Source organism: Petromyzon marinus, chromosome 7, assembly GCF_048934315.1.
Source record: "Petromyzon marinus isolate PM22_M1 ecotype Great Lakes invasive population chromosome 7, UKy_Petmar_22M1.pri1.0, whole genome shotgun sequence".
Classification (NCBI taxonomy): domain Eukaryota; kingdom Metazoa; phylum Chordata; class Hyperoartia; order Petromyzontiformes; family Petromyzontidae; genus Petromyzon; species Petromyzon marinus.
The window spans coordinates 8,937,913-9,059,808 of NC_133673.1; the positions used below are offsets into that span (position 1 = coordinate 8,937,913).

The 121,896-nt window shown below is 42.7% G+C and overlaps 2 protein-coding genes across 3 annotated transcripts; both read left to right on the forward strand.

The window, feature by feature from the left end:
- Positions 1-15,810: 15,810 nt before the first annotated feature.
- On the forward strand, positions 15,811-87,104 carry LOC116939926 (uncharacterized). Of its 2 annotated transcripts, XM_076065332.1 has the most exons (117): positions 15,811-15,914; positions 17,149-17,389; positions 17,901-18,015; positions 18,165-18,249; positions 19,459-19,544; positions 20,088-20,292; positions 21,559-21,684; positions 22,266-22,383; positions 23,713-23,851; positions 26,335-26,430; positions 28,206-28,278; positions 28,776-28,913; positions 30,000-30,164; positions 30,474-30,568; positions 31,295-31,418; positions 32,157-32,412; positions 34,559-34,605; positions 35,682-35,773; positions 36,154-36,305; positions 37,702-37,840; positions 38,107-38,214; positions 38,780-38,971; positions 39,473-39,712; positions 40,143-40,299; positions 41,603-41,731; positions 42,040-42,187; positions 42,550-42,587; positions 42,888-43,043; positions 44,373-44,575; positions 45,371-45,536; positions 47,658-47,911; positions 48,031-48,214; positions 48,376-48,601; positions 48,858-49,036; positions 49,169-49,238; positions 49,406-49,497; positions 49,600-50,033; positions 50,208-50,373; positions 50,738-50,991; positions 51,112-51,295; positions 51,459-51,684; positions 51,941-52,119; positions 52,252-52,321; positions 52,489-52,580; positions 52,683-53,116; positions 53,291-53,456; positions 53,820-54,073; positions 54,193-54,376; positions 54,515-54,740; positions 55,016-55,194; positions 55,327-55,396; positions 55,564-55,655; positions 55,758-56,191; positions 56,366-56,531; positions 56,897-57,150; positions 57,270-57,453; positions 57,616-57,841; positions 58,114-58,292; positions 58,425-58,494; positions 58,662-58,753; positions 58,856-59,289; positions 59,464-59,629; positions 59,992-60,245; positions 60,365-60,548; positions 60,690-60,915; positions 61,190-61,368; positions 61,501-61,570; positions 61,738-61,829; positions 61,932-62,365; positions 62,540-62,705; positions 63,070-63,323; positions 63,444-63,627; positions 63,766-63,991; positions 64,267-64,445; positions 64,578-64,647; positions 64,815-64,906; positions 65,009-65,442; positions 65,617-65,782; positions 66,146-66,399; positions 66,519-66,702; positions 66,841-67,066; positions 67,342-67,520; positions 67,653-67,722; positions 67,890-67,981; positions 68,084-68,517; positions 68,692-68,857; positions 69,223-69,476; positions 69,597-69,780; positions 69,946-70,171; positions 70,428-70,606; positions 70,739-70,808; positions 70,976-71,067; positions 71,170-71,603; positions 71,778-71,943; positions 72,307-72,560; positions 72,680-72,863; positions 73,002-73,227; positions 73,503-73,681; positions 73,814-73,883; positions 74,050-74,141; positions 74,244-74,642; positions 74,800-74,844; positions 75,186-75,406; positions 75,586-75,763; positions 76,378-76,631; positions 77,306-77,489; positions 78,912-79,143; positions 79,970-80,151; positions 80,618-80,687; positions 80,930-81,030; positions 81,429-81,460; positions 81,750-81,927; positions 82,885-82,928; positions 83,131-83,259; positions 83,576-83,618; positions 83,875-83,992; positions 85,551-87,104. In XM_076065332.1, the coding sequence occupies exons 1-117, from the start codon at positions 15,863-15,865 to the stop codon at positions 85,702-85,704; spliced, it is 20,490 nt and encodes a 6,829-aa protein (XP_075921447.1). In that variant the 5' UTR covers positions 15,811-15,862; the 3' UTR covers positions 85,705-87,104. The 2 variants fall into 2 exon arrangements, with proteins under 2 accessions (XP_075921447.1, XP_075921448.1); XM_076065333.1 differs by lacking the exons at positions 52,489-52,580; positions 52,683-53,116; positions 53,291-53,456; ... (3 more) ...; positions 55,016-55,194; positions 55,327-55,396.
- Positions 87,105-88,632: 1,528 nt separating this feature from the next.
- On the forward strand, positions 88,633-121,284 carry LOC116939927 (mucin-5B-like). Its single transcript, XM_032948986.2, has 44 exons — positions 88,633-88,738; positions 89,864-89,920; positions 90,960-91,188; positions 91,454-91,568; positions 91,685-91,769; positions 91,949-92,037; positions 92,256-92,457; positions 92,772-92,894; positions 93,528-93,645; positions 93,810-93,948; positions 94,734-94,829; positions 97,973-98,045; positions 98,152-98,289; positions 98,420-98,584; positions 99,000-99,094; positions 99,485-99,608; positions 100,186-100,438; positions 101,779-101,819; positions 102,141-102,241; positions 102,934-103,085; positions 103,630-103,771; positions 103,857-103,967; positions 104,055-104,240; positions 104,540-104,779; positions 105,066-105,222; positions 108,289-108,417; positions 109,279-109,423; positions 109,767-109,807; positions 110,015-110,170; positions 110,802-110,860; positions 111,405-111,564; positions 112,408-112,661; positions 112,916-113,099; positions 113,908-114,133; positions 114,602-114,780; positions 114,988-115,054; positions 115,156-115,244; positions 115,506-117,065; positions 117,526-117,570; positions 117,649-117,839; positions 119,631-119,762; positions 120,184-120,226; positions 120,314-120,431; positions 121,034-121,284. Exons 1-44 carry the CDS (start codon positions 88,663-88,665, stop codon positions 121,185-121,187), a joined length of 7,239 nt encoding a protein of 2,412 aa, XP_032804877.2. The 5' UTR covers positions 88,633-88,662; the 3' UTR covers positions 121,188-121,284.
- Positions 121,285-121,896: the final 612 nt, after the last annotated feature.

Consider the following 121,896-nt stretch of genomic DNA (forward strand, 5'->3'; position numbering starts at 1 on the left):
TTCATATTCCATTTATCATATACATTTTTTTCACGTGTCATTCGGTTTGCCATCTCTGAAATAAACTTTTTTTTAAATACTGGACGTGTCATCGTAATAATATCTCACAACACTAGTAGAGGGGCGAACTCCATATAAACACATCGTCTTGAGTGGTCGATGTTTACGCAACTGACAAACTACCAGGATTTTTTTTCATGTCCCTGGATGAATGATATTTCTATTTCCCACGAAGGCTACCTCAAAAAATGCGATGATCGTGGAAAAAAACCGGGACAGGTGGCAACCCTATTCAGAGTATAGACAGAACCATCCATAATTCAGGTTTGTTTGGGTTCGATCGCGTAAATATATAAATGTGTCGTTAAACCCGCCACCGCCCGACACAGCCAACTAGTAATTACAACTAGCTTCATCAGTAACGAATTGGCACGTTCTGTTGACGTGACAAACCTTACTAATTGACTGTGTCGGGTGGTGGTGGGTTTAATGACACATTTATATATTTACGTGATCTAACCCAAAAACCTGTATTTTGGATGATATTGGTCGCGAAAGCCGACGTGTTAAACGGATATAACAATGTCTGTCAAACGTGAAGTACTGTACTATAATGATAGTTGTCTAGGTTACCTGTCAGTAGTTTTGCAGAACTCCAGAAGGGAGGTGTGCTATATGCAATCATATGTGCCATAAAAGAAGAAAATAACATAATAAACTCATGTTCAGAGCATAAAGCGCATTCTCAATCTGTGAGATTGAATGCAGAATGCCTAACCGGTGGATTGGATGGACTCGATTTCTCGTGAAATGAATCATGTTAGCACTTTGTAATGCAGTGTTTTTGGTCTTGTACCACTTTCAGATCATCGCACTAACTCGCTCTTATCAGCACGAAATGTGATACTTTATGATCTCTGTGCAGTAAAATATACATTCTGGACCTGTCACCAAGTGCATTCAATTGAATAATGTATGTATTACCAGAACATTTCATGTGTATTAAGGAGGCGTTTTTTTTCTTCCAAATAGATTAAAAGCAGTGTTTTGATCAATAATATATGAAGTCATCAGCCTCTGATATTTGGACACTATAATTTCCAGGCAATATGACACTGTCAGGCACACAATGGACTTTTTGCCGTTTATTTTTGAAACGACCAAGAGTATGGGAAAAGTTCAGTGAACAAAATCTTATTTACAATTAAGCATCATGTAATTTATTAATTATCCACAAAATCCTCTCGGGATGTTTTTTTCTCTCAGAATGGTCCTGCTACACTGGAATGTTTGTCAAATTTCATTAACGATTGTGGGAGGAAGTCAGAGTACCTGGAGAAATTACCACAAGAGTTTAACACCATATATCAACACCATCTGTCCATTAACTAAGAGCTTAGGCAGGGCTTAAACCAACAGTGAACTGCAGTGGAAATGATCTTATTCACGCCAAAGTTGTAAAGCTGGCTTCTTGGGTCAAATTATCCGTGAGGGTAATCAACAAAATGACTCCACTTATCCGTCAGGTAAATACGTACATTAGGATGAAGTTGACAGTGCATTCTTCTTGTCCATAAAAAAACTCACGAATTTGGACAATTATTATGTATTTCCTGGAAGTAAACGGTGGGAAAGAAGGGGGCCATAAATAAATGCAGATAGTATAATTAATTTGTCCCCTCGACTACACTTATATCCACACACAAAACACTGTGTGGATAATAGGGAGAGCCTTTGAGTGACTGTTGAAATTCTGCGTTGCTATAGTGACATTGAAAATAGTAGTGACGTTGCAAAGGTAGTGTTGAGGGGGTCATGTAATTGTCTGTACACTGCTCCTCGTATTGCACTGCCTGTGTGATGCGTGCAGCCTGCAGAGTGCATCAGTGCATGCCCTCTGCATGTTGTGTCGATTCCTATTAAAATTCTATTTGTTAAAACTTTGTTTGGTAAAAGTATTCCGCGTAACTACTCCACATTTATGGCATACACTCGCCACTCATCTACAGGTTGGTTCCCTCCCCTCACTCCCCCTCTATATGACCCTGTTAAACCAAAACACTGACCTTACTTGCACCTGCACCTAACTTTTCTGGGTTTGATATTAAGTTGCAATGTGTTTTTTTTTTCCTGTTTGTTTATATCCCTGTTAGACTAAAATATAGAGCTTACTTTGTTTGCACTTTTATTTATGCATTTGTGTGTACTTCATTTACGACTGCTAAAGACCGCGTTCGTGTGTTCGATGTGCAATATTCCTTTAGGACCATGCACTTGTTCTCTAAAATATCCATGTTTATTTAGTTTCTTGTTCTTGCTGCTATGCTCACGCATGACAGATCTCCCTTGTAAAAGAACCGGGCAACTGGCTAAATGGGACCATTCGAGTAAAACAAATAAACTTCAACTCTCAATCCCCCCCCCTTGGAATGAATGGATGAAGGGGGGCCACAGTCGAGCACACCGTACAGGGGGGCTGGGCCGTCGGTGCAATCTGTGTGTGCAGAGGCTCGCAACCACGTGAGCAGTGCACGTTCCTCGTGGCGCGTGCGTCGTGCATGCGCATTGGTGTAGGGGGCCATCCATTTGGTACGTGCCCATGGAGGGGGAGAGGGGGGGTTAACCCAAATGCGTACGCTTGCGTATGGGGGGGTCTACTGACAATGTACGCACGCATAGGAAATGGGGGAGGGTGGGGGGGGTGAAGCCACGATAATAATAATGCAGCTGGCGGTGGACTATCTGTGTAGTTCATATTCTTAGCAGTCACGAAAGCTTTAAATCAAAATATCTGTGTAGTGTTCGATTTCACTCGGACGACTTCTGTCTTTCTCCGAGCACCGTTTTATTTACAACTCTCAGCATGTCCTCCACATTCCACAGTATCCTGGTCGCCACGGCTCGCTTGCCGTGCTTCACTTGACTCGCTCGCCACCTTTGTCTCTCCACTCCCCACGATTACTTCGCTTACTCTGCACTCAGCGACTCCGCACTCAGCAACTCCGCACTCAGCGACTCCGCACACAGCGTCTTCTCACACAGCGTCTTCGCACACAGCGTCTTCTCACACAGCGTCTTCGCACACAGCGTCTTCGCACACAGCGTCTTTGCACTCAGCAACTCCATCCTTCAACTCTTAACTCTAACTCTGTCTCTCTAACTCTGTCTTCCAACCTCTGTCTCTCAAAATCTGTCTTCCAAACTCTGTCTCTCAAACTCTGTCTTCCAAACTCTCCACACTTCAACTCCCCCAAGCTCTCCAACTTCAACCCATCTCCAAGCTCTCCACTCTTCAACCTCTCTCCAAGCTCTCCACCATTCAACCCCCTCTGTTGACTCGACTCCTGCTCTTATACCCACTCTCATTACACGCCCAATTAATTAACCCGCGTCCCAACGGCGCTCCACGTGACCATCGCACCTGTTTCTCGCCAGACTTCCAGACGCCTCTCCAGCCCCGGCAACAGCACCAACCAATCACAGCCGTCCACAGCTACCCCAGCTTAATTGCCCCAACATAACCTGCACTGTATTCGCCTTCGCTACAGGCTGACCCAAGATAACCCGTACTGTCTGTGTGATAATGTAATCACGCTGTTTCCACAACACACATTCGTACTCCACTACATCTGTTTGCTTAAACACGTTAATATTCAAAATTTATTTGAAGCTTTCGTGACTGCAGGAATTACTCTTTGGTTCTTTCGGTAAAGTCACGTAGAAAGAAAATAAATTAAATAATAGAATACGACGTTTCGATTGCAACACAAGCAATCGTCATCAGGTAGAACTCAATTTGAGAGATAAAACACAGACACGGAGACACACAGACAGACACACAAGCAGAGAGAGACACACAGAAAGACACACACCATCGACTTGATCGTTTCTGCGTAGATTAAATATCGGCCGTTCTATAGGATTCGGGGGGGTGGGGGCTACAGAGAGGGGTCAAGTTTTGACAGAGTTTTGCATACCTACTAAAACAGGGGTGGGGAACGTCCGCCCCGTGGGCCGTGTAGGGCCCGCCAAATCATTTAGTGTCTGGCCCTGCCAAGGTAACCGCAGGCGGGACTCGAAATTCAACAAATCTCGGAGCAACCCTGGAAAAGCAGTTGCGAGTAGCAACATCATCAATACCAGCTAACATCACAAGCCTCACCAAAGAGAAGCAGTTCCAGCCATCGCATTAGGGGTGAGTTAATGAAATGTTTGACCAAATATAACAGGCTAATTTTTTTAATTGATAATTTTGTATGGCCCGCGAATGATGTTATAAATATCCAAATGGCCCTTGGCAGAAAAAAAGGTTCCCCACCCCCTGTACTGAATGAATGGCCCCGAAGCGCGTGCATGCTGCACCTTGTAAGGGCAGGAGGTACGGGCAGCGTCGCGTCCATGCACTCACCGCGCAGGGTGCACACGGCACAGGTCAAACTCCTCCATTTCCAAAATAATAACTGCGCACTATGGAATGTATCTCGTGGTAAGAAGCGTTACCTCGTTATTCGCGAGGGATACGTTCGGGACGTGCTCGTGAATCGTACATTTCGCGGATAATGAGATGGGCTTCCGAAGACCTATATATTTTTTAATACATTAGCTTAAATAAGCACGTAAATAAGGTATTAAATACATTACAGTTATCTCATCACTTTCTCCCTCTCGATGCAGTCGTGTGCAGAGTTCCAGATGCGATCCGCGGATAGCCAAAATCGCAGGATATCAAGTTCGCGAATAACGAGGCGATACTGTACTTTAACGTTGTCATGGAAAAAGAGCAAGTAATTTGGGAAAATGTGCTGCATGACTCCACTTATCTGCGCACATTTTTCAGATAATAGGAAGCCACTCCACAATTGAGGATAGTATCGTGGATAATAGGAAGAATAAGGCACGGATAAGACAATTGTCTGTAGACACTTTTTGGTCCTGCAGCGAACATGAGTCGTGGATAATATGGTCACAGATAAGAAGAGCTCAACCTATTATGTCAGTAGATGCAGCAGCAGCAGCATCATCATCATCCATTGTCTATCCACGATGGAACATTATCAAACATCCATTGTATCACGTTTTGTTGTTGCCAATTAAATGTTGTTCAGTCCTCTAGGCGATGGTTACCAGGCGGGGTGTTGTGAAACACAAACCCAGTTCGGTTCAGTTTATTTTGGTATAGCCCTGTGAGCCATTCGGCTCTTGAATCGGGTGCAACCACAACAAACAAACAAAAACCAAAAACACGAACAAGAAAAACATCTTAAAGTGACTATGTGACTGTGCAAACAGAAAATCCAGACCCCCAAACCGGAGTCACTACGTAACTGGGTCAGGACTGTAACTCCAACTGACCCACGGAACCTAAATGTATAACTTAACCGACGACTGGAGACCGAAGGCCGAAGCACCGACACACAGCGAGTTCCCGCACCGAGACCACCACGATGGCTCCGCCCCCATCATTCTTCTCCTCTGGAGGGGGCGTGGCCTCGCTCCACCTCCGGCCACGCCCCCTGCTCGGTCTCTCCCGACGGAACCGGGGCCAGCGTCACGTGTCCCTCAAACCCCCCTTATCGGGCCCCCTTCATTACCCAATAGGGAAGTGGCTCAGAGGTGGTAGTTCCGCAAATGGATTTACGAACTCGTGCAGAACTTTGAATGTTATCCCATTGCATGTGTGGGTTGTCTTCAGATAAATGGAATTGACAACACAATATGCCCAAATGGAATTGACAAAACATCCCCAGTGCAGACTCAGATCTTTCTGGAAAATTAAATCACATGAGTATTAAAAAAGCACATTTTAAAATCCGTAAATAAAGACTATATGGCACGATCATTCTGGCATAATCCTAAAGTATTGAGGCCTTAATCCAATAATACTGTATCTCGATGTACAAGGTATATGCATTCCTAGTTCTTCGCTCGTATATTGAAACTTCGTATCTTTAAGAACTTTGTAACAATCATACTATGAGCATGCGTTACCAGCCTTTGTAACTTACCATTTCACATTCTTTGGTTCTTTCGGTAAAGTCACGAAGATAGAAAAAGTAATAATAAAAAGAAAGTTATTTTTTTTCCTATCTACGTGACTTTACCGAAAGAACCAAAGAATATGAATTCCTGCAGTCACGAACGTTTTAAGTCTAATTTACCATTTAATACTTTAAACACTTCATAAGTTACCATTCATATTGTAAACAAAGACAATTTATTATGAAAATAATATTATATTTCATAATGTACTGTATTAAAATAAAAAAAAACGGACATAAAATAAACATAGTGAAGAAACATAATTTCATTCTTTTTTCATAGTACTGTCGATTGCCCATTCTATTATGAATGTATTAATTTCAGTGTACTGTATGTATTTATTATTTTACTAAAATTGTTGCTTTCTGTGTAAAATAATCGTTAAAAATTCCAAAGTTCGTGATACCGAAATTTCGTTGATCGAATATACGCGTATCAAGATATTCGTGTAAATAAGTATAGAGACAGAAACAGCCAAGAACATTGATTGCTGAATTTTATACAAGAGTCATTCTATGAGAGGATATATTTTTTGAAAATCATTGTTACTTAAAAAAACACCTTCGTGTAATGCAGTCTTAGAATAGACTAAGGTACATATGTTGTGGGTGTCCGCATGAGCAAGAAGATAGTCAACCCGAATCATCCAACCAAACTTGTCTTGTGGAATGTTGTATACAGCTCATAAAAATGCATCTAGGCTTGCTGATCTTACCGCAGCAGCATGTATTTTCCTGTTGTATTAAACTTGTCTTAGAGCGCCATCTACCATGCGTAGAGCAGTTGAAGTAGTTGAAATGCGTAGACCAATAAACTTAGGGATGTAATTCATATCCCAAATGTTGTGTATGAAACAGATTAAATTTAATGCCACATGTCCACCTTACACACAAAAGCAAGGAGTCGTGTAATATATTATTCGAAAAATTGATGTGAAGCAAGCGAACAAAATGTTCTACTATATATATTTTTTCTCAATGTATTCCAAATGATGCTCTGGGCGTAATGTCATGGAGTCGCCGTATCCATTTGGAACTTTCGCAGAGCGGTGCATTAACCCATATTAGAGAGCAACCCATGTAGGAAAATATGACAAAACTACTTCCAAGATGTATGTATGAATCTTCAACTTCCTTAGCACCGTTCATAGGCACCCGTGCTAATCGGAGGTGCGGAGGAAGGACAACAAACTAAACACAAAAATCAGTTCTAAAGAAATGAGCTTACAATCTCAATTTAAACGTGCATAGCTCCAGTAGCTTCCTAATATCGGAAGGAAGAGCGTTCCAAAGGGTCGGAGAAGTGCATCCAACAAGGCGCGATGTAGCTCGACCGCTCGCCAAAAAACTGCTGTAAGGATGACCGGAGTTCGCGTGATGGTTTATGCTCCTTGAGATCAGCAAGTTATTGCGGTTCATTTGTGGCAGGCACTTTGTGTGTAATGAGAGCGACCTTCCCTTGAAGGTGGCCTGAAGGCCACTCTCTCGCCTAACTTCGGGGTGCTGAACTTTGCCAAACTTTCTGCAACGTTACATTGTCAGCGCTGGAATATCGCCACTTACTGTTTGATGTCAAATTTAACATTATGTTTTTTTTTGTGCAGTAGCTAAAGTGATTACGTGGCTAAAGTGAGAACGCATTAAAAACATATGTAATACTGTAATCTGTTTCAACGTTGTACGTCAACAGCCATATTTATACGTATAGAGAGGGAGACTGGAATATACTTACTGTGTTTCTGTAAGTGGGCCAATGTTATACCTGATGTAGTAAGCATGTTTATCATGCTTCTATGGGCCCTAGGCTTTGCAACGGAACAGCCAGGGGCTTGGCAGAGGAATGTACACTATGTAGTATTTTTTTTAGAATTTAATTTATTTTAGTCAGCACAGTGGCTTATATTGTTAATATTACTATATAGTCTAAAGCTACATGAACTTGCTTTTTAATTGAAATCGTGTATTTTTATTGGCACAGGCTTCTGCTATGGTGACAACGAACACAAGACAAAGGTCAGTAAATTTGCTTGTAGACACGTCCTCACGTATCAAATGAAATGCCAATATTTAATATCTACATGATGGCACGAATAGGATTTGGCCTTCTTTACGGATTATTTAAAACATAGATTTCCCTTTACAGTGTTTGTATATAGTTTACCCAAGTAGTGTGTACATGCTACATCTGCTCATATTTTGGAAAAAGTTCCACTACCTGGCCTCATAATTATTGCAAGGCACCCAAGTGTAGACTTAAACATTATTTTAGTTGGCAAGGCCCATTGAGCTCAGCAGCCCTTTTACAAGGGTGCACAGCACAACATATCTTGTAGTGGCAGCATCTTCATTGGAAACAAATTGTCAGCGTTTTTTTCCTCAATGTAGCCAGCTGAGATGGAACAGCTGGGCACTGTACTTAAGTTCGATCATAGACAACAATTAGTGAGGGCACATTTACGATTTCGCAATTCGGCTATCATTGGGGTGGGTACAGTTTTCTAGCATGGGCAGTTTACCTCTGATCCTGGCAATCTTAGATTATTTTTCATTATATGGCTGAAATGCATTTCCATATGATAAGCCACTTTGTTGAGCGATATCATTTGTGGGCGGGTTGCTTCTGAAAAATAAGCAAATAGCTCCGTGGGCTTTACCTGCTAAAATAAAACAGTTTGGTTTTATTTTCATTTTTTGGTGATTCGCGTACCTTTCGTGGTTTGCTTACCTTTTTTTGCAATGAATGCCATCGTTTAAACAATGGTTTAAGGCAATATAATCGAACGCTTAAACAAAAAAAACAATTGGGAGCTTACACAAGCAAAACAGCGAAAAAATAATCTTGCAAGAATGTTGCAGTCATTGGGGCTGGGCCGCTTGTCACCATGGTACGGCCTAACAAAAAACATTGAAAATGCACTGCTCCAAAAAAGGGACGTCGGTACAACACTGATCCATCATCGGACACTGCGAAACGTCTTTGTAGATGACTACGTGATTTTGCAATATATTTATTTGAACGCGGATACCCCTGAGGCATCCCAACCTCAAACAAAATGTGCAAAAGTAATCCCTTGCTTAAAGCCTGCGAAGAGCTTCCTCTGGTCCATTTACTTAAAACAAATGCCCCCTTAGCTTACAGTTATATAATATTCATCGTTTTCGGCCCTTCACTGACTTGTAATTAAATGCATAACAAGCTGCACAGCAATCACGTAATTGCGATACTGTACTGTGAATGCTAATCTCTCACCAACATTTAACAACAAAAAAATCTTTACGCGTGTATTTTGCAGAACGGTTATCTTTCAGAAGCATAACAAAGTCACGCGTTTATGTGTTAAAGAAAGAGGGATGCAAATGCGCCTGCTTCGGTTTTCACAGTTTGCCGCCGCAGTCTCCCCGGCGTGCCCTCGATTGTCACCGGCGTCTTGTTCTGCACGATATTGGGTACAACTCGAGATGGCAGTGTGAAAACACAACAACACACCGCAAGGGAAACGAGGAACAAAATCACGTGCAGTTGATGCACGGTGTGGTTTTTTTTGTTTGTTGTCATTTCATTCAGCAATCGATGAAGGTAATAACAAATATTTGTTTATGTTTTTTCCACAACCAGAGGCGTTACAATAAATACAATAAACCAAGGCCGTAGCCATGGAGTCAACATTGGGGGGGGACCAAATCTTCCAGGGGGTCTGAGGGTCCCCCCCCCCCAAGAAAAAAATCTAAATTTGAAAATAATTTCCTGCCTAAAATATTTTTTAAAACCACTAAAACATGGGATGGACTCTTTATTTTTGTATTGTATTACATTGCTCTGTTTTTTCTTTTTGTTTACCTTCTCTTGTTTCATTGTATGTCATGGCAGAAATTAGGGATTAATAAAGTACAACCATAACCACAACATATAAACACAAATCTATTTTATAGCAACATATTGGGGGAGACATTTTGAGCATATTTGAATATGGGGGGGATGTCCCCCCCCCATATATATTATATATTATAATTTTATAATTACGGCCTTTAAATAAATGTTCTCTCCGTACAATGTACCCACACGCAACAGTGTTCATTCTTGAAACGTGCTTCTGTGAATGTCACAGAACGACATATTTAAGGAGTATGGCAATTCATTTTCTGAGCTGATGGTGGCAGAAATATTTAACAACAACAAAATCATTCGCAATTGCACTTGTCTGACAGCATGTCAAAATACACGAAGCGAGTTCGTGCTGTAGCCAGAGGCAACGCGCTTATTTTGTAGCTAATTTGATTTTTTTTCAAAAATCCACGCCAACCAAAACGAAGGTGTCGATGTAATTGCTTACAGGGCATCTTCTGCCACAAGACGGGCATGTGAAAATACCGCACCCAAGTCTCTGATTTGTGTTGAGTCATGCAAATCTTTCCTTTCTGGCATGGATCGTAAGAGGCACGTTACTACTATAATCCAAGAATGTCTGTTTGTGTTTAACGCGGGTGACGTCACTCATTAATATTGATGAACAGGTGACGTCCTCCGCATGCCCCCCCCCCCCCATCATTAATACTTATGAGCGTTTGACGTCACTCCATGTGGAGTACCCCCCCTAATTAATAAACATGAGCGGGTAACGTCACTCCACATGGGGGGGAGGGCGAGGCGCCTCCTCCCCTCTCCTCGGCGTCAACTCACAACCCTCACTACAAAGGCAGAACCCTCACGTCATCACGTGATCTCCGTGACGCTGTTGTTGAGACATCAAAGTAAAAAGGACGTCGTGATGAACAAGGGATTATAACCTTTAAACATGTTTGTGTCACCGCGCCCTTACAAGTTGCACACGCATTGATGCAATGAATATATCACGTCGCGGTCTGCTGTTCGCTTGCAAGTTTCAGATGTACTGCAATAAACCCGTCCTTGGGTATGAATTAGAACATCAATGGAAAGAAGTGTGTTTTTTCTTCGAGTAAAAAAAGGTGTAAATAACAACAAGACAAAGCTACAATGGCTTTTGCAGAAATAAAACTGCTAGTTCTAGAAGCTTCCGCTGTGTAATGGTTTAGCACACTCCCAAAGTGGCAATTGAAACAATGGAGTAAGTTGCTTAAAACCCTCTGCATCTGTCCACCCAGTGGTAGCGCAGCTCGTCGATTGGCAAAATTGTGTACGGTTGGGTACTCTCACCGCTTCCAAGACATTTGGCCAACATGGAGAAGTAGGCCAAATACCCTTCAGAGGCTCTATCCAGAGTTCTCAATCTCTCTCGTGGATACCCTTCATCCAACAGTTGTGTGAGCAAGTAATTGCAGGGCTGCACGTTTATCCTGTCATAGTTAAATGGAATGTGTTTACTGTCATGCGTTCGAGTGCAATGCAGCAGCGATGCCCTTGTGGGGAATCCTGAATTGTCCTCAGGGGAGGGGAACCAAAGCTGCTGCCAGATAATGGAATCCTTTAGATGCCGATTAACGTTCACCTGGATAAATACGTGTAAACGTTAGCCCTTCTCTCAAAGTACTGCAGTTACATTTCGTGGGATCATTAGCGAAGAAGCACGCTATTCTTTAAGAGATCACCTCTCAACACAATGTTCAAGTCATCAGCCCTGAGAAAACCTACGTCGATTCCCTCATTGTTCGCCATTTCATCGTCTCCGCATTCAACCTCATGAATTGAAACCTGCAAGAAAAATCATGCAAAGCCACTTATGGAAGATAAAACGTAACTATGTGGATAAACTACTACATCTCACTCCTGTGACATGAGGATCAGTCAAGTTGGCGAATGTCCATAAAGCCCCAAATTGATCATGGTCCACTATCACCCACCACACCCTCCATCAATACTGGAAACTTTAAAAACCACCACACCACTTGGGGCTTGAGATACCGCATGCTTGCTCCCACGTGTTTTTATCAATTTGCTTGTGTTTCATTTTACGGCACCTCGTTTGTTAGTTGTGCAATATTCTTTAAAGACACTGTTACTCGTTCTCTGTAATATTGATGCTGTGCTCACGCACCACGGATTCCCTTGTAAAATAGCCAGGATACTGGCTCAAAGAGATAATCCATGCGACAAATAAAATAAACTTAGAACTTGAATTGAACTTGTCTAATCAGTGCTCACTCTTTGACATAACATTTTTTTTGCCAACATTACAAACGTATTCATACTTAATTAAACTTACTCGCGATGTACATGAAACATATGCGTGACATTACACGAGTACAGGACTTCCTGTATGACAAGCTTCGTGGTTTAACAGAGTGCTGAATGTGCCAGAAATGCAAAAGGGTGGAGACTGAAGCAATGATGAATGTGACCCTTGATGTATGTTAAGACAAATAACACATGCCAAGGATGAATTGTGAAGATTATTTTGTCAATAATAAGTGCTTTGATCAAGCATATTCTGTAACAATACCCTATGTTTTCATGAATATAACTCTTTAAAAATGTTTTAGTTTTTCCCAAAACAGCTAAATAATCTATACAAATGTGGCTGTATGTGCTGACATTTGATTTTCTGGTGAGGCACAGGACTAGTTTATTTTATGATTTGTTTATGTTGACGGGAAATGATTGTCATTGGTATCCTAATATGCATGATTAAGAAACTACGTCAAAAGACATTGCGTTTCTTGTGTAGTGGAGTACGAAGGTGCGTTGTGGAAACAGCTAATTATATGATCACCTGTAGCGAAGGCGAATACAGTGCAGGTTATGTTGGGGCAATTAAGCTGAGTGAGCCGTGGACGGCTGTGATTGGTTGGTGCTGTTGCCAGGGCCGGAGGGGCGTCTGGAAGTCTGGCGAGAATCAGGTGACGGTCATGCGGAGAGCCGTTGGGACTTGGGTTAATTAATTGGGGGTGTAATGAGAGCGGGTATAAGAGCGGGAGTCGGAGTCAACAAGGGGGGGGGGGGGTTGAAGAGCGGAGAGCTTGGAGATGGGTTGAAGTTGGAGAGCTTGGGAGAGTTGGAGTTTGGAGAGCTTGGAGTCAACAGGGGGGAATTGAAGTGTGGAGAGTTTGGAAGACAGAGTTTGAGAGACAGAGCTTGGAAGACAGAGTTTGAGAGACAGATTTTGGAAGACAGAGTTTGAGAGACAGAGCTTGGAAGACAGAGTTTGAGAGAGTTGGAGTTAAGAGTTGAAGGGTGGAGTTGCTGAGTGCAAAGACGCTGTGTGCGAAGTCGCTGTGTGCGAAGATGTTGTGTGTGAAGACGCTGTGTGCGGAGTTGCTGAGTGCGGAGTCGCTGAGTGTGGAGTCGCCGAGTGCGGAGTCGCTGAGTGAGGAAGTTGAAGGAGGAGAGAGCATAGTGACGGTGATAGCGGAGACGAAGAAGTTAGCGGCAGAATAAACGAAGTAATCGTGGGGAGTGGAGAGACAAAGGTGGCGAGCGAGTCGAGTGAAGCATGGCGAGCGAGCCGTGGCGACCTGGACACTGTGGAATGTGGAGGACATGCTGAGAGTTGTAAATAAAGCGGTGTTCGGAGAAAGACAGAAGTTGTCCGAGTGTATGTTTCTTCCGGTCACGTTTGATAACTATGCACGTATTGTTTGTGTAATTGTGGTTGTTCTCGCGTGAGATGTGATTGATAGTGGATGAATGGCTAACAAGTTTAGTCATGTTTGAAAGAGTCGTGAACATGTTTTTCCTCATCACTGTCAAAAATATTTCAACATAAACATACAAGGTCGGTTACAAATGATCTGAGCCTAACAGATTTAAAAAAGTACATTCACAGATGAGAGCCACAATTGTTTTCAACATTCTAAATTTGAATCTTTCGTGACTGCAAGGATTCATACTCTTTGGTTCTTTCGGTAAAGTCACGTAGGTAAAATAAAATAAAACAATTAAATCACGAGATTTCGGAGGCAACACAAGCTTCCGTCTTAAGGTGGAACAGTCACAGCAAGATCGCTGCATCTTGCTGTGACTGTTCCACCTGACCATAACTCACTTCCCCCCCTCCCCTCGCCGTTGCACCATCCTGCACTAGCTAGCTTGGTGAAGTGTGGTGAAGTATGGTCAAAGAACCCTTCGACTGATATACCACGTGCAGGGCTTTACCCAGCAGTGGATTAATTAAGTTAATGGATTTACATTTAAAATGTATATAAATCTTTCATTTGGATGATGCGAAGCAGTGTTAACTGGGGAGCAGTGGTACGGCAGTTAGCATACTGCACAAGTGACCTGACCTAAGTTCAATTCCTGGCCACAGCCAAGATCAGTGGTGAGTAATATCTTAACCGGTAATGGGCCTCCCCAAATTCACCAATGTACTCTAATCAAATTGGTGAGGTATAGTCAACAATCAATAATTAACTGACACAGCATGGGAAGACCTTCATCGGGAATTGTATTGACAAAATACTTCAGACTTTATAAGGTAAACATATTTTTTTGTAGAAGGGTGACCAGACTGCTGTAAATATTCTCACGATGGCTTTGAAACAGCAACTAATACATTTTACATTTTAGGAAGGTGGTGGTGTGGACTTATTGGAATGACTGAGGTGAAATAATAGTGGTAATCTTGAGCACCCAATGGCACAAGCAACTTGTTACCAAAAACCCATGACAGTCACTGGCTGGAGACTATAATATAGAGCCTCGGCTGCTTCTAAACAATGTTGTCAAGCTGTGTGTGTGTACCTGTCACTCCTCAGGTATTTTTGCGAAATTAAAGGTACAATTACCCTTTTTTTTTACAAAATAAGTGACTATTTTTCAAATGTACGAGTATGGCGGCCACTAAAGCAAATAGGCACGCGACTGACTCAAACAATGTGGTGGGTCCGTGCCTTAATTGACGTACATGCCGCCGGCTATGCTTTCGTGATTTTGAAGTCTGTGCCATTTGCGCACGTAATGGCATTATAAGGGAGTGTGACTGCTGGCTTAAAAAACAATTGAACTAGTATTTTTTTCTCCCTCGGGTTACATAGGAATATTTATGGTTTTGGCCATTGATTCATTGGCATTTTGATATGGAATAACTGTAGTTAAGTGTGCATGGTCATCTTTTGGCGAGGCAATTAACTTGTGTGGCTCGAAACATTTAATTAAGTATTTTAATATAGGCATGGTTAAAATGTAGTAAATCAAATATTAGTTACAGGTTGAATGTGTAGCTATTTTAATAAAACAAACCCTGATACACTTTAACTGGCAAAGTTTTATGCTTAATGTTTTATTGAAAGATGTGTTAGTTAAAATAATACGTTTATTACAATTGTAAGTTTCAAATCCGCTTTTTAATTATGGATCATATACTCACTGATAATAAATTATATTCTACACATTTAAGGTCAGGTCAGTGATACAGATTTTTTCACATTTTAAAACTACATCGGAAAAGGTCTTACGAATGAATTCTACTTATGTGTGCAACATGTTACACTCCTATATAGTGTTACCATAGCATAAGATACAAACGCACTATGAAATATGTTGGATTTAAAGCTTTCTTGACTGCTAGGATCCATACTCTTTGGTTCTATTGGGTAAAGTCACGTAGGTGAAAATAAAATACGTGACTTTACCCAATAGAACCAAAGAGTATGAAATATGTTGTGGGAGTAAAAATATATTTAAATATTACTGTAAGAATTTGTGGTACATGACGACAGGGAGTTTACTTGAGTGATGGGATAGTCAAGATAGAAATGAGTCAGCCGCCATAGCCTAAGGCGACTGAATTTTCTGCATGCGGTACAGCAAAGAGACGCACCTTAATGTTAGGGTTGAACAGGTCTTGGTATATAAAGACGCAGACTGTAGTAGCAAGTCAATCAGTCGGTGCCAATTCCTTTATTTTACAATGGGGCTCAGACTGATTTTGCAGCTATCGTTGTGCATGCTGAGTGTTGCACGTAAGTGACATGTTATTGTACTTTTTGCATTGACATTGAGACATTTTACTTTTGAACTGAATGGTTGCGAGTCATTTATCGACATATGCACGCAATAAATGTGTAGTTACCTGTACTTAGTTCGGTTTGATAATATATTGTAAGTTTTGGTTTTATGTCCGTTTTCATGTCTGTGATTTGGGTCTATACAAAATCGAAATATGCCTCTTGAAGTGTAAAACAATGTAATGTGATGCAGTATTTCGTGCAATGCTTACTTTATAGCACTATTGTCTATTAAAAAAGACATACCTTTCAAGCAAAAACCCGAGCCATACCTATCTTCTCTTGAAACAATTCTTGCCACCGACTTTTCCTATTATATTACTTTATTTTTGAAAATTTTCAAATTATAGTTCTTATTTTAAGATGGTTCCACAGGCTACCAACCATGTGATTAACATCTTTACAACACCCAGTTGAAAAATATCTCTCTATCTGGAGTACGCAGTGTGGTTTAGTTAAGCGACGAGTCTATTGCATTGGTTATCACCGTTGTACGGTATAGTATGCAATGAGGTTTAGTCAAGTGATAAGTCTACTCGTAGGTTATCATCATTGTACGGTATAGTATGCAATGAGTTTTGGTTAAGCGTTGAGTCTACTGCATAAGTTATCACCGTTGTCCGGTGTAGTATGCAATGTTAAGTTAAGCGATAAGTCTACTGCGTAGGTGCTTGCTGTTGTATGGTATGATATGAAATGGGGCTTAGTTAAGCGATAAGTCTACTGCGTAGGTGCTCGCTGTTGTATGGTATGATATGAAATGGGGCTTAGTTAAGCGATAAGTCTACTGCGTAGGTGCTCGCTGTTGTATGGTATGATATGAAATGGGGCTTATTTAAACGATAAGTCTACTGCGTAGGTGCTCGCTGTTGTATGGTATGATATGAAATGGGGCTTAGTTAAACGATAAGTCTACTGCGTAGGTGCTCGCTGTTGTATGGTATGATATGAAATGGGGCTTAGTTAAACGATAAGTCTACTGCGTAGGTGCTCGCTGTTGCAGCGCGTATCGATGTGTTTTTGGGTTGTATCGTGCTGTTTTGTCTTGATGTCCGACGTTTCGAGCAAAAACGTTGGACATCGTGCCATACAATACGCGGTACAGCCAGAAAACACATTGGCGAGCTAAAAAAGTAAGCGTGCGTGTTCGGCAAAAACTTGCGACCGGTGTTTTGTCTTCTTTTCCAAGGATCACAGCAAGCCGTCTGCACCACTTGGGGAGGGGGATTCTTCAAGACGTTTGATGAAGCATTTTTTAAATTCAGCTCCAACTGTAGCTACATGTTCTTTCAGGACTGCAGAAGTTCATACGAAGAGTTCAACATCAAGATAAGCCATGGGGCAAACGAACAGTTCTCCGAAATTTTATTCAAAATTGACACTGATGTTGCACAATTTGCCAATGGGAAGGTCTCGTTTAATAATCGCATGTAAGTACAAAGAAATAGTCATTGTTTGTAAATGTCAAGTACCAAATGTAAAGGGTCACGTTATTCACAAACCACTTTTTTGTAACTCATTGGAGAAAACAGAATTAATGTTAAATACTTTCCTAAATGTTATACTTTTGTCTAGACTAGTTCAGTAATTTTATTAAACATATATTAAACATAGTAAACCACTGTAGTCTGCGCTTCTTAAATGGAGGAATATCAAATCTACATGAACTCTTCTGAAGGCCTCTCGTGGCTAGCAGACCTAAACATTGGCATTTAATACCTGAACATGTTTCTCAACGCAAGAATTGAATGACTCGTAGACGTTCACATTTGTTGACATATCTCGACGTAGAGTTCACAACCCCTTTTGTGAAACACACTTCATAATTGTTGAAATGTTGAACATTACAGCAAAATTCTGTTAGCAACTTGAACTGGTAACTCCGTGCTTTTGGTTTATCACTTGGCCATGTTTTATTGACACAAATGAAATGTTTCCCAGATTGACGCTACCCTTCAGCAACAACAAGATTCTCATCCAAACCCATGGCAGTGGTGTGAAACTGGCTTTCAGGCAACTCGAGATATCCGCTTACTTGAATGATGACGCCTTCACGGTAAATCCACCATTTTCAGAACGTCTTCTTGCATGCTGCATTCTGGTTTGAAGTACAACTTGGTACATCCACGATCGTCCGTGTGCTCTAAATGCTATAGTCCCTGTGTGATTAAATGCTAAAAGAAATCCGGTGTTGTCTTCTTGTAGGTGGTGGCTGGGGACGAATTCCGCCAACAGCTGTGCGGCTTGTGTGGCAACTTCGATGGCTCTTCGACTGTGACAACTTCATATAGTAAGACAGCTTGCACCGGTCAATGAGACTACATCACTCCAATCCTCAGATCAATCCACTGGCTCCCAACCAAATCCCGATTTTACCACATGCTCTAAGATTGTCCTCTTATTTAAATCCTGAGTCAACATCACATGATAAAATTGCCTTCACTCCTGCCTGCCTCTCCCCTGTAATCTACTCCCGTCACATGTGCGCTCAACTCCAGGATTTGAGGCCTTCTCTGAACACCTTCAGCTTACCTCTGCTCACCCGGAGGTCGCTCCTTCTCTGCTGCTGCCTCCGTTGTCTGGCATTTCCTCGCACTGGCGATATGTTCTGCTGATTTGCTGCCCCTGTTCAAGCCCAGACTCAAGATGCTCCTTTCCTTCTCTGCCTATGAAGTACTATTCTTTGTGAAGTGTTCTCAATTGCACCTTAACTTAAAAAATATATATCACTTTCATTTGTGTTTGTCACTGTAAAGCACATGACTCTCTATTTTGGGCATAATATAAATATTCAGTTTTATTTTGATGCTCTCTCTACATATATACAAATGATGTTTGTAACAATAATAATTTGTCCCATTGTCAGCCATGATAACAATTGTAAATGATGGGTATACTATACATTAGTATAAATTTCAGCCATGGGTTTAGATTGGTTTAGATTCAACATACATTACAGGAATTGACGTGGGCTAACTAATGCACCCATTGTTAGCTGCCCGATTTGTAAATATTATTGAAGAAATATGACGAGTTTGCAATAATTAAATAATTAACTCGTTGTGCTTATATATTTATTAGCATTGCATAACTGGGCAAGAAACATGTTCCTACAGAGTGCTATGACGCCCTGTTTCGTACCAAATACCAAATGAGTAATGCATCATTGCACATTGTAAATAACAATTATATTTTGTATCCATCTGCCTTATTACATTAGGTTTAAAAGAAAATATCTCAATGCAAGACACCATCATGAAAATATCACACTTAGCAGCTGAATTTCTTATAAGGCATTAACAATGTTTTTCTTTTATATTGTGAAAAAAACGTGGGCACGTTATATCGCGATGCAAGACTCACTCAAACCCGGTCGCACAATTCGCGAGCAATATTCCCGACACGACTGAACCATATAAAAGAAGGTGGAATAAAAGATGGGGGAAAAGAGAGACATTAACAATGTTAATATGTTGCCACAATGTGTTTCTTCATACAGCACTCCCAGCCATCCAGCAATATTTAATCCAGCCCAAGAGTTCTGGGAAATGCACTGCAGTGGTTACATCGTCCTGCAAGGATGAGGTAAACATTCGTATCTACCAATTGCAGGATCTTTGCACTTTCTCCCCACAACCCCAACAATAGGAAACATTTTAAATGTGTAAACAGAGGAGTTTTTTTTTTAAGCTTGATGGCTTTCCACCAAACATATTTTGTAGCACAAACCATTGGCTAGGAACAGCATACATATTTTTTTTTGGGTGGAAGTGTGAAAGCTTTCTATTCCAAAATAATAAAAAATAAGTGCATAAATTGTTTAACTTATATTGATTATATAAAACAATAATATTTCTTGTTTATGTTGTTTGATGTTGATGTACTGTATTTATAACATATCTTAATGAGGACATACTACAGTGCTAAGCTATGACTTAATTTTGCATCAATGCAATTGCTTTCATAATTTTTGCCTTTATGGCTACGCTGATATACAATTATAATCGCAGGACTTCGTTATTAATACAGTAAATGTAACCCAAGATAAATGAAATAAAATGTGCCTCCCCCTTCCCCACCCCCTGACTCTCACCATTGATTCCTCCACCCCAAAAAAACCCGCCACAGAAAATCCAAACATTTTGCAGGCGAACTCTGAATGGGATAGGCTCGTGTGGCCTGAACCAGGAGGGCTATGCAGCCATGTGTGCCATCGAGAAATGCCAGTGTGGTAGTGCCACCACTTGCGGATGCGCTGCCTTGTCAGCTTACTCCAGGGAGTGCAGCCTTCAGTACAAGCCACTGCCGAATTGGCGCTCAAGCCAGATGTGCCGTATGTACCATTTTTCAATTCGCACTTTGCTCAAATAGACAAATGTGAAGTTTATCAACGATGCCATCGTTGTTTACTTGCGGTTGTGATGAGTGAAGTTCAGTTGCAGTGCCAGTGTGTGAGTAATCATCAAGTTGCAATTAATTAATATTTAAATTTTAATGTAATGTTGCACAATGCATGTTTTGTTCATACACACAACCGATTGTGTATTGAATGTACAGTTGCCATCGAGCCAGCTGTAATCTCTTAAATATTGACAACTCACCGTGACAAGAATGGCAGAATGACAATTACATATAACCTGACAAGCTTATGTTGCTGTAATCAAATTGGATTTGATCAAAGTCAAGCTTAATCCACCTTATTGGGTACAACACGTATTACAGTACCATATGCAGTGTGGTGTATTATTGATCGGAATCAGAACATCCTGAATACACATAAATGCATACTGTGCTATAGAGGGTTAGGATTTAAGTCGGTAGTGCATGCATGTCTTCCAATGGCGAGAACACGAGTTACATTTCCAGCCGAAGTAATTTACTCTCCAGGGCCAGTGAAAGTCATATCACTGGAGGAAAGTCAGCAATGGTTTTAGCTACTGATGTGGCCACGCTACAGCCATGTAAATGGTGCGTAAGTGTAAATATAAACAGTACGGGGCATGGAATGAAGTACATTATGTGTCTCCAACAAGCAGTCTGGAACTGTTTCCAGTCTCAAAAGCGATGGAGGATTTCTAAATGCAGCGTCAATGTTTAGGGATTGAGCTCAAGGCGTTGGTTCCACTGTCCGACGAGAGTTTTTCACCTGTCCTGGCTTTCCCAGGAGCAGCCTCTCTTTGAGGCAGCTGTCCTGGTAAATCTCTACGTCTTCCTGGAACATAAAACGTCATGGTTTTTGTCAGCTGCGTATAACTGCACTCAGGAAAATGACTTTACATGTTGTTCTCCTCTCTTTCGGGAATGTGAGATTCTTCCCACCTTTTGTATGTCCGAGTTTTTTTGTACCTCAAAGGCAACATCGGAGTTGGATAGCTGATCCAGAACTCTTCTGCAATGTGGGTTTGAGAAAAGCCAAGCAAAAAACTTGAGTTATAATAGACCTGCTGTGGATGATCACATCCAGGCCTTGAGCTAAGAATCTGTCCTTCCTTCGCTTGCGAGCGTGACCACAGGCCCTTCCCCGTTCCTGGGAACCGCTTTTTATGAAGTGCATAGCATGTATAAATGTGGTAAGATCGTTTTTTTTGTGTCCAATTAGCACCCCAAGATTGCCCAGGTAATCTCGAGTATCAGGAGTGTGGCTCCACCTGCCCTCCAACTTGTGCCAACATGGACCCATCCAAGTGTCAGGAACCGTGTGTTGCCGGCTGTGTCTGCCCGTCAGGTGGGTCCCAAAAAGCACACCTGTTTTTATTTGTTTTGTTGTTGTTGTTACATTTTAGTCAAGGGATTCAAAATGTCCAATGAAGCATAATTTTACTGCCATGAACTTGTGAAAGTTGATATCGTCATTGACGTGGTGAAATATGATAGAACTGGGTATGCTGAGTTGTTGCTTTGCTGCCTTTGTTGGAGTCCTCACAGTATTTTTTTTTCTATTTGTGGTTATGTGAATTCTTTAAATTGTAGTGATGGTGGTGTTGAGCAGGCAATCATAACATGTAAAATTGTCATTTATACTGACAGATTTTATCTTCAGTTTATTTAAACAATAAAAAAACAACACAGCACCTCAAGAGCCAATGCAATTTATAACTCTGGGCAAGTTCTGATATATTGAGAAATGTCCAAGCTTTAACAAAATTTGATTGGTAACCGATTCGTAAAATTTGTGATGTTGGAATGAAGAGATCAATAAATTGTGTGGCCATGCTGTCCAACAGATGACCGCCCTTTATCGATGTGCCAGTGCGCGATTGTGTCAGCTGCATTCTCAATAGTTCGTCGCTTGCACTTACTTCACAGGAACTGTGCTTTCCGCTATCAACGAAGAAACGTGTATCGCACCAGAAGAATGTAGATGCAACTACAATGGGATTACATACGATGCGTCGGATAAGATCACCATAGACTGCAATTCCTGGTAGGCATTGTGTGCTCGCTATATTGTAATGATTTAGTTTCCACTTATAACTCACAGACGACTTACAACAATGTAATGATAGAACGTGGTCGTTTGAAGACACGCGCACAAGCATGCACAGAATTCAGCGTCATCTCTTACATCACGGGTGGCCAACCTGTAACAGACCAAGAGACAACAAGTACCCGCAAGTTCTACAAAGAACCAAGTGTGTGTATATATATAAACACTTTTCATGTGTATATATTGACAGTTTTTGGCACAACACGGAAGACATTCATTATTCTTTGCTAGTGTTATATATGTTATACGTGATGCCCTTTCGATAGAGCCAGCATGTGGGTGGATTAAAGAGCCACCGCATGTGGCTCGGGAGATGCCGGTTGGCCACCACGTGTCTTGCACATACACTGTCAATGAGACACATTTGTACTATTTGGTTCTTTCGGTAAAGTCACGTAGGTAGAAAAATAAAAATAATATATCACGACGTTTCGGTCGTCCTCAGGTGGAAAAAATAATCCAGCAATGGAACTGCTGAAGCAACAGCTGAACCAACAGCAGTTCCACTGCTAGATTATTTTTCCCGCCTGAGGACGACCGCTTGTGTTCCGATCGAAACGTCGTGATTTATTTTATTTTATACCTACCGAAAGACTTTACCGAAAGAACCAAAGAGTATTATTGATTCCTGCAGTCACGGAAGCTTCAAATCAAGATTGAGACACATTTGTTTCTTTCGGAGCACAACTAATAAATAGATTCACTGTGTATTATATTGTCTTCAGTTAGACCCTAATTGTGTGTGTATTTTTTAATTTATTAAAATGCACAATTTAATCAACTTAATTTGCTTCTCTGTGAGTCAGTGGAAGTCGGTGCACACGAGTGCCTCCATTATCATAGAACATCAGCCAAGAAAGCAAACATTCTAACCATGGACCTAGAGTATGGCACTGATGATGATCTAGCTAAAGATAAATAAAACATCTTAATGTAAATGTTCCACATCGTAACCCGATAGCATTTTAGAAATATTGCTAAACTCTCTTCCCAATCCCTCTCATTGTTTGACATGAGAGTTGGGAACACTGTACAGTACTTTCGTGACATTTACCTCCAATTAGCACGGCTACGTACGGTGTGAAAGAAGTTCAACACACATATCCATACAAATGAACAAAACATTCAGGCAACGTATTGGGAACAAATTAGATCTTTGCGGGGGGGGGGGGGTGAAGAGGGCTGAGGCATCTCACAGTAACTTGGTAAACGAATACAACCGTTTGCAAGTGCCACGCGACACCTTTTGTCCCTGTGCATTAACAGCACGTGCGAGGCAGGGTCATGGACCTGCACCACACGCCTCTGCCCGAAGGCCTGCTCCCTGGAGAGTGGCGCCCACTTCAACACGTTCGACTCCAGGTCTTACACTTTCCACGGAGTCTGCAGCTACTACCTGGCGGTGGTGAGTACGCCCAATGGCAACGTGCGTGCACTCCGTCAGCGTTTCTCGGTGTCTCCCCCCCCCACCCCCCCCCCTTGACTGATGCGCCATCATTTGTGACCTTTTTTGAATGTCTTCACCCGAGGCCCTTTACGATCGCTCAGCCAGGAATGGTTCAAGCGAGGGGACGTGGTTGGCAAAATGTCACCGGGGAGCACTCGGTCGACATGCTCACCAGCGCGTTTGGCAAGATTAACAATTTATTAGAAACAAGCGCACGTTGCACTCAGAGCATTGGGGCAGAAGGAGAGTCGTAGCTGTACGTGCCCTGCAATCCAGCGCCGTGTGTGGGGGTTGCACAATTGATCCTTATGGCTATACCCCGGGGTAACCAAATAATAAAAACTGGCCGAGGCAATGAAATATTTTATTTCTGGGACACCATTTTTTCCAGGGATGTACTTAACTCCGCGACTGGGGTACCATTCAATGCGAAATCAGTGCTACTCCACGATGTCGAAACGCAGCGAGGGCGATTGCGCTGAAACCCAGAATGCTCGTACGCACCGTAGTGGTGCATCGTGTACAGCTCGTCGAGATGAGTCAATCGCCGCATCGCCGACCATCAACAGACTACCCCGGGGTACCTCCATGAGGTTCAAATGCTGTGAAACTCCCTTCGCACGGGTGTCGAAGTCCCCATACTCTCTGGCTTGCCAGGAGAATGCGGTCCAGCGTATTCGCGCTAATCTCCCTCCATCTGTGTCATCTTGCATGGAATAGCGGTGCCTCCCTCGCACGCGTGGGTTGTCTCTGGGTGCTCACGTTTCCCCGCGCGTGTATGAACATTAGTTGGATGAAAACATGTTTACATACAGAGCAACTGCAGAGCTTGGGCAATAATTATTGGAGCCGGCTCACCACTTGCTTGCCTTCCCACATGTCTTGTGGTTCCTTGCGCCTCTGAGTCGTTCTCTCTCTTTGACGGTGAGTAAAAACTGTGCGGGTTACTAGTTGGAGTTATTATTGTTAGTAGTAGTTAGAATGCTCCGCTAAAAACCCAGTGACCTCGGTTCGATTTCCAGTCACGGATAACGTCAGTGTCGGAACCTGTCATGAGGTCTCCCACAGATTGACTCGGCTTTAAATGAGAGTCATATGTGCTGCGGTGTACAACAACCATCAACGTTGGGGAGACAAATCCGATCACATCATCTCCTCGTGCACAATGCCAGTATTAAGCACGGTTGGCTACGTGCAGTGTCAAATAAGATCAACATACATGAATAATAGTCACTAATAGCGCTTGCCCCCAATAGGCAATGAGGCGAAATAATTATGTTTTGTCAATATTTTTTAAATGAGATTAAAAGACATTGGGCAAAACTTTTTTGGGTCATTGATCCATTGGCACATTTCTTCAGTTTCTGACAATGTATTCCTTGTCTCGTGACATGTCACGGCACAATTACCTACTATAATCACCCAGAAATGTCTGTCCGTCCCGCGCGTGACGTCACTCCACATGAGGCCCACCCACCCGCGTGATGTCACTCAGCGAGGACCACCCCCCCCCCTTATTAATATTCATGAGTGGGCGGATTTTTACACTAACGCAGAGGAAGGTCGAGCTCAATTATATAACTTATTACGCAAAGTCGTTTCAAATATGACGTTTATTTCCAGAAAGTGACGGTAAAAAAATCTATCTACGCAGCACAATGCTACATCCGTGCGTGACGTCACTGCAAAAGAGCCAGCCCCCCCTTCATTAATACAGTAAAACCTTGGATTGCGAGTAACTTGGTCTGCGAGTGTTTTGCAAGACGAGCAAAATTTTTAAATAAATATTAATTTGATAAACGAGTAAGGTCTTGCAATACGAGTAGTACGTATACGCTTTGTCTGATCACAACTGATATACGAGTGCTTTGATATACGAGTGCTTTGGATTACAAACACGTTTCCGGAACAAATTATGCTCGCTATCCAAGGTTTTACTGTATTCATGCCCGCGTGGAAATGTATGCACAAGAAGGTCGGGCACTCCACATGCCGCACCCCTCCGCAATAACTATGAGAGGGTGACGTCACTCCACATTCCGCACCCCTCCACAATAACCATGAGGGGGTGACGTCACTCCACATGCCGCACCCCTCCACAATAACCATGAGGGGGTGACGTCACTCCACATGCTGCACCCCTTCCCCCAATAACCATTAGCGGGTGACGCTACTCCACATGGGGCAACCCCCCCCCCTCATTAATAATCATGAGCTGAACTATTTTTCTATTGAATATTTCACATTTGATGCAATCTACACGGGCAAAAACGCTCGTCAAAAGTGTTTTTTTTGTCTATTAGAATGTATATGTTTAGTATGTACCAGTAGTACTCAAGTGTTGTCAACTTGACTTCCTGTTGTATTGTGTCATCTCCACATGTGAAAACGATATGTGGAGTGAATTTTGACACGTTTGCATAATTCTGTCCAATTTCCAGGGGGATGATTGGTCCGTGGAGGTTCTACTTACATCATGCCCAACTGGACTGGTTGATCGGACTTGCTTGGATAGTATCTATTTGAAAACACCAATGGTATGTAATTAACAGTCTTACCGATAAGAAACGTATCGACTGTTATAAATATACTAGCGGGAAGTACCCAGCGTTGCCCGGTTCAAAAAGACAGACACACACATCGACTTACACACACTTACAGAGATCGACCCACACACTCAAACATCGACTTTAGCTACACACACGGAGTTACACACATATCGACGTACACGCATACAGCGACTCACACACACACATACATAGACAACCACACACATCGACCTAAACACACATATGGACTCCACACACACATATCGACTAAGACACACACATGGACTTACACACACATGGAGCCATGCACACACATCGACTTACACACCCACAGACTCACACACACATACACAGACTGACACACACAACGCCCTACACACAAAGACACATTGACTCGCACACACACGTCGACTTACAAACACATAAACATCGACTTACACGCACACATGGACTCACACACACAAACACATCGACTCTGACACTCACACACATGGGACTTACACACACACATCGACTGACAGACACATCGACTGACACACACATTGACTCATGCACACACTTGGACTTACACATACACATCGACACACACACACAAACATCGACGCACACACAGACGCATCGACTCGCGCACACACACAAAGCGACCATCGCTGACACGCAGATGAACTTACACGGACACAAGGACATAGGCACACACACAATAAAGACAGTAAATTGTGAAAAATGAGTTGTCTGCAAACAAACATAATTATTCGTATAAATGCAAGGTGATTATTAAAGAAATAGGTTTGAATGTACGTAAGTTTAGCGAAAGAAGAAAATTAAATAATATTTTGTACAAACAATAGTATGTTAATATTTCCAAGGTTATGTAAATGATAGTTTTTTATGTACGTGCGTTTAGCGAAAGAAGCAAGAAAATGAAATAATATTTGTCTGCACGCAAAAAAAAGTAATTAATTATTCACAAGGTGATTAATTAAATAATAGGTTTCTATCTACGTGAGGTTAGCGAAAGAAGCAATACAAAAAAGTTGTCTGCACACAAACAAAATGATTATTATATTTCCAAACCAATTGTTTTAATATAATTTTTCTATGTACGTGAGTTTAGCGAAAGAAGCAATAAAATTGTACTTAACATTACCGTGGTGAGGCCTAGTCCCGTGCAGAACCCGCGGCCTCGCCTAGATTGTGCAGCCGGCCGAGGTGGCTCCCTGGCAGGCTGTGGGCTGGGCCCACGCTACAATAATTACTATCGAAGCGCTATATAATATTAATGTAGGGACTCTATAGCAGTAACTGCACGTATTGGGGTGGGGTGGGGTACATGACATTTAGAGGAATTAACGTCAGCCTTTTGTGTGAAAATGTCCCCCTCACCCCGACCGACTTGGTTAAATCCGTCCCCCCCACAGAACGCCTGTGACTTGGTACGGTCGAGCGCGCTCCATTTAATAAATAATTGAACGCAAACTGCACAAAATCTCTAATTCAAGTAATGTAAAGTTGACAGATGGGAAACAGGAATAGCGCTTGCGTGGTACCTGGCAATATATTTTTTTTACGTAAACCCAACCGTTGGAGAGCCAAGCGCGCGACCACACACAAACCCACACACAAACCCCGCCACAAACCCACAAACAAACCCACACACAATTTTTTACTTTTATATATAGAAGATAGATCATACAATTTGCTGTTATAATATATGTCCGCTTAAACAATACAATGCAATCTTTGTTTTATTTCTGTTCATACAGAGATCTCTTGAATTCAAAAGCAACGGAAAAATTATTTCGTCACAAATGAGTGTTTCTCTGCCGTACATATCAGGTAATTTAAAACTACTCTAAATGCAGTCATCAACCTCATCAGCCATCGCCCACTGTTAGATGAGGGCCTGCAAGCTGTCACCATCCCTGCTGATCTAGTGATACCACAATCGATTTCACTTCTGCACAATCTCGACGATGATCCGCCTCTTGGCTGTGTGCTCTCTGTTAGCTGCAATTCCATCGCCAGTCTCGTCCACCTGCTATCTTGCCCTTCACCGATTGGTCCACCCCAAGTCTACTTACATTCACCTCTCATTCATCTTTCTATACATTTTATCCTGACGTGCCTCCAATACGGCTGTATTAGAACAATCCGATTGTGTTGCTCTAACATTGTGTTTGTCTTTTGTTTACTATTCTGTAAACACTGCTTGCCTCGATAAGGTGCATTCTTAAAAAAAATAATCAAGCTTTTGTATTGCAGTTTAAGCCACCGGAGCTCCCCGTGTCAGAATACAGGATGAACAATCGTGTTGTGTTTATCGTCCTCCGCAGATTCGGTCAAGATATTTCGGAAATCCTCAATGTTCATTCAGGTTGATACGTCATACGGGATGATGATGCTGGTACAGAATTCCCCGACCATGCAGGTCTACATTGGGCTCATTGACAGCGTGATGTTCAGGGAAACAGGTACATTTTAACATCTCTCACATTTCAAATGAATGCGTTGATTCGTGGTAAATGTATGTTGATTGAATAATATGTACTGTGACTGGAGGATGAAGGTAGAGTGGATCATTCGAATATATTAAAAAAAATATCATTGCGAACACAGTTGTTTTTGTCCCGATTTATATTTTCTTCATTGCTTAACTTAATTTTATTCGTTATGCTTTTGTCATTTTGGAGACCCAGGTCACTCTTGCAGATTAGACTTCTATCCTGGTCTCTTGAGTTATCACGTGGTTTAAAACATTGCTTGAGATCACTCCATGTCGGTATGGCTAATGTTAAGGTATGACTCTACTAGCATGGAAAAGGTCAATCCCAATCCAAGAGTAAAATGTATCTACCATTCCAGAGTGTTTTTCCTTCCATAGCCATTCAACACAACATTTATAAAAAAATATATAATTTGTCATTGATTTCAAAGAATAATCAATTGCTGGTTAAACAAATGTATAAACACATCACTGCGTGATATATACAAATAATAGTGTAAGGTCCTTTGTAAATCCATTGCTGGATTAAGTTATCCGCTTGCCATATAATTCATGGGGGTTGTTTGACCATACTGGTCATTGCAAATTGGTGAAAGGAGAGCCGAGGACTAGTTCAGATATCATTCACCACTGCTCTTAGCCATGGCTGGAAATCAAACTCGGGTTGCCGGTTTCATATTGCAGTGCACTAACCACTGCTTCACAGTTCGGCCCATATAAAGTTATATATAGCTTTAAGTAAGATAAATTATTTATTTTCAAACACCAATTGTGATTCAAATGTCTGATCATTACCTTGATTTGCTTAATTAGATGTAACATATTATTGGTCCTTTCGGTAAAGTCACGTAGAAGGGAAACAATAACATAATAAAAATATGAAACAATAAAATTCTCACGACGTTTCGAACGCAACACAAGCAGTCATCATCAGGTGTGAAAACCACAGCAACATTAGATGTAACATGACAAACTTATTTATTATCTTAAAGTAAATGACTAACATGAGCAACAAAACAAACCTAGTCATTTTTTCCAATGTGTACGCCAACAGGGCTATGTGGAAATTTCAATGGCATCGCTTCGGATGACTTCATGTCCAGCCAAGGGCTTGTGGAAGGCACTGCCGCTGCATTTGCAAACTCATGGAAAGTGAACCCAGACTGTGAGGATGTTGGCACCGTGATCAGAGACCCATGCCAGCTGAACACGGCAGTTGGTATGTATGTTGCCTCGAATGATACCACAAAACCACATTCAATGTCTGTATGCAGCATGGGAGTACAGTAATGCTTGTAGTTGAACGATCTCAAATATTATTACTCATCTATATTTAATTGTAGTGCTGTGTTTTGCATTCAGCACTTTAGTGTCTCATGCTTGGGTACGTTTTGCTTTTCTATCAACAATTAATTACTTCACAAGTTTTATGGCTGAATAAACTCTCAAAGTCACTGGCAACAATAAAATAAGAACCATAAAAAAGCTGCACTATTAACTCCTTTGCTCTTTTAAATTGTTCAAATAGCAAAACAGGCTGAATTGAGATGCGCCATTCTGCGAAATTCCACGGCATTCTTCAAGGACTGCCATTACCTGGTCGACCCTTACAGCTACTACTCGGTAAGTGTAGCCCCAATGCACGCACATATATGCAATGCTTCAGTAGATGCACATTTTCGATATGTGAACGTAAGTCATACATCTTTGGAATGTACATGCCAAGTAAAGTTATAGTGATATTATCTTACAACATAGTAAGATGTTTAAAACACGCTTCATGAGGGTTAAAATATCACTCTGCCCCTATTTTAATAGTCCATTTTGATATATTTTCTGTCATTTGTTTCATTATTTCACCATAATAATTGGCATGGGCTGGGGGAGATGCCCAGGGCTGGTTTAGATATCACTCATCACCATTGTTAGCTTTGGTCCGGAATCAAACTCAGGTCACCGGCTATATTGTGTGTAGTGCTCGAACCGCTTCACCACTGCTCATATAATTTCAGAACATTTATTGAAAATGTGCTTGCACTGGAATTTTATAAACATATTAAGCTACGTTATTGTCACATGAGGTGGCTTTGAAAACGGGGAGTATTGTTTGCTCACCCATACAGAGCTTCCTTTAAAAAAAACATATATACAGTACTTCAGAGGCGTTTCCAAAACTGTCACAATTATAATAATCAATAAATTCAAAGAGGGTAGAATCATGTGCTTAAAATCACTGCCAAATATGACGCACTTTGCTTTATGAGACCATAAAAATGTTTATACCAATAAATGGCAGCTTTATTTATCCGTTTAGTAATATACTCCCTTTTTTATGTGCTCGTTGTTTAGAGGTGCAAGCAAGACGCATGCAGCTGTCCTTCAGGACAGGACTGCATCACAGAAACCTTCCTCTCCTATGCTCTCGCCTGTGCATCCAAAGGCCTCGTTTTTGAAAACTGGAGGAAGGCCACCGGTAAAAGAACCCACACCAAAATAATAATAATAAAATGACTACCGATTACAGTCGTTAGCTATTACACCTATCTATTGCTGTACATCTATTACACCTTTGACACCTTTTAGCAGTGGTGTTTGTTGCTGACCATTTGGTTTTTTGGGCCTTTGCAGCTGTGCCCAGCAGCGGTGATATGATACAAAAAGTGCAGGTTCTTATTCTGAAATAGTGTTGAACATTTTCTTTGATAAGGTGGGGAGTTGATCAGCAACGTGTGTGTGTTCACGTCGTCGAGGTTGGTTGAGCTAGTGGGCAGCTTGCGGAGACTCCTGGTGGCCGTTTGAAATGTTGCCAGTCGATGACCGAAGTGGGTGGGAGCTGGTGGTCTTTGTGGTCCATCGTTTGACATTGCTGACCGCAGTCACCCTGTGGGGCGATTCTTAATTGTCCATTGGTGTGGGAGTGTTGAACAGTGCTCCATATTTGAGAAGCACACTTTTTTGTTCCCAAAATGTGACAAGCCCATGTTGTAATTTAGTATCAATTTTTTTGTCTTAACATAAATGGCCTTGCAGCATTAATGTAAAGCCCATTGAATGTTCACGCATGTGATTGTGCATATGTGTGTTTTTATGGAAAATAGTTAAGTCGTAACAAGTGCTCACCAAAAAAAACCACGCCCCAACATCATCCCACGAGGCTAAACCGAGTGTCTGTTTCTTTCCGCTTGCACCGTCCACCTCATATTTTGAACAGACTCTCAGCTGGTGGAGTGTCCAAATGCCGAAGTGTACAGCTACAACGCCAACGCATGCAACCAGACGTGCCGCTCGTTGAGCAGCGTGGACCTGGCGTGCCAGGAGAGCGGCTTGGTGGCCGAGGGCTGTCAGTGCGCTGAAGGCCTGTTTGCTAACGACGAGGGGATGTGCGTCCCTGCCGTGAGCTGCCCCTGCTACGTAAATGGCGATATCCTCAAGCCTGGCGAGAAAGTGACCATCGCAGACATCCCATGGTAATGGACCAAATTAAGTTTGATGGGGGCCCAGGGCTGTTGGGGTATTTGGGGACAATATTTGTACCCAAGATTGCATTCCTTCTTTTAACTGTTTTACCACCATCTACGCCCGATGCAAAAACTCTGTGGCTACATTAATTATTTCTGTGCTTAATTTTAAATGTCATGTATGAATTGTAAAGCTCGATAAAAGTTAAACCAAACAATAGCATTTAAATGTTGCCACATAACTGGTGGTAATATGCTTCTGAATTCTCTGCCTCTAATTACCAAGTGACCTATACGATTTGTCATAGTACTACAGTATTGTGTTTTAACCATTAGAAAGCATTCATAATTATTTTTTAAAGGTCAGACTGCAAAAATAACTTATGTATCGCAAACCCTCCTCCACCCAACACAGCCGATTTATAAAGTTGTCACGTGAAACAAATGTGCCAATGTGTAGTGTTCGATTTCACTCGGACAACTTTTGTCTTTTTTCGAACACCGCTTTATTTACAACTCTCCGCATGTCCTCAGTATTTCACAGTATCGATGTTGCCACGGCTCGCTCGCCGTACTTCACTCGACTCGCTCGCCACCTTTGTCTCTCCACTCCCCACTATCACTGCGCTTACTCCACCGCTAACTTCTTCGTCTCCGCTCTCCGCTATCACCGATGCTATGCTCTCTCCACTGCGAGCTACTTCGTCTCTGCTCTCCGCTATCACCGACGCTATGCTCTCTCCACTGCTAACTACTTCGTCTCTGCTCTCCGCTATTGTTACGCTCTCTCCACTGCTGGCTGCTTCTCTTCTTCAGCTCCGCTATCACACTCTGTTTCCAAACTCCGTCTCCAACTCTGTCTCCCAACTTTCCTCCCCACTCCACGTCTTGCCTCGTCCAGCTCCCAACTCCCTCTCCTGCTCCATTTCCCGACTCCCCAATTTATCCCCGCTCTCATTACTCCCGAATTAATTAGTCCGTGCCCCAACGACGCTCGGCGTCGTTCGCACCTGTTTCTCACCCAGACCTTTAGGCGCCACTCTAGCCTTGACAACAGCTACAGCCAATCACAGCCGTCCTTGGCTCCCCCAGCCTAATTGCCCTAACATAACCTGCACTGTATTTGCCTTCGCTACAGGCTGACCCAACATAACCGTTACTGTCTTTGTTACCATGAAATCACGCTGTTTGCACTACGCACCTTCCTACTCCACTACAAATGTATTACTGCTTCAGCACACTGCTGTCTTGGAGAGCAATATCACACCATTTAAATCGGTATGACATTTCACTGATAGTTACAACCGGCATCATCAGGCAGTTTCTAGAATTGTGAAAATATCCTCCGGTGTTGGGCCTTAAATCGGAGGTGTGACGCCATCAATGTGCATTCACACGCAGCATTATCTTTTTGGAGGAACCTCAACACTGAAGCCATGGGCTCCTGTGGGCTCAGTTTTGAGGCCATCATTTTCACATCTACGTTAAAAGCTACAGGAGCATTGCTCACACTTGGAAGTAGATCGCATCAGTCATCATCGCACCTCCGGTTATCACAGTGCGAAATAACATACATACATTCATTGCCTGCCTGTTTCATAGTAAGGCAGCGTCACATAAGTTGAGTTTCATCAATGACATTCAAGAAGAATGTTCGAAGTAAAGTAAGTTGTATAAAACAATAAAACAACACCACGGTTGCCTGTAGAGAAAGAATAAGTGTAGGGATGGTCAAGAATGATTCATGACTTCAAATGTCAAATTGAAGTAGTACATTCCTACCACTTACAGCATGAAGCAGTGATGACTTTGAGAAAATAAATCTTAACATTTATGCATCTTACGTACTTTCAGCTGCCTAACTATTCTTGGGCTTGTATATTTTTGCAAGTCTCATTTTCCTGATTAAAGGTAATACTTTTTTGGGGTGTAGTTGCCGTGATCTATAATTTTAATGGAGTTTCGCACAGACACCGCCTCGGGATATAATTATATATTCATGCTCACATGCGCAGCAAAAGTGCACTCTTTAAAAAAAAAGTGTATTGTTTCCTGTGATATCCATGTGTCTGATGTATTACAATATAAATTGTTAATTCACTTCAAACACTATGGCTTGGAACATTCATTGATGCCTTTTTTCCTTCATTAACAGCTACTGCCGTGAAGGACAACTCCTCTGCTCCGAGAGCAAAAAAGAAGGTACACAATGGATCCGTGGTTGTTGCCGGCCTTCTCACAGAGCACGGCATGCCTTTACAATGTTCTGGCGAAAGAAACCAATTTTAGGTCGTGGCGCCCGATCATTTTTCTCGTGCCCTGCCTCGTTCTGGTGGCACCGTGTTCGTCTGGCGCTGTCCCGTCGCAAAATCCGCAGCTGCATTTGGCGTGTCGGCCGCATTTGGCATAGCAGGCTGCGGAATCGGGAAGAGAGAAGCCAGAAAAAATATATCATTGACCTTCTACATTGACCGTTAATATCTACTTGAGAAAGTCTGCCCATGTGAATGAACTTACCAATTGATGTTGCTTCATGAAGAATGATCACTCGTATTCATTGGTTATTTGGAACAGCACGAATTGTAGAAGACTGTGATTCAGCCGATGTTTACCGTCTTAATAAAGATGCATGGCCCATGACATTTAAAAGGTGTCGTGAAAATATTTGAACTGTGAAAATTGTCGTGTTTGCTGTAAAAGTTGATCTTTTACATATGTATTACACGTGATTATTATCTTTAATGCAGGAGTTTTATCGTAAACGTACGATAGGTGAGGTTAATATGATCTACACGTTTATAAAAAAAAACATATATGCATGTTTATTTGCTAAAAAAAAATAGGTTGTATTGTCAGTGAGGTACAAACTCTGAAGTGTGCCCATTACCTAAAATATAGAACATGAACAGTCCTTTGTCAATCCACTGCTAGAAGAGGGTCGCCGGCATTTGTTTGACCCTTACTACGCTGGGGAGTGCGCATCGGTGAAGGCAGGGGGGCAAACACATGGGAGCATCTAAGAGCAGTAGAGCAATCCATGTTGCTGCACTGACCTCTGCTGCTTATCATGTAGATCCCTCCCTACCCCCCCCCCCCCCCCGTAGCATTTTCACCTGTTATTCACGGCGGTTGCTCATTCAAGCACTTCGCAGGGTCGAACCTGCTTAGCTTCCGAAATCTTGACGCCGAATACATTAGCTCACTATTTGTGTTAAATTTCCACGGCGGCCTCTGATGACGAACGTGGCGGGTCCTGTTTGTGTTTGTTCCCTTTGAAGAATGCACTTCTCCAATGGTGTACGTCGATTGCATCACCAGCACGTACGGAAAGGCCTGCGAGAGCAGCTGCGCAATACAGACACCGCTGTGTGTAAGTGCTGGGTGTGGGCCCTGAGTGGATCAAAGCCCCCCCGACATCCGTGTTGGCCTGTCGCGCCAACAATAATGGCTATAAAACACGTATCCATTTCGAATTAAACAAAAAGTGAAATAGAAAAGTTATCAACTAGACAGCCAAATTATTATTTTTTTTCAAGAACGTTGTCAAAATTAATTCGGCCATCAATGATTGTAACCAAAAGCGATTAAACTGTTTTGGCGAAATGTAATACGGTCACTGCAATGCCACCAAGTCGGGTAAACGTGTCCATATTTGTTAGATTGTCCTGATTGAGGGTTATTATTTAATAGATTCAAAATATCTCTACCTTAGTGCGAATCAATGAATGCGTTGTGTTGTATTTCCTGCAGCTGGGCAGGCAGTGCCAACCTGGTTGCATTTGCCCAGAGGGCCTGATCAACAATGGTAATGGAGACTGCGTCAACAAAGAGGAATGCCCTTGCCAGCACAACGGACTGAGCTACACTCCAGGAGACACCATCAAAGTGGACTGCAACAAATGGTGCTTGCATAATACAGGCATTAGTTTTGCGAATTCGTTGCATTTTAAACATTTTTTTTTTAAAAAGGACAAATGAACTTGCTATACATTCTCATCATCAGTACAACAGCCATTCTCAATCCACCAATGAACGAATATATCCCCACACCATGTCGGTTTTGCTTTTGTGTTTTCTTTTTTTTACCATAGTTCACCATGCTCAGTGTGTCATTTAGTGATGTCGGGGAGAGGGCAGGACCAGTTCTGATATCACTTGCCACCTTTGTTAGCCATGGCCAGGAACCAAACTGGCGTCACGCGGTTTATCGTGTGGCGTAATAGCCACTATACCACCGCTCCACCCCAGTGATAATTTTATATTTCTTCATGCTATGATGTTTTTTTAATACATTTATTCTTTAATATAATTATCAAAATCACAGCACACCTATTTGGAGTGGCATCTTCAAGGACAAATTGCCAGGTGGGGAGACACACAGGTGGGGTTTACATTTGGGGTTAAACTTGAATAATAATGTCTGAGTCAAGGCTTGTGTGGTTAGGGTGCGGCGCTCATGATTTTCTGGAAGGGAAGGAGCAATGTCATTGTGGCGCATCAGTGTAGCATGTAATACTGGTAGGAACCTCCTGGCTACACCAGCCCACAGGGGATTATTGTGTCCGTCCGCCCGTCGTGCATCCAAAAATGGGAGGGGTGGGGCTGGGTGGAGAGGGGAGGGTGGGGAGGGGCTGGGTGGGGAGGGAGGGGCTGGGTGGGGGGTGGGAGGGGTGGGGCTGGGTGGGGAGGGGCTGGTCACCCCGTGGTGCCCTTATAAAACTCAACGTTTAACCTACTCACGCCGGCTTGTGCCCGCCCTCACAGTTGGGCATATTTGCGGAATACACCATGCCGCCGTTGACCCTGGCCATTGACCGAGCAACCCAACGTTCCTACCAGCTCCCTCCGCAGGAATGTGTTTATCATGAGCATTATAATCTTCATGTAGCATGTCAGTATAGGCATGTACATATTAGAATGTATAGGAAATAGGTAATTTACTACCATCACTCACTAGTTTATAAAAAAGCACAAAATGTACCAATGTACATTTTATACTTTCTCTCGCCAAGTCAGTAGTGTGGGGTTTTTTTTCTTACCACACTTCACCAGACTAATCAGTGCAAGTTGTTGAAAGAAGAGGGTGCCAGGACAGCTTCGGATATCACTCACCACTTTTGTTAGCCATGGCTGGGAATCAAACTCAGCTAGCCAGGTTCTTAGCGCAGTGTGCTAAACACTGCATCACTGCTCCCTCCCCAAAATGGATATACTGACCTACATAGCAAAAAGGGGTTGACCTTGCCAATGTATATGTTATTTGTATATTTTAAAAGTGTGTCCGCTCTTGTCTCACAGCAAGTGTTATAGTGGCTCATGGAACTGCACAGAACTTCAGTGTGATTCTACCTGCAAGATGTACGGAGATGGCCACTACACAACCTTTGATGGGCAGCGCTTCCAGTTTGACGGCAACTGTGAATACGTTGTGGCACAGGTACTGGGACGATTCTGATGAAAATGTCTTAATCAACCACCAGTTATTCTTCTGAGTAGTGGCTACTTTTGATCAGGTGTCATAATCAGTTCTGTTGCTGCTGTTCTTCCAAATATACATGACGAAATATAAATGATGAATGTCATATTGTGTGATTTATGTGGCAGAATTTGTGACACGATGTTGGTACACTTACTCATATATCTCACTTCAATATGTAAAAAAAAGTTGGTGCAAACAAGGCTCATTCGAATGTGTTTTTTTAGGACTTCTGTGTCTCTGATCCAAAAGTCGGCACTTTCCAGATCATCACAGAGAATATACCATGTGGCTCTATGTCCACGTGCTCCAAATCCATTAGATTCTTCCTGCAGGTAAGCTCTGTCTATATATATAAAGTATATAATGAACTCCCATTGTTACAACAAAAACTTTTACCGCTGTGTGAATATATGCGTTACAATTGAAAGCGTTTTGAATGTCTTAATGTTCGTTTAATTTGACGTACGTAAGGTGTCAGTTTTGGTGCCAGATAAAAGGGTAAAAACCTATTACTATATCTTGCTACTGGCAAAGGAGGTCTCATAGTGTAAATGCTTACCCCGAGCTCTCATTACTCTGATAATGCGCTGTTTTTGAGTTGTACACCTTTTGGCGTCATCTGGTCCAACACCAGTGGAGACTAGGCTCTAAGAAAAGCCGTCTCGGGTGTGGACCAATCAATTTCAAGGAAAGTGCATATCATTATCAGAGTTGTCTCTTTTTGTTTGCATTTTGACTGCTTGTGTTGTGGTTATTGCAAACATGATCCCTTGTATAAAGGTGTCAGTTTTGGTGCCAGATAAAAGGGTAAAAACCTATTACTATATCTTGCTACTGGCAAAGGAGGTCTCATAGTGTACGTAAGGCGATTCACAAGTTGCACCATTTATGTTCCAGAACAAGGAGATAAAGCTGGCAGATGGTAAATATGAAATCCATGACGTGTCCGGCTCTGCAAGCAAAGGGAGCGAAGAAGTGTTCACAGTTCACACGGTGGGACTCTATCTGATTGTCAAAGCATCGAATGGAATCAAGCTCATTTGGGACAGACGGACGAGTCTGTTCATCATTGCACCTCCAGACAAACAGGTGACCTCACCCTCATGTCAACAGTGTACATGGCCGAGCACACCTTTTTCAAATGCACCAACCAGACATCGATACAACTTATTCTGTTATTAATCTACTTCAGTGTATGACTTCAAAACAATTGCAAACACAGGTCGTTTGACTTCAATGGCTACATGTTTTCTTAAAACTAAAAAACAAACTTGTCCTTGAAGCAGCCTACTTTTTATATCCTTAATTCCCCAATTAAACAATAAATGTCATTAAGAGTTCCCTCTAATTTCAACAATTGTTGCAGCTTTATTGTTAAGTTTGAAATACGAATACACAATTAGTATTCAATACATTTTACTGAGAGTTGTTTCCAATTCAATAATCAAATATTAGGCTGAAGTATTCGTATTTTTTTTACAATGCCTATATTAAAAACAATTCTACATAAATGCTAAAGGCATTGAAAGAAGAACATTCAAATGAAAGAACTTGTTTTCATCTGTCATTTGCTTGCCACTTGACTTTCAGAACCAACTGTGTGGCCTGTGTGGCAAGTACAACTTCGACATGTCAGATGACTTCACCATGCGCGACCACTCATTGTCGGCCAGTCCTCTGCACTTTGGGAACAGTTGGAAGGCGAGCGACGCATGCTCAGATGTGACCGATGAAGCATCACCCTGCGAGATGAACCCTTACCGTAAAGCGTGGTCGGAGCGCAAGTGCAGCATCCTCAAAACCGACGTCTTTGACGCCTGCCACAGCCAGGTACTGTTTGAAAGTGTCACCATTGTCATGATCGTAGTAAGCCATTGTCTATCCACTGCTAGATGAAGGCGCGCCCCATGCCATTGCCACCCCTTATGGCCCCGCGATGCTACAACCCATCTGCTGTGCATGAACTGATCTCAACCCCCAATCTCCATGGTGGTCTGTCACATCGTGTGCATTTTCTCTTCTGGAATTCTGTCATTAGCGCCGTCCCATCGATCGTCATCTCATTTTTCTAAAGTGTGCTGGCCAAATGCACTTAACGTTTCGCGAGCATATTTATTAACGTACTTCGTCAACAAAAATGTATCCATACAACAATGTAGTAAATACAATATATTGCCATTTAGCACACGGAGGTTTTATTTCCGTATTGAATTTTTTTGGGATGTTGCGCCCACACTTACCCGCGGCGTTGTACTCGAAGGTGGACCACATCCCATTCTACGAGGCGTGCGTGCGCGACTCTTGCGCGTGCAACATTGGCGGTGACTGCGAGTGCTTCTGCACGTCAGTGGCCGCCTATGCAGAGGCGTGCACCTCGGCTGGCCAGTGCGTGGCATGGAGGACCCCGGATCTTTGCCGTAAGCGTCTGCTTGCGCACACTGCCACACGCGCCTTATTTTGCTTCTGCATCCACTCACCGGGTGACCAAGATCGAGCGAATTTGGTAGAGCAGCAGGATTGCAATTATAGTTCGTATTATAATGCGGAGCGGACATTGCGTCATTGTGAATATTCCTGAAGTTAATTAAATAGGCAATTGAAATGTATTACGTTTAAGTGAAGATGAAAACTGAAAAAAAACAAATACTTCTTATATGGAAGATGCAACCTAAGGCTGCCCAACACAAACGTAAAATTTCGTTACAAAAGAAAATATTTTAAATTCACAGTCAAGCACTCTGTCATTCTAGTGATACTACTACAGAAGGCATTGCATAAACAAGTATGGTAATCACATCATAGTAAAGTCACTAGAAACTTTGACCTCATGTCGAATACACAGTCTTGGTGTAGCTTCAAGAGCTGTTTACTTTTGGGTTACATCTTCCTTTGAGTATTTGTGGGTTTAAAAATGCCTTTCATTTGTATGATTGCAGTGCAACTATTTACAAGTGATTACATACGTGTAGTGAGTCCAACTGAATCGCAGACATTCTTCTTTAGAGGCAACACATTTATTTGTAACATCAACACGTAACACAAAGGGGTAACTGCCCCTTCACCAGATACAGCCTAGGGTGGTGGCCACCCAGCTAACTACCCTATACGTAGGAGTTACAGCTACGAAGGGTCTGACCCTCACTCGGGTCCCGACCACGTGTTGATGCCTGTAGAGCTTCCAGCTCGTAGGACGTAGAGCTTCAGCTTGTAGAATGCAGCAACACCGGTCCCTCTCAGGGACCCACCTTATACCCCCCTGGGTCGGGGCTGCTCCGCCCTTGGCCCCGCCCACCTTCTCGAGCGTTCCAGCTCCCTCTCGATCCCGCTCGAGAGCTCTCCCTGGACACGTGATCACCCCCTAGCCCTTCCCCCCGCCCACCTGGGGCCTTCTCTGTGGACACTCTGGAAAACGTGTCTATGGGGTCAACCAGAGTGCCATGGCCCGGGGCAACCCTGTCCCTGGGCTGACACTCTCCCAATGCCCCTGGTGGGAGCCCGCACTGCGTGCTGTGCGTGGTGCCCGCGCTATCACAGCGCTCACCAAGCCCCGCTAGGGCTGGTACTACACCCGCCTACGGGGTGTACGCGATGACATCGCACGCCACGGCCCTCTCGGGCCGGCACCCTACAGTGACATCCCCGATGTCACTACATACATACGTATTAATCAACTCGTGCCTCGAATGCAATAACGAGAATACTTGTTTTATTCTCCTCTAGCTGTCTTTTGCGACTACTACAACAGCCCCGACTCATGCACCTGGCACTACAGACCATGTGGCATCGTAAACACAAAAACCTGTGGCAACCCAGCGGGCATCGACTTGGGCAATTTCCCACAACTTGAAGGTAAAGTGTCAAAGTTGTTCTTTTCCATTGATATTTTATCTGGCCATCAGCTACACTTTCAATTGCAGAAAACTGTATACCGTCTTTCAATAAATGTCATTAGTTCAATGGTGAGCAAATTTCTGTAGCCTATGTATGAGACGCTGTTTTTTTAAATACCATCTTTATGCAATTGAATACAATTCTTAGTCCACTGATAACATGAGTCGCTATGCTGACATAGAGAGGAACACGCTCGTCACTGCATATTTGAATATCCGTTCCTCTGTTCTTAAGGCATTTTGCTCACCTGCTGCATATATTCGTAGGTTGCTATCCCAAATGCCCAGCAAAGACTCCTTATCTGGATGAGCACATGATGACGTGCGTTTCCATGGACAAATGCAGCTGCGAGATGGGCAGCCAGATTGTCCCTGCGAATGGCACCGTGGTTAACAGGGACACTTGCGAGACCTGGTGAGGTTCGGTTGCATACACGATGCATGTGCACAAAAAATTAATATAATATTAATAATATCCCATCCCACGAATAATTATTATCCAACACCTTTTGAAATCGTGTAATATTATTCCGAAATTTCAACGTGTAAAAATGTTACTCAGAATATTTGTATTGGTGCTTTTTGCTACATTAACGACGCATAGCTTTAATTATTTAAATATATTTGTCTATTTTGTATACAGTTTAACTTATTCAGAACACATGGCCTGATATATACATATATTCCTCTGCTAATCAACCTAAAGATCAATAACATAAACTGTTTATACATTTATATACACTAACAATTACCCAATGATATTACCATGTTTTTCAGCACCTGCGTGATGGGAAATATGGAATGTGTACCATATGGTAAGCTGAAAACAGTTGCACACATTATTCATTTCATCATCAGCCAGCATCTATCCACTGCTTGATGAATGCATCCCCCAAGCTGTAACCATCCCTCTCAATGTAGCAACCCATGTAGCTCCTGCACACACATTGATCCCGTCACTCCATCTCCACGGTAATCATGGGCATGTTCCCACATCTGGCATCTCAACAGACTTCTTTTCCCTCACAACGGTGCTTAAGACAGTTTTTTACGTTTGGGAGCCTCACAGTGACTCATATTACATCTAAGAAATGTTGGTCTTTGTGTGCCTCCAGACTGCTGCCGGTTCAATGGGGGAAACTACCTCCCAGGAGAAACAATCTTCACGAGTGATGGCCTTGATGGCCTCTGCCATTTCACTGCGGCGTGTGAGCTTGGTGGACACATCCACAGGGAGAGCAGCTGCCAACCCACCACACCCATCATCACCGGTAATGAAACCAAGTTACAATTATTTTGATATTCAAATCGGGCTAAGATCATTCGTATTTACATGTTAATGGCAATTGAAGGGGCAAGTACAGTGATACATTGACATGACAGTGTGACCTTTATTTGCCCTCAAACATCTTTCTCTGTCAGTTTAACACGCAGGCTTTCGCGACCAATATGATCCATAATATAGGTTTTTGGGTTAGAAATATAAATATATGTACTTCACAAACGTGTATTATGATGTTGATAGAAGTCCTGTCAATGCGATTTCTTAAAAATCTAAATGATCCTAGCATCATGTTTACGTATAAAAAGAGTCACATGACTACACATTTTCTAATCACTTACATAATGTGGATGTAAACGAATAAAATGAGAAATATAATACGTTAACTCAAATGGTAGGTGTTTATTGATTATACAACAACACAAAATAGGCATGGTTAATTGTAACAATTGGAACCGACCGCCATTCTTCAGAATTGGGTTGTAACCACCTAAACGTGCAACCTGAAGCTTGCGCAACTCGTCACGCAGGACACAGCTTCAGCAGTGTACACATCAAACATCCCGTCCATGCATGGAACACTACACACACCTACATTGTGCATGAATCAGAATCAGCTTGATCCCCTCACAAACCGATGGACAGACATCACACGTGCTTTGTCCAAACCCAAGCTCCGCCTGACCCTTGCCAATGAGGCAGACAACACCGACACGGACAAATTTCACGCTTCACTCGCACATGCAAGTGGCCAAAACGTTCATACCAGCCCCCCTCCCATCCCCACCTGCAGTGAGCTGAGATTGACCAATTTCAACAATGAGTAGTGCTAATCAGTAGATATCACACATTGGGCAATTCCCCAACTCGACGGTCGTGGTCCAGACAGGTACCCCCACCCTTATACCCCCTCCACTCATTTTGAACACACCACACACTTTAACTACCTCACCTGGTATACAGGAGGCCATGGGTTCTATCCCGGCCCTGAGGCATGTGTATTTGGAGTTTGCGTGTCTTTCTACCCGCGGTCGCATGGAATTTTTCTCCAGGTCCTTCGGTTTTTCCCTTCCACATTTAGAAAACGTGCGTTTAGAGAATTTGGCTGCTATAAATGTCCACGTGATAAGCCACTTCGTTGAGCTATCATTTGTGGCCAGGTCGCTTCTGAAAAAGAGCTACATAGCTCAGTGGGCCTTACCTGGTAAATAAACATCGTTTCACTTACTTTGATTCTGTTTGTTTTACTATATAAAGTACTAATAAATCCCTTTGTTAAAATTAAGTTGTGACATTTAATTTGCGTTTCAATGAACAGGGCACTCAACAACAGCATCGGCTGTCACAACCGTGACGTTCACAACGAAGAAAATGACAACAGCATTTAGTTCTTCATCTCAATCCCCAGCACCCACAACGACGCTCAGTCCTGTAGTGCCCACAACGACATTGGTAACATTACCAAAAATAACAACAATATCAACAATTGAAGAGTGTTACTCCATGAAACCACCACGTCAGGTGAGTGGAAATAGCACCGTGCCTATTATACAGGGTGTTTTAAAAAGATGGACCCAATTTCAAAGATATAGCGATTTCAAATCGGGTTCACAATTTTGAAAAACACCCTGTATATTGTTTTGCTTTAATCACCATAGTGTTGTTGATAAATGTATTGAGACTATTGTTAACAGACTTTGCTAAGTTAATACATGTGTGAATGTATCAGTTACGGAGACACTTTACAAGAAGGGACACACAATGGTTAACGTGCGCATGGTGATTATAAGTCTCAAACTTATTGTGTGTGGACATATTGTCAGTACATTAGTGCAGCATAACACACTGGTCCTCATTAAGCAGTCTAAAATCTAAATTTGAATCAGGAAATCTGTTTATCCATCTTTAATTGTCCCTGTTGCCAAGTTTGGTGCGATTCAAATGTTTATTCGGTTTACTGAGACTTGATAAAAAAAGGTCAATCTTGACCATTGATTTGGGTTCACTGAATCGAGGAACCGTCCGACCAATTCTAGGGCACGAGTCAAATTTGCCTTTGGAACACAGAGCAGCCAATTGTCATCAGGCTGGGGTGCTATATGGCAACAGACTGTGAAGCTCCGTGTTCAGCCGCTCATGACGTTCATCGTCTGACCGATTCGACATCACGAGAACTGACTTTGAAGCACCCGGCAAGATCTTCTGACCGGGGTTGCGAACCCTGGGAAAAAATATATTGTTGCGAAAAATGTGTGTTTTTTTTTTAATACCGCCCACCGGTGTACAGCAAATACGTTCGTTTTTAATGTTCTACAGTTCATGGAATCGTGGAAGGTTGACAACTGCACGATCGCCACCTGCAATGGAGGGAACAACATCTCCTACTCCACCAAAAAGTGCAGCGTCTCCACGAAACCCAAGTGCCGCAACGCAGTGATGGTGTACGATGCTGATGGCTGTTGCTACACCTGGAAGTGCTTCTGTGAGTACCTTTCTCGCTTTCTGAAACAAAATAAACGCATATTCTTAGTTTTTTCGGTAAAGTCACGTTGAAGAGAAACAACAAAATAACAAAATATATATAAAACAATAAAAAATTCTCACGACGTTTCGACCATAACTCAAACGGTCATCATCAGGTGTGTCGGTTTGCATAAATTTATTTTTAAACGGCACATTTATTTATTTATAAAAAAAAACGTTGGCGTCACGCGCAGCGATTGGCAGTTTGCCCAGGACTAGTCCATCTTTTTTTTTTTTGAAAAGAGGAGGGGGGAGACGAAATTTTTTATAATGTATGCTGTCTGAAAGCCACTGTAAGCGTGAACAATCAATCAAGAACTGAAATGATTTATCAAATCTTTCCAATGATTGCTAAGATAGAATCCATCTTCTCGGTTGAAATTGTCTCTGTGCTTGTATATGTGGATAGCCTCATGAACGAATCTCTCATGGAAGCCAGATGGCTTACAAAGAACCTCCGTCTTGGAAAAGTCAATGGCATGTGAGCCTACTGAATTAGAACAATGATCTGCTACGGCCGAGGTGTTGGTCCTACCGTGTTTAAGGTCTGCTTTATGTTCACGAATGCGGTCCGAGACATGGCGTTTGGTTTCTCCAATGTAACTACTACCACAGAGGCAACTTAGTCTGTAGACACCAGGGTATTGTATGTCCGGAATCACATCCTTTACAGACGGAACCAGATCACGGATTTTATGTAATGTGTTGAAACGGACCTGGATCTTGTGTTTATTCAAGATTTTGGAGATCTTTTTTGTGATCCCAGCAATGTAGGGTAAAGTGATGGTTTTGAAAGGCTCCTCAAGAGGGTTCTTCTTCATGGTTTGAGTGATAGCTTTGTGGATTGTATAGTCGGAGTAACCATTAGCCCTAAGAGCTTGGTGTACGTGCTTGAGTTCACTGCTTATGTGTTCCTGGTCGGATATGCATTGGGCTCTATGATACAGAGTCTTGATGAGAGAATTCTTCTGTGATGGATGGTGGTGGGAATCCGGTTTCAGATAAGCATCCGTATGGGTAGCTTTCCTGTAGACAGAGTGGCTCATTGAACCATCAGGTCTCTTTTTAATTAGGACATCCAAAAAAGGTATCTTGCCATCTATTTCGACTTCCATGGTAAATCTGATGGCTGGGTGTATGGAATTGATGTGGTCGAAGAATTGGTCTAGAGCAGGCCGGCCATGTGGCCAGATGACAAAAGTGTCATCCACGTACCTCTTCCATAAGGTTGGGTGCAGAGTGGCAGTCTGGATGGCGTCAGTCTCAAATTTCTCCATGAAAATGTTAGCTATAACTGGAGAAAGGGGGGAGCCCTTTGGGGTGGCCTCAGTTTGTTTGTAGAAAGTTCCATTCCAAGTGAAGTATGTATTGGTTAAACAGTGTCTCACCAGGGGGGGTACCTCAGTGTTTTTTTTTATTGTTTTTATATATATTTTGTTATTTTGTTGTTTCTCTTCAACGTGACTTTACCGAAAAAACTAAGAATATGAATTATTGCAGTCACGAAAGCTTTAAATCAAAAAATAAACGCATTCAAGCATCGCGATGGTACTGGCAGCAATTGTTAGGAATACCTGGATATTTGGAGTGAATAAACATAAATGAGCATAAAATGGAAAGAAAAAAAATGTATCCTAAATCATGATCGTAAAACGTAGACAAATTTTGTGCGTGCAGTTCAAGTTTACTTTGTTAATTATGTTCACAAGCAATGATATTTGTGTTAATAACATGTATATAACTATTAAAATGTGTTTGAATAGCACTGCTTTAGGAAGGATACTTTTAACGTATAATACGTGAATAATTGCATTAATTTAGGATATTAGACAATGTTTTCCAATTTAGAGCAATTCCACTGGCTCTTGTGGAGTCTGTACAAATGAATTGATTAATCATTATAATGAATTGATTATTTTAAGTTGTATTACATTGAGGCAATGGTAGAATGTTCTTGTGCAATGATGATTGTTCATGTTTTTGTTTGTTGCGGTTGCACACGATTCAAGAGCCGAATGGCTCACAGGGCTATACCAAATAAATGAAACTGAAACTGAATTTGTGCTTCTTCTGCCCAAAGGCAACTGCAAGGGATGGGGAGATCCCCACATCCGCACCTTCGACCAAGTTCTGTACGCATTCCTGGAAGACTGCACATACACCCTGGTGGAGGAGAAGGTTAACCGCCACCATCTCTCAATCATCACCGATAATTTCCAATTCTTCCCTGGAAACCCAGCCTCCTTCCCCAGGGGCATCACTGTCAACTACAACGGCAACTCCGTCAACATGAGCATCCCAGCCATTGTCAGGAAAAGGCAAAGCATCATCACGGTAAACATCACCGCTGTTTTTTTTCGCAACCGAAGTATGTAAAAGGAAGAGCAAAATAATACATCTGTGATGCCTATGTTTGGACAATGCTAATTGATTGCACTTTTGAATTCATCCAGGTTCTCTACAACAATGAGCTGGTAAAACTGCCATTTTCATCAGACGGGATTGAGATTACATCCACGGATGTTATTGTGACGGTGCACATCCCTGCAATCTACTCAACGATCGTCTTCACTGGCCAGATGTATTCGATCGATCTTCCATATGAGCTCTTTGGTGACAACACCCAGGGACAGTGTGGTAAGCGAACTCATTCAATTCTTTGGGGACAATTTGACAGGTTACATGTCTACAACATTTATACGACATTATTGAAATGCATCATGTTTTTTTCCTAAAGTCACTTGGAAATTGTCTATCAACGGATCCACACTCAAAGCCCCATTATTTTCGCATTTCAGGAACGTGCAACAACCAGGGCAGTGATGACTGCGTGCGCAAGAGTGGGAAGTCAGAAGCATCTGATTGCTGCCACGTCACTGCCAAGGAGTGGATGGTGGCCGATCCCAGCAAGCCACACTGCAAATCACCAGGGCCATCGGGCAGCGTGCCTTGCCAGACTCCCACTCCAACCCCTACAACCCCTTGTGTATTCGACCACGAACTGTGCAAGGCCATCGATAAGACGTACGTTCCCTCAACCTTAACTATGAATATGTTCAAATAACAGACATCATTTTCACAATTGCAACGTACTTTTTCACATAAGATCCGACATCCTTTGCTTTCATAATGTGAAACATTCAAGAAAATCGCTTGATTGGTGTACCGTTCGTTTTTCACTGAATATTAAATAATGGAGGATTTGTGAGACAATATTTCCACTCTATATATGGTACTGTACTTTCAAATCAGTCACTATCCACTTATTGTGTCTCTCCAGGGAGTTCTCTGCTTGCTTAGAAGTGACCAGTCTATTGAGCTACATAGAGACGTGCAAGTTCGACCAGTGCAGAGTGAACTCCACTCCAGCTGGGTGCCCCAGCATACAATCAGCAGCAGATGACTGTGCCATGCTGGGCTATTACGTGGACTGGAGGAAAGCCACCGAAGGAGGCTGTGGTAAGAAACACCAGGACTCGCATGCACCGTTGCCCACGTCATTATTAATAAAGACTCTTACAGTGTACATCTGTACACTGCATCATGTATGATGATGACTGACAGCATGTAATCGAATGGTTGGGTTCACAGACTTCGAGTGTCCTGTTGGAATGGAGTACAAGCCTGCAGGACCCAAACCGGTGGCATCCTGCAGTTCTGGGTAATGTGTGTTCCTATGAACAACCAGACAATGAAACATACAAAAGCTTTATGATCTTATCTTAATTTCTGTCAAGTGTAATGTGAATGCGTAAAATACTTGTAAAATATGGAATTGTCAACATATGTTACGAATTGCATGTAAATGTCTATGTTTGTGCAATGCAGTGGCAGTGTTGAAATGACCAGCGAACTCCGTGAAGGCTGCATCTGTCCAGAAGGAACAATGATCTGTGACCATGCTTGCGTCCCACTACCAAGTAAGATCAATGATATAGTTATCTTAACTATTGTCACTAAATAACACATTTTGCTATCGTCAGTATTTGGAAAATAACGTGAAATATTTATTTATTTTCCAGCTTCAACAACACCTCCATCGACTACGCAAGAAAGTACAACCTTTACCACGGGAAAACCATCAACCACTGAAGTGACAACACCAGCTGTAACCATAACCATCCACGAACCAATTACTACAGTTGTGCTAACTACCACAACTCTGTCTACTGTTGGATCAACACCTGGTCAATCAAGTGCACCCCAGTCACAAGCAACATCTCCTTATGTTGAACAAACGACCACAACCCCGCAAAGTGGTGGGACACCAGTACAAACAACGATTTCAGAGCCAGACCAATCTACCTCATCTGGTGAAACATCAACGGCTCCTTTATCCACCACAGCGTTCATATCCTCAGCCACATCTCTTGGGTCGTTGCCCACAACACCTGAAACAACTGCAGTGTCTACAACAGTCGACATAGCCTGTCGCTCTGTAAATCCACCACGTCAAGTAAGTGAATATTCTTAATGCCTTCATCTCGTGTAGCTTCCTTGACTTGACACTATGATTAATGCATGAAATACAAGATGCTACCATGTCATGAAAGCCATGTTATTATTTTTATTTTCACATGCTAAGAATTTGAATCAAGTTCCTCACACCGATTATCCTTCATCTTTGCAGTTCATGGAATCGTGGAAGGTTGACAACTGCACGATCGCCACGTGCAATGGAGGGGACAACATCTCCTACTCCACCAAAAAGTGCAGCGTCTCCACGAAACCCAAGTGCCGCAACGCAATGATGGTGTACGATGCTGATGGCTGTTGCTACACCTGGAAGTGCTTCTGTGAGTATCTTTCTCGCACTCTAAAACATACTGAATGGATTGAAACGTTATGATGGTCTCGAAACACAACAATGGTTATGGATACTTTACGATCTGAATAACGTTAGTAAGATTCGCGATTTTTTTGCTGCATTAAGTTCATTGCTTAAACATTCCTGTAATTAAAACTTGCCTTTCTCAAAAAATACATCGTACAATTTATTAATTGACATTTTGAGATGGCATAGTGAACTGGAATTTACAATGCTGTGAAATATGATGAATGGATGATTTAAAATGTTGCCATGATTTTATTTATATTCATTTGTATTCATGGTAGAATGTGTTCCAGTGCAATGATGAGTTGTGCTTCTTCTGCCCAAAGGCAACTGCAAGGGATGGGGAGATCCCCACATCCGCACCTTCGACCAAGTTCTCTACGCATTCCTGGAAGACTGCACATACACCCTGGTGGAGGAGAAGGTTAACCGCCACCATCTCTCAATTATCACCGACAATTTCCAATTCTTCCCTGGAAACCCAGCCTCCTTCCCCAGGGGCATCACCGTCAACTATAACGGCAACTCCGTCAACATGAGCATCCCAGCCATTGTCAGGAAAAGGCAGAGCATCATCACGGTAAACATCACCGCTGTTTTTTTTTCGCAACCGAAGTATGTAAAAGGAAGAGCAAAATAATACATCTGTGATGCCTATGTTTGGACAATGCTAATTGATTGCACTTTTGAATTCATCCAGGTTCTCTACAACAATGAGCTGGTAAAACTGCCATTTTCATCAGACGGGATTGAGATTACATCCACGGATGTTATTGTGACGGTGCACATCCCTGCAATCTACTCAACGATCGTCTTCACTGGCCAGATGTATTCGATCGATCTTCCATATGAGCTCTTTGGTGACAACACCCAGGGACAGTGTGGTAAGCGAACTCATTCAATTCTTTGGGGACAATTTGACAGGTTACATGTCTACAACATTTATACGACATTATTGAAATGCATCATAATGTTTTTTCCTAAAGTCACTTGGAAATTGTCTATCAACGGATCCACACTCAAAGCCCCATTATTTTCGCATTTCAGGAACGTGCAACAACCAGGGCAGTGATGACTGCGTGCGCAAGAGTGGGAAGTCAGAAGCATCTGATTGCTGCCACGTCACTGCCAAGGAGTGGATGGTGGCCGATCCCAGCAAGCCACACTGCAAATCACCAGGGCCATCGGGCAGCGTGCCTTGCCAGACTCCCACTCCAACCCCTACAACCCCTTGTGTATTCGACCACGAACTGTGCAAGGCCATCGATAAGACGTACGTTCCCTCAACCTTAACTATGAATATGTTCAAATAACAGACATCATTTTCACAATTGCAACGTACTTTTTCACATAAGATCCGACATCCTTTGCTTTCATAATGTGAAACATTCAAGAAAATCGCTTGATTGGTGTACCGTTCGTTTTTCACTGAATATTAAATAATGGAGGATTTGTGAGACAATATTTCCACTCTATATATGGTACTGTACTTTCAAATCAGTCACTATCCACTTATTGTGTCTCTCCAGGGAGTTCTCTGCTTGCTTAGAAGTGACCAGTCTATTGAGCTACATAGAGACGTGCAAGTTCGACCAGTGCAGAGTGAACTCCACTCCAGCTGGGTGCCCCAGCATACAATCAGCAGCAGATGACTGTGCCATGCTGGGCTATTACGTGGACTGGAGGAAAGCCACCGAAGGAGGCTGTGGTAAGAAACACCAGGACTCGCATGCACCGTTGCCCACGTCATTATTAATAAAGACTCTTACAGTGTACATCTGTACACTGCATCATGTATGATGATGACTGACAGCATGTAATCGAATGGTTGGGTTCACAGACTTCGAGTGTCCTGTTGGAATGGAGTACAAGCCTGCAGGACCCAAACCGGTGGCATCCTGCAGTTCTGGGTAATGTGTGTTCCTATGAACAACCAGACAATGAAACATACAAAAGCTTTATGATCTTATCTTAATTTCTGTCAAGTGTAATGTGAATGCGTAAAATACTTGTAAAATATGGAATTGTCAACATATGTTACGAATTGCGTGTAAATGTCTATGTTTGTGCAATGCAGTGGCAGCGTTGAAATGACCAACGAACTCCGTGAAGGCTGCTTCTGTCCAGAAGGAACAATGATCTGTGACCATGCTTGCGTCCCACTACCAAGTAAGATCAATGATCTAGTTATCTTAACTATTGTCACTAAATAACACATTTTGCTATCGTCAGTATTTGGAAAATAACGTGAAATATTTATTTATTTTCCAGCTTCAACAACACCTCCATCGACTACGCAAGAAAGTACAACCTTTACCACGGGAAAACCATCAACCACTGAAGTGACAACACCAGCTGTAACCATAACCATCCACGAACCAATTACTACAGTTGTGCTAACTACCACAACTCTGTCTACTGTTGGATCAACACCTGGTCAATCAAGTGCACCCCAGTCACAAGCAACATCTCCTTATGTTGAACAAACGACCACAACCCCGCAAAGTGGTGGGACACCAGTACAAACAACGATTTCAGAGCCAGACCAATCTACCTCATCTGGTGAAACATCAACGGCTCCTTTATCCACCACAGCGTTCATATCCTCAGCCACATCTCTTGGGTCGTTGCCCACAACACCTGAAACAACTGCAGTGTCTACAACAGTCGACATAGCCTGTCGCTCTGTAAATCCACCACGTCAAGTAAGTGAATATTCTTAATGCCTTCATCTCGTGTAGCTTCCTTGACTTGACACTATGATTAATGCATGAAATACAAGATGCTACCATGTCATGAAAGCCATGTTATTATTTTAATTTTCACATGCTAAGAATTTGAATGAAGTTCCTCACACCGATTGTCCTTCATCTTTGCAGTTCATGGAATCGTGGAAGGTTGACAACTGCACGATCGCCACCTGCAATGGAGGGGACAACATCTCCTACTCCACCAAAAAGTGCAGAGTCTCCACGAAACCCAAGTGCCGCAACGCAAAGATGGTGTACGATGCTGATGGCTGTTGCTACACCTGGAAGTGCTTCTGTGAGTATCTTTCTCGCTTTCTAAAACATACTGAATGGATTGAAACGTTATGATGGTCTCGAAACACAACAATGGTTATGGATACTTTACGATCTGAATATCGTTAGTAAGCTTCGCGATTTTTTGCTGCATTAAGTTAATTGCTTAAACATTCCTGTCATTAAAACTTGCCTTTCTAAAAAAATATATCATACCGTTTATTAATTGACATTTTGAGATGGCATAGTGAACTGGAATTTACAATGCTGTGAAATATGATGAATGGATGACTAGGAATGTTGCCATGATTTAATTTATATTCATTTGTTTTGATAGTAGAATGTGTTCCAGTGTAGTGATGATTTGTGTTTCTTCTGCCCAAAGGCAACTGCAAGGGATGGGGAGATCCCCACATCCGCACCTTCGACCAAGTTCTGTACGCATTCCTGGAAGACTGCACATACACCCTGGTGGAGGAGAAGGTTAACCGCCACCATCTCTCAATCATCACCGACAATTTCCAATTCTTCCCTGGAACCCCAGCCTCCTTCCCCAGGGGCATCACCGTCAACTATAACGGCAACTCCGTCAACATGAGCATCCCAGCCATTGTCAGGAAAAAGCAGAGCATCATCACGGTAAACATCACCGCTATTTTTTTTCGCAACCTAAGTATGTAAAAGGAAGAGCAAAATAATACATCTGCGATGCCTATGTTTGGACAATGCTAATTGATTGCACTTTTGAATTTATCCAGGTTCTCTACAACAATGAGCTGGTAAAACTACCATTTTCATCAGACGGGATTGAGATTACATCCACGGATGTTATTGTGACGGTGCACATCCCTGCAATCTACTCAACGATCGTCTTCACTGGCCAGATGTATTATATCGATCTTCCATATGAGCTCTTTGGTGACAACACCCAGGGACAGTGTGGTAAGCGAACTCATTCAATTTGACAGGTTGCATGTCTACAACATTATTGAAATGCATCATAATGTTTTTTCCTAAAGTCACTTGGAAATTGTCTATCAACGGATCCACACTCAAAGCCCCATTATTTTCGCATTTCAGGAACGTGCAACAACCAGGGCAGTGATGACTGCGTGCGCAAGAGTGGGAAGTCAGAAGCATCTGATTGCTGCCACGTCACTGCCAAGGAGTGGATGGTGGCCGATCCCAGCAAGCCACACTGCAAATCACCAGGGCCATCGGGCAGCGTGCCTTGCCAGACTCCCACTCCAACCCCTACAACCCCTTGTGTATTCGACCACGAACTGTGCAAGGCCATCGATAAGACGTACGTTCCCTCAACCTTAACTATGATTATGTTCAAATAACAGACATCATTTTCACAATTGCAACGTACTTTTTCATATTATATCTGACATCCTATCCTTTCGTAATGTGAAACATTTAAGAAAATTGCTTGATTGGTGTACCGTTTGTTTTTCACTGAAGATTAAATATTGGAGGATTGGCTGTAGAGGCATTAATTTTTTAGACAATATTTCCACTGTATATATGGTATTGTACTTTCAAATCAGTCACTATCCACTTATTGTGTCTCTCCAGGGAGTTCTCTGCTTGCTTAGAAGTGACCAGTCTATTGAGCTACATAGAGACGTGCAAGTTCGACCAGTGCAGAGTGAACTCCACTCCAGCTGGGTGCCCCAGCATACAATCAGCAGCAGATGACTGTGCCATGCTGGGCTATTACGTGGACTGGAGGAAAGCCACCGAAGGAGGCTGTGGTAAGAAACACCAGGACTCTCATGCACCCTTGCCCACGTCATTATTAATAAGGACTCTTACATGGTACATCTATACACTGCATCATGTATGAGGATGACTGACAGCATGTAATCGAATGGTTGGGTTCACAGACTTCGAGTGTCCTGTTGGAATGGAGTACAAGCCTGCAGGACCCAAACTGGTGGCATCCTGCAGTTCTGGGTAATGTGTGTTCCTATGAACAACCAGACAATGAAACATACAAAAGCTTTATGATCTTATCTTAATTTCTGTCAAGTGTAATGTGAATGCGTAAAATACTTGTAAAATATGGAATTGTCAACATATGTTACGAATTTCATGTAAATGTCTATGTTTGTGTAATGCAGTGGCAGTGTTGAAATGACCAGCGAACTCCGTGAAGGCTGCTTCTGTCCAGAAGGAACAATGATCTGTGACCATGCTTGCGTCCCACTACCAAGTAAGATCAATGATCTAGTTATCTTAACTATTGTCACTAAATAACACATTTTGCTATCGTCAGTATTTGGAAAATAACGCGAAATATTTATTTATTTTCCAGCTTCAACAACACCTCCATCGACTACGCAAGAAAGTACAACCTTTACCACGGGAAAACCATCAACCACTGAAGTGACAACACCAGCTGTAACCATAACCGTCCACGAACCAATTACTACAGTTGTGCTAACTACCACAACTCTGTCTACTGCTGGATCAACACCTGGCCAATCAACTGCACCCCAGTCACAAACAACATCTCCTTATGTTGAACAAACGACCACAACCCCGCAAAGTGGTGGGACACCAGTACAAACAACGATTTCAGAGCCACACCAATCTACCTCATCTGGTGAAACATCAACGGCTCCTTTATCCACCACAGCCTTCATATCCTCAGCCATATCTCTTGGGTCGTTGCCCACAACACCTGAAACAACTGCAGTGTCTACAACAGTCGACAAAGCATGTCGCTCTGTAAATCCACCACGTCAAGTAAGTGAATATTCTTAATGCCTTCATCTCGTGTAGTTTCCATGACTTGACACTATGATTAATGCATGAAATACAAGATGCTACCATGTCATGAAAGCCATGTTATTATTTTAATTTTCACATGCTAAGAATTTAAATCAAGTTCCTCACACCGATTATACTTCATCTTTGCAGTTCATGGAATCGTGGAAGGTTGACAACTGCACGATCGCCACCTGCAATGGAGGGGACAACATCTCCTACTCCACCAAAAAGTGCAGCGTCTCCACGAAACCCAAGTGCCGCAACGCAATGATGGTGTACGATGCTGATGGCTGTTGCTACACCTGGAAGTGCTTCTGTGAGTATCTTTCTCACTTTCTAAAACATACTGAATGGATTGAAACGTTATGATGGTCTCGAAACACAGCAATGGTTATGGATACTTTACGATCTGAATATCGTTAGTAAGATTCGCGATTTTTTTTGCTGCATTAAGTGCATTGCGTCAACATTCCTGTAATTTAAACTTGCCTTTCTAAAAAAATACATCATACCGTTTATTAATTGACATTTTGAGATGGCATAGTGAACTGGAATTTACAATGCTGTGAAATATGATGAATGGATGTTTTAGAATGTTGCCATGATTTAATTTATATTCATTTGTTTTGATAGTAGAATGTGTTCCAGTGCAGTGATGATTTGTGCTTCTTCTGCCCAAAGGCAACTGCAAGGGATGGGGAGATCCCCACATCCGCACCTTCGACCAAGTTCTGTACGCATTCCTGGAAGACTGCACATACACCCTGGTGGAGGAGAAGGTTAACCGCCACCATCTCTCAATCATCACCGACAATTTCCAATTCTTCCCTGGAAACCCAGCCTCCTTCCCCAGGGGCATCACCGTCAACTACAACGGCAACTCCGTCAACATGAGCATCCCAGCCATTGTCAGGAAAAGGCAAAGCATCATCACGGTAAACATCACCGCTGTTTTTTTTCGCAACCGAAGTATGTAAAAGGAAGAGCAAAATAATACATCTGTGATGCCTATGTTTGGACAATGCTAATTGATCGCACTTTTGAATTCATCCAGGTTCTCTACAACAATGAGCTGGTAAAACTACCATTTTCATCAGACGGGATTGAGATTACATCCACGGATGTTATTGTGACGGTGCACATCCCTGCAATCTACTCAACGATCGTCTTCACTGGCCAGATGTATTCGATCGATCTTCCATATGAGCTCTTTGGTGACAACACCCAGGGACAGTGTGGTAAGCGAACTCATTCAATTCTTTGGGGACAATTTGACAGGTTGCATGTCTACAACATTTATACATTACTGAAATGCATCACAATCTTATTTTTCCTAAAGTCACTTGGAAATTGTCTATCAACGGATCCACACTCAAAGCCCCATTATTTTCGCATTTCAGGAACGTGCAACAACCAGGGCAGTGATGACTGCGTGCGCAAGAGTGGGAAGTCAGAAGCATCTGATTGCTGCCACGTCACTGCCAAGGAGTGGATGGTGGCCGATCCCAGCAAGCCACACTGCAAATCACCAGGGCCATCGGGCAGCGTGCCTTGCCAGACTCCCACTCCAACCCCTACAGTACCTTGTGTATTCGACCACGAATTGTGCAAGGCCATCGATAAGACGTACGTTCCCTCAACCTTAACTAGGATTATGTTCAAATAACAGACATCATTTTCACAATTGCAACGTACTTTTTCATATTATATCTGACATCCTATGCTTTCGTTATGTGAAACATTTAAGAAAATTGCTTGATTGGTGTACCGTTCGTTTTTCACTGAAGTTAAATATTGGAGGATTGGCTGTAGAGGTATTAATTTTTTAGACAATATTTCCACTGTATATATGGTACTGTACTTTCAAATCAGTCACTATCCACTTATTGTCTCTCCAGGGAGTTCTCTGCTTGCTTAGAAGTGACCAGTCTATTGAGCTACATAGAGACGTGCAAGTTCGACCAGTGCAGAGTGAACTCCACTCCAGCTGGGTGCCCCAGCATACAATCAGCAGCAGATGACTGTGCCATGCTGGGCTATTACGTGGACTGGAGGAAAGCCACCGAAGGAGGCTGTGGTAAGAAACACCAGGACTCTCATGCACCCTTGCCCACGTCATTATTAATAAGGACTCGTACATGGTACATCTATACACTGCATCATGTATGAGGATGACTGACAGCATGTAATCGAATGGTTGGGTTCACAGACTTCGAGTGTCCTGTTGGAATGGAGTACAAGCCTGCAGGACCCAAACCGGTGGCATCCTGCAGTTCTGGGTAATGTGTGTTCCTATGAACAACCAGACAATGAAACATACAGAAGCTTTATGATCTTATCTTAATTTCTGTCAAGTGTAATGTGAATGCGTAAAATACTTGTAAAATATGGAATTGTCAACATATGTTACGAATTGCATGTAAATGTCTATGTTTGTGCAATGCAGTGGCAGTGTTGAAATGATCAGCGAACTCCGTGAAGGCTGCTTCTGTCCAGAAGGAACAATGATCTGTGACCATGCTTGCGTCCCACTACCAAGTAAGATCAATGATCTAGTTATCTTAACTATTGTCACTAAATAACACATTTTGCTATCGTCAGTATTTGGAAAATAACGCGAAATATTTATTTATTTTCCAGCTTCAACAACACCTCCATCGACTACGCAAGAAAGTACAACCTTTACCACGGGAAAACCATCAACCACTGAAGTGACAACACCAGCTGTAACCATAACCGTCCACGAACCAATTACTACAGTTGTGCTAACTACCACAACTCTGTCTACTGCTGGATCAACACCTGGCCAATCAACTGCACCCCAGTCACAAACAACATCTCCTTATGTTGAACAAACGACCACAACCCCGCAAAGTGGTGGGACACCAGTACAAACAACGATTTCAGAGCCACACCAATCTACCTCATCTGGTGAAACATCAACGGCTCCTTTATCCACCACAGCCTTCATATCCTCAGCCATATCTCTTGGGTCGTTGCCCACAACACCTGAAACAACTGCAGTGTCTACAACAGTCGACACAGCCTGTCGCTCTGTAAATCCACCACGTCAAGTAAGTGAATATTCTTAATGCCTTCATCTCGTGTAGCTTCCTTGACTTGACACTATGATTAATGCATGAAATACAAGATGCAACCATGTCATGAAAGCCATGTTATTATTTTAATTTTCACATGCTAAGAATTTGAATGAAGTTCCTCACACCGATTATCCTTCATCTTTGCAGTTCATGGAATCGTGGAAGGTTGACAACTGCACGATCGCCACCTGCAATGGAGGGGACAACATCTCCTACTCCACCAAAAAGTGCAGCGTCTCCACGAAACCCAAATGCCGCAACGCAATGATGGTGTACGATGCTGATGGCTGTTGCTACACCTGGAAGTGCTTCTGTGAGTATCTTTCTCGCTCTCTAAAACATACTGAATGGATTGAAACGTTATGATGGTCTCGAAACACAGCAATGGTTATGGATACTTTACGATCTGAATATCGTTAGTAAGCTTCGCGATTTTTTTGCTGCATTAAGTTAATTGCTTAAACATTCCTGTAATTAAAACTTGCCTTTCTAAAAAAATACATCATACCGTTTATTAATTGACATTTTGAGATGGCATAGTGAACTGGAATTTACAATGCTGTGAAATGATGAATGGATGATTTAGAATGTTGCCATGATTTAATTTATATTCATTTGTTTTGATAGTAGAATGTGTTCCAGTGCAATGATGATTTGTGCTTCTTCTGTCCAAAGGCAACTGCAAGGGATGGGGAGATCCCCACATCCGCACCTTCGACCAAGTTCTGTACGCATTCCTGGAAGACTGCACATACACCCTGGTGGAGGAGAAGGTTAACCGCCACCATCTCTCAATCATCACCGACAATTTCCAATTCTTCCCTGGAACCCCAGCCTCCTTCCCCAGGGGCATCACCGTCAACTACAACGGCAACTCCGTCAACATGAGCATCCCAGCCATTGTCAGGAAAAAGCAGAGCATCATCACGGTAAACATCACCGCTATTTTTTTTCGCAACCTAAGTATGTAAAAGGAAGAGCAAAATAATACATCTGAGATGCCTATGTTTGGACAATGCTAATTGATCGCACTTTTGAATTTATCCAGGTTCTCTACAACAATGAGCTGGTAAAACTACCATTTTCATCAGACGGGATTGAGATTACATCCACGGATGTTATTGTGACGGTGCACATCCCTGCAATCTACTCAACGATCGTCTTCACTGGCCAGATGTATTATATCGATCTTCCATATGAGCTCTTTGGTGACAACACCCAGGGACAGTGTGGTAAGCGAACTCATTCAATTTGACGGGTTGCATGTCTACAACATTATTGAAATGCATCATAATCAGTTTTTTTCCTAAAGTCACTTGGAAATTGTCTATCAACGGATCCACACTCAAAGCCCCATTATTTTCGCATTTCAGGAACGTGCAACAACCAGGGCAGTGATGACTGCGTGCGCAAGAGTGGTAAGTCAGAAGCATCTGATTGCTGCCACGTCACTGCCAAGGAGTGGATGGTGGCCGATCCCAGCAAGCCACACTGCAAATCACCAGGGCCATCGGGCAGCGTGCCTTGCCAGACTCCCACTCCAACCCCTACAGTCCCTTGTGTATTCGACCACGAATTGTGCAAGGCCATCGATAAGACGTACGTTCCCTCAACCTTAACTATGATTATGTTCAAATAACAGACATCATTTTCACAATTGCAACGTACTTTTTCATATTATATCTGACATCCTATCCTTTCGTAATGTGAAACATTTAAGAAAATTGCTTGATTGGTGTACCGTTCGTTTTTCACTGAAGATTAAATATTGGAGGATTGGCTGTAGAGGCATTAATTTTTAGACAATATTTCCACTGTATATATGGTACTGTACTTTCAAATCAGTCACTATCCACTTATTGTGTCTCTCCAGGGAGTTCTCTGCTTGCTTAGAAGTGACCAGTCTATTGAGCTACATAGAGACGTGCAAGTTCGACCAGTGCAGAGTGAACTCCACTCCAGCTGGGTGCCCCAGCATACAATCAGCAGCAGATGACTGTGCCATGCTGGGCTATTACGTGGACTGGAGGAAAGCCACCGAAGGAGGCTGTGGTAAGAAACACCAGGACTCTCATGCACCCTTGCCCACGTCATTATTAATAAAGACTCTTACAGTGTACATCTGTACACTGCATCATGTATGATGATGACTGACAGCATGTAATCGAATGGTTGGGTTCACAGACTTCGAGTGTCCTGTTGGAATGGAGTACAAGCCTGCAGGACCCAAACCGGTGGCATCCTGCAGTTCTGGGTAATGTGTGTTCCTATGAACAACCAGACAATGAAACATACAAAAGCTTTATGATCTTATCTTAATTTCTGTCAAGTGTAATGTGAATGCGTAAAATACTTGTAAAATATGGAATTGTCAACATATGTTACGAATTGCATGTAAATGTCTATGTTTGTGCAATGCAGTGGCAGCGTTGAAATGACCAACGAACTCCGTGAAGGCTGCTTCTGTCCAGAAGGAACAATGATCTGTGACCATGCTTGCGTCCCACTACCAAGTAAGATCAATGATCTAGTTATCTTAACTATTGTCACTAAATAACAGATTTTGCTATCGTCAGTATTTGGAAAATAACGTGAAATATTTATTTATTTTCCAGCTTCAACAACACCTCCATCGACTACGCAAGAAAGTACAACCTTTACCACGGGAAAACCATCAACCACTGAAGTGACAACACCAGCTGTAACCATAACCATCCACGAACCAATTACTACAGTTGTGCTAACTACCACAACTCTGTCTACTGCTGGATCAACACCTGGTCAATCAAGTGCACCCCAGTCAAAAGCAACATCTCCTTATGTTGAACAAACGACCACAACCCCGCAAAGTGGTGGGACACCAGTACAAACAACGATTTCAGAGCCAGACCAATCTACCTCATCTGGTGAAACATCAACGGCTCCTTTATCCACCACAGCGTTCATATCCTCAGCCACATCTCTTGGGTCGTTGCCCACAACACCTGAAACAACTGCAGTGTCTACAACAGTCGACAAAGCCTGTCGCTCTGTAAATCCACCACGTCAAGTAAGTGAATATTCTTAATGCCTTAATCTCGTGTAGCTTCCTTGACTTGACACTATGATTAATGCATGAAATACAAGATGCTACCATGTCATGAAAGCCATGTTATTATTTTAATTTTCACATGCTAAGAATTTGAATGAAGTTCCTCACACCGATTATCCTTCATCTTTGCAGTTCATGGAATCGTGGAAGGTTGACAACTGCACGATCGCCACCTGCAATGGAGGGGACAACATCTCCTACTCCACCAAAAAGTGCAGCGTCTCCACGAAACCCAAGTGCCGCAACGCAATGATGGTGTACGATGCTGATGGCTGTTGCTACACCTGGAAGTGCTTCTGTGAGTATCTTTCTCGCTTTCTAAAACATACTGAATGGATTGAAACGTTATGATGGTCTCGAAACACAACAATGGTTATGGATACTTTACGATCTGAATATCGTTCATAAGATTCGCGATTTGTTTTCTGCATTAAGTTCATTGCTTAAACATTCATGTAATTAAAACTTGCCTTTCTAAAAAAATACATCATACCGTTTATTAATTGACATTTTGAGATGGCATAGTGAACTGGAATTTACAATGCTGTGAAATATGATGAATGGATGTTTTAGAATGTTGCCATGATTTAATTTATATTCATTTGTTTTGATAGTAGAATGTGTTCCAGTGCAGTGATGATTTGTGCTTCTTCTGCCCAAAGGCAACTGCAAGGGATGGGGAGATCCCCACATCCGCACCTTCGACCAAGTTCTGTACGCATTCCTGGAAGACTGCACATACACCCTGGTGGAGGAGAAGGTTAACCGCCACCATCTCTCAATCATCACCGACAATTTCCAATTCTTCCCTGGAAACCCAGCCTCCTTCCCCAGGGGCATCACCGTCAACTACAACGGCAACTCCGTCAACATGAGCATCCCAGCCATTGTCAGGAAAAGGCAAAGCATCATCACGGTAAACATCACCGCTGTTTTTTTTTCGCAACCGAAGTATGTAAAAGGAAGAGCAAAATAATACATCTGTGATGCCTATGTTTGGACAATGCTAATTGATTGCACTTTTGAATTCATCCAGGTTCTCTACAACAATGAGCTGGTAAAACTGCCATTTTCATCAGACGGGATTGAGATTACATCCACGGATGTTATTGTGACGGTGCACATCCCTGCAATCTACTCAACGATTGTCTTCACTGGCCAGATGTATTCGATCGATCTTCCATATGAGCTCTTTGGTGACAACACCCAGGGACAGTGTGGTAAGCGAACTCATTCAATTTGACAGGTTGCATGTCTACAACATTATTGAAATGCATCATAATGTTTTTTCCTAAAGTTACTTGGAAATTGTCTATCAACGGATCCACACTCAAAGCCCCATTATTTTCGCATTTCAGGAACGTGCAACAACCAGGGCAGTGATGACTGCGTGCGCAAGAGTGGTAAGTCAGAAGCATCTGATTGCTGCCACGTCACTGCCAAGGAGTGGATGGTGGCCGATCCCAGCAAGCCACACTGCAAATCACCAGGGCCATCGGGCAGCGTGCCTTGCCAGACTCCCACTCCAACCCCTACAACCCCTTGTGTATTCGACCACGAACTGTGCAAGGCCATCGATAAGACGTACGTTCCCTCAACCTTAACTACGATTATGTTCAAATAACAGACATCATTTTCACAATTGCAACGTACTTTTTCATATTATATCTGACATCCTATCCTTTCGTAATGTGAAACATTTAAGAAAATTGCTTGATTGGTGTACCGTTCGTTTTTCACTGAAGATTAAATATTGGAGGATTGGCTGTAGAGGCATTAATTTTTTAGACAATATTTCCACTGTATATATGGTATTGTACTTTCAAATCAGTCACTATCCACTTATTGTGTCTCTCCAGGGAGTTCTCTGCTTGCTTAGAAGTGACCAGTCTATTGAGCTACATAGAGACGTGCAAGTTCGACCAGTGCAGAGTGAACTCCACTCCAGCTGGGTGCCCCAGCATACAATCAGCAGCAGATGACTGTGCCATGCTGGGCTATTACGTGGACTGGAGGAAAGCCACCGAAGGAGGCTGTGGTAAGAAACACCAGGACTCTCATGGACCCTTGCCCACGTCATTATTAATAAGGACTCTTACATGGTACATCTATACACTGCATCATGTATGAGGATGACTGACAGCATGTAATCGAATGGTTGGGTTCACAGACTTCGAGTGTCCTGTTGGAATGGAGTACAAGCCTGCAGGACCCAAACCGGTGGCATCCTGCAGTTCTGGGTAATGTGTGTTCCTATGAACAACCAGACAATGAAACATACAAAAGCTTTATGATCTTATCTTAATTTCTGTCAAGTGTAATGTGAATGCGTAAAATACTTGTAAAATATGGAATTGTCAACATATGTTACGAATTGCATGTAAATGTCTATGTTTGTGCAATGCAGTGGCAGTGTTGAAATGACCAGCGAACTCCGTGAAGGCTGCATCTGTCCAGAAGGAACAATGATCTGTGACCATGCTTGCGTCCCACTACCAAGTAAGATCAATGATATAGTTATCTTAACTATTGTCACTAAATAACACATTTTGCTATCGTCAGTATTTGGAAAATAACGCGAAATATTTATTTATTTTCCAGCTTCAACAACACCTCCATCGACTACGCAAGAAAGTACAACCTTTACCACGGGAAAACCATCAACCACTGAAGTGACAACACCAGCTGTAACCATAACCGTCCACGAACCAATTACTACAGTTGTGCTAACTACCACAACTCTGTCTACTGCTGGATCAACACCTGGCCAATCAACTGCACCCCAGTCACAAACAACATCTCCTTATGTTGAACAAACGACCACAACCCCGCAAAGTGGTGGGACACCAGTACAAACAACGATTTCAGAGCCACACCAATCTACCTCATCTGGTGAAACATCAACGGCTCCTTTATCCACCACAGCCTTCATATCCTCAGCCATATCTCTTGGGTCGTTGCCCACAACACCTGAAACAACTGCAGTGTCTACAACAGTCGACAAAGCATGTCGCTCTGTAAATCCACCACGTCAAGTAAGTGAATATTCTTAATGCCTTCATCTCGTGTAGTTTCCATGACTTGACACTATGATTAATGCATGAAATACAAGATGCTACCATGTCATGAAAGCCATGTTATTATTTTAATTTTCACATGCTAAGAATTTGAATGAAGTTCCTCACACCGATTATCCTTCATCTTTGCAGTTCATGGAATCGTGGAAGGTTGACAACTGCACGATCGCCACCTGCAATGGAGGGGACAACATCTCCTACTCCACCAAAAAGTGCAGAGTCTCCACGAAACCCAAGTGCCGCAACGCAAAGATGGTGTACGATGCTGATGGCTGTTGCTACACCTGGAAGTGCTTCTGTGAGTATCTTTCTCGCTTTCTAAAACATACTGAATGGATTGAAACGTTATGATGGTCTCGAAACACAACAATGGTTATGGATACTTTACGATCTGAATATCGTTAGTAAGCTTCGCGATTTTTTGCTGCATTAAGTTAATTGCTTAAACATTCCTGTAATTAAAACTTGCCTTTCTAAAAAAATATATCATACCGTTTATTAATTGACATTTTGAGATGGCATAGTGAACTGGAATTTACAATGCTGTGAAATATGATGAATGGATGATTAGGAATGTTGCCATGATTTAATTTATATTCATTTGTTTTGATAGTAGAATGTGTTCCAGTGCAGTGATGATTTGTGTTTCTTCTGCCCAAAGGCAACTGCAAGGGATGGGGAGATCCCCACATCCGCACCTTCGACCAAGTTCTGTACGCATTCCTGGAAGACTGCACATACACCCTGGTGGAGGAGAAGGTTAACCGCCACCATCTCTCAATCATCACCGACAATTTCCAATTCTTCCCTGGAACCCCAGCCTCCTTCCCCAGGGGCATCACCGTCAACTATAACGGCAACTCCGTCAACATGAGCATCCCAGCCATTGTCAGGAAAAAGCAGAGCATCATCACGGTAAACATCACCGCTATTTTTTTTCGCAACCTAAGTATGTAAAAGGAAGAGCAAAATAATACATCTGCGATGCCTATGTTTGGACAATGCTAATTGATTGCACTTTTGAATTTATCCAGGTTCTCTACAACAATGAGCTGGTAAAACTACCATTTTCATCAGACGGGATTGAGATTACATCCACGGATGTTATTGTGACGGTGCACATCCCTGCAATCTACTCAACGATCGTCTTCACTGGCCAGATGTATTATATCGATCTTCCATATGAGCTCTTTGGTGACAACACCCAGGGACAGTGTGGTAAGCGAACTCATTCAATTTGACAGGTTGCATGTCTACAACATTATTGAAATGCATCATAATGTTTTTTCCTAAAGTTACTTGGAAATTGTCTATCAACGGATCCACACTCAAAGCCCCATTATTTTCGCATTTCAGGAACGTGCAACAACCAGGGCAGTGATGACTGCGTGCGCAAGAGTGGGAAGTCAGAAGCATTTGATTGCTGCCACGTCACTGCCAAGGAGTGGATGGTGGCCGATCCCAGCAAGCCACACTGCAAATCACCAGGGCCATCGGGCAGCGTGCCTTGCCAGACTCCCACTCCAACCCCTACAACCCCTTGTGTATTCGACCACGAACTGTGCAAGGCCATCGATAAGACGTACGTTCCCTCAACCTTAACTATGATTATGTTCAAATAACAGACATCATTTTCACAATTGCAACGTACTTTTTCATATTATATCTGACATCCTATCCTTTCGTAATGTGAAACATTTAAGAAAATTGCTTGATTGGTGTACCGTTCGTTTTTCACTGAAGATTAAATATTGGAGGATTGGCTGTAGAGGCATTAATTTTTTAGACAATATTTCCACTGTATATATGGTATTGTACTTTCAAATCAGTCACTATCCACTTATTGTGTCTCTCCAGGGAGTTCTCTGCTTGCTTAGAAGTGACCAGTCTATTGAGCTACATAGAGACGTGCAAGTTCGACCAGTGCAGAGTGAACTCCACTCCAGCTGGGTGCCCCAGCATACAATCAGCAGCAGATGACTGTGCCATGCTGGGCTATTACGTGGACTGGAGGAAAGCCACCGAAGGAGGCTGTGGTAAGAAACACCAGGACTCTCATGCACCCTTGCCCACGTCATTATTAATAAGGACTCTTACATGGTACATCTATACACTGCATCATGTATGAGGATGACTGACAGCATGTAATCGAATGGTTGGGTTCACAGACTTCGAGTGTCCTGTTGGAATGGAGTACAAGCCTGCAGGACCCAAACTGGTGGCATCCTGCAGTTCTGGGTAATGTGTGTTCCTATGAACAACCAGACAATGAAACATACAAAAGCTTTATGATCTTATCTTAATTTCTGTCAAGTGTAATGTGAATGCGTAAAATACTTGTAAAATATGGAATTGTCAACATATGTTACGAATTGCATGTAAATGTCTATGTTTGTGCAATGCAGTGGCAGCGTTGAAATGACCAACGAACTCCGTGAAGGCTGCTTCTGTCCAGAAGGAACAATGATCTGTGACCATGCTTGCGTCCCACTACCAAGTAAGATCAATGATATAGTTATCTTAACTATTGTCACTAAATAACACATTTTGCTGTCGTCAGTATTTGGAAAATAACGTGAAATATTTATTTATTTTCCAGCTTCAACAACACCTCCATCGACTACGCAAGAAAGTACAACCTTTACCACGGGAAAACCATCAACCACTGAAGTGACAACACCAGCTGTAACCATAACCGCCCACGAACCAATTACTACAGTTGTGCTAACTACCACAACTCTGTCTACTGCTGGATCAACACCTGGCCAATCAACTGCACCCCAGTCACAAACAACATCTCCTTATGTTGAACAAACGACCACAACCCCGCAAAGTGGTGGGACACCAGTACAAACAACGATTTCAGAGCCACACCAATCTACCTCATCTGGTGAAACATCAACGGCTCCTTTATCCACCACAGCCTTCATATCCTCAGCCATATCTCTTGGGTCGTTGCCCACAACACCTGAAACAACTGCAGTGTCTACAACAGTCGACACAGCCTGTCGCTCTGTAAATCCACCACGTCAAGTAAGTGAATATTCTTAATGCCTTCATCTCGTGTAGCTTCCTTGACTTGACACTATGATTAATGCATGAAATACAAGATGCTACCATGTCATGAAAGCCATGTTATTATTTTAATTTTCACATGCTAAGAATTTGAATGAAGTTCCTCACACCGATTATCCTTCATCTTTGCAGTTCATGGAATCGTGGAAGGTTGACAACTGCACGATCGCCACCTGCAATGGAGGGGACAACATCTCCTACTCCACCAAAAAGTGCAGCGTCTCCACGAAACCCAAGTGCCGCAACGCAATGATGGTGTACGATGCTGATGGCTGTTGCTACACCTGGAAGTGCTTCTGTGAGTATCTTTCTCGCTTTCTAAAACATACTGAATGGATTGAAACGTTATGATGGTCTCGAAACACAACAATGGTTATGGATACTTTACGATCTGAATATCGTTAGTAAGATTCGCGATTTTTTTTGCTGCATTAAGTCCATTGTGTCAACATTCCTGTATTTAAAACTTGCCTTTCTAAAAAAATACATCATACAATTTATTAATTGACATTTTGAGATGGCATAGTGAACTGGAATTTACAATGCTGTGAAATATGATGAATGGATGATTTAGAATGTTGCCATGATTTAATTTCTATTCATTTGTATTCATGGTAGAATGTCTTCCAGTGCAATGATGATTTGTGCTTCTTCTGCCCAAAGGCAACTGCAAGGGATGGGGAGATCCCCACATCCGCACCTTCGACCAAGTTCTGTACGCATTCCTGGAAGACTGCACATACACCCTGGTGGAGGAGAAGGTTAACCGCCACCATCTCTCAATCATCACCGACAATTTCCAATTCTTCCCTGGAAACCCAGCCTCCTTCCCCAGGGGCATCACCGTCAACTACAACGGCAACTCCGTCAACATGAGCATCCCAGCCATTGTCAGGAAAAGGCAAAGCATCATCACGGTAAACATCACCGCTGTTTTTTTTTCGCAACCGAAGTATGTAAAAGGAAGAGCAAAATAATACATCTGTGATGCCTATGTTTGGACAATGCTAATTGATTGCACTTTTGAATTCATCCAGGTTCTCTACAACAATGAGCTGGTAAAACTGCCATTTTCATCAGACGGGATTGAGATTACATCCACGGATGTTATTGTGACGGTGCACATCCCTGCAATCTACTCAACGATCGTCTTCACTGGCCAGATGTATTCGATCGATCTTCCATATGAGCTCTTTGGTGACAACACCCAGGGACAGTGTGGTAAGCGAACTCATTCAATTATTTGGGGACAATTTGACAGGTTGCATGTCTACAACATTTACACAACATTACTGAAATGCATCACAATCTTCTTTTTCCTAAAGTCACTTGGAAATTGTCTATCAACGGATCCACACTCAAAGCCCCATTATTTTCGCATTTCAGGAACGTGCAACAACCAGGGCAGTGATGACTGCGTGCGCAAGAGTGGGAAGTCAGAAGCATCTGATTGCTGCCACGTCACTGCCAAGGAGTGGATGGTAGCCGATCCCAGCAAGCCACACTGCAAATCACCAGGGCCATCGGGCAGCGTGCCTTGCCAGACTCCCACTCCAACCCCTACAGCCCCTTGTGTATTCGACCACGAACTGTGCAAGGCCATCGATAAGACGTACGTTCCCTCAACCTTAATTATGATTATGTTCAAATAACAGACATCATTTTCACAATTGCAACGTACTTTTTCACATTATATCTGACATCCTATGCTTTCGTAATGTGAAACATTGAAGAAAATTGCTTGATTGGTGTACCGTTCGTTTTTCACTTAAGATTAAATAATGGAGGATTTGTGAGACAATATTTCCACTGTATATATGGTACTGTACTTTCAAATCAGTCACTATCCACTTATTGTGTCTCTCCAGGGAGTTCTCTGCTTGCTTAGAAGTGACCAGTCTATTGAGCTACATAGAGACGTGCAAGTTCGACCAGTGCAGAGTGAACTCCACTCCAGCTGGGTGCCCCAGCATACAATCAGCAGCAGATGACTGTGCCATGCTGGGCTATTACGTGGACTGGAGGAAAGCCACCGAAGGAGGCTGTGGTAAGAAACACCAGGACTCTCATGCACCCTTGCCCACGTCATTATTAATAAGGACTCTTACATGGTACATCTATACACTGCATCATGTATGAGGATGACTGACAGCATGTAATCGAATGGTTGGGTTCACAGACTTCGAGTGTCCTGTTGGAATGGAGTACAAGCCTGCAGGACCCAAACTGGTGGCATCCTGCAGTTCTGGGTAATGTGTGTTCCTATGAACAACCAGACAATGAAACATACAAAAGCTTTATGATCTTATCTTAATTTCTGTCAAGTGTAATGTGAATGCGTAAAATACTTGTAAAATATGGAATTGTCAACATATGTTACGAATTGCATGTAAATGTCTATGTTTGTGCAATGCAGTGGCAGCGTTGAAATGACCAACGAACTCCGTGAAGGCTGCTTCTGTCCAGAAGGAACAATGATCTGTGACCATGCTTGCGTCCCACTACCAAGTAAGATCAATGATCTAGTTATCTTAACTATTGTCACTAAATAACACATTTTGCTATCGTCAGTATTTGGAAAATAACGCGAAATATTTATTTATTTTCCAGCTTCAACAACACCTCCATCGACTACGCAAGAAAGTACAACCTTTACCACGGGAAAACCATCAACCACTGAAGTGACAACACCAGCTGTAACCATAACCGTCCACGAACCAATTACTACAGTTGTGCTAACTACCACAACTCTGTCTACTGCTGGATCAACACCTGGCCAATCAACTGCACCCCAGTCACAAACAACATCTCCTTATGTTGAACAAACGACCACAACCCTGCAAAGTGGTGGGACACCAGTACAAACAACGATTTCAGAGCCACACCAATCTACCTCATCTGGTGAAACATCAACGGCTCCTTTATCCACCACAGCCTTCATATCCTCAGCCATATCTCTTGGGTCGTTGCCCACAACACCTGAAACAACTGCAGTGTCTACAACAGTCGACAAAGCATGTCGCTCTGTAAATCCACCACGTCAAGTAAGTGAATATTCTTAATGCCTTCATCTCGTGTAGTTTCCATGACTTGACACTATGATTAATGCATGAAATACAAGATGCTACCATGTCATGAAAGCCATGTTATTATTTTTATTTTCACATGCTAAGAATTTGAATCAAGTTCCTCACACCGATTATCCTTCATCTTTGCAGTTCATGGAATCGTGGAAGGTTGACAACTGCACGATCGCCACCTGCAATGGAGGGGACAACATCTCCTACTCCACCAAAAAGTGCAGAGTCTCCACGAAACCCAAGTGCCGCAACGCAAAGATGGTGTACGATGCTGATGGCTGTTGCTACACCTGGAAGTGCTTCTGTGAGTATCTTTCTCGCTTTCTAAAACATACTGAATGGATTGAAACGTTATGATGGTCTCGAAACACAACAATGGTTATGGATACTTTACGATCTGAATATCGTTAGTAAGCTTCGCGATTTTTTGCTGCATTAAGTTAATTGCTTAAACATTCCTGTAATTAAAACTTGCCTTTCTAAAAAAATATATCATACCGTTTATTAATTGACATTTTGAGATGGCATAGTGAACTGGAATTTACAATGCTGTGAAATATGATGAATGGATGATTAGGAATGTTGCCATGATTTAATTTATATTCATTTGTTTTGATAGTAGAATGTGTTCCAGTGCAGTGATGATTTGTGTTTCTTCTGCCCAAAGGCAACTGCAAGGGATGGGGAGATCCCCACATCCGCACCTTCGACCAAGTTCTGTACGCATTCCTGGAAGACTGCACATACACCCTGGTGGAGGAGAAGGTTAACCGCCACCATCTCTCAATCATCACCGACAATTTCCAATTCTTCCCTGGAACCCCAGCCTCCTTCCCCAGGGGCATCACTGTCAACTATAACGGCAACTCCGTCAACATGAGCATCCCAGCCATTGTCAGGAAAAAGCAGAGCATCATCACGGTAAACATCACCGCTATTTTTTTTCGCAACCTAAGTATGTAAAAGGAAGAGCAAAATAATACATCTGCGATGCCTATGTTTGGACAATGCTAATTGATTGCACTTTTGAATTTATCCAGGTTCTCTACAACAATGAGCTGGTAAAACTACCATTTTCATCAGACGGGATTGAGATTACATCCACGGATGTTATTGTGACGGTGCACATCCCTGCAATCTACTCAACGATCGTCTTCACTGGCCAGATGTATTATATCGATCTTCCATATGAGCTCTTTGGTGACAACACCCAGGGACAGTGTGGTAAGCGAACTCATTCAATTTGACAGGTTGCATGTCTACAACATTATTGAAATGCATCATAATGTTTTTTCCTAAAGTCACTTGGAAATTGTCTATCAACGGATCCACACTCAAAGCCCCATTATTTTCGCATTTCAGGAACGTGCAACAACCAGGGCAGTGATGACTGCGTGCGCAAGAGTGGGAAGTCAGAAGCATCTGATTGCTGCCACGTCACTGCCAAGGAGTGGATGGTGGCCGATCCCAGCAAGCCACACTGCAAATCACCAGGGCCATCGGGCAGCGTGCCTTGCCAGACTCCCACTCCAACCCCTACAACCCCTTGTGTATTCGACCACGAACTGTGCAAGGCCATCGATAAGACGTACGTTCCCTCAACCTTAACTAGGATTATGTTCAAATAACAGACATCATTTTCACAATTGCAACGTACTTTTTCATATTATATCTGACATCCTATCCTTTCGTAATGTGAAACATTTAAGAAAATTGCTTGATTGGTGTACCGTTCGTTTTTCACTGAAGATTAAATATTGGAGGATTGGCTGTAGAGGCATTAATTTTTTAGACAATATTTCCACTGTATATATGGTATTGTACTTTCAAATCAGTCACTATCCACTTATTGTGTCTCTCCAGGGAGTTCTCTGCTTGCTTAGAAGTGACCAGTCTATTGAGCTACATAGAGACGTGCAAGTTCGACCAGTGCAGAGTGAACTCCACTCCAGCTGGGTGCCCCAGCATACAATCAGCAGCAGATGACTGTGCCATGCTGGGCTATTACGTGGACTGGAGGAAAGCCACCGAAGGAGGCTGTGGTAAGAAACACCAGGACTCTCATGGACCCTTGCCCACGTCATTATTAATAAGGACTCTTACATGGTACATCTATACACTGCATCATGTATGAGGATGACTGACAGCATGTAATCGAATGGTTGGGTTCACAGACTTCGAGTGTCCTGTTGGAATGGAGTACAAGCCTGCAGGACCCAAACTGGTGGCATCCTGCAGTTCTGGGTAATGTGTGTTCCTATGAACAACCAGACAATGAAACATACAAAAGCTTTATGATCTCATCTTCATTTCTGTCAAGTGTAATGTGAATGTGTAAAATACTTGGTAATATGGAATTGTCAACATATGTTACGAATTTCATGTAAATGTCTATGTTTGTGCAATGCAGTGGCAGCGTTGAAATGACCAGCGAACTCCGTGAAGGCTGCTTCTGTCCAGAAGGAACAATGATCTGTGACCATGCTTGCGTCCCACTACCAAGTAAGATCACTGATATAGTTATCTTAACTATTGTCACTAAATAACACATTTTGCTATCGTCACTATTTGGAAAATAACGTGAAATATTTATTTATTTTCCAGCTTCAACAACACCTCCATCTACTACGCAAAAAAGTACAACCACTGTTACCTTTACCACGGGAAAACCATCAACCACTGAAGTGACAACACCAGCTGTAACCACAACCGTCCACAAACCAATTACTACAGTTGTGCTAACTACCACAACTCTGTCTTCTGGTGGATCAACACCTGGCCAATCAAAATCCTCTGCTTCTGCATTCACATCCCCAACCATATCTCATAGACCTGTGTCGACAACACCCCCTAAGATAACCAAAGCATCGACTACAAACGCGACTTCCACGGTTGCTCTGACTACTCGCTCACATGTAGAACCAACAATCAAACCTTTAACTCTTCAAACGGTTCAAGCAACCCGGCCCCTCTCCACATCCACATTCAACACATCTTCCTCTGGTATGCTTAATTGCTTTATCCACTACTTGTGCTTATGTGTTTTGGTGGAGAATATTACATTAGGGTGTATCATTGTAACGCTGTTCACCATTCTATGCAAATAAATGGAATCACTGGGCATTTTCCAAATTACTTCGTGTGCATTGTTGTTTTACAGACGTACCTTGTGTATGCAAGATTAAAGGTTTTACAGCTAAACCAGGCAAGTTCACGATTTACTATTCTCTGTTAATGCACATGTTGCACACTCGAAATGAATCAGCTGTCATCAACATTTTTTTCTGCTTAATTTGTATTTCATTCTAATGCAAACATATGTTGGTGTTTTCATCAGTCAAGTATTTTTTCGTGTTTAGTTTGTTGTCCTTTCCCCCTCACCTCCTATTAGCACACGGTTGGCTTCGTACGGTACAATAGAAGTCCAACATACATACAACATCACTTATTGTCATTGAATATTCCTATAATTATTCATCACTATCTCTATGATATATCACTAACAGTTTTTTCCAGTGAATAATTTTAAAAAATGTTTTAATGCAGATGGAACCTTGCATGTCATAAAGGATGAAGATGGCTGGTGTTACTACATGAGCTGCTCTTCAAACTGCTTTGCGATCACCACCAGCCATAGGCGGTGTGATACTGCTTCCACCAAGACACAAAACGTAACCTCACAGCCAACAACACGTCCTCCGTCGACGAGCGTGGCTCACTCCAGCTCACAGCCATCCGGATGCTTCTACAAAGACCACCACTATAAGGCATGCACCTTGAAAATGTTAAACCTTGGGTTCACTTGTCTTGAACGTATGTTGATGAATTTTGACATTCTACAACATTACCTGCTGCACAAAAAATGTTTCTGAAAAAGTTGGGCAGAAATTACGTAAAATGCAGTGGTTTTTTTTTTGCCCATTCTGACACTTATCAACTATTGCAGGTTGGTGAAAAATGGCAAATTGACAGCTGCACCACAGGAACCTGCCGTAGTGGGAACCAAGTCATGACAGAACCGGTCGTCTGCCTTAACCCACCCATGCCCAAGTGCAGGAACCCCACCACAAAGCCGGTGAAAGTGTACGATAACAACGGCTGCTGCTACACCTGGAAATGCAACTGTGAGCACTGGCGTCCAGCTGTACACCTCCACTTCTCAGATAACACAGTACAATGATGTACGTCTCACTCACAAGTTACTGCAGTATAGGTGAAAAATTAATAAGGTTGCATTGGTGAACATCTACAGAATTTGAGAGTCGCACCGTGCACAAATTGGTCACTAGACTAAAATAATAAAATATAAACTTGCTTTAAACACGGAAAACGAGAAGTGAATTCACGCGAGATTAAGAATCCATCACTGCGTGTGAAAAACGTCACACCTTCCAAACATACCATGCTCATTGTGAACGGTTTGTTGGTCAGAACGTATATATTCCAGGAGGATATGCGACATTTTACTGGAATGATAATAATTTAGATAGCCTCCACATACTACGAACAGTTCAGGATCTTACTTAGCTGAACAATAACTGCCACATGCAAATGAAACAAGAATTACGGGGACAAAAACCCCACATATGGAGCAACCCACACACAAGGCAGCTCAACCACTGTGATCATATACACATTGTCAATTGTGTTGTGATGTGTAATTGTCTATAGTTTATGCAGTTTTAAATCATGGATGAAATCATGCATCATAACGCTGCTTGTATGTGTCCAAACATAGGTCAGTGCCAAGGATGGGGAGACCCCCACTACCGTACCTTTGATGGTCAGAAATACACTTTCCTGGAGGACTGCACTTACACCTTGGTGGAGGAGAAGATCAATAAGTATGCATTTTCAGTGCTGGTCGACAATTACTACTTCTACAAACAAACTCCAGCGTCCTTTGTAAGAGGCATCACCGTCAACTACAATGGGAATTCTGCAAACATAAGCCTCCCGGCTGCCAAGGGCAGGCAGACTGTTATTAACAAGGTAAATTTCCCACATACACGTCTAAAGAGGTGTCCAGGTCCCCTGCCAAAACTATTGGAAATGAATGTACCCTTGATAGACATTTCAATCGTAAAATATTTCAGCTGTTTTAATTTAGGAGGGTAGATATTTGCAAAGGAAATGGGTTACCACTAGCTTTCAGATTCATTTTAATGAAAAATTATTCCAATTTACAATTGGTGGAGGAGTGTTACACTGATTATCGCGCTGCGCTATGAACCTGACCATCCAAGTGTTATTCCTGATTACGGCTAACATCAGTGGCAAGTGATATCAGAACCGGTTCTGCACTTCCCCCCACCATCTCCCCATCACCTTCACCGAACGTACTGACATCACGGCATGGTGAAGTATGGCCAAAATCTACAATGACTAACATGGTGTGCGGAGGCCTTCATCCATTCATGGATTGAGAATGGCTGTCATTTTTTCGTCATGTAATGTACAGCCCTTTGTCTATCCACTGCCAGTTGAAAGACTCCTCATACCATGTCGGTTGTGGGGGTAGGAGTGTATCAGATATCACTCGCCACTGATATTAGCCTGTGCTGGGAATCGAACTCTGGTCACTGGGTATATAGCACAACTTTGTATTTTAAATGAGTATCTTCACAGTTGTCACACCTGCTAAAACTGCCCTGTGGTATTTGCAGGTGATCTTCAATGGGCAGGCAGTTGCCTTTCCATTTGTGGGAAAGGGTTTTGTCATCACGAATCACGAGACACAAATATTGGTGGAGATCCCTGCCATCGGTGCCTCGGTCTCCTTCACGGGCATGATGTTCACAGTGGATCTACCCTACAGCCTCTTTGGCAACAACACCCAAGGACAGTGTGGTATGTGTGTTTGTATTTGCAAGATTTTGAACGCCCAAACCTTATTTTATTTCTTTTTGACATGCATGCATGCATGTCTGAATATATGACAGAACTTGGCCAGATTCGCTGCTGTGTCTCGTCATCTGATGTATGTCAACACTCAAGTTATTCATCTTAGCAATCTCTTCACAGGTAGAATGGATGCTGCGTTGCCCCTGAGAACACACAGTACTGAGAACACCTGATGGGTATCAAATTTACAAGTGACACATTATTATCTATTGCTGTGCCATTTTTGTAATTTAATCCACTGAGGGTGTAGACCTTTAAAGATTAATGTTGAATTCGTACACTTTTATTTTAACTAAAGTATGCACCGTCCTATTCATTTGTGGACATCGTAATAAAGTGACAAGGGGTTTGTTTCACCCTGCCGAAAAAGAAAATAAACATCATTGTGGGCCATCTTCCCATGGGCCAGCTGCAGATATGTTAAAACGCTAAAGTGGTTTTGAATTTCTGAACTCTGTCAGCTATAAAACCCTGCCGCGTTGCCGAGGTTTTATGCCAGACCTCTCTTCAAACGTGGGACCCTTTCAGCACAGGATAGCAAAATTACATAAAGTTATACAAAGTGTATTATATGCTTATTATTGTGGGTCATAAATACGAACAAGGTGTGTTTCTGGTGAGGCTCTGCAAGGAGCTGTTGTAACATGCACAATTGAAATAATATTAAAGTGTTACATGTTGAAACAGCTTCTCATCCAATTATTATTAGGAAAATAAACAGGGCCTCCACAGTACAAGTAATGTGTCAGTAACATTCTTATGGTCTCATGTGACCATTGGTTAACAACATTTGAATTATTAAATTCGTAACATGTCTGTAAGATGTTCAACTGCCCCCTGCACCTGAAATAAGGAGTCGACATCTATTGAGATTGATGACCGCCTGCACTAGCTATACGTACGTATGTTGAACTTCTTTCGCACCGTATGTAGCCAACCGTGCTAATCGGAGGTGCGGGGGAAGGACAGAAACTAAACACAAAAAGCAGTTCTAAATAAATTAGTTTTCAATCGAGATTTAAAAGTGCATAGCTCCAATGGCGTCCTAATATCGGAAGGAAGAGCGTTCCAGACGGCCGCAGAAGTGCATCTGACCGTCTTTGTTCAATGTCCAGTCAAAAGCCACTGCTGTCAGGATGTCCGGAGTTCGCGTGATGGTTTACGCTCCTTGACGAGCTCAGCAAGGTGTCGTGGTTCATTTGTGGCAAGCGCTCTGTGTGCGGCGAGTGCGACCTCGTAACGTATTCGTTCGGCCACCGAAAGCCAACGCGGCTCGGCGATCACGGACACGGTCGCACCTCGCTGCGTATGGTAACACCGGAAGCAGCAAGCGGCGGCAGTAAGCCCCTGGGCTCGTGTCTCTCGCAGGCACCTGCAACAATGCCCGCGGGGACGACTGCATGCGTCAGAGCGGCGTGGTTGAGGACGCGTCGTGCTGCGCCGTCACGGCTGCCGACTGGATGGTGCCCGACGCCAGCAAGCCGCACTGCAGAGCCAAGGCACCCACCGGCCAGAAGCCCTGCCCGTCCACCACGCCCACCACGCGTCCGTACTGCACCGCTGACACCGCCACCATCTGTGACATCATCACCAGCAACAGGTGGGGGGATTTGTTGTGATGCATTGCTACTTTAGTCGTAATGACTATTTTGGATTTTATTAATGTTTAACTCTTTAATTTTACGATGTTTCTGTTGCTGTTGTTGCTGCTGCTTTTACGCTATTGTTCCTGCAAGCTTGACGTTTTAGTTTACATAGACGTGTACAACACACAAAATATTCGCTCTTAACTGATATAACCATCAAAAGTGCTGTTTGTTGCTGGCCGCTTGGTGTTTTGGGCATGCACTCAGCAACCGAGGTTCCGAGGCACAGTTGTACGTGCCACAGGCCCCCCACACACGCCCCATCCCGACACTCCTATGTTTACCACCTGATTTCAACACACGTCCAGTACAATATTCTCACTGCGGAATTTACTCTTGTGAAGAATGCTTTTCTCACAATAAAGGATTTTTTTGGGTTAGATCGCGAGAAGTATAAATGCGTCGTCAACCCTCCACCACCAGACACATGCCAGTCAGGTTTGTCACGTAAACAAAACGCACAAAATTTGTTATTCTGTTCTGGCAAATCGCCCGATGATGCTGGATGTAATTACCAGCGAAACGTCGTACTCAAATTGTAAATGTTGTGGATTTACTCTCCAACACACCGGTGGGCTGAAGCAGTAAACTAATTGGCGCGTTTTTGTTTACGTGACAAACCTTACTGGCTGCGTCGGGTGGTGGAGGGTTGACGACGCATTTATGCTTCACGCGACCTAACCCAAAAGCCCTCATTATGAACAATATTGCTCGTAATATGAGTCGCGAAAGCCTTCTGCGCGTTAATGCTTCTCTCGCTCCCCGCCGCGTTCTTCGCAGGGCGTTTGCCGGGTGCGCCGAAGCGACGGACTTGAGCGAGTTCTTCGACTCGTGCGTCTACGACACGTGCGCCGTGCCAACGGCCCTCGAGGTCGGTTGTGCCAGCCTGCAGGTGGCCGCGGAGCAGTGCGCGGCCCTCGGCTTCTACGTCGACTGGAGAAGCCTCACGCGTGGAATGTGCCGTACGTCGCTTCCCTGAGCTCCGCCAAGTGGCACTGACAGTGTGTGTCGGTCCCCTTTGCTCTAACAATGAATAATGATCATTTAGCTGAGGCTGGTTGCAATTAGCGGCGAAGCTCCATACTCGAATTGTAAATGTTCTGTTTACGTGACAACCCTCACTAATTGGCTGCGTCTGGTGGTGGCGGGTTTAACGACACATCTATATTTACGCGATCTAACAAAACAAAAAACCTCTTATGGCTGCGGGAGTTTCACAGTAGAGAGCGATGTTGCCACGTGTAATCCCGATTAAAGTATTTTCAAGTATTGTTTTTGTTCTAATTTGGACCACGACAGTAGCACACAATGGCCTACTCTTTCTGCAATTATTTCATGTAATCCTTAACGTCCACTGTGAAGATTGTAATGCAGATGACTTGTTTTTAAATACCTTTAACCATTTTTATATTGTCTTATTTTATTTAGAATACAACTGCTCATCTGGATTTGAGTACCAACCCATAGGGCCTAAAGAACAGCTCAGCTGTGATTACAGGTATATATATATTTTATATAGATGCTGCATAATACATTACATTGTATCCATTGAAGCACCTGCTATAGTTATTATTTATTGTCGCAAATCATAACCAAACTGTAATACCGATACAAGGCTTAATGATGTGTAATACACATTTATGTAATAAGCTCATAGCACATGTATTGATATGAAATCTGAATGAATATGCTTGATCTTTGAACATGTTTTAATACCATTGTACTTTACACATTGTTCAGTGGCGCAACAATCCAGACTTCCATTTTAGAAGAGGGCTGCTTCTGCCCCAAGGGAATGAAAATGTTCAACTCACAAGCACAAACCTGCGTGGTGGAGTGTGGTAAGTGGGCATTTGTCCGTACAGGTGCCACACCTAGGGACAGACTGTCCTTAGCAGTGCAACGTAACGTTCCCTGCCAGAACCTTATGTACAAGAAGTGCTGACGGTATCCGTGAAACGCAATGAATACCACGTCATCAGTGACGCATGTTTGTACAAACACCTCGATTTATTACATCTGCATTTGGTCAACCACCGTGGAGAAAGAGCGATGAGATTAGTTCATCGACAGGAGTGAGATAACATTACAGTCGCATCGTACGACTGAAGGAAGGTGACTGTGGGGAGGCCTTCACCCAGCAGAGGATTGACAACGGTTGATAATGATGGTGTATGTGTGTAAATATTGCGCGGTATTTATAATTCACGTGTTTGTTTTTTTGTGTTCTCTCTCATAGGTTGCATGGGGCCACAAGGAAAACCTGTGATGGTATTTGATAATAATAATGATGCATGTAGAAATAACATCACGATGACGCTAAATATCAATACAATTCACATTACAGCTCGCCTATCTTTAAAGCATGCAAATTGTTACACGAAAAAAATGCCATTGGGTTAAATGCTACTACATACATACAAGCATTTTTAAAGTTTGTGCAGACACATCATTCAACATTGAAGAACAACTCAAGTTGTTTCAGAGCTTGTGAAACGCCCATCACGAATTGCGGACACCGAGCCTTAAATGACGAAATGCTTATGCTCACGCTTTTCAGTTCGGAAACAGCTGGCAGAGTGACTGCAAGGAGTGCGTCTGTGACAAGGCGAGCGCCAGCGTCCGGTGTGCACCTAACAAATGCCCCGAAAATCCCGAGCACAGCTGCAAGCCCTGGGAAAGGCAGGAGCTCGTGACGGTTGACACACAGCCCTCGTGCTGCCCCATCTACGCGTGCGGTAAGCAGATTTCTTGCGCGGCAAAGACTCGCTATTCTTCAGATTGAATTGTCCGCGTTATCCATGAGCACGCGAGTCGCTTTGACCACCACCCCACCCCCACCGTGGTGGCTTCTGCCTCATCTCCACGATTGCTGGAGACGAGGCTTCGCTGGCAACAGTTCTGCCTCAGTAGCAATGCGCTGCCTATCTGCCACATCCTGCATGGATCAAGAGACTGCGTGGACTTTGGACCCTCCTCGCTACCTCCTTGGCATGACCCAGGGGGTGTGGGTTAAAAACTTTTGTTTTTTGCTTCGCTAAAGTGACTTCTTTCATAGGTTAAACTTAAATATGGTTTAAGGTTTGAAAACTTTCAAGTCATTGAATATTTTGCACTCTTTCGCAATGTGTTTTCAACGCAAACCCAAGCTAGCAATGTAAAGTGGGTGAGCGTTGTTATTATGGGCGTGAGCCCCTTGCTTCGGCGTTGGCCCTGTGACGTCACGGCTGCTTGACGTGGCTGAGAAGCACGTCTGCCATGGGAATGTGGGCTCTTGAGCGCAGCCTGCTTCAGGAACTGATGCCAGCAGAGTTCCTAGGAGCTGCGGAGCTTGTGGATGGGATGCGTCGGAGATAACATGCTGTCCAAATACGGACACCTACATGTGCTCGAATGAAAACCAGCACGGACAGCTGCATTGGCCAATCAAGAGCAGGTGTGGTTGTTCGGGTGTGGAGTATTGCCATTGCAGGGTACCAGAATGTGGTAGGGAGGTGGGAAAAATGGCCCATGTCTGGATAGATGAGGCAAACTTGCGTGATGTGTGATGGTGTTTCTAATTCTATTTAAATGAACGCTCAGTACATCTAAAATACAAAACACTGTAAAATAGGGATAATTTTTTGTCAACGTTTTAATAAATAATAGTTAGCAAAGTTCTATCAGCGCTAACATTTGTTTAACTCTCTTTTCAGTGCCACGCAAAGACATATGCTTGTATAAAGAGGAAATGTATCAGGTATGTGTGACAAGCATTTCAGTATACGTATATACACTCGTTAAACAGCATCTGAGGACATGTTTGTGATACATCTGTTAGACCATTTCATCTTGCATCGTCCATATTTACACTTGGAGCTAGTTTACATATGACAAACTGTGACTTTGTGTCCATACAGTTTTTTTGTAAAAGCCACATTGATCTTTCCCCTTTTATGCAGATTGGACAAACGTGGAACAAACCAGGAAACAACTGCACGCAATTTATCTGTACCAGCATCAATGAGCTCGCAGTGGTGGAAGAAAAAACGATTGTCTGCAAAGAGTTTGACATCACCAATTGCATCAAGGTAGGTGCCAGACTGCCTGAGTGATCACAGCTTTTAGGCACGTCACATCATTTGTTTACCAGACGTGAGTTCACTTATTTCAACATCCATTTTGTTCTGCTGTGAATATAGAATGCTAAGGTATTCTGGTTCCCCCACCCCACCCACCTTCTGAATAAATTTAAATTTCACGATAATTTTCTAAAATATTTTAAAGTTTTCTTTGTAATAATAATTTAGTCGATATTGGTGAGCTAAAAACGTAATTTTAAAGTTGTTTTTAGTTTGTAGGTTGAAATATATGAATTGTTAAGTGAAGTACTGATTGTGCTTGCAGGACACAGTGACAACCGATGAATATGGATGCTGTAAGACCTGCTGTAAGTGCCATCATTTGCACTGTATGACTGCCACAGTGAAACATGTTCATAACACGATATGCCACAGTATTGCACGTGCGTGTAACTAGCAATTTTGTGGATTGCCAAATTCCTCAGTTTCATCAAACACGATAACATTTCCCACAAACGTTTTCCATATCAATTGTTAAAATCAGCCAATCACCACTGAACATCATTTGTCAAGACTTCACAAATTAATACCGGAATTGCTGACATTTGTTTTGTTTCCTAACAGCTATTCCAAAGTTAGCATGCCGTATCTTTGAGATGGATGCAACTGTGAGCCGTCCCAGGTGTGAGCCGAAGAATATCACCCTCTCCACCTGCGAGGGAACGTGCGCATCACGGACATAGTGAGTACCTGCCTTCATAGGTTCTGCTTTGCAATTAACCCAGGGAGCAGGAGTCGGCAACCGGTCAAAGAAGCAGAGAAAAATGTTCTTTTTTTTGTCTTTGAGAAAAATATTTCGAGAGCCGCATCAAGCTCAGAGCTACTCGTGCACATACAAAACACGTAGCAGGTATAACACAGGTTTTTTTTATTTATTGGGGGGGGGGTTAGATCGTGTAAATATATAAATGTCTTTAAACCCGCCACCACCCGACACAGCCAATTAGTAAGGTTTGTCACGTCAACAGAACGTGCCAATTATTTACGAGTACAGCAACACCGGTGTGTTGGAGAGCAAAGCCACAACATTTACAATCTTGAGTACGACGTTTCACCAGTAACTACAACCGGCCGCTAGGGGGCAGCCGAAGATCCGCAAACGGCTCCGGAGCCGTATGTTGCCGACCCGTGCCCCAGGCTAACGTAAGATGCGCAGACTTACATAGGGCCCAAATATACCTACATATTAACCTCGAAAACATACACTCTTATTGTAAACATTTAATCTACAGACTTATATAGTGTGTATAAAGGTGATTGATAGAGAAACCATAGATTTTCATTAGACCTATAGATTTGCATTGACCCATTATCATCGTGTCACTGGGAACAATCAACGCCCTCTTTATTCTGCCAAGTGAATGGCGAAATAAAAGAACCTAGAATTTTATGAGCGCATGTAAATAATAGGACCATCAATAGGTGGCTGGTTGGCTGGAATTCAAGCAGCTGTCCGTGATTAAAAAGGGTTCTTAAAAGTGTCGTCAGTTGATGTTCTCAGCCTTGTCACCAAAAAAACCCCCATCGTATTAAATTTGGTATTGCTATTCATTTGACATATTCCAGCTGTTTGAGAATTAAAATTGTCAGATTGACTGTCATGTGACAAAAACATTTCTCTCCGTAGCAGGTCAGGTGGGAAAGTGTTGCCCCTTAGTGTGGATGAGGTCACATGAAGAGATTTTAGTAACAGTCCTATGATATCTGCTGCATTCAACCGTTCTCTAACACGAAGTGATGCAGTGCTGTGTGAGATTTACAATTTGAATTATTTGTCTCATGACATGACCCTGGTGGCATAATCAGTATTTAAAGTTACGGGGAAAAGACCAAAAAATAATGACACCATCTCTTCAATTTGGACTACATTTGACCACAATCTTTAATTGTGTGTACTGTTATCTTCCAATTTGTGTATTAGATTTAAATCTAATTATGCTGCGTAATAAAATTCCAAGTTATAAAAGTTACTGAAATGTGTCTTGCTAAAGACAGGGATTTCCAAATTCCATTTCTTGTGAGTTGCCATGGTCTGCCCTCTTCAATGTTTACCAATACAATTCTCTGTTCAAATACAAATAAAATCAGCAAATGTGGTTTAAACAAAATAGAGCACAAATACATATTGTCTACTGTTTACTTGGTTTGTTACGCTATTACAGTGACATTGTTGACATTTCTACATACGGTAGAGACTGGATCTGGACATATTGTATTAAAAAACCTATCCCTTTCTACAGCTTCGACACGAAAACCATGAACATGGCATCCACGTGTGACTGCTGCAAGCCCCAAGCGACGGAGGAACGCACGGCTGTGCTGGATTGCAAAGGCGTTAAAACACCCATTCAGTACACGTACATTAAATCGTGTGAGTGCAAGCTCTGCAAATAGCCATGCAGGAAAGAACATGACAATGAAGACCGTACTCTATTCATGAAATATGAATACGTGTTATCCAATGTAGTATCTTTACTATGCATAATACTTCAATAAGCAGTTCTATATTCATTCACTATATATTCATTAGCTCTATATTGTATGTCAACACACAAGCCTATCTGATTATATTTTATATATGTAATCTTAATCCCAATGATGTTGATCAAATATGAAACGTGCCTTTCTAATTACGGTTTATGATACAATACTGTACAATTTCAATACTACAATTAGAATTTATATTGTGTCTAAATACAACTACATCACAAGATGTTGTGATGTTTCCATGATTACAAAAAAAAGATTTGCAATGGAACTTGACAGTACAACTTCAGAGTCTCATGGAAATGTAAGGCCAATAACCAAATAGGGTTGCCACATTTTCCACAGACTGAGCTCAGACATTTCTCAGTCCACCTAGGTCTATACAAACTATGCAGTATAGTGTAATAAAGTGCAACACAATGCCACCAGATCTTGGTACAAATAAATTCCTGCCGCCCATAGATTCAAATTCTCTGACTATCCGGGTCAAACGTGGACCAGGTGGTAATGCCACTCCCAAGTGAGGTCAACATTTATGCGTACCCCATGTACATTAATCAAAATTGACTGATTTAATCTAATGCAGTTTCACAAACCCCAGGTCATGGTCCTTTCATTTGAAGGATGCCACGTTTTGTTTGGGCGTGACACTGTAGAAATAAGGGAATTAACTCATCACTACAGATGTGGGGAAATAAACCGAGTCGCTGGCACTACTGCAGATCATAGGTCAGATTTTCATATGATTACAGATCTTCCTTTGCGCGTACTCATAAGTGGTCCTTTCCAATTCCTACTTGGGGATACTTTTTTTGTTTCAATGAAGAGTTAGCATTAGATTTAGGGGTTGTAGTTTCAGGTTAGGGACATTTGCCAAAGACAGCTTTTCTTGTGTTGAGTCTGCAGGAAGAGGAGTCAGAAGTGTATCTTTTTTTGAATGTTTTACATGGCAATGACGGTACGCCTTTTGGCGTTATCTGGTCGAGCACCAATTGGGTCGAGGCTCAAAAGAAAGCCGTCCCTTGGTGTGGACCAATCAGTTTCAAGGACAATGCATATATTATCATAGTATGTTTTTTGTTTGCATTTTGAATGCAGGTATTGTGGTTAATGCAGACATGAATCCTTGTAAAAAGGTTTCAGTTTTGTTGCCAGAAAAAAGGGGAAAAACCCTATTATTATTATAATGACAGTACATTTTACGTAAACAATTGTGAGCATAAACAACATCGTGAAAATGTAACACAAAGACAAATGTTGGTGTTCGTGCCTGCAATTCTATAAATAAAGCTGCTTATTAAGTTGTATACTTGCATTGTATTTTTTGTTTCCTTTGATTAGAAAATGTGACGCATAAATGTTGGTGTTTTTTCTGTTTTTAGACATGCATTCCAATGAATGGCATTATATGAAAAAAACTAATTGGGGCATTATCTTGATGTGAAAAGGCAAATGTTGCCTTTTTTATTGGTCAAGGACCTAAATTTTTGTTTTGAATACTCTGCCATGAAAGATTACTCAGAAGCAATCGTAATGCTGAAAGTATGTGATGTAAAGTGCAAGATATGAAACATGCTGTACAGTATTTGGCAAAATGCTATTGCATGTAATGCATAAATTTCATTTGCATTTTACTATGCATGAGAATTGACAACACAATTCAATTTAAATATGACTCAATACATCATACTTAAAATCTCGATTTAAAGCTTTCGTGACTGCAAGGATTCATATTCTTTGGTTCTTTCGGTAAAGTCACGTAGAATGAGAATAAAATAATAAATTGATAAAATAAAATAACACAATAATATTCTCACGACGTTTCGGCCACAACACAAGCGGCCTTCATCAGGTGAAGGGGATCCTTTGTGAAGTCATTCGTGACTAGACATTAACCATTCATTTATTTTAGCTTCCCAGATTCAAGCCCAGGATCTCATTGACACCAGCTCAGCATTCTCAGATGGGTCACCACTCGTGTTGTAGGCGTGGGTCTGCCAGTTGGCCAGGAGATGGCAGTGTTGAGTGTAATCCTTACTGTGGGTGGTGGGTTTTCGCTACGTACTCCCGATTTTCTCCCACATTACAAATTCCCGAAGTGGTATTTGTATTCCAATGCTGAGGAAACTATTGGTATTGCAATGATTATTAACGCACAATGGACCAAATTACCAGGAATGGGTGCCATCATGAGTCCAAGAAAAATGCAGCCTAAACTTTGTTTTTAATACATGTATTGTATCGGGTAACGTTCAATTAAAGTATTTAAGGAATGCAGTCAGAACTTTGAGGACTTGAAATTAATTTCAGCTGTGCACAGTCAGCAATACAATTAACAGCAGCAGACATTCTGCCGGCAGAAAATAAAAATCACACGCAGAATTAAAATGGGTATACAGATGCATCTCATTAAGATCGATTATTCTCCCATGAAACATGGGACGAGAATTTGCCGATTGGAATCTATGTTTTTCAATGTATGCGACTGATATGCTAGTGACACGTTACACTCAGGCTAAGGTAATGGTGAAAACCGTACAAACGACACAGCATAAAAAAAGTAGTCGACGTGCAACGTTGGGCCAACGTTTGCATGTGGTGGGAACTGTTTGAGCAATGACCCAATATCTCATGTTCACTGGATATCGATTTCCTTCCACCAATCAATATAAACGAGACTAATTTGCATAACACTAAACACTAAAGCATGCGCAAAAAATGCATGCTCATGGCCAATTCTATTGTTAGTTTTTTTTTTATAAGGCACCAGATAAGGCACAATGTCATTTCACTCTCAGGCACTGATCTAATTGGCAATTAGCAATCTGCACGCAAGCCTTTATTATAAATAGGCATGGCATATGCATGTGCCTCGTATCCCCATCCTCAATAGTGGATACGATGAAGAATTGGGCAGGGTTGTGTGCCCTGGTTTGTGCAGGTGCGTAAAGGTGCCGTGGTTTATCCAAGTGCATGAAGCTGGTCTTCGCCTGACAAAAGTTTTTTTTTAATAGAATAATTAACCCGATTTTTTAAAAATGTATCTCCGATCGGACACTAACTACTCCAACAATGTGGTTCTCGCAAAAGCTTGTATTTAATGACGTACCCATTGGAAACCGCTCACTTTTAAGCATTCCGTTTTATTAGCAAGAACCAAAGATAATGACCGTAACGTGCCGAGAGGAAGGTCTTGTCTTATAGTTTTCGGATTTGAACATCAAAGTTTTTTTTTTCCATTCAAACCAACTTTAATGCGAAATATCTGAAACCATAAGATAAAACAATGGCTCTTTCATTAATACATTTTATGGCTAACGCTCTAATACTATAAAACCTGCTATCTTGTCTTTTGAACGTTTTCTGAATGACCCACAAACATGTTTGTGGGGCACTTAAAATCTAGATTTGGGGGGGGGGGGGGGTGCTTAAAATGAAATGTATCGGCTTTTCAGATATTTTCTGTGTCCTAAAAGCTACCTAATGTACCAGATTTTCCACCTTGTTGAGAAGTACCCTAGAGGCTTTTGAGACGAGAGTTCAAGGGCTTTATATTGGTGTGTACAATTTATAAATACTTTGGTGGCTACCGCTATTTATGGAGCTAGTCTAATATTTTTAAAGACCTTCCAGTAGTTTGACTGTCTCATGCATGGTTTTAATATCGAACCTGACGCTGAAGTTTCCTTGGTGGCAACTCCTGACCTATCATTGTTTTGTGTAACTGTTTTTTAGATCATTAATTTGGGTTTAAAGAAAAAAAATCGGTCGTGTTAATCTGCAAATTGAAACAACTGCACGTGGATAATCGATTCAACTGTACTATCAAATACTTGCAACCCTGACACGTTCACTTGAGCGTATGTGGGTGGCTGGTGCCATTTTCTTGGTAATGCAGTAACGCTGATGCATGGTCCCTGCACTGGCCACCCACCTGGTCAACCCACACGTTGACATTACCATGTACTGTACACGTCTAAAGTGGCCTGGAAATTAGCTGTTGGTTAAAAATGTTTTGTACAAATAGTTGCGTGAGATGTGGTGCTTTTTTATCCACGTGACCCAGCGGCGCTTATGGTGATCACGGCAGAGCCTCCAGACCACGAGACTGTGCTTCCAAATGGTAAGTTGGCACGTGAAATGCAATGCCACAAGGTTGGATTGCATGACCTGGCAACGTTTCAAGGCTTGCCACATCTAATGATTTTGTGGCCTCTGCATGCACCTACTCCTACATACTGTATAAATTAATTGCTTTATTGAAGTCTAACTGATCCCACAATGCAGGTTATTCCAGTATGAAGTGCCTACCATTTTAAAGTAGTTATCTGTTCTATGTAAAGCGGTTTTTGCTATCGCTCAAACCAACCCTGTGAGTGCCATCTCCACGCAATCCCCTTTAGACACATTTACTGCCCAAAAAATACGCATTTTCTGAACCATATGCTCGCTACCTACTTTAAGAGTACGAGACGTCATCTATCCACGACAGTAGCGTGATCTTGCATTGAAACCCTACTCTTTGGTATGTTTATTAACTACCCCTTCCCCCAGCTGGATTCCTCGTCAAACCTGCATCACGCCACCTACCGTTCCGTTTGACATTAAAATTGGCGCCATTTGCAGTTAACACTTGGCTATGGAAATGCGTGCTCTTTTTTTATCAATGTGCCAAACTTAATTTATTCTTAAATGGGGTTTATAGACTATGCCTGTTTCTTAATTCTGTTGACTTAAAAAAAATACTTGTTGGTTCCCTTTCTGTGTCAAACCATTTCTAATGCTTCAACTTGTAGTTCCATTGTAAAGGAACATGCATTTAACAAGTTCGTTAGCTTAAACATTCACTTGTGTAACACACCAGATTTACATGGTGACAAGGTTAAGGTTGTGACACTGGGTGCCCATCTGTTACGCAGTTTTCCCATTTATCTGTACCCCGACTTCAGGATGCTAAATTATCGGTACAGAAAATGAATAACTTGGTCGCAGGCTTCACTCTTGTGTGCAGGGAAGACCCAACCAATGACCGTTTTACCCAATTCGGTTATTTTCGCTACAAAAGTGAAGGGAAGGCTATGGCTAAATTGGGATCTGATTGGAATATAAAAAAACAGTTTTCAGGTTTACTGTACGATACCGCGTATGTTTTGGTTCTTCAGAGGGTGTGTGCAGCACTTGGGGAGATGGATTTGTGAAGACCTTTGATGGATCCTTCTTTCAACTGCAGTCCAACTGCTCTTATACACTAGCCCGAGATTGCCGGTCACCATTCCAGGAGTTGAACGTTGTGATAACGCGCATCAATGGAGTCCACCTTAGCATTTTGATCCAAACCGAATCTGATATGGTGACGATATCTGATGGAATCTTATCACTTGGACAACAAAGGTGAGGAGGAGAAGTTGAAACCTTGAATGCTGCCAATGATGTATGCGGTTTGCTGTAATTGTCTTGCATTAAACATCGTGCAGTCTTTTATTCTTAACTAATTGAGCAACTGCGTTCTTTGAATTCTTCTACTAATGTCCAATGCATTTTATGCTAGTGTGTAGTCTCCTGTCGGAATAATTCACCCATGCTCTTTTGTGTACTGTACTTTAACTTTTAAAAGCTTTTGCCATGCCCTGGAGGTAACCATTTTATACTTTCCCAGCGTGGTGGTGCCTTACATCAACACTCGGCTACACATCACTCGGTTTGGGATGGGACTCAAGATCGCCCTACGCAATCCTGGTATAAAGATAATCTGGGCCCAAGACGTCTTGTTGGTATGTAGTGGATTTGTGACGGTTCTTAACCACCTTTTGTAAGTGGCACCCCTGGCATTCCTTTTTAAGATCTTTTGCTCAATTGCTGTTGTGAACTGACTGACCATGTGCCTTAGGTGGTGGTTGGCAGAGGTGCTCGTGCTGGCATGTGTGGACTTTGTGGAAACTTTGATGGTCAAAAAGAGCTGAGTGCTAATTATGGTAAACTCTCAAATATCTATTTTCATATCTACTATACGTAATGGCACTTCCATGCTCGTTGTCGAACACTGAACTTGCACTGAAAGTCGCTGTCAACTGTAGTTAATCCACTGCATGGGGGCAGCATAGCTAATGTATGTTGAAGGTTTACACTGCAAATGCAATATTTCTGTATGCAGAAAATATGGACTTGCTGGCATACGCGTACCCACAGAGACTGAACCAGGAGTGTGAGGTGAAGAGTGGCCCAGTGTGTTCTGAACCTTGGGTAAGTAGGCAAGTGTACCCTGAACCCCCCCAAATTGGGAGAATTTACATAGGTGGCTTTTAATTATACATACAGCATGGAAACTTGGTAAACCTATTGTACTTCGTAATGCAACAATCTTTTCAAACAAAGCATTGCTTTAACTTGTCCTATATATAGACCTTTTTAATGGAAGATTCTTTAAAATAGTCCCTTTATCTTGCCTTTGCCTCCCAAAGATGTGGAGCACCTGCAGTTTGGCAGTACAGCGCATGGGTCCATGTGACGTGCCTGCATCTGGCTTCGTGGCGATGTGCATGAACGAGCAGTGTCATTGCGAAAACCAAACCATGTGTGGCTGCCCCTCGCTCACCGCCTTCTCACTCGAGTGCGTCATCGGAGGTGCCACTTTGGCCTCCTGGCGGACGTCGAACCTCTGTGGTACGTAAACCTTCCTGGGGGGGGGGGGTCTATAGTGCCTTAAGATAAATAACCAGTGAAATGCAAATGATGTAATAGTATATATTAGCATCATTTCCCCCCCCACCCCGTTACGTCTCGGGCATATTTGACCTCTTAAGATGCCTATAGCATGGCCTAGTTGTATTTAAGTCTCAAACTTTGGCCTATTCAAAGGTAATGCTGCAAGAGCAAACCTGGACATGAATCTTGAAAAGCCCATATAGGATTCTGGTTTTAATATGCCATCTGCTGATTATGACTAATGCACACTGCCTTGTCTTTTGTGCCCACAGCGCCCCAGGATTGTCCTGGTGACCTTGTATACGAGGAGTGTGGCTCCACCTGCCCACAAACCTGTGCCAACCCCTTCCAGCCCATGTGCCAGGGTTGTGTACCTGGCTGTTTCTGTCCACCTGGTGAGCCATGGGCCTGCAATGTTATAATTATTATTGAATTATTATTTTTTTTACAGTGAACCGCACGTGGTTGAAGAATGGTAGACATTGGCATATGTCTCCGTTTGCCACCAGCAAGCATTTCAAAAAGTATAGCACTTTCTAATAGTTTAATTAAAAATGCTTGGGTTCATGTTCAACAGCTGATGTAAAGCGACATCTCATTTCTGTATGGTGTTCTACTTGAATTGCTGTTTAACTTTATTTCTAAAGATTTCTCCATGAAACGCTAACATGCTTTAGATTTTGGTTGCATACAAATGAATTGACTTTTAGTTTTTGCAGATGTGAACTAAATTTTATATATAACCTTGTGTAAATTCAGAAGTCTGATCTTCAACCACCCCCTTTAAACAAAAAAAATCCCTCACCACCTGGTTTGCAATAAAGCAGCACGCTCCTTCCCTGGTTGAACATGGATCCTCTTTCTTGCCATCTTTGCCTGTCTCATGATCTTGCGTACCATGTCATCTGCTTTTCTCGTCTCTTGGCTGCTCAACTGCAACCTAAAATCCTCCCATATCTAATGGACTGCATATTCTTAGCTTCTTGATTCGCTAAGTCGTAACGTTTCACCGCCTCATTGTTTTGCAGACTCTGTGCTAACCGTGAGCAATGGGACTACCTGCGTGTTCCTAAGCGACTGCAACTGCACTCTGAATGGAGACGTGTACGCCCCTGGTGCCATTTCTCAACAGGGTTGTCGAAGCTGGTGTGTTTTAAACATCCTGTTGTGGGACACCACCTAACTAGTTTTTTAAACCCAAGCACTTGCTAAGCGGGGAACACGTTTGGCATCTGGCTTGGTCTAGCGTTTTATAAAGCATTGATTGATGTGCAATACAAATTGACACAACTCGTGACATCCTATTGCAGTGTGTGCGAGACTGGCCAATGGAGCTGCAATTCCCTGCCGTGTGCCGATGGTTGTTCCCTGGAGGGTGGCTCCAACTTCATCACGTTTGACCACAAGTCGTTCAGCTTCAATGGGAACTGCTATTACTACCTTTCCATGGTACTGCTGTTTGTCGCACGTATTCTTGCTGTTGAGCATTTACACAAGGGTTAATTAGAGCAATCCTTTTCCAAAGTAACACTTCCACGTACTCATTCAAAGTAAACGCCTTCAGTTTTCACCAGCCTGAATAGACTTCCCAGGCAGTTGCTGTAGAAACATTATTTGGTATCTAATCTGAAATAATAATAAGATTTCCACCAAGTGAAACTACTAGAATTTGGCATTTGAGGTCCTAGATATTTTATGCAGTTGCAATGTGTAAAATAATACATTTGTGGAAGTTAAATTTTGGCTTAAAATATATATCCGTGATTGAGTTATAAAAAAATTGGTATTCTGAATTGGTGACCCCCCCTCCCCCCCCCCCCCCCCCCCCCCCCGGAACAAGCATGCCAAATCTCCATCTTGCACAGACTTTTAAAATCTTTATGAAATGGTCTGATTTTACATTCACCTTTTTTCCATTGTTCCTTTTGAGCTGTACCATTTTCTAAGACGTGTCTCAACGGTTTTTTCCAAGATCTTCCTTGATATGCTCACACCTCCCTCTACCTTGGTGATCAAGGATATTGTTATAACAAGCCGACCTAATCTAGCTTGTGACACTTGCAGCAGCTTCCTACATCCTTTGTAATATGTACTTTGAATTTTACATTCTTACATTAGCCCAAATATGCTGCTAATTCTTAGTGACAAGCCTGTCCATGGTGACTATTTCAGTGAAGCAAGCACTTGCACATGATTTTGTACAGTTTCTCCATGGCCTTCATTTGCTTTGCCAGAGTGCTGATTGGGTCATTGAAGTTCTACTCCGACCATGTTCGTCATTTCCAGTAGAAAGGGCTTGCTTGAAGAGTGTGACTCTGAAATCTCAATCGGTATGTACAAAAAGCTACACTTAAGTGTTCATGTTCTAGATTTAAAGCTTTCGTGACTGCAAGGATCCATACTCTTTGGTTCTATTCGGTAAAGTCACGTAAGGTAAAAAATAATAGTAATAAAACAACAAATCACGACGTTTCGGCCACAACACAAGCGGCCTTCATCAGGTGAAGGGACCAGGCTGTCTCGAGGACAGCGCTGGAGTGAAACACAGCCATGCTCAGACCGCGACCTTTAAGCTGTGTGCGAGGAAACGAGGTGCCTTGACAAAGGAATTGGCATAAAAATTAGCATTTGATTGGCCGACTTAGCATGATGAACGGTGTAGAGGTGTACATGCGGGTGAACATGCCGGTTGGTGGGAGGGGGAGTTTACCTATTGATGGTGTGAAAAGGGAAATTTTAAGAGCTGCGAAAGTTTGGGGTACCACTACTTGAAAAATATACTGTACCATTGAAAATTAATGTTTGGTTCGATTTAGAACATCTTAACAATGGTTTTTAATTTGAAACCATCTTCTCGGTTTAAATTGTCTGTTTGTATATCTGAATTGCCTCGTGATCAAATCTGATAAAACCCGTGGGTTTGCAAAGAACCTTTATCGGAGAAAATTGCATCGCTCACCCACAGCGTTGTAACAGTGATCAGCTACGGCAGAAGAATTCGTTCTGCCGTGTTTCAAATCTGATTTGTGCTCACGAATTCGGTCAGAGACATGTCGCTTCGTCTCCCCAATATAGCAATCACCGCAGGTACAACTCAATTTGTAAACCCCGGGGTACTGTAAGTCAGGAACGACATCCTTCAGATGGGATCGGGTCACGGATTTTGTGTACTGTATTGAACCGGACCAGGATCTTGTGTTTGTTTAGAATTTTGGAGATCTTTTTAGTAATGCCTGCTATATATGGTAGTGTGGTGGTTTTGACCGGAGTATCAAGTGGTTGTTTCTGTATGGAGGGAGAAACAGCTTGGCGGATGGTACGGTCAGAGTATCCATTCCTTTTGAGGGCTAGATGTACATATTTTAATTCACTGGTCAGGTGGTGTTGGTCCGAAATGCAATGAGCCCTATGGTATAAAGTTTTGAGAGTTATTTTGGGCTGGGTGGTGGTAGGAATCGGGCTTCAAGTAGGAATCTGTGTGGGTGGGTTTCCTGTAGACGGAATACCCCAATGAGCCATCAGGTCTCCTCTCAAACAGAACATCCAAGAATTGTAGCTTGCCATTTTTCTCCACTTCCATGGTGAATTTGATGGCGGGATGTCTGGAATTGATATGGTGTAGGAAAAGGTTCAGAGCTGGGAGGCCATGTGGCCAAATGACAAAAGTGTCATCTACATATCTCTTCCACACAAGGTCTGAGGGTGGAAGTCTGGATGGCGTCTTATTCAAATTTCTCCGAAAATATTGGCTATCACTGGTGACGAGGGGGATCCCATGGGGGTACCCTCATTTTGTTTGTAGAAGGAGCCATTCCAAGTAAAGTAGGTATTGTTGAGGTAGTGCCTAACCAGTGCAGGTGTATTGGGGTCTAGTCCATGTTGGACCAAATTTTTCAATTATTTCAATGGTATCGGGTACTGGGACCTTGGTGAACAAAGACCACATTGAAGCTGACAAGGATATCGGCAGGGGACAGTACAACGTCTTTGACCATAGAGACCAATTGGGCTAAGTTAAGTACTGCTGAGGCGGTCTTGCCAGTGAAAGGCAGCAAGGTATCTGACAGATAACGGGCTAGTCTATAGGTAGGGGAGTTGATCATGGATACGATGGGTTGTAGTGGGGTGCCTTTTATGAATCTTGGGAAGACCATAGAATCTAGGGGGTCTTGCAGCAGAGTTTTAGGGAAGGACGTTTAGTTGGGTCGATTAGGGAGGTCGAACTTGTGATTTTTGTTGGTTTTTATCGCTAGGCTATTGATACTACGGTCAAAACCATCACACTACCATATATAGCAGGCATTACTAAAAAGATTTCCAAAATTCTAAACAAACACAAGATCCAGGTCTGGTTCAATACAGTACACAAAATTCATGATCTGATCCCATCCGTGAAGAATGTCATTCCTGACTTACAGTACCCCAGGGTTTACAAATTGAGTTGTACCTGCGGTGATTGCTATATCGGAGACGAAGCGACATGTCTCTGACCGAATTCGTGAGCACAAATCGGATTTGAAACATGGCAGAACAAATTCTTCTGCCGTGGCTGATCACTGTTACAACGCTGTGGGTGATCACGATATAATTTTCTCCGATACCAAGGTCCGTTGCAAACCGACAGGTTATCAGATTTATCCACGAGGCAATTCAGATTTACAAACAGGATACAATTTCAACCGAGAAGATGGTTTCAAATTAAGCAACCATTGGAAAGATGTTCTTAATCGAACCAAACATTAAAATAATTTTCAATGGTACAGTATTTTTTCAAGTAGTGGTACTCCAAACTTTTGCAACTCTTAAAAATTCCCTTTTCACACCAATAGGAAAACTCCCCCCCCCCCTCGCCAACCGGCATGTTCACCCGCATGCACACTACCTCTACACCGTTCATCATGCGAAGCCGGCCAATCAAATGCTAATTTTTATGCCAATTCCTTTGTCAAGGCACCTCGGTTCCTCGCACAGCTTAAAGGTCGCGGTCTGAGCGTGGCTGTGTTTCACTCCAGCGCTGTCCTCGAGACAGCCTGGTCCCTTCACCTGATGAATGCTGCTTGTGTTGTGGCCGAAACGTCGTGATTTTTGTTGTTTTATTATTTTTTTTACCTACGTGACTTTACTAAATAGAACCAAAGAGTAAGTGTTCATGTTGCCTAATAACAGGATGTTTAAGGTGTGCTAATTCTAGGTGGCAATAGCTTGCAGTGGCCACCTGCTGCACTTGTTAAGGGACTTCAACAAAGGCTTGCTAATGGCACCTGCTATTTAAAACCCAATTTGAACTCTTTAAATATGGTTTCACTCTTCCCGTGGTTCTCCATAATGGCAATTCATACAATTTGAGTTGGCTTTTTTAAATGGTACTCTACATGCTTTATACGTTTGCATGCCCTTCATAGAGCATAGACCATCAACTGCATTTTCACCTGCTATGACTGACCTATGAATCTAAATGTTTTTTCATTACCAGATGTCCTATGAATTCAAAAGCAATGGCAACATCCTATCCTCTAAAATGATTGTCCCGCTCCCTCACGAGTCCGGTAAATGTAAACGCTATACCAGTGAACTATGGTTCTTTGCATCTTTTGGCTCTTGGGGAAATTGTAATGTTGTGCATTTGTACTAATGTCTATTCCAATGTTGCAGGCAAAATCTCAATTTATAAGACCTCTTCAATGTTCCTGCAAGTGTTCACGTCATTTGGCCTAAAAATGCAGGTGCAGATCTCTCCCAGCATGCAAGTGTATATTACACTGCCTGAAGAATTTAGGGGCCATACAAAAGGTAATCTTCAGGTTTTTCACAAATGGAAATACTTCTCAACAATTGCCATAAATTGCACCACTGGCTAAAACTTCCCATTTTAAAAAAAATTCTGACCTGAGCTACCACCTGCACCAAATGTGTGTGACAGGGCTGTGTGGAAACTTCAATGGAGTTGCTACGGATGACTTCATGTCCAGCCAGGGCCTGGTGGAAGGCACGGCTGTTGTGTTTGCCAATTCCTGGAAGGCAAGCTCTGATTGCGAGGACATTGATACAGTGGTTCAAGATCCGTGCCTACTCAACATGGCCTCAGGTAGTTCACGCTTTTCGATTCCTTCCTATTTGAAAGGATGTGTGAAAAAGAAATACATTAGTGCGTCTAGGCCTCCATAACAGGAGGGGACGACAAGTGAAGATTTAATGTGCATAACCTTGGTATACTAAAGGTGCCTTGGAATTGGGCGTTTGGCTTTTAGTGAACTGGCCAACCTTGGTTCCCCAAGGCTTGGACACACCCAAGGCAAAAAGGAATTTGCATAATGCACCATTTTTGCCCTGATGGCCATCTTTCTCAAATGGTAATTGCAGAGTTCCAGAATCTGCCTTAATTTTCCTAAACCTTTATGCAAATCTATGGACAGATGGTTTCAGTGTTTGTTCGTGTACCACTGCATAGTAACATCCTTAATTATATGGAAGTAAAGCCTTTGAACTGTTTATTTCGCCAGCGGAAAGCGCCGAGCGCAAGTGTTCCATTTTACGAGCACCTTCTGGAGTCTTTGCACAATGCCATCACCTACTAGACCCCTACAGATACTACAAGGTAATACTTTTTTTTAAATGAAGCTCGTTCATAAAAAAAATTGCATGCACTTATTAATTGCTAATACATTCGCTTTAAATGGTGGCAATCGGTTTCTGCAAGCTTGGAAACTTCAGGTTTTGATCTTAATTTGTGGTGTTCCTGGCTTTTAAAGGTCCATAATTTCATCTCCCATGCTGTGGCGATTTGTAATGGGTGCATTTTTCATATCCTCTTATCCACGTATTATAAGTGAGTACGACAGTTCAATTCATTGTCGGTGTAGCCTGGCCATTGGAAAAATGACTGCCCGAGAAGAATGCTCTACTGCTCTGGACCCCCTTCCCTCTAAGAGTATGGGCAAATACAGTGATTGCATGATTGGAACTTTGTCCTTTACCGTGTGGTCAGAGGTGCATGTCAGATGCGTGCAGCTGCCCAGCAGGCCAGGATTGTGTGACGGAGACTCAGTTTGCCTATGCCCGTGCCTGTGCATCCAAGGGCAATGTGCTGCATGGATGGAGGAGAGCCACTGGTAATGCTGCACTTAAAACTAACATTTTGGGAAGGGGTCTAAGAATATCGCTTCCAATTAAAAAATATCTGGGATATTGGGTAGATGAAGGGTTCTGCAATTGACCAGCTCTCACCTAATCGTATGGGCAGTTGCCCACCATGTTCTCCATTTGAATGAATGACATTCTGCTTGGTGTGCAACCTCCAGTCATTTGCAAGTGCTGAATTGACTGGCGACTAGCAGGACAAATTTTAATTATCATGCCTTTAACATTGCCACGAGCACACTATGATAGAGACCCAGGAATTTGCATTGATTTGATGCGTCATTCCTAGCCAGTCCATACATTCCAATGCGCCGCATAGTCACGTTGTGGGTTTGTGTTAACCTGGCAATTCCAAGGGTTGCAACAATAGCGTTTTTAAGCTCGGCAACGATCGGCAGGCCAGTTGTATGCCATATTTTTATTGGCTTGTCTGCTATGAATTCGGCAATTCCTCATCTACATAAGAGTATCATGATTTGCCTGTTTACTTGACTCCTAAATTCTATTGACTTTAAACGGCTAACGGAATGACACGACTTTTTCTTTCAGATTCACTGGTGGGGTGTCTACAGAACCAGTTGTTTAGTTACGCCAGTGATGGCTGTAAACGAACATGCCGCTCTCTGAGCAACCAAGGTGTAGCATGCACCGTGACTGATGTGCCTGTGGAAGGTTGCCAGTGCCCTAGGGGGCTGTATGCTGACGACCAAGGGACATGTGTTTCTGTGTCTCGCTGTCCCTGTTTCCTGAATGGCGAGAAGGTCCAACCAGGCGCATTTGTCTACATAAATGGTTTTTCTTGGTACGTGCAAAGCTTAACCATCTTCCCACTCGACCGCCGTAATGTTCTTTCCCTGCACCAAATGAAGCATGCACGTTCATTTTGATTTTAATGATTTAAAGTTCTGAACAAAGATTTGGAAGGACTGCAGTGGCTATGGCATGGGAATGAGTGGAATCTTAGGTGAAGGCAAACCCATAATGGTTGGTTAAGTCCCAGCAAAACCTTATGGGCCTCCAAGTTTAAAATATGGATTTTTCAAATGGTGTACGCCCCATGTCTACTGCCAGATTACCATTTTTCTACATCAGTTAGGTTTTTAATGGTTGGCTTGAGACACTTATGCAGACTTCTCCCAAGATGCCACATTGTTCTGGCAACTAAATGCCTCATGAAAGTATAATGGACGTTAGGCAGCGACTCAAATTGTGCAGTGTCTGTACATGGTCAGTCATGCCTAAGTTTAATGTGGTTTTGTTCCACGTTAAGCAAGGGATTGCTGTACTGAATTGCATTTGCACTATCAACTGCCTGTAGTCATCCCATGCTGGGGCAATTGTGCATGAGATTACACCACCATACTCTATCATTCTGGATTCTTTAGCTTTGCTGCTCTGCTACGCAGCTCAAGTAATTGGGCAAAAACTCCGAGCGTTTATTTAATGTATGCGAAATGCACACTACATTTGCCATGGCCCAAGACCTTTACCTTATGCTGTACATTGAGGCTTTGAAAATTTGTTCTAGGCACACTAACATATTTCAGTTGACACTATGCATGTTTTTGGAACGCTGCTTTCACTTGGACGCATGTCCCTTATAAAAATTGGCTTGTAGGTAGTTGGAGTTGGAATATAGGCGGTATTCAATGTGTACATTTCAGCGATGTCGTAAATTCCTCCTGCATGAGTACACTCGTTATAGGTGCCAGGTAACTATCCTGTACTCGAACAGCCCTGCTTCTACTGCAGTCTCCATTTGTTTTCAAAATGGCCAGTGGAATATACCATCTCTCACTTCAGGCCCCTATAGTAAATATTGTGTATCACTTAAAGGGGAAACACTTTAAGCTTTACCCTCTGGGGTTTAGAATGTACCGATTTTTTTTTTTGGTTGACGGACCCTTTAATTCCTAACATACATATATGCCAAAAACATTACAAAGCTGAAACGGCACGTCTACAAATTGCCTTAATATCCTGCAAGCAAACGTAGCTATGGCTTGCAATACATCAAATTTGACTTCACACAGGCAATATACTTGCACTATTTGCTGGAGAATGTCGCTGTCCATTTTCATAGGCTATAATTTGATGCAAATGATATTTCGTATGCTTAACCCAAACATTCCTCCATTTCAGTTATTGTAAGAATGGAATACTGCGTTGCCAAGATTACCCAGGTATGAGCTATCATAAATCGTACATCTTACCATAAATGTGCAGAATTTTGCAGCCCTTTAATTTGTAGATTAAAAGGCTCTTGAAGCCATTTGTTTTCAACCTGGTGAAGAGCATTTCCCAGAACCCCTGTTGAAATTGCTTGCTGTTGTAATATACTTTTGTATTGCCTTGCGGTTTTTCATATACTAACGCTTCCATGTTAATGGGGGTGGGGGGGAACGGTTTACTCCCTTTTCATGGAGGGTAAGAATAAAAAAAATATAGGCTCTTAATTTGACGCCATTGCCTTTTTTCAAGGTGGTTTTCTCCTTTCTCAACAGACTGTAATCCCCCAATGGTTTATACAGACTGCATCAACAGCCAGAGTGGGGTTTATGGGAAGGCTTGTGAGAGAACCTGCGAGTTGCAGGAACCCCCATGTGTAAGTGTCCATATTCCCAAATTCATCATTTGTGGCCTATAAGTACTCTGCTTGTTGCAAGAGTTGATTTAATTTGACTGCCCTTGTTACTACTGCAGGTATATTAACCATACAAATGTGCCTTGTCCCTTCAGTGGCCATTAAATATCCTTTTACGCCTGAGCAAAAACCGACCTTTTAGACTTTTGCCAGCTTTTTGGCTTGTATAGCGTTGCAACATCTCTCCTGGAAAGACTTAATTCTGGAGATCTAAACAGAAGTGCAGTCTTGTGGGGGAAACACGCAAGTACACTTCAAGGGTTGTGGCCATGAGGAGCCCCTGGCCACATGGTTTACCCATTGCTGATGTTGGCACTTTGCACCCAAGTATTCATTTGAAGCCTTCCTCAATCTCCAGAGGCCAACATATTTTAGATGCGACATTCCACTGCAAAGTAGTCCAGCAACTGGGTTGCAGAATTTTGCAATGCACCAAGCTCTACCATTTTGTTCCCAAATAATCAATTCAGTGATGACCTAACCTTCTGGCCTTGTTTTAATCATGGCCATTTTGGACCTAACCTTGGTAGTGTTTGTCATTTGATGGGTGTGATCATACCACCAATATCTTTGACAAAGATTCAATTTTTGTATAAAAGCAAATACAGTTGAAGTGCTGAGTGTTAAACCGATTTTTTTGTTTGCATGTCCAGCTCGGCATACGGTGCTATCCAGGCTGCGTTTGTCCAAAAGACCTTGTGAGAACTCGCAATGACACTTGTGTCCAACCACATTTTTGCCCGTGCCAGCACAATGGCATTACATATGCACCTGGGGATTCGATCCAAGTTGATTGCAACCAATGGTAAGATTGTTAATGGCTTTTACTATGGGACCCAAAGCCACGAGGATGCTGCATGCATGCTTAACATTCTTGGCCAATTGAGCTGTAGTTAAACATGAAGTATATATTTGGCTTTGCTGAAATTGTGACAAACATTTTTGCTTTTGAAGGTATCAATTGCTGAATGTCTTTGCCGTTTGGTCCTTAATCTGTAACTGGCCATGATTTCCTTGGGTTTGAGGGCTTAGTGGTTTGGACCTTATTGCGTGTGGATGTCTGAAGCCTTTACTGTTCTTGTTACTAAAGGGTTGGAATTGAAACTGGCTGAATTTTGAATTCAACTTCCCAAAACACCTTGTACAACATTTTGAGTGGAGGGTCTTTAACCCATTTTGTGTGACCATATCATTACATGCCCTAATAATAAAAATAGATTTCATCTACTAACCTACATTCAACTTCGGTTCAACCATCAATGCATGATCCTGCCTTGGTTTTCTTGGTTGGGCATTTATGGGTAAATTATTGTTGATACAACATAATGCATTTTTTCTCCTCCATTCAGCAACTGTTCCAATGGTTTCTGGAACTGCACCAAGAACTACTGTGCCGCCATCTGCAAGACATTTGGAAATGGCCATTACACCACATTTGATGGAAAGGGTTTCTTGTTTAATGGATACTCCTGTGAATACGTAGTGGCACAGGTATGGAACTTTATTCTCCCTTCATATCGAAACCCATAAATCTTTATATTTAACATATCTACATATCACTTTGTTTTGTTCATAGGACTACTGTGGCACCAGTCCACAAAATGGAACGTTCCAGATCACCGTGGAGAACATACTGTGTGGCAGTACCTTGTCCACTTGCTCCAAATCCATAAGATTCTTCTTGCAGGCAAGACTGTGCACTCGCAATTCAAATCGCATTAAAGTTGCCCAACTTTTGCTTTCTGAAATTTAGAATGTTGTTTTCTATTCCCAGGACCAAGAGATAACATTGGCAGATGGGACCTATTCATTCTCTCCCAGGTCCAAGAGTATTAGCAGCACACACAGATTTAGGGTTTATTCTGTTGGGCTGTACCTAATTGTCGATGCTTCAAATGGAATAAAACTAGTCTGGGACCGCAAGACAACCCTGTTCATCAAGGTCACCCCGGACAGGAAGGTGAGCCATAAATATTTCTTTAATTACCAACTCTTTTTCCATTCTTTATACTGACATTTTTAGAAAGAATGGTCTTCACGGTGCACTTTTGCAATCGAGACATTTACATATTTGTACCTTGGGCATACAAACAGTAGTTGCACGTGCACCCCAGGCGTATATGTCCATACAATAAGCTTGGTTGCGGTGCACATTGTCTAAGAATGTGCTGCTAACATATACACTGCTAAATTCTTGTCATGGGTGTGCTGGGCGTTTTTTAAACTACTAGTCTAACACAACGAAATTGTTCTTCCTAGAATGAGCTGTGTGGCCTTTGTGGCAAGTACAACGGGGATGTGTCTGACGACTTCACCATGCGGGACCACTCGGTGTCGGCTAATGCGCTTCAGTTTGGGAACAGCTGGAAGGTCGACGAGACATGCCCAGATATGGGCGAGGAAGTCCCTCCTTGTGTGCTGAACTTTAACCGCAAGGCATCGGCCGAGCGGGAGTGCAGCCTCCTTAGCAGTGGGGTGTTTGCATCATGCCACGGAGAGGTACGCTTTGCCACTCACTGATTGTGGCATGGTTACTCGACTTGTGCAATTTCTGAGAAACAATGAATGGGTGAAGTGGGTTTTACCTAATTTATTCTATGCACCATTTATTTTTATTGCTTGGCAGCCTTTATACCCAAACAAGCAATTGTGTACACCTACTTGACTTGAATTTTTGCTACTAATAAACTACAGATGACCTCTTAGATTATGCTTTGCAAGGTGCTTATGTTTACCTAGTGTTAATGTCTGGCTTTTCATGCCACCCTTGTGTCGGTGGGGGAAGGTGGACTACGTGCCATACTACGAGGCCTGTGTACGCGACTCGTGTGCATGCAACACTGGCTTGGCGTGCGAGCTCTTCTGCACTGTAGTGGCTGCCTATGCAGAAGCATGCAATGAAGTTGGCCTGTGCATCCATTGGAGGACCCCGGACTTATGCCGTGAGTGACACCTGAAAAACACGCATGCACTGCCTAGAATGTTCATTTTGTCCCCTCGTGTGCCTCCATGTGGTGCGTTTTTCCTGCTGGGACAAAGCTGCTGCTGGACAACAGGCCGGAGTCCATAGACTGATTATCATACAAATATTCGGGTTGACCTACCCTGTTCTAATAATGGAGAACCTCCCATGGGTGGAAATCCAAGGGGTTGGACACAGACCTTGGGTCATGTCTACACTTCACCTTTGGCAAGCTTCCAGTAACTTCATGAGAGTTTGGAATATCTGCAACTGCCTTGGTGTATGTGCCCCAACACCTGTGACTCAACTTTTCCACGAGTGCATGAGTAACTTCTGACCTCTAACAATGCTGTTTTGAAATGCATTTTGCTTGTAAAGATTCATATGGGACATTCCAAACATTTAAAAATATGGTTTACCAAACTTAAAGTAGTCTCTGTTAATTCTAGATTTGAAGCTTTTGTGACTGCAAGGATCCATACTCTTTGGTTCTATTCGGTTAAATCGCATAGGTAAAAAATAAAATAACAAAAATCACGACGTTTTGGCCACAACACAAGTGGCCTTCATCAGGTGAAGGGACCGTGCTGTCATGAGGAGAACGTTGCAGTGAAAACAGCCAAGCCCAGGTCACGTCCTTTAAGCTGTGTGGGAGGAAGCAAAACGCTTTGACAAAGGAATTAGCATAAAATGATGTACTGGACCGGCACGGTGGGGGTGGGGGGGAGTTTACATAATGTTGGTGTGAAGGGAAATAAGCTTCTGTGAAAGTTTGAAATAACACTACTTGAATAAATATACTGTACCATTGAAAATTATTTTAATGTTTTTGATTTTAGAACATCTTTCCAATGATTGCTTAATTTGAAACCATCCTCTCGGTTGAAATTGTGTCAGATTTTTATAAATCTGAATTGCCTCGTGGACAAATCTCTGCTAAAAACCCCGTGGGTTTGCAGAGAACCTTGGTATCGGAGAAAACTATATCGTGATCACCCACAGCATTGTAACGGTGATCAGCTACGGCAGAATAATTCGTTCTGCCGTGTTTCAAATCTTTGTGCTCGCGAATTCGGTCAGACATGTCGTTTCGTCTCCCTGATATAGCAGTCGGAGGGCTAGAGGGCTAAATTTTGCTGTCGCCCCGAAACAACATTCCTGTAGATGATAACATCTCTCATGTCGATGTGGCCCTTAAAGGTGTAGGACACATCCAAGCAGACGTTGCGAGAGCTGAAATAGCCACTATTCTTAAGAATGCTAAGAAACCCATTCGAAACATCGGCAAAAATGAACGCTCTGAACTCGCGAATTTGAAAAACAAGTGATATAGTCATCCTCTCAGCTGACAAGGCAACGCTACTGTAATTATGGATAGATTCGTACAACAAAATCCAAAACCTACTCAACGATGGAAGTTACTCAAAAATTAAAAATGACCCTACAAATAGCCTAACTATAAAAACCAACAACATCACAAGTTCGACCTCCCTAATCGAACCAACTAAACGTCCTTCTGCTGCAAGACCCCCTAGATTCTATGGTCTTCCAAAGATTAATAAAGAAGGCACTCCACTACGACCCATGGTATCCACGATCAACTCCCCTACCAATAAGCTAGCACGTTTTCTGTCATACCTTGCTACCTTTCACTGGCAAGACCTCAGCAGTACTTAACTCAGCTCATTTTGTCTCTGTGGTCAAAAACGTTGTACTGTCCCCTGACGATATCCTTGTCGGCTTCGATGTGGTCTCCCTGTTCACCAAGGTCCCGGTACCTGACACCATTTGAAAATTTGGTACAACATGGACTAGACCCTGCTATACCTGCGCTGATTACACTGCCTCACCAATACCTACTTTACTTGGAATGGCACCTTGTACAAACAAAATGGGAGAACCCATGGGGGGTACCCTCTTACACCAGTGATGGCCAATGTTTACATGGAGAAATTTGAATCAGACGCCATCCAGACTTCCACCCTCAGACCTTCCCTGTGGAAGAGATATGTGGATGACACTTTCGTCATTTGGCCACATGCCCTCCCAGCTCTGAACCTTTTCCTACACCACATCAATTCTAAACATCCCACCATCCAATTCGCCATGGAAGTGGAGAAAGATGGCAAGCTACCATTCTTGGATGTTCTGTTTGAGAGGAGACCTGATGGCTCATTGGGACACTCTGTCTACAGGAAACCCACCCACACAGATTCCTACTTGAAACCTGAATCCCAACACCCAGCTCAATAATTCTCTCAAAACGTTATACCACAGGGCACATTGCATTTCGGACCAACACCACCTGACCAGTCAATTAAAACATGTACACCTGGCCCTCAAGAGAAACGGATACTCTGACCGTACCATCCGCCAAGCTGTTTCTCCCTCCATACAGAAACAACCACTTGATACTCCGGCCAAAACCATCACACTACCATATATAACAGGCATTACTAAAAAGATCTCCAAAATTCTGAACAAACACAAGATCCTGGTCCGGTTCAATACAGTACACAAAATCCGTGACCTGATCCCATCTGAAGGATGTCGTTCCTGACTTACAGTACCCCGGGGTTTACAAATTGAGTTGTACCTGCGGTGATTGCTATATTGGGGAGACGAAGCGACATGTCTCTGACCGAATTCGTGAGCACAAATCAGATTTGAAACACGGCATAACGAATTCTTCTGCCGTAGCTGATCACTGTTACAATGCTGTGGGTGATCACGATATTGTTTTCTCTGATACCAAGGTTCTCTGCAAACCCACGGTTTTTATCAGATTTGTCCACGAGGCTATTCAGACTTAGAAACAGACACAATTTCAACAAAGAGGATCGGTTCAAATTAAGCAATCATTGGAAAGATGTTCTAAATCAAACCAAACATTAAACTAATTGTCAATGGTAGAGTATATTTATTCAAGTCGTGGTATTCCAAACTCACAGAAGCTCATTTCCCTTCACACCATTATGTAAACTCCCCCCCCCCCCCCCCCCCCCCCACCTAAATGACACCCCTGATTGCTCCTGTTTTTTGCCAGCTGTTTTCTGTGACTTCTATAATGACCCCAACGCATGCACCTGGCACTACCATCCATGTGGCACTGTCAACACCAAAACTTGTGACGATCCAGAAGGCATCAACCTGGGTGACTTCCCAAGGCTTGAAGGTGAATGCACAAGCTTTTCAATTGACCTGATCCAGAACCAAATGATCATAGTTTGTTTGGTACCTCATCCAGTTCTAGACATATTTTCTGCACATTGTTTATGTCGAATTTACTTCATATCCTTGATTTTAATATTTTGGCATGGTCTTGACTTTACCACCCACTTACTGGCTTCAGGCCTGACTAGTCCATGGGCCAGAGTCGCAAATTGGTGTACAACCTTGGGTAGAAAGATCGGTTGCCTCCAAATATTTGCACGACAAAGGGAATCATTTAAACCGTTTAATGTAATCGTTGCTTCGTGCAAAACTGTCCTGCAGTTTTCACAGCGGAGACTTCCAACGTTATTGACACGTACATGAAGTAGCACTTGTTTATGCAAGTGCTTGTCACAATACCTTGCTGTTCTCAGGCATAAACAATCACGCCATCTTGGTCATGAGTTGGTGTTTTTTTTAAGCAGCAGCTATTGGCTAACAGTACATCGTGCACTTTCAGATACTTCTGCAGCCATCTTGGATGCTCTTAGTTGTAATTTACAAGGAAGCTGCTAGTGCTCTACACTTAAATATAGATGGGGGTGTGCAGGGGGAAATGCTTAACCTGCTTGTGTTTGGGTCTTCCCCCCCCTCGTTTTTCATAGATGACTGCTTTCAGTGCAAACTACTTTCTACGTAAAATTTTGTTGTGGCCATGATATTGCAACTCGATGCTATCTCGGGTGGTCTTGATGCAATATCTTGGCCCTTAGATTATAATTACAAATAGTACTATTGTAGAGCTTTTTATTTTGCATCTCGTAGTATGATATGTTTCACAACGTGTAAAACCATTATCTCGTGACATTGTCTTCCATGACAGGCTGCTACCCTAAATGTTCAAATGCTACATACTTGGATGAACGCACCTTGCACTGCGTGTCAAGGGAGAACTGCAGCTGTGAGCTAAATGACACGATAGTCCTTCCTGGTGGTACTTTGGTGAGCAGGGACACGTGCCAGATATGGTAAGCATCCCTCCTTACCATGCTGTGTACAGTATTACTCGACCTGAAGCTCTAAGTTTGAACGTTTTATCATTTACATCTATGATCTATATACTGCTGCATGACTTTCCAACAATGACCTCCAATCTATCATGCCACAAAGTTAGTCCCTTTTAATCCACCAGTCCTTTATTGGCCTCATCCCCTCGCTTCCATTGCAACTGCCATTCTTGTCTACTTTGAGCACTGCTAGCGATGTCCTCCCAAAGATGCATTTCCTTTACTGACCAATGCCTCCCAAACTGGTATCTTGCACCTGCTTTGGTCTTATTTACATTATCTTTGACAATTTAATGTATTTCAGCAACTGTACTATGGGGCAGCTTCACTGTGCTACAGCCAATGGTGAGTATATATTAGTATTAAAGTTATAAAAAGTCGTTTCTATAGTATACACTCATGAAACTGCACTATATGGTAATGACAATATATTTGTACGACATGATTACGTAATTACAAATTTCACGTCCTTTAAAAGCAATTCACGTTACTTGATCAATTAGCTTTTTAATTGGGACGTTTATAATGCCATGACTTCTCTCCTGCATGTAGTCTGCTGCGTCTACAATGGACACCAATTTAAGCCAGGTGAAATCGTCTATATACACACCGATCTCGGTTCGCTGTGCAACGTCACGGGAATATGTACCGACGCCGGAATGATTGGCAGAGACACCTTGTGTCCGTCTACAACTCCCACCATCACAGGTAACAATTGAACTGCTGATGGCCGTTCGTTGCCCTAAAACTAGCCCAATGAGAAGATCCTTGATCACAGCTGCCTTGTACAGGACGATGCAATGGACTAAACTGAGATTGTATGACTGTGGTGGTTTTATATAACATCAAAAATTAAGTGTACTCAACGATGAAAATACATTCATTGGCTATGCAAGTGAAGGTCAATACTTGTCCCATGTGCAAAGTGGCTATGAACACATGCAAAACGACCGACTGGCCGAAATTAATCTGTGCTTCGCTCATTTGAACAAGTGCAACACCACCTTAGCACGCCTGGCTATGTACATTGCGATATGTTTTTTTATACACTAGCTGTGGAGTACATTTTAATTCCGTAATACATTAACACTTGGATAGCGACTCTGGTTTCTATCCAGGTATAGTTCGTGTCTACCAGTTCACCTTCAAGCATATGGTTTTCTTTCATATACACGTGGATGGGTATTGCATTTTGGGTTTGAAAAATCATGCCTTGTATAAAATGTAGCCTAAATGCAGGGCAAAGGGCCAAACATCTGGCCAGTTTGTGCAAACTTTATAAAAATGACCCAAGCTGGCACTGAACCTGGCTTTCCTCCTGTCCAATGTTCCACGACAGCAACATCACCTGCGTTCACCACGGGGAGTGGGTGCTATTCCCTTGTCCCTCCACGACAGGTAACTGGGATGGCTTAAATTAATGGGCATGCTTCTTATAAAAAAACATGCTTCTCTGCAGTTGGATTTAATTTGGACATCTTTAATGGTAGGTGCACTGTATAGGGTACGTGGTTGCTTTACTAATGGATAAACACTTAATTGCCCTACCCAGTTTATTAATTCTTGCCTGACTCTTAATCCAATTTGGGTCTCGGTTATCAGTCTTGCACATCGGTAGTGCCATAAATTTAAGCTGCCTTTTAAAAAAAATGATTTTAGCACTGCCATGCTAAATAGACATGGTACATGGCATGCGGACCCATTTCTGCAATATTTCCTGATGAGATGTGATATTGGATATACTGTACACTAATTTTCAGCTACACTAACATGTCGCCAAGCCATACCTTAGCCTGTAGGAGGCTTTCTGACCCTGGCATTCAAAATGCCACCATGTTTTTAAAATTCAACTTGAACTGCCTTAAAAATTCCTCAACATAGCCTTTCTTTACAGAACTCTGTAATACTAGTCCTAATTTATGCATCGCATATCCTTCCCCAGCATATGGAGACTTGGAAAGTGAACAACTGTACGAATGCCACTTGTGTCGGCAACAACGTCACCTACACTGTGAAGACTTGCAGCGAATCCACAAAGCCCAACTGTTCTTTTGTACGCAACGTTTCTGACAGTGATGGTTGCTGTACATGGCAATGCCAATGTGAGTATATGCTGCTTTGTACACTGCTCCATTAGGTTAAACACCACCAGCAAACCTGTTTGCCTCGGTCTCCTGTTTTTGGTGTTCAATATGTTGCACACTCGAATTGAAGGACATGGGCAAGTGCTCCAAATCGAGGGCAAGCACATTTATTGTGGTTAATCTGTAATCTTGTGAAGAACAGCGTCACACGCAGCATTTATTCCGAGTCGCCATTAACCATGTGGTGGGTTTACAAGCGCGGTTAATCATTAACCCTGCCAGCCACCTACAGGCCCAACTCGGTCATCACATGCTGCTGTACACACACGCACTAATGCACCGCACAGCACATCAGGACGTTCATAGAACCACACTTTTACTCCCTTGCTGCACAAGGATATAATTAAAATAGTGGTCCCTTCCTAATGTGCCACATCTGGCACGTCTTAAATTGCATAACCGCTTCCTGTTCCATCTTTAAGATGCCGTTGCATTTATAGGATCCTACCTAAAATTGCTAAAATTACATTTGCCAAACAATGCGAGGACCCCACCACACCCTAATTTACACTGCAGAGTTGAGAAATGTGCCAACTATTCCTCCAGCAGCATTGCACCTATTATACACTCTATAATCTAACATGTCAAACGTTGTTACATGGCTGACTTTTTCCAGAATGTGCATCTGCTTGCCACCACAAGTGAGGCAGGCAGTCTCTTCACCCAAGCATGTTAGTCCTCCAAATGAACATTTTCACTGGTGGATCCATGCCAGATAGTAAAGAACCATGCTGACATGTCGTATATTTAACCATGAACTATCTGTCTAATGGGCCTTTTTCTGTCTGGAATTGCAAAAAGGCAAATGCCAGGGATGGGGAGACCCCCATTACATCACATTTGATGGTGTTCAGTACACCTTCCTGGAGGACTGCACTTACATCCTGATGGAGGAGAGGATTAAGCAACAGAACCTTACGATCCTCCTCGACAATTATCAATTCACCCGTGGAAACCCAGCCTCTTTTGTCAGGGGCCTCGTTGTCAACTACAATGGGAACTCTGTCAACATGAGCATCCCAGCCACTCTGGGGAGAAGGCAGAACATCATCACGGTACGTTTTCTAATTACCAGTTAACACTTGCATTTACTTTAACAACCAAGTGCACGCTTAATTTGAAAAGGTCTGACCTGTTGATTTGCTTCCAAACAACTCCATTTGGCACTAAACAAACACCCACCTGGCTCTAAAATTAAAGCTTGTACGAGGTCAATACGTAAAATTAAAAGTATCCTTGCTTAATTGTATGTACACTTGACGCTGCTAATAGCTGTTTGCTAAAATGATTATGCAATTGCTTTTTGAAGGTATACTTCAACAACATACTGGTGATGCCACCCTTGTCATCGAATGGGATTGACATTACCTCCAGTCGCATTGTGGTGAAGGTGGCCATCCCTGCCATAGATGCAACCATCTCATTCACTGGCGATATGTTCTCCATCTACTTGCCATATGATTTATTTAAAAACAACACCCAAGGACAATGTGGTAAGTTGTCATGCTAGGCATTACAAAAGCCATGGGTCTCCTAAATCTGTTATGCACTTGCTGACTTTTCTAGGTGCCTTTGCCACTAATACTTTCCATTAGCAAGTACAAATGGTTTTTGATCTGCATCCAAAGGTAGATGACAATGTAAACTTGCACCCATCCTAAACGGGGTTTAGGCATTGTAATGCCAAACTTGAACGGGTGAATAACGTATAGTTAAGACTACAGCTAATTCTTTTGACATTTCCAGAAATCATATGCTTAATTTTTTGTAAGCCTTTTGCAATGGGTTTCTTAAAGCTCCAACTGATGCCTTAGCCTTTTTAATCGCTTCAACTAATGCGAGTGCATAGCAATCCAGTCGCTGCAGAAATAAACAATGCGTGTCCTTGATTTGAAGTGACTGCAGAAATCATACTCTTTGGGTCTTTTGGCAAGTCGCATAGGTAGAAACAATAAATCGCGACGTTTTGATAGCAACACCAAGCCATCATCTTCGGGTGAAAACCACGACAGCCGCAGTGTCTGCTACCTTGTGAAAAGCTTTCACCAGGCAATAGTGTATACAAGTTGCCTTTTCTAAAGCTTGTATAAGCTCTTGCTGGTAAAAGCTCCTCTTCACAAGGCAGCAGACATCACAGCTGTCGCAATTTCACCTGGACGATGGCTTGTGTTATCAAAAGTCGTGGTTTTTATTTCTACCTACGTGGCTTGCCAAAAGAACCAGTGTCCTGTATCAGATGCAAATTAATAAAGAGACTAGCATTATCCACGCATGCACTAAATTTCTTCCTTTCACATCCAGGCGTTTGCAACAACTTGTCCAACGATGATTGTGCCTGGTGGAATGGCACCGCAGAGCCTGCGTCGTGCTGCCCCAGCACTGCCTCGAGCTGGGCCGTACGTGACGTTACAAAGCCTCACTGCCTCTCCTCGGCGTTCAACTCCAGCAAGAACCAGAGCTGCACACCCTCCACGACGCCGGCTCCGTGCCAAATGAACATGTCGGTGTGCGGCGCCATCAACAGCACGTAAGGGACCTAAGTCGTCTGAATTGCACTGCACGTGTATATATGCTTTACATGACTTGTGCATATCTCTTCCACCACCCCCCCCCCCCCCCCAATTTGTCCATGTATGTACCTTTTCCCAATTTGCTTGTTTACATTTTCCACTACGTCCATTTTTAGAAGTCCCCTCCTAGAACCAAATCGTGAATAACAGGACACTTGCAGCCCTCCTAGAATTTAGCTGCATAATATTCAGAGTAGCTTTAATGATGCTTGTGCACATTTTGTTTTCCTTACAACCCATGTGCTCAAAGCAATTGTTACCAGTGGAACTTCGAATAAGGGGCCATTCATTATCCAAGCCATTGTTCACGCGACTCCTCCTAATTGGATCTTCTCAAACCTTTGCTCTATCCCTTGTACCATCTTGGTTTGGCAATGGATTTTCAAGGCTGCTGCTTCTTCCACCTCCCCTTTTCCCCTCTGCAGCATGTTCTTAAACTGTTCAAAGGTGGTGAGCCTGCAAGAGTTCCTGGTCACGTGCAAGTATGATCTGTGCCAAGTGAATTCCTCTCAGGCTGGCTGCCCAAGTATTCAAGCAGCAGCAGAAAAGTGTGCCCAACTGGGCTACAACGTTGACTGGCGTAGTGCCACCAATGGAACTTGTGGTAATATTCATTATTTTGACCGTGGGGTAACTGGTCATTAATCCTAAAGACAAAATATTGTTGGCTCCATGTTTTAATACAATGCTAGTGTGCCATCTGCCTCTGGCCCAGCAATGTTTTCAGATTTATTTTTTCAAAACCGTTTCTGTTATATTTTATAAACATTTTTCATATCCTTGCTTCATTTTTGATCCTCTTTTGGTTTAGGCTACAACTGCACTAACGGACAGTATATGCCGCAAGGTCCAAAGATTGTAAAGTCCTGCTCCAATGGGTAATTTATCTCCCCCCCCCCCCCCCCCACCCCTAAACTTTGCACAACCCAAGCTTTCAAATACCTGTCCTCATTACATTTTCTGCTTTCTGATTCTGCAGCAGTGTAGTTTCTACCATACAACATGAAGAAGGCTGCTATTGTCCTGAAGGAAAAATAAGTTGCAATGGTTCGTGCATTCCTGAAATAAGTAAGTGCATCCTTTTGTAGCTGAACCTTACGGTGTACATTTGTATCGCCCAAGGGTTGACTTGTATATTCAAGGTCTTATTATTGGTTATGAAACTTGTAAACCTCTTATCCAACTTGTTTTTGGGGAGGTAGAGTATAAAATGAGATGCATGCAATGGTCGAAGGGTCTTGCCCTGGTGAAAACAACAACTGCCTTGGTACCTAGAAGTATTCTATGACATTGTGGAAACATGATGTATTGTGCCTCCATCAACCATAGGTACAACCACAATGCCTTCAACTTCATTGGCAACCACTGCAACTACCACCAGGAGGACGACGCCACCTACCTCCACTGCAACTACCACCAGGAGGACGACGCCACCTACCTCCACTGCAACTACCACCAGGAGGACGACGCCACCTACCTCCACTGCAACTACCACCAGGAGGACGACGCCACCTACCTCCACTGCAACTACCACCAGGAGGACGACGCCACCTACCTCCACTGCAACTACCACCAGGAGGACGACGCCACCTACCTCCACTGCAACTACCACCAGGAGGACGACGCCACCTACCTCCACTGCAACTACCACCAGGAGGACGACGCCACCTACCTCCACTGCAACTACCACCAGGAGGACGACGCCACCTACCTCCACTGCAACTACCACCAGGAGGACGACGCCACCTACCTCCACTGCAACTACCACCAGGAGGACGACGCCACCTACCTCCACTGCAACTACCACCAGGAGGACGACGCCACCTACCTCTGCAACTACCACCAGAAGGACGACGCCACCTACCTCTGCAACTACTACCAGGAGGACGACGCCACCTACCACCAGGAGGACGACGCCACCTACCTCTGCAACTACCACCAGGAGGACGACGCCTACCTCCACTGCAACTACCACCAGGAGGACGACAAGGCCTACCTCCACTGCAACTACCACCAGGAGGACGACAAGGCCTACTTCAACTACTCCCATAACTGAGACGACCACGCCACCTACCTCAACTACTCCCATAACTGAGACGACCACGCCGCCTACCTCATCTACTCCCATAACTGAGACGACCACGCCACCTACCTCATCTACTCCCATAACTGAAACGACCACGCCGCCTACCTCAACTACTCCCATAACTGAAACGACCACGCCACGTACCTCAACTACTCCCATAACTGAGACGACCACGCCGCCTACCTCATCTACTCCCATAACTGAGACGGCAACGCCACCTATCTCCACTACTCCCATAACTGAGACGGCAACGCCACCTACCTCCACTACTCCCATAACTGAAACGACCACGCCGCCTACCTCATCTACTCCCATAACTGAGACGACCACGCCGCCTACCTCAACTACTCCCATAACTGAGACGGCAACGCCACCTACCTCCACTACTCCCATAACTGAAACGACCACGCCGCCTACCTCATCCACTCCCATAACTGAGACGACCACGCCACGTACCTCAACTACTCCCATAACTGAGACGGCAACGCCACCTACCTCCACTACTCCCATAACTGAAACGACCACGCCGCCTACCTCATCTACTCCCATAACTGAGACGACCACGCCGCCTACCTCAACTACTCCCACAACTGAGACGACCACGCCGCCTACCTCAACTACTCCCATAACTGAAACGACCACGCCACGTACCTCAACTACTCCCATAACTGAGACGGCAACGCCACCTACCTCAACTACTCCCACAACTGAGACGACCACGCCGCCTACCTCATCCACTCCCATAACTGAGACGACCACGCCGCCTACCTCAACTACTCCCACAACTGAAACGGCAACGCCACGTATGTCCTCCCATAACTGAAACGACCACTGATTTGCTACGTTCGCTTTTCCACTTGTGCCTAATCTGTTACCACAAGCTTGAGATTGACAAATATCACTGACATTTGATATTTGTAGTGCCAAAAGTATTTACGAAGTAATCCAGTTAATTTTACGTAAAAAAAAAATAACTTGCTACATTTTCTTAAATCACTTTACTCCATCTTGCATAAATTCGTGGTCTGTCCACTCCTAATTTATGAACTAGGAAGGGCCTATTACTGGATAACTTTCTGTTGCCCTCGCATAACTGAGTAACTTTTCTCCTTAACACTGTTCGTATTACTGTTGCTCCTCCCCTCCAACCAAGATCTCACAAGCATATTTGCCGTTCATGAACTCTTCCATATGCCTGCTTTAATGGTATATTCACAACTCCAAAGGTAATCCTGTAAAATGTTTTTTTTGCCACTCCCACAGGCATACCATGCACATGTGAATTTGGAGGCAAGATTGTGAATGCTGGTAAGTTAAAGCCCTTTTGGTTTTTATCCATGGTTTCATTGGCACGGTAATAAAATGTTTGTTACCATTTTCTTGCAGGCGACCTTGTTTACATCTCTAGTGGCAACAGCGGTTTGTGCTCCTATGTGAGATGTTCACCAACGTGCACCCTCGTCACCTCGCTCGAACTGTGCCCAACTACAACCCAGCCCACAATGAGCAGCCCTCCAAGCACGTACCAATCCACCTCGCCCCAATCTGGCTGCTACTACAACGGTCATTATTACAATGTAAGTTTACAATAACATAATTTTATAGTCTCGACGACCTTTCCAATATGATCCCATATTAATGAATGCGTACGACCCTGTGACCAAGGGCGATATTCAACTTTTCGTGTAACGTATTGCACAGTTTTGAAGTTGAAATATTGAACTAATATTAAAGTGTTTAAATGTAATTCTCTACTCGTAAAGTCCAGTGTAATGTCCTTAGAACATTACAGCTTTTCAATCAGAATTTATTGTACTTGAGTATCAAGCGCAAGTGACCACTTCCTACCTAAAAAATGGGCTTTGAAAGACCACCATTTACTTTAAAGGTGCTAATTGAGATTTTGGTTTGCTTCCTTTACTCAACCAATTTTGGAAGAGCAACAAGGGGCAATGTTCTGTGTAAACCTCATCCATGAAATTTAAAACTACCTGTTTTAGATTGCAGCTGCAGACATTTTTGCTTGTTTGAAATGGGCTACACCCAAACCTGTCACCCAGATCAAAGTAAAAAGGTTGAAGTGCATTTTGCAGGTGCTAAGCTGGTCAGTCATCTGACCTAGGACGCTGGTCCGTTTCCAGATGTGAAGGCGCCATAGCTTAAATTGACAGTTTTTCACCACTTTAATGTTTTCTTGCATGCTTATTTGGTTTTAAGTTGGGATCCCATGTTGGTGGCACAAAGCAACACCATCTTCTAAACAGTCTGTTTTCTAAATCATGCCACACTGACTTAGAATAACATCTCCTCTTCCCCATTGGCAACGATTGAGACCAAATGCATAAAAATAAATTTTACAAACAGACGTGCATGGAGTGGCTGAGGTTTAATGTAGTTTACCATTTGATGTGACCAGCTGCATTATCCCACTGCTTTTTAGCTGCTAATTTCTAACCGAATCGTACAGTGTCCAAACACAGATGCAACACACTTCACCCACGTTGCACAGTCCTCGTGTAGAGGGTGCACCATTTGGGTTAAAAAGCCAACCATGAAATCCAAATGATTATTTTTTCCCTTTTATGTAGCCATGTTCAAAAATTCAAGTGGTTCTGTCAGACTCAGTGTGCATTATGGTCCTCGGTGCTTGCACCAATTTGACCACGCATAAGCATGTGTGCATTTCACATTCTTACTATTGCTTTTTTTACTGGCTATATAGCCACCATTAATAGTGAAGTGGTATAGATTTCTGTAACTCCCCAATTTCCACCCTGTCAAATACAAGAGATTAAAACAACTCTAATCCTGTATGTGAAGCCTTGGCAATCTGGTAGCACCCGTCATGATGCTCTAACCTTGGTCAAACGTGCTGCTCCCATGCAACAGCATGGTGTGCCGCTTCGAATCGTCAAGTTTGCAAATGCAGCCACGAAGATGGTAATTGCTTGGCTGGAACTGAAATTCAAATCCATGATCTAACAACCCCCTATCCAGCTTTCTGCCCAGAGATAAGCTTGCCTCCAACCAAAAATGCTATTTTTAAATGTTTGAGAGCTCTGCCTTCGATGTGCTTTTCTACCAGTTGAAAATTGTACATTACTTTTTAGTGGGATCTTGCTACTTGTGAATCCATCCTCCGATAACCCCATTTTAATTCCTGACCCAATGTTTGAAAGCTGCTATACTCTGCCACTTACCGCTATGGTGTGGGGAGGCTTGTCAGCAGGTGGCGTCCAAGGATTGCATGCAAATATACAACCTGGGATACCCCTAAATATGAAATTAATCAAGCCTAATGGCTTGATCTTCCAACTGCAGTTTGTATTCCTAAAATTAGATTTTATAACCTTATTGTCTTTTTTTAGATCGATGCCAATTGGACCAAGCCAGGTGATAACTGCACACACTTTACATGCAAGAGTGTATTAGGGCAGGCTTCTATTGTGGAGATGAAGATCAGCTGTAGTCCAGCCATTAATATCAGCTCTTGCCAACCTGTAAGTAACCGTCTAATGTTATATACACGTTTTGTAACACTCCCAGCAATACAATAACCTATTGGTATGCTTGCTATGCATGGAGTCTTCAGAATCCTTGTTTTTAATGTTCCCATGTAATTCTGGAGTTTTGTGTCCTGGCAACTTGGGAACCTTAATTTAAACGTAACCCATGAAGTGCATTTGTATAACATTGTCTTCAGTTGGTGATAGGTGAAACATTTTAAATTCCAGCAAATCCACATGCAACCACATTTGCATCGCTACCCAAAAAAGGGCCATTGCCCAAGATTATATTTTGGACAATGGCCCATTAGATGGTCATGGCTGGACAGAATTTATCATTTTAGATTTATCAGCTGCCTCTGGAATTCAAGATGCATTCTAACTGAAGCACAATATATCTGTTAATTTATTTCAGGGAACCGTGATAAAGGATGAATATGGCTGCTGTTCAAGTTGTCGTAAGAGGCTCACCTTTTGCTTTCACTTGCTTGATCTCGGTCAACTTTTGTACATTTTCACTAATTAGAATTTTCTCACCTTAACAGCTCTGCAACAGTCTCCTTGTCGATTATTTGAGGGAAGTGCCGAGATCAACTTGCCTGGATGTCAACCAAAAAACATATCCTTGCCTTTCTGTCAGGGGAACTGTTCGTCAACGACAAGGTGAGTGACCATTTTAGACTACTTTAATTACCACAACTTTTAAATGTTGCACAAAACCAAGTATTTGTCTGTTATTTCAACAGCTGCAAGTTACATGTAAAAACAATTATTATTTTAAGCTCTTATCGAAATTTTAAGTTTGACTTGTTATCAATGGGGTGTTTCTTTACTAGCCAATTGGGTTCTAATGCCTGTCCTTAAGTCTTGGTGTCAAACCAAACCTAGGTCAATTGCTGAACACCTGAGGCACGTATGTTTGACCAATTTAAAGTAACTTGCTGGCAGCAATCTTGATTTGACGCTTTCGTGACTGCAGGAATTCACTCTGGTTCTTTCGGTAAAGTCGCATGTAGAAATAGATCGCGACGTTTCGATAGCAACACAAGCCATCGTCTTCAGGTGAAACAATAAAGCAGGTGAACTGCTGAGGGAATGTAGCAAGAGCTACTGCAACCAAAGGTTATACACGTGGTAGGTACAACCCAAGGATAAGTGGCCAGGACTAGGGATGGAATGTAAGTGCTAGCAGCACTTAAATATTTAATCAGTTCATACATTACTGACATATGCACATTGGTAATTGTAATATTTTGTCTTCACAGACTTGACGTCCCATCCATGGCACCGGTGTACACCTGTAACTGCTGCCATGACCTAGAATCTGAGGGTATTAGACTTTCATTGACTTGCACTGGAGGATCTCAATATTATGACTACATCTACATTAAATCCTGTAGATGCACAAGCTGTTCATGAACATGAAATGTAAAGGTTGAATACTGTTGCAAGAATCTATTAGTAACTTTAAACATGATGTAAATACTGAGTTGCTTAAATACAAATCATAAACTCTTCTGCTTGTCATTCTTCATAATCGTGTTTGGTTTCCTCCTTAATGGCTGGCATGTGAGGTTCCTAGCATACAGCCATGATTTTTGGGAGGCACCTTTTTTCAGGTGGTACTTGATCGGTGACATTGCAAAATATCCCACCTAATGTGTGTTTGGCATATGCCTACAAATGACTTTTGTTTTGGGGGGGGGGGGGGGTAACACTTGGTGCATTCTAATGCTTCCAGTTTCAATCAACCTAGTGATGGCACTGCTCAATGCAACATGCTTGACCAGCAAGCACCTTAACCTAAATTTGGCAATGGCATAGTCCACGGATCCCTGGATTTTGTGCACGGTTGAAGCCCAACAAAAAGGAGTGGTAGCATGCATCTTTGTGGTTCCTAATGAATATTTGGCAGGGAACTGGACAGACATGGTGTCAATCCGGCAAATTCCAATCTGCATTTTACCGATGGAATGTCCTGTACATAAGCTCGACAAGCCAGATGCTTTTTGTTGTCCCATTTTTGCCTAGTCCTTTTCCAACTGACGTAATAAGCAAGCATCACGTTTACACCTGGAACCGGTCGGCTGTTTTACAAGACCTCCATTTTTGTTGACGTCTAATCTTT

What these genes read in the sequence shown, in the direction of transcription:
- LOC116939927 (XM_032948986.2), top strand. Translation starts at nt 88,663, where the DNA reads ATGTGCCTCGTATCCCCATCCTCAATAGTGGATACGATGAAGAATTGG. An exon ending in ATTTAGGGGCCATACAAAAG is followed by an intron (nt 98,290 to 98,419) that starts GTAATCTTCAGG and finishes TGTGTGTGACAG; the next exon opens with GGCTGTGTGGAAACTTCAAT. An exon ending in GCGTTGCCAAGATTACCCAG is followed by an intron (nt 101,820 to 102,140) that starts GTATGAGCTATC and finishes CTTTCTCAACAG; the next exon opens with ACTGTAATCCCCCAATGGTT.
- LOC116939926 (XM_076065332.1), top strand. Translation starts at nt 15,863, where the DNA reads ATGGGGCTCAGACTGATTTTGCAGCTATCGTTGTGCATGCTGAGTGTT. An exon ending in TGAATGATGACGCCTTCACG is followed by an intron (nt 18,016 to 18,164) that starts GTAAATCCACCA and finishes GTCTTCTTGTAG; the next exon opens with GTGGTGGCTGGGGACGAATT. An exon ending in CAACACCCAGGGACAGTGTG is followed by an intron (nt 51,296 to 51,458) that starts GTAAGCGAACTC and finishes TTCGCATTTCAG; the next exon opens with GAACGTGCAACAACCAGGGC.